The sequence below is a fragment of the Pseudopipra pipra genome, chromosome 1 (genome assembly GCF_036250125.1).
Source record: "Pseudopipra pipra isolate bDixPip1 chromosome 1, bDixPip1.hap1, whole genome shotgun sequence".
In the NCBI taxonomy this organism is placed as follows: domain Eukaryota; kingdom Metazoa; phylum Chordata; class Aves; order Passeriformes; family Pipridae; genus Pseudopipra; species Pseudopipra pipra.
This window is the reverse complement of record NC_087549.1, coordinates 40131884-40276062: the sequence shown is the minus strand read 5'-3', so window position 1 is coordinate 40276062 and position 144179 is coordinate 40131884. Positions and strand designations below refer to the sequence as shown.

At 39.6% G+C, this 144179-nt stretch overlaps 2 protein-coding genes and 1 long non-coding RNA gene across 6 annotated transcripts; 1 reads left to right on the top strand and 2 right to left on the bottom strand.

Moving 5' to 3' along the window:
- Window positions 1-7756: 7756 nt before the first annotated feature.
- LOC135413457 (uncharacterized) lies at window positions 7757-12859 on the bottom strand. The gene is made up of 2 exons (XR_010430245.1): window positions 11942-12859; window positions 7757-11707 (listed from the first exon to the last, which is right to left on the bottom strand). It is a non-coding gene; the product is annotated as an uncharacterized LOC135413457 (long non-coding RNA).
- Window positions 12860-48944: 36085 nt separating this feature from the next.
- On the bottom strand, window positions 48945-97944 carry ATP6V1H (ATPase H+ transporting V1 subunit H). The gene is made up of 14 exons (XM_064653203.1): window positions 97819-97944; window positions 96384-96510; window positions 88212-88314; window positions 86693-86782; window positions 81216-81329; window positions 78406-78510; window positions 77289-77342; window positions 74605-74702; window positions 72975-73167; window positions 69741-69919; window positions 68955-69080; window positions 66596-66697; window positions 61371-61484; window positions 48945-49328 (listed from the first exon to the last, which is right to left on the bottom strand). Exons 2-14 carry the CDS (start codon window positions 96485-96487, stop codon window positions 49268-49270), a joined length of 1443 nt encoding a protein of 480 aa, XP_064509273.1. The 5' UTR covers window positions 96488-96510; window positions 97819-97944; the 3' UTR covers window positions 48945-49267.
- A 25011-nt stretch (window positions 97945-122955) lies between these two features.
- Window positions 122956-143902, top strand: RGS20 (regulator of G protein signaling 20). Of its 4 annotated transcripts, none has more exons than XM_064653155.1 (5): window positions 122956-123039; window positions 136332-136480; window positions 140490-140576; window positions 141402-141636; window positions 142854-143902. In XM_064653155.1, exons 2-5 carry the CDS (start codon window positions 136335-136337, stop codon window positions 143040-143042), a joined length of 657 nt encoding a protein of 218 aa, XP_064509225.1. In that variant the 5' UTR covers window positions 122956-123039; window positions 136332-136334; the 3' UTR covers window positions 143043-143902. The 4 variants fall into 4 exon arrangements, with proteins under 4 accessions (XP_064509225.1, XP_064509207.1, XP_064509198.1 ...); XM_064653137.1 differs by lacking the exon at window positions 122956-123039 and adding an exon at window positions 123382-123524; XM_064653128.1 differs by lacking the exon at window positions 122956-123039 and adding an exon at window positions 123598-124380.
- The last annotated feature ends 277 nt before the right edge of the window (window positions 143903-144179 follow it).

Below are 144179 nucleotides of genomic sequence, written 5' to 3'. Positions count from 1 at the left end.
CTGAGCCTCGTGTTTCTTTGCTAGAATGAATGCTTTCCTCCTTTACCTCCCAAATTTATTCAAACTGTACAAACTGGGGAGGTTATCCTCAGTTTCTATAAATATATGTATTTATAGAAATACATTTTCATGTATTTCTATAGAAATACATATGTATATACAAACATGCAGAGTGGGAGATAACTTTCATATGTGTAATATGTTTACATAATATATTAATAATTAATAAACAGTTTATTATATATTTAAGGGATTTATATACAAGTATATATGTACATGTACAAAAGTTTTTAGTAGAAAGATGCATGGAATCAGCATTCAGAGTTGCTGTATATTTCAAAGACTTTCACTGTAATCCATTATCCTGTGACTGAATTTCCCATTTTCTCAATTCAACTCACTCCTTCATTTTCCTTCACTTCCAGTGCTAGGAATAAGGAAAGCTATAGCAACCTCCCATCTAAAGTTTTTCTAAAGGTCTCCAGTATAGCAACACTGTACAAGTGCTAACTCCTTGATATTATGACTATACAAGACCCCTCCAGAGGAAGGTGAAGATTTCCTGGCTAAGAATAGACTGAGTTTCTTAGAAACCACCATTTTACGGACTCCTCACTACAAACAGTTAATTCTGTGAGCTTAGTTCATCAAGAATTTTTCTTTTAAATTCTTGTTATCTCCTCCTTATCCACCTACTTTTCTGCTGACTGCTCTCTTTCACCTTTGCAAACAAAGTTTTACATAGTAATTTTTAAATTCAAGCCTCTCTACAAATATATCCCCAAATTCATTCTCAGCATGTCACTTACATACGGTTTTAATTTTATAAAATACATATATTTGAAAAAAACAGCAGTGAGCTTTTTCAATTTATTTAGCTAATTTTGTTAACTGTGGGAAGCAGCAGAGTAGCACCTCTGGCAGATAAAAAGGAGCAGATGTTGCACTGAGGAAGGGAGATTATTTTCCTTTTTATATTCAGCATTTGCTTTAGTCTCCTTTGGCCTGTTGAATGATTAAGCTCCAGTGAGACTGTTTGCACTTAGGTGTTCCTGAAGCCTCTTCTCACTGAGAAGGATTCTTCAACTATTAGGAAAGATTTGATGATCTACCTATTCAATATTAAAATCTTGTGGATAATTCTGCTGCTTCTTTGTTTCAAAAATAGCATGTTCCCTGTCTGTCAGCTGGTCACTGCTGTGCATGGAACAAGCAGCCCACTGCACTGATCATTAGGACATTTTCCCTTTGTACAACCTTTGCTTGTAAACTTAGATCAATAATAAAAGCAGTTATAAATGTACAAGATGAAGTACAAAGACCAAAATATGTGTCTGTTACCATTGCACAGTAAGAGTTTTTCAACTTGAAAATGCTGGTATCTGAAGAATAATAATCTCTGGCCCAGAAAGCACATTAATGACATATTAGGCATAATTAAGCAAACCATTTGCTCAGTGCATTTTACTTTTTTTCCAGTGTATGTAATATTTATTTCCAATACATATATAAGAAAGACAGAATATAAAACAACTGTTTTTCACAGCATCTTCTCAGACAAGCTGACAGTTTCTAGTCTAACAGTCTGACTCCATACTGAAGAACCTTGAATTTTGTTAGAAAAAGCTGGGGGTTTTTTTATGATGGAATTAAAATACATTGTTGTGGTCTCACAGTCCTCATTCATTATTTCTGTGGTAACTCCTGAACTAACAGGGTCCTCCCTATTTAAGACAGCCTGGGCAGGCAGCTGAGTAAAGATAGACAGGTCAGAGGAAGAGCCAAAACTACCCATGTGGCCAGCCAACCAGCCACCCCGACCCCACCTCAGGCTGCTGCTCCTCCCGAGACACCTGCCTGACTCACCTGCTCCCTGGGCTCCAGGGATTAACTGTGCACCAGCAAAACATTGCTCTCGGGGTCATCTTTGCACTCCTGTCTTAATTTAGATACCTTTTGCCAATCCTTTCTAATTTACTGATACACATCAGAAAATGTGTATTTTCAAACACATTTCTGTAATTCCACACGTGCAAGTCTGATGAGGCAGAGGAGACACTACGGTGTGTTTCCACACTATCCAGACACGGGCTGGCAGCTTGTATTCACAGCTATTCAGCATTGCCCTGAATAACCTCATGGGTCAGAACAGGACTCAAGGCAATCACACTTATCAAATGCAGTAACTGTATGAATCCTCACTTTAATTACCATCTTAGTGGCCTTGCACAATTCACTTCCCCTACACTTTGTTTGAAACGAGAGCCCTCACACAATTACTATGCGAAAATGATTATAATAATAATAATAATGATTTCATCTGGTCATTGCAAGGACTGAGTATTCTCCTATGGCTTGAACATAGTGCACATCCCAGAAGTAGAGGCTTTCCCAACAGACTGTTCTGTATTTTAAAAATGTGCCAGTAGCATATGCCAGCATAAGGCTTTGATACAGAAAAGCCATAATTAGCAAGATGTTAATGTTGTTGGTGTTTGAAATTAAATTAGATCTTGCTTTCAAACTCAGTCACACATGTATGCACATACTTGGTTTCTTTTCGCATTTGCATTTTTTTCAGAACAATTACTAACCTTTCCCTTAAAACATCACAATATTATTTCCTTAAGTTTTAATGATTTGATAACTATGTCCCTCTAAAATAACAGAGGTATGTTGAGCATCTTTCAACACCAAAATTGTATCTGAGTTTTAAGGAGTCAATAATTATGTCCCCCTAAAACAACAGGTAGAGGAATCCTTCCCTTAGCTACCAGGAGAGGCTGGGCATGCAACTTTCTTTAGACCCCTGAGTTTCAGTGATGAAAAATTGTGTTAAAACAAACATTATCTTGACTGTGTACCTGAACCCCGAGAGCATCATCATTGTGAGGGGTTTTGCTCTCCTTTGAAAATGGAGAAAACTGCCTTGTGCATCATCAGAGTGATCATCAGAGAAATTAGATCAGAGCAACTAGCTTACTATGAATTAGTTATATTAGTCATATTAAATATATTAGTATATATTATAATAGTTATATATAAACTGTATTAGTTAGCACCCCTGCTTACTGCAAAATAACTTCCTCCAGTAAACAAGAGCTGAAAGAAAACATACTTGGTTTTGGAAAATTGCTCCCTCTCATCAGCCCTTGTCATTACACTGTTGGAGGGGGATCATCAAAGATTTTAAAAATGTATTTCAATTATCTTTTTTAGAGAATTGCAGACAGAGTTGAGAAATTTCTCCTCAAATTTAAGGCCTCATGAAAATGTTTTTAAATATATGACTACAAAGACATATTGATGGTAAAAGAATTTTTGGAATAATTCTTGATTCTCATATCTGATATAAGCAAGCTAAATAATCTGAAGACAAAGACTTCAGCGCCAATCAAAAATGAGCTACTACTGCCTGAGCATCCTCCTCAGTAGAACCTGGAGAATAGGGACTGAATTCACAAGCAAGTTTAGTGTCCAGTGTGCCTCTTGCCAATAAAGTTGTATTCTCCTGAGAAAAATATGAGTTTGTAAGTAGGGGAGAAAACACTGTTAAATGTTGTTCTCTCCCCAGATTAATTATTTATACTGTTCCACCTCACCTATAAATTGAACAAATGCATAGATTACTATTAAATACTTCAGTTATTAATAGGATTTAAATAATTTCTAAGCACTTGATATTCCTGCAGTGACACAGACTTTATAAGGAGTATGTCATACACAAAACAGGAAGGAAAGATTACTGCTAATCTCAGAAACAGATGTCAGAACTAAGATTATAAGCAAGACAGTTGTTTCAGCCTCCCTTTGCTCAAGGAGGGAGGGATGGGGAATAGGGACACATCCAGATAAGCACCAGCAATTTGAGAGTTTCGCTCCCTAATTAGATCCTCACCAGTCCTGTGTGGCTGCAGCACAAGGAGAGTGGTGCTGCAGACAGTGCACAGCTGCAGGGTGTTTTGCTGTCTATCAAACTCAAGTCCCATCAGCTGAAGTTGGTATTAATAAGCCAGATGTGAAATATGGCAACTGCCTGATACAAGACCCACCCCTCTCCCACACCTATTTATGGATTTGGTGGGCAGAATCACTGCCCACAAAGCAGACAAACTGGGGCAGAAACCTCTCTATTGAATTAACAGTTTGAAACAAATATGAAAAATAGGCAATAATTTTGAACATATTAGTGAGAATTCTGCTTCCTTTGATTGCTTCTAGGACAGAGCCCATTCCCTAAGGTAGAGTCTGGCTGTGGGAAGGAAGCAGAGAAGCACAAGCAATTTGTTGCCACAGAAGATCATGAACTGAAGGCAAGTGATGCCATATATCACGAGCTGTCCTCCCTTCTGCACAGAATCCTGCAGCCTTCACCACTATTACAGAGAAGTGCAGCAGTCATCTGTCAGCTTCTCCTTTTAATAGCCTCATAGGATAAGGCTTTATTGATTGACAAAGCATGCAAATTCAAAACTGAATTCAAACATCAACAAAAATGAGGAGCTAGAGTTTCAGCTGCATTATCCTGTGAAGAAATTGTGTTGCCAGTGGTTACAGCTGAGGAGAGAAAGAACTAGGATGATGCAGGCCAAAGGGGCCAGAGAAATAGTGCTGAGAGTAGTGCAGGCTGGCCATCAGCAGCCCCCTCATTGCTGAGCCACTCATTTCCAGTGTCACCCTTACTGCACCTGCTCTGCTCTGCTCATTTGGGTAGATTTGCTGTAAATGGCTCGCTGGATCAAGAAAGCTTTCCACAGAAAGCAGGTTTGCCAATAGGGATAGCAAGCATGGTACAGAGCAGGATCCTGGGTACAGTCAGTGAAACTCAGCTATTCGGTCTGTTCAGGGAAAATTAGAATACACTGTGGCCATAACACAATGCCATAGTGCAGAGAAATGCACTTCTGGTATGAGTGGATGCCTGAAAAGTGGGGACACAGGAGGCAGCATAGGTAAAGTGGGGGGTAAGAGAGGTGGTGTGGGGCAGTACGAGATGGGGCCGGTGATGGCAGTGGAGGTCCCAAAGTGTAGCACAGCTCTTTAATGCTCAGTTTTAAAAAACTGCATATGTGGAGCCAGGCAACACTGATGCTGGGCATGACAAAAAATCAAAAAAGACCCCAAGTGGATCCTGGGAGAGGGAACCAGCAACACGAATACCATATTCCTCCTGGCAAAATGACATGCTGTAACACTCCTCAACACACCAAACCCCAGAGTGAAGCCCCCAACCTTCAGTCTCCAAAGGGTGAGCAAAACCCTAGGAAAAGGGATAAAAACTAAGATTGTGTGTGTGTGTTACAATTTTCATGGCATTACAATTGTTTCTTTCTCTGCAACAACTAAATCTGGACTAATAAGTAGCCTCTTAAAATGGTAATTGTACTAAAAAATAAATACTTTTTTTTTTTTACTTTTATGCAGATTTGACCACAATCAGAATTTTGAGCATGGTAGGACCAAAATGTACAGCTCCACGCCGCGGACTTCAGAACCCTATGCCAGGCTCCCAACACTTCCCAGGCTGAGTTCCCCCTGCTTGAATGCGAGGCAGAGAGCTGGAAAACTGGAAACTGTTTTCCACTGGGAAATATAAAGCAAGATGTCTTCCAGATTTAGGTTACAGACCAAAGCCATAGTGTAGTCTACTCTCTTGTATGGTTCTGAATCATGGGTCATCTACCGCCACCACCTGCGTCTCCTAGAACGCTTCTATCAACGCTGCCTCCGTACAATCTTAAATATCCACTGGTCAGACTATGTGACCAATACATCTGTTCTAGAGCAAGCAGCAGTCACAAGTATTGAGGCCATGTTACTGAGAACACAGCTGCGCTGGGCAGGGCACATCTCCAGGATGAAGGACCACTGCCTCCCTAAGATCTTGCTTTATGGTGAACTTGCCACTGGCTGCCGCAACAGAGGAGCCCCGAAGAAAAGATACAAGGACTCCCTGAAACAACATCTCAGCCTTGGCCATATTGATCACCATAACTGGTCTACTCTGGCCTCCAATCGGGAGGCCTGGAGACACACCATCTATAACGCAGCTGTCTCCTTTGAGAACACACGCAGGATCACCCTTGAAGAGAAAAGGCAACGCAGAAAGAACCGTGTCTTGCAGAATACACCACCTAAGGAGTCTTTCTGCTGTGCCTTTTGCAATCGGATATGTCTGTCTCGTATTGGCCTCATAAGCCACCAACGTGCCTGCAACAAATGTGGATAGAGCCTTCCCAAATCTTCGTTCGCGAAGCCTAGCCATGAGTGACAGACCAAAGCATGATTTGAAACACCCAGCTCTTCTTCGTGTATTGCTTTAGTGGGTATGGATTGTTCCCCTTTTACAAACACAAAATCTTATTTCCAGTTTTTATGTCCCTGATTATCTCTACTGTCTCCTCTTGAAGGGAATATTGTCAGAAGTCAACATTCATGTCTCAATTTAGAGTTTTCTCTCCATCCAAAAATATCCTGTGTAGGAAAGTCTCTATTTAGTTACTGATTATAAGCTTTGCAGTTCCTGTCCATATACAGTTCCTTCTCTCAGTTGCATCCTTCTTCAGCAGCAGGGAGTTCCAGGGTAATAAGAACTTCCTTTATTAATGTGGTATTATAGAATTTTATTTCATACACTTGACTCTCACGTAATCTTAAGATGAAGGTCATATTATTTTTTCACTGAGCTAAGGGTAAAGTAACTCCCTAATCCACATGATCATTACTAAAATTTACTAGAGCATGATTTGTACAGGAAAAAAAAAGTTTCAGGTAAGGAAAACCTCTGTGTACAAAGGCAACCCAGAAAATTCATAAGATAATATGAATAAGCTGGCAAGTTGGTAAACTTTTCAAGACATAAATGAAAACCAATACAATGCATGAAATCTCTAGCTATAGGATTATTTGTAACAGAGGATAGATTATACTGTTGACATTCAAAACCACACCTAAATTTAGGATCCAAAGAACAAGTCTAGATAAAATTCTATCAGCTGACTTCAGGATTTTCAAAGGTAGTTTTGTACCTAAACCCTAGACCAGATATCAGCTGCCATTATTTATGAAGAATCAGACGCACAAGTTGGGGTGGGTGAGCAAAGAGTGGAGATGAAATTCAGAAGTCTCCTGCTGTGATTCTCCATTGCTTGTTCCTTGGAGCAGCTGTTCAAGACTGGGTTTGTCAGATCCAACTCCATGCTACATTAATTTATATTTATTTCTAGCATTAAGATGAACTATCACTCAGGAAAACTAAGTCCCAGGAAAATTCCCTCTATGGTGCAAATCTCATTTTGTACACCACTTCTGTACCAAGTCAGCAGCTTGGTACTGAGATATTATCCCTGTCTATTGTATAGACATAACAATGCTATCCTGCAATTGTAGGTACTCTGACCCAATTTAAAATCAGAACTGGCGGAGAATTCTGGTGCATAACAGAATTAACGTGGCTGAGAAAACAACAAGTAATCAATAAGCCACCTTTAAATTCAGATTTCTTGGTCTAAAAATCAAGTTAAGTTGTGCCGGAGGGTCAAATTCACCAAATGCTAGATGCTCTAATGCAGCCCGATGGTTTTACACACATTTTGCTTGAACAGAGCCCGAGCCACCAGAGAATATGGCTCTGCACCACATTTTAGCAGCGTAAGAGGGAAGGCATATCCAGTTAAATCCTTTGCTGTTTGTTTAAATGCAATGAGATTTCCTTGGAATAAGCTTCGTATCACAAAAAGGGCACAGACTTATTCCATTATAAAGCCACTTAACAATGAAGTTTATTTTACTCTTGTTCTATATTGACCCGACAGTTCCCCTACTCAGGTCCTCCCTGGTGTAAACAGCTCTGCTCTCAAGCAAGCTTTAACTTGGAGGTTCTACAGCTACTGAGGTCAACAACATCACTCACCACAGGTGCCAAGGACAGAGCCTGGAATCCTTCACAGCCTGGAGGAACTCCTTCTTTGGTACACAAAAAGCACACAGCTGTTGCTGGATACCTGTCTGCAGCAGAAGGAAGCTCATTTAAAGTAGCTTTTTAGGATAATGTAACAAAATAGATGAACTTGGCAATGTGCTACCAACAGATTGATTTTCTCTGCTACTCAAAATACATGTCCTAAAACACAACGCTTTAGTAAATCAGTTAATAATATAATTGCCATGCAGGAACACACTTGGAAGTAATAAGAGTACCAGACATATAGACTGATCATTCACATTACTAATGATTCACACAATTGGTATCTAGAGGAAGAGAAAAACTCTTCTTTCGTCCCAACTTCCGATATGTTTCTCGAAAAAGATCAAAGATTATTCCACCTCCCATCCCTGGAGGTGTTTAAGGCCAGGTTGGATGGAGCTCTGAGCAACCTGGTCTAGTGAAAGGTGTCCCTGCCCATGGCAGGGGGATTGGAACCAGATGAATTTTAAGGTCACTTCCAACCCAAACCATTTTATGATTCTATGATTCTAAAGTAGGGAATTTTTGTCAATTTTGTTATACAAACAAATCAAGTCTGATGACTTCTTTCAAAATCTTCTTCAACATTTTCAATTAAAACAGTTATCCTAGCAGAGTCTTAAACACTGATTTTGGCCTGGATTAACTCATGTTCCTTATCTTTTTCTATCAGGAAGAAAAGGGCCATTTTGATATGAAAGTATAATTGAGCCACTCTGGGTTCCTCAACAGGGAATTGTGTTCTCCACATTTGCTGTTTCTTTGGGTTGCTCTGCTTTTAGTTAAAGTGCTCAAGATTTCTCAAGAATTTTGAAAGAAAGATTTTCACCACAAAATGAGTGCTGGGGAAAGATTGGATTTTTCTCTATTTTACTTCCATTGTCACAGTAACAGAAAATGTACAGCTTTCTGGGCAAATATGAAAGTCATCATCTACAGGCAGCTTGAACGATAAAGAAGGTGTTCCAGAATGTCAAGCACCTGCACAGCTATAACTATGATATACCCAAACCAGAAGTCATTTTCTGTGTATATAATGCTCAGCCTGATGGAGAAGGGGGATGGAAACCAAATCCTGCACATGTACCAAATGTCCTCAGCTGAGGATACCACATGGAGAAGAAGCTTGTTAGCCTAGCCCTTCTAAAAAGCCCTGAACAATGTTAAGTACAAGCCAGTCCCTTTGTCATCCCCACTACATTTTGACACTTACTTGAGTGTCAGAGTTATTTGATAGAACAGAGAGACAAGTCAACCCTGGGGAGGCTAAATGTAAATTAAAGATAACAAAAACAACAGTAACAATAAGTCTACAATAAGAATACTAAAAAGTATTCCATTTTTCAGATCCAATCATTCAACATCAAAAATACCAAAATTGACACGATCTACATAGTCTCCAGGCAGGCCTCCTGGGTACCATGTTCATATGCTTTAGTAATATGATGGAGTTCTCTTCAGGGTGCCTGCTTTATTTGGTAAACAGGATGACAAAATTGCTTTGAGGGCAGCAAGTATGCTACAGAAGTTTGGCTGGCTGAAACTACACCACTGATATATTTTCACACAGATAGTATTTCTACCACTGTGCAAAGTTTGTGTGGAAAAGGTTTTATTTATTTTTAAAATAAACAAAGTCAGGCAAAAATGCTCTATAAACACTATAATTTAACTTCCCAATAGAGAGATAAATTTCTTCTGAAACAACTTATTCAAGACCAAACAAACCTAACACACAATTCTGCAACTGGTTGTAAGCTCCTGCAAATGTTTCTAGAAAAATGAATAGTTAAAAAGGACTTGGAAGACAGATCAATATAATTTTTATTTCCAGAAGTTCAGCTCACTTGCTTTAGGTTTAAAAAACCCATAATTTTGTCCTGCAATATCCCTGTACAGCTGCGTGCAATGATACCAATCAAAGTTCAGAACCATATCTAGGTCAGTATTTTTCTTACAAGTAATCGAAAAACTTTTACTAAATTCTGAAAGAGAATAAGATCTAATAAAAACAGTAAAAAGCAATCCAGTTTAAGATCTACTTCAGCAGTGATCTGTACTTTACACTGGAAGCACTAACATTTTTGTTTATAAAAGTAGGACATTCGGCCAGAGTGGTGCACTTAGCACATGGACAAACAATGCTTTATCTGCAGAAAACAGGAAAGCACATTAGTGAAAGCAGTATTTCAACCCACTAAAAACATTATTTGTATAAACTATCCCTGTCACATTATAAGGGCGACAAAAACTAAACATCTTTTCTGCGAGTTGGCCCCTATTAAACAGGAGCTTAAGTGGAACTTATGGCTTGGCTGCTGAAGTAATTCAAATCTAGATGCTTTTGACTACAAAGTGCAAGTAATATAGTGAAAAAAGGAAAAGGAAAAGGAAAAGGAAAAGGAAAAGGAAAAGGAAAAGGAAAAGGAAAAGGAAAAGGAAAAGGAAAAGGAAAAGGAAAAGGAAAAGGAAAAGGAAAAGGAAAAGGAAGATTAAGAGGAAAATCAGAAACACAAAAATGAAATTAAGGACATCTATTCGTAGTCTTCTCACATATTGATTCTTTACAGAATGCCATTGTTTCATTTCTGGTATTTCAGTCTTTTCTATTCTTTAATAAATTAAATATTTCCCTTGCTCTTAATTAAACTTGTGATTACACAGGTGTTTTTTAATTTTATATTCCCTTTGATTATAACAGCATGAAATCAGATTTCTTTTGCACTTCTCTCTGAGCACTCAGTAATGAAGAACTACCCCGTATAATTAAAATGGAATTATTCTGTGTTCTGAGACTGTTAGCCTTCATTATTATCTGAAGCATGTCTTTAAAAACATGCTTTTGTAAACAGCAAAGTTTTCTAAGGACACAGTTTTAGTGATATTTAGTCTATGAGGTTTTGCCTGTATGTCATAAGGGATGGGGTAGAGAGTCAAGAGTAAATTTTAGATATGCTTGCAGCATTTTATAGAACCATGGAGTGGTTTGGATTGGAAAGGACCTTACAGATCATCTAGTTCCACCTTCCTGCCATGGTCAGGGAGCTTTCCACTAGACCAGCTTGCTCAAAACCCCACTCAACCTGGCCTTGAACAATTCCAGGGATGGCATATCCACAGTTTCTCTGGGCAGCTTGTTTCAGTGTCTCACCACCCTCATAGTGAAGAATTACTTCTTCATATCTTATGTAAACCTACCATCTTTCAGTTTGTAGCCATTGTCCCTTGTATTTCGATATGGCATTCTGTGTATTTCAAGCTTCCAAAAGTGTAACAGTGTTCAATTTTAGCTTTATGAAAACTTCATTCTTTACATGGGTTTTCTGTCATCTTTGTTCAAAGAAAGAAAAACAATAAACCAATATTAAAAAATTGCACATGACAGTCTTAATCAACAGGTCTTTACACCTACAGCATTCAAGATGAACTTTAAAAAAAGGAAGCAGAAATGAGACATCTTTTGCTCCAATCCACCAAGATGTTTCAACACTTTGTTGCTCTCAGTTCAGCAAAGAAGACAACCTCACAGTACACAGAGTGCCTACTCAGTATTAGGGGAGACTGCAATGCTTCATTTCTGAAAACCTCATTCCTGCTGCACTCCCTGCCAGCCTTTCTTCCATGAGAATGCAGCCACAGACAGTATCCATCCCTGATGGGAAGAGCTTCTCTCCTGTTATCATCCATCAGTGCATGCCAGTTACCAGCATCTTCCCAGAATCAGCCTGAAAATTTTTACCACTGGGGAGAAAAGAAAATATATTAGGCAGTGAAACATCTAAGGAGACACTTGAGTGTGAAGCTATTTACTGAGGATATGAAGGAAATGAGCAGAGAGAAGTTTGCCAAAATGCAGTTGGTTTCATTCACAGCAAGGAGCTGAATGACTTGGGGCAGCTCTGTGAGATCTGGGGGTCTTATTGCTTAGCTTGAAACTCCATAAACAGCAAAAATGCACCTGTGGCAAGCCCTGACCTCTGCGAGGTGTGCAGGCTGCTGTCACATGTAGCTTTGCAGCTGTGGGGATGGACAAGGCTGCGTGCCTGGGTGTATTTTCCTCCTGTGGTGCTGCAGCTGCCTTCTCAGGTTGATGCATTACCAAAATCAGCTCCTCTGATACTGTAAGTGCTGGTGTTGTCATGGAGCCAGCACTATCTCTCTGAACATGAACTGTCATGGTTTAACCCCAGCCAGAAACTAAATACCATGCTGCTGCTTGTTCCTGGCCCTGGTGGGATGAGGAGAAGAATTGGAAAGAGGTAAAAGCTGTGGATTGAGATAAGAACAGTTTAGTAATTGAAATAAAATAATATAATAATAACAATATTAAGTGTAATGAAAAGGGAGACTATAAAAAGAGAGAGAGAGAGGGATAAAATGCAAGACAGATAAGTGAGCCCTAATACAAACACTGTTCTGTTCTTGTTCCAGGGTTGTACATCTGTCTTTGGGGATTAAAACTAGGGGTTTTTTCTGTATCATTGTATTTATTGTAACCTTTTTAGTAAATTGTAGCTCTGACTTCTAATCTCTCTTGAGCTGGGTTCATTTCTCCTGCCAGTTTGCTTTTAAACCAGCACATAGTATATCTAAAGCCTAGAGAAACCCTCAACTCTACGCTGTAGGGAGGGATGAAAGCTCAGTACACCTTATGAAAATATTGTTAAAAGGAGATTTTGTTTAGAGTATGACTAAAGGAACAGATGAGCAGAGGAATCACCACATTGCTGTATGAGAACAGGCCCACAGCAGACATCCAGGTAGGAACCAACGTTATTGAGAGTCACTTACCTTTATATTGAAGAGCTGAAAACACCACCCCAAATCAGTGCAGGATGGGTCTATCTAGTGCTTCCCAGAGCAAACAGACATCATCAGCCCAAGGGGACAACCTAATCTCCTGCATCTGGATAGGACGTTGAAAACAAAATATCCATACTGAAAATAATACACCCACATCCAGCCCTCTCTTAGACTCCAAAAGCCCAAAGCATTGGCTGCCAGTGCAGCAAATGCACCAACTCATCAGCTTATTCATTATCCTGGAGTAAGTGAATCTCCTGCGGAACCTGACCATGATTTCCAGGTCGAACTTTAGAGGCCTTTAGAGTCAAGTTTAATCAAAACTCTCCTACTCTACCGAGACACAGGCACAAACCCTTTGAAAGACATTTCTGCCTGGGAAGAAAAAAAGAGAACAAACTGGGAGGAAAAAAAGTTCAAAAGATTTTGACAAGTTCAGTTTCCTGTAGAAATTAAAATCTTAGTAACCTTTTGTTAACTTCAAACAGCCAGTCATGTCAGGATCAATGGTGTACTGATGAAACTTTATGATTGATTTGCTCAGTGCATTTGAACACTTAATTGGATGGCACGAGGAAGGCTTTGATACTTTACTATAGAAGACTGGAGAGTTGCCTTTACAGCCTAGTAAGCCAGAGACATAACATGGAATTTAATACAAGCTTTCAAAGCCCCTTTGCAATTTTGTGATAAAAGATAAGGAACGAGTGAGGCTTGTTGTTGTTGTTGTGAGGACAGAGGGTCTGAGAGGGACATACCAGAACTCTATTCATCAGTTGCCTCCTGGTCCTGCATGGCTCAGATAATTTTAAAACAAGCTATCTTCTGCTTTCTTGCCCTTGTAAAGGAGTTTGTGCCTGTACTGACAGTATGGACTATGTTCCTCTGTTAAGATGATCACAGTGCAATTCATGGAATCTCAGTTTGCTACAAGATTGCAATGACTTTCTTTTTTAAATCACAAAATTGAAGTCAGATACTCATCAAGAGATCTGAATGCAACTGGCTTTTCTGCCCCTGTCCTGCATCTCCATTTTTCAGCAACAATAAAATAGCTACAAAAGAAATGAACTATAGTGAAGCTGATGATAGAAGAGCTTCAGGCAATACACACCACAATATCCATTAGGATAAGATACAGCAGCCACAAGGTAGGGTAGAAGTGCTTTTCACAACGAAGAGATGGAATGTACAAAGTCTTACCTATTTGAAGTTCAACACAAGCATTTTTCACTCAAAAAAAAAAAAAAAATCCAATAAGATGAAAGGATGAGAAAGCTCCCACAGCAGTCCTGGAAGAGATGGTTTGTTGAGTGTTTTCAATATTATGCCAGAGTCTTGGGGAAGTAGGGAGGCCTGCAAAGGGGTTAAGTTTGCAGGCACAGACTGAGGTACCCAGTTCAGAAAAGACTTTTCAGAGACAGCTGAAACACCCACAAAATTAAACACCCCCACAGAAGCAGCTCCTTTCTATTTCTATTTCCAATACTCATCAGTGAGATGAGTTCAGACCTCCTAAAATGCTCATTCAGCAATCTCTGAGGCAGGGAATGAGGGCTTGCCTGCCTAGGAAAGCCATTGTTACAGGGGAAAAACAAAAACTCTCAGGTATGAAATGAAAGTGCATTAAGCAATCAGTACCAAGCTCCCCTGCCCATGGTGCCACTCTGCTTTGACACACTAATGGCCACTTTGTTCAACTTCATTGAAGAAAGTCAGCTTATCAAAAGCTTATTGAAGAAGAACTATTGCGGACCATTGCCACGCAGTCACATGCAAGCAGACAATTCCATAGCAAGCAAATAATGACTTAGAGGAGGAAATCCTGCAGTGATGCACAGCCTAGCATATCTGGCAAAGTTTCTCCTTTCTAACCCTCATCAAGAAGGACATAGAAAAATGTCCAAAACTGCTATTTCTCAGTTCTCTTGAAACTGAAGAACTACCTGATTTCTCTGAGACATAACCCAACTGCTGCCCCATGCTCTGATAACATGATACTTTTCATTTATAGTAAATGAAAGTGAGGGAAAATTTTGAACCTTCATTAGGATTAACTTGTAGGAATAGATACATTTCTGGCATAATTTGTAACGGAAAGTTAGAACTCGTTTTGCCAGGAAGGCTTTCTGCCTAGGTGGTGGCTCTTTTTCAAAGGCTGTTTCAGTGCTTTCCCCCCGCCTTTCCCCCACACAGTAAGAGAAGTTCTCAGCCTTGCTCTGTGGTATGCACAGAGGTAACATGTTTGCAGACATGTATAAGGCCTCCTTGGGCCAGAGAGAGTGGGGAAGGAGAAAGAGAAGATACAAAAAGCCTTAGAAGAGGAGGGGCATTGCCTTTGCCCCTGAAGGTCCGATGCAAAATTCATCATAAAAAAGTGGTCCTTGCATCTGAAATAAACCTTTTTTTTATCCTTCCACTGCCTTGGCATTCTTGGGAAGGATACCTGCATATGTTTTACCTTACAAACTTTATATCATTATTTTCTTCCTGCTTACCCTAATAAGGCATACTTACATGAGAATATCAGGGTTGTTGGGTTTTTTTTAGGTTACAGTTCGGTTTTTTGAACAGTTTTGTAGTCTTTTGAGGAGACTTCTTGAAGTTGTCTGTACTGGAGATACCCTCAGGTGGTAAGAATATCACTGCTCCAAAATTCACTCTGGCTAAAAGGGCTGAGCAGAAAGCCATGCTTGAGCTACCAACTCCTAATGCAATTCAAACTGAAAGAGATTGCAAGTATTTTGGCAGAAGACTTCTGACCCTTGATCTTAAGCCTGAAAAGCTTACCAGAGTACATGCCACAGAAAAACACCCTGAGCCCTCCTGAAAAAGAAGAATTCTTCCAGCATGCTTTTAATGCTCACTGGTAGGTCCACAGAGCTGTTATGGGGGTTCCTCAGATAAAAGAATGCTTTTAGCAACAAACGGCATGGCAGAAGTAGGTAGAAAATAAAACTGAACAAACCAAGGATGCAGGGAACAGTTACCCACTGACATGAAGAAATTAGATTTCTTTCCCTGCAAAAAAACCTTTACGAGCACCACAGTGCTCATTTCACTTATGTAGTAAAATTAATATTTGGTCAACTTTCTGAAGAAGGAATAAACTGAGAAATATAGGAGGATGGTAATTCATGGTGCTCTAAGAAAACATTTGATTTCATAGTAATGAAAACTTAAAGGTTTCAAGCAACAAAGCTATCTGTGCTAGAAGTGGGATCAAATAATTTTCATACGAGTATTGTTTATTTTTCAGAAACAAGACTACCCTGAGAGCTGCTTAGTTAAACAGTTATACTCTGGTGTTTGTCTCCCACCTCCTGGATCCCTCACCCTTGTGAGCTTTCCTTGGCCATGACAAGGAACCCTTGAGGAAAGGTTGTGCAGAAAAACAGTTCACACACAATGTTGACTGTTTCCCCAAGTTCTGGACATCTCAGAAGATAATTATATACTCTGAGAAAAATATTTTGACTTTGTGGAGTGCCTGCTTGGTGAAGAGTTCAGTACCACAGAAGTGGAACTCAAAAACTAGCATGTAGAGCAAGGCCCACAAAATGAAGCAAACTTCCAATGAGGTCAAATAAAAGGTGTTATTTCACCTGTAATGGAAAAATTCTGAGGCAAAGGATGAGGCTGGAAGAGAAAGAGCAAGTAATCAAGTTTTCTACGCTGCCTTCTTCTATACCATCAAAGCCTGACTGGAAGGCTGCCTACTTCTCAGGCTGGAAAAGCTAGAGAATGTTTAAAAAAACCCAACACCTAATGGCAGCGTGGTATAGAGTGGAAAGCACAAGGGAGTTGCTCTGGAACAGCACCCTAACCGTAAACAGGCTTGGAAGTGAGAGCAAGGATAATGCCTGGCACTGGCATCATAAGTATTGCAGGCTAATGTGGAAGTTCTTTATGAAGGCATGGAAAATGTCTCTGCAATTTTTCCTCCCCACACAGTTAATCCATCTGGCCCTCAGCATGCCCCAAAAAGTTGCAATAACATTAATTTGTTGTCTTTGCTTTAAGTGAGACGTTAGAGCAGAGAGCATTATGGTACATGAATATTAGAAGATACAATAGGGGGAAAACTTAAAACAATAAGGCGGCGGCACTCTTCCCCTGAGGATTTTGAAAAGGCTCTAGTTTATTGCAAACTCAATAGAAAAATAACCTGAAAATTGTACATGAATCTTCTGCTTGAAATGGCTACTCAGGATAAAGCACAGGCCAAAAAAAGCCAAAACACTAAGCCTTGATAAAGCAATCCCATTAAAATAGCAATATTTACTGTGTATTTAAAATCATTATGAATACATGAAGCGTATAGTATAGTATTTTAACATAAATGATTTTGTGTTATATTCATCAACTTTGATTGTTCAGGCATGACGAAAGTCTATTGTGAATTAAGTTTTATGAATTTATAAAATACTTAAGAAATTTAAAATTATATTTCCCTACAGCCTTACTGCTATGGAACAGCAACCATTTAAAAAGTTGAAGCCTTTTCCCATATCGCATCCTAAAGTTTGTAACAAATTCTTATGTTCTTCCACTGGTACCTGCATGATTCGGGGGCCAAACAGTTGACGGCACCTTTAGAAAACTAAGATGTAGAAGTCATGTTCAAGAGAAAGAAAAAGGTGGGAAGAAGTATCGAAAATAACCTCTGAATTCCCAGTTACTCTCTTCTGATTTAGTCTTTTCACAGAGGGAGGAAAAAAGGTTCATCAGCCACAAGAGAAAATCACTGATCACACAGCAAGACGCAAGTTCGCTGTGCTGTTTCTCTTGAGCCTGCTAGAGTTTGCTCCCTCATGACACTGAATTCAAAAAGGGTGGGACAGTTTTTCCTTTCCAGGTTTTCTGAATGATTATAGGACTTAAAAATTCAGCAGTAACACAAAAGTACAAGAGCTGAATTTTATGTCATTTATTCCAGGCAATAACTACTGTCAAAATTTCTAGTATTTGAATGAAAATAATTCAGCCAAAGTACCAGAGAAACTGCCCGCTTCTCATGCAAGATAAGCACAAGACATCTGTAATAAGCACCCCTAATACATCAACAAAGAATTCTATATATCAGCTTCCAATTAATACAACCTAATTAATATACCAAGGAGAAGTCCTAGATCCACTTTTCAACTAAATTTCAAACAAAATCAGGTTTTCAGGCAAAAAGGAGATTCAGTGTAGTGAAACTGTCATATGGCATTACCTTCTTTATGGGATCCCCAGTATGAAACAAGTACAGAGAGGTACTAAGTATTCCTCATTCTACCTCTTGCATTGAATGTCCCATTTTCTCTGTTCTTTTGAATGCCACAGGGTTATGCCTTTAGATATCTAGGACGTCCTTCACATTTAAATCCAGCACTGTACCAGTTTATGTGTGATCAAAGAAAGAGTTTGACTGACTGTGATCTGAGACCCAGTATTTAATTTCCCTAATTCTCAATGTTTCCTAGAGACTTGATTCTCCCCCTGCTTTGGTGCCTCATGCATAGAAAACTTTTTTCATCCCTTATTGGTGACAGAGTTAATTAGGATGATAAGGCCCAGACCTCAATCTCTCTGAATTCCTTTAAGTAATTGATTCAACATTAAAATATTCAAATTGTTTCTTCCACCCTTGAAAGTGTAACCTTGTTCTCCAAAGAACTGTGAAGTGTGTCTATGGAAGGTTTTCTTAGCAGCATGCCTGCCTGGCTGCTCTTTGCCACGTTTGAAAGATCTCAGCACCTTTGATAAAAGGAAAAAAAAAAAAAGTATGTATACCTATACTTATATCATGGCCTCAGTAAACTCTCTAAAGTGAATATATTTACCAGAAAAACCTTTCAAGACTACAGAAGCAATCCTATACAGTTGCCTTAGGCAATAACTCAATCTTTAAAAAGATAGGTTTTTTGCTATAATTTCTCACTGCCAGTTTTCCTGTTCTCTTTGAAGGAGCAGAATTTCACTTGATATTCCATATGTGTGCTTGAACTGAAATTAAAAATACTTTTTTATAGCTGCATGAGAGGAAACAATCATGTGGGATTTGTCAGAGAGCTACTCTGGTTTTGGTTCAGACTTGATACTGGAAGCATTTGGTTACCAAGGAGGTGGTCAAACACTGCAATAGGCTTCCTAGAGAGGTGGTCCTTATAATTTTAAAAGACTCATTTTGACAATAACATATTTTAACTTTTGGTCAGCACTAAAGTGATCAGGCAGTTGGACTAGATAGTCATGGTTGAGTAACTATCCCTGGAGTTATTTAAAAGACATATAGATGTGGCACTCAGGGACATGGTTTAGTAGTGGGTTAGGCAGTGTTGGGTTAATGGTTGGACTTTAATTATATTAGCAGCCTTTTCCAACCCAAATGATCCTATGATTCTATGATCATTGTAGGTCCCTTCCAACTGAAAATATTCTGTTCTGTTGTTTGCAAAATCACTAACCCTCAATATGCAAAGCTTTTTAATTCTAGTCCATGCAGTGCTCTCTCCCTGTTCAATCTGACCAGTGGTGGGTTCCCAGGGGACAGGATGTGCACAGGACCACTGACAATTTAGACAAGCTACACACTTCATCTCCTATTATTTACCTCATAAATTATGGGATAACAGCTAGTTTCTAATTGATGTACTTACATTTGTATCTGAAAAGAAGGTTTACTCCATAGTGAGATAAAGAGTTTGTTTAAGTTTCCTTTACTGAAGATATATCTATGTTTCAATTTGTAAATAGGATGCTTCTCACTAAAAAAAACCACACATGACATGTTTCTTTGGGCAATAGCTTTAGAAATTATCTTAAAAAAACCCAAATAAACCTTATTTGACTAAAGCAAAGTACCATCAATATACAAGAATCCAGTCTGATTTATGTTTTGATACACCTACTCAGTGTAACTAACAGTAACTTCCAAAAATTAACTTACCAGACCTATATCCAGTCAAAACTGTTAAAAAGCATTTGTTAAAATCATCCATTTTAATGATTAAAAAAAAAAGGAAGTAAGAAGAAAAAGTCAAACCAGAATGAGAATTGTAAGAGTTGTCTTTTATCATTTCAATACTCTGCACCAGACTTTGAATAAAGGGATAGATTTCTTAAATTTTACCATCTATTCTTACCTTCAAGTTTGTCTAGAGTTGAGATTAGCTTGGGGTTGGCTGATAGCTCTCAGGCATCCCACCCTTAGACAGGTCCCCAGTGTGCCAAATGCAAGGTCAGGAGTAGCAAAGTATCACTCAAAGCCCTTCACCACAGCACACCAATGTACCTAAATGGAGAGGACAGCAGACCCAGGGGAGAGGATCTGACAATATAACAATTTTCCTTAGAAATATGACAAACATTTTGGAAATGGTATTTAATTTTTGAGGAAAGGCCTGAACAGAATTACTACTACTATGTGAAACAAAACAGTGATTTGTGGAACACACTGTATACCTGTCTTCTTTCATGCCTGCCCAACAGTACAGTACATACAAAGCAAAAACCTCTTGCTATACCTTCACAGTGATCTTCCACTCTTCTTTGGGACCACAAGAGATGTAGCAGATCTTTGGAAAATCCCTATTGATCCATCTATCACATGGAAAATATAAGAGTTTTAAACTATCACAGGCATTCAATATCTAATTGCTTCGGTCTTCACTTTGTTAGCAATGCTTTTTTCCTCTAGCAGTTGCAAATTCTCAGAACTTGTTCTGTATGCCTAGCTAAATTGCTCCTGCTTCTTGGCTTTCCAAGCCTAAAATGGATCTTGCTGATCTGCATTACCATACAAAAGAAACATAGCTGCCTACTTCTCCTTTTAAAAGTGCTGGGTTCAGATTCATCACTTCACATCCAGTCCTCTCTTTGTCTTTACTGAAAATCAGGTCTGAATAGGTGTCATCAATCTCTTCGGTAAAATAAAAAGCTGATGTGAAGAAATCATCTCACATGACTGATAGCACTTACTCTGTGGTGGTACCATTTACCAGCAGGCTTTTTGCAGGTCAATCACTACAAAACATACATCTGGTTATTTTTGTTCATCTCCAACATCATGCTCTTCTGTGTTTTTTCCCCTTTGCTCTCCTCTTTGAATTCCTACAAGGTGCTATTTACGAGTCTTGATTTCGGTGGATTGGTCCCATAATTTTTGGCAAGATATTTGCTGAGATCACATAATCTCTTCCTCCTTGAGCAGACTATTTACTCATAGTTTTAAACATATTTGTTTCCCCTTCCTGTTACCGCATTCTGTTCAAGGACTGAAGTACCATGATACAGTAATCTCAAACTCAAGCTTACACTTCCCTCAACGATTCTTCTCTAATGATATAGTTCAGAATCTGTATGTTTGTCTTACTGTGTTCTTTCACATAAAAATTAGTTTATCTGCATTATCATCTAATAATTAGTTATAATCAAATTTATAATTAGCAGTAAGTGCTTCAAAAGCTTCTGTATCTGTAACTATAGGAGTTTCTAGCTCCTGAATTCTACCACAAAAAAAGCACACACACAATTTATGACAACACCTTATTTCTTGAACTTATCTTCATTTACATCATTAATAGCATAAAAACTACTCATTAGTACACAAGATAGATCTCAGCTGTTGTACAGAAAGCAGGACTCGATCACTCTAATGTTGCCAGTTGCCAATCACTTTTAAAGCCATTCCTCACCCACTCCTCCTCACCCTTGAATGTCTACCAAGCAGTTTAAACCCATTTAAAACTCTGTGGTAGCAGAGAAATCTTCCTAGGAACAGATGACATGCTGTCAAAATAAATTGTTTTCTTTCTAGATAGGCAGCTGAAATGACAGCCAGACATCAGGCAGAACTGCCTGTTAAAGAAGGGGAGAAACAAGCCCTAACAAGAACAGCTGCCTGGCTTCAGAGAGCTGGGTAGCTCTCCCATCGTTTAATTCTGATGAACCAACCCTTCAGCAGAACAGCAAAATTAATTGTATTTCTAATTCCTCTCAGAATGCTAACATAAAAAAAACCCACATTATCCACACCACTGAAATACTAACTAGTGTCAAATTTCCTCACCAGACACTCATTCATATGTAAGAGATGCTCACAAGTTTAATTCCCTGTGGTCATTGGACTTGCTAAACTCTGAATGTTTCACTTAATATGAAAAAGATTTAGAAACTTTTTCTGCTTGGTTTTGAACTAAAGATCTGAAAAGCCACTGAGTTTGGCTTCCTTTAACCTAGAGCCCCACAATGTAGTTTAGAACTGCATTTTAAGTTCCATTCCTTTGTGTAAAAAAGTATTATCTTCGTAATATTTTGTGAAAATTGTTAATAATTCAGAACACACAGAGATATTACTAGAATATTCAAATATTATATTGTTGTAATATTTATTCTTCTCATTTCAATTTTAAAGTTATTAAAGACAAACATATTTTTTATTAAATAGCACCTTATCTTTTCTAAATTACAGAATAGCTTTCCATATTGCCATGAAATATTTCCAGGATGGAAACTATCTGCTCAACAGCCTGAAGCACTCACCTTAGAAATGGCAGATTTATGTTCACATACCTGTTGCTGTGTGTTGAACTGCTGTAGAAGAGACTGGGAGGCTCATTGCAGAGTATTCAGGAGTTTTGTAGTTGGTATGTTTCCATAGGAGGCAGATCTGAAATCAGTTCCTTTCTCAAAATCAAGCAGAATGGAAATAGATTTCTCTCAAGTCCGAGAAGCACCTTATCCACTAATTTGGGGACCTAATGGACATATGCATACAGTCTTGCAGTCCCAGCAAGTTCATTCTACAACCGTTTCTTGTAAGTGGAAAAGAATATTGGCTTTTACATCAGACTGGGCTCCACAACCAAGGCAAACCTGGTTTAACAATCACACTAGCCGCCCCTTAGCTGTGGTCTGCCCAACAGGCATAGCACAAATTCAACAGCAGCATCTAAACATCAGCCATGAGGCCCCTGGTATTATAGCTACATCTGTTAGACCCCTCTTGGACTTCAGCAATATTCACTAATAAGGTGAAGGTATGGCAGGAGTGCTGTAAAAGCAAGGACAAAACTTCTCAGTTCTCTGCAGAGAGTCTCTATATTGCTCCCCAAGCAATTTCTGCAGATAATAAAGCAACACAAAAAGTAGGGTACAAGCCTGGCAAACCAGCAGTCTGAGCTGGCTATCAGGTAGCTGCCATATAAATTGTGCTTCTGTTTCCTGAACCAGATCCTGAGATGGTCCCCATGATTAGAGCATTAGGCAGGGCTGTGAGAAATAGTTTTACACACCTGATCTAAAAGAAGGCCTTAAACAGAGATATCCACATCCAAAGCAAGCTCCGGGTTACCAACTTCATAATTTTTCTAGGAAGGGGAAGGGCTCATTTCTGTGAAGATTAATAACATATTTGACTTCTAAGAAGTAAAGAAGCTTTTTCAAACAACAGTAAAAGTAGTTAGTGAAGGGGAATGGTTTGTATGTATAAGTGCAGTGTTGTTCTGACGGTACATAGTTAGAATATATCCAATTTTTTATTAAGAACACTGGAAACAACATGGAATGGGGTTAAAAATGCATATTAATGTAAATATATTAAGCTAATTACGGGTGTGATGATAAACTAATGATCTTAGTAGATTTAGGGACACTGTAGAATAATCTTGAAATTAGCCTGAAATCCTAATTCAGAATTATTAGTTTATTAATGAATTGCTTATCTGTCAAATCATTTAATATACTTTTAAATGCATATAAGACCTTTAGAGTATTACTGATTTCCAAAGAAACTTCACATTTCCTTTTAGGGTCTAGAGAGTAAGTCACATGAGGAGCAGCTGAGGGAGCTGTCATGGTTTTGCCTGGAGGAAAGAAGGTTCAAGGGTGACCTTATTGCTCTCTACAACTGCCTGAAAGGAGGTTGTAGCCAGGTGATAGTCAATCTCTTCTCCTGGGCAACCAGTGACAGGACGAGAGGACATAGCTTCAAGCTGCACCAGGACATCAGGAAGAATTTCTTCATGGAAAGTGTAGTTGAGCATTGGAGCAGACTGCCCAGGGAGGTCGTGGAGTCACCATAGCTGGGAGTGTTCAAGAAAGAACTGGACGTGGTACTTAGTTCTATGGTTTTGTTGACATGGTGGTGTTCAGATGATCTTGGAGGTCTTTTCCAATCTTAATGAATCTATGATTCTAATACCTAAGCCATTACAGAAGTAAATTTAGATCCATAAATCACTTAGGCTTTTTTGAAAACATAACCTGTTTATTATAACTCACACATGTGCAATTAAATGATTACGGTCTTTTCTAATCCCAAATTTCTGATTACGCTATTTTTCTGCAATATGCCAGAAAAATATAGTGATGCTTCTATACGATACATAGGCATTACTGCTTGTTCTGTTAACAAAATAATGTTTATTTTGACAGAAGCTGCTGGGAATCTTGTGAATACCCTAATCTTACTGCCTACCCATTCCTCTGCTAAAGATCTTGGTAAGTCTGACGACACACACAGCTCCAAGAACACTGAGATGTTTTTAAAGATCAGCAAAATCCTTTTCCCTCTGTTTATCCCCATGTTTCTCTATTTATCCTCCTCCATGAGAAGAGGTTTGAGGGATGTGGTCTGTGCACCTGTGGGTTTTGGGTGCATGTCAGGTAAGGATTTCTCCATGTCACAGCTTTGACATTGGAGAGGGGATGTTAGGGAAGTGGACATCAAACTCTCCCCTGAAGGGCTGACCTCTCCTTCTCTCTGCCTCTGCCTTGGGGTCTCTGGGCAGGAGACAGGGACCAGGCTGAGGTCCCATCCCACACTGACACCTCAACAGCCTGCTAGGGAGCAGAAACATGGGAAGCAGCAGGTGTGAATGGGCACAGCATGCCCAGCTGTGCTGTGCTGATGGGGAGGGTGTGCACCTTGATCAAACAGCAATGGGTCATGAGGGACTAGGGCACATCTCCAGCCCACTCCCACTATATCGGCCCACCAAGGCAAAAGCCTCTGTCCCTCTTTAGGCATGATACCAAGGAGGCAAAATATCATCAAGGCTAATCAAGGTTGTGTTATATGTGTACATTATCTAGGGTGTACCACAGCTTTAATAGAGGTCCCCAAATTATCTGCTAACATTCTGCAACCACATTACTCTCCTTTTCCCCACCAGCACCACTCCATTTACTCTCCCATTCTCTTCAAGTTAGCTCTTAATCATGAATAAAACACTACAAGAAGCCCCCATTTTTCTAAAACATCCTGTGCTTCTTGCCCAAATGAACTGCTTTGGCTTCAGCCACAACAGCTGTGGTTTGCACTATTCAGCTTTTCAGGATGGTTTGGCTCAGCAAAACCTACTCTGAAAAAGAAAGCAAGAGACATCTTCCTCATTTGATGGTTCATTGAAATACATGTTCATGGTAAAAGGCAAGAGTTACTCCTACCTCCAAGAAAAGCCATGTACTCTCAGCAGTTCTCCAATAACACACACAAATCTTAATCCAGGGCTAACTGGAACTGAAATATTTTGCCTTCTGCATTACACCTCACCCCATATGTTTTCACAGTGAATGGGTTTAAAATGTCTACTCAATTACCCTGAGATTCTGCTACATGGCCACTGGTCATGAGAAGAATCAAGGCCTCCATGCTGAGCAGCAGGGATGATTCAGTTCCTTTACAACACCCCAAGGAAAGCTGCTAATCCACAGTCACGCACCACAAGGTCTGTTTTTCTGGTGACTTCTCTTTTTTATTGCCGGCCACAGTGCAAATTACGCACCCAGGGGAAGGTGCAAAGGCATTTCATATGGCTCATTTTGCTGCCCCATCAAACGCAAGAAGTCTCAGGAACAAGAGATTCTGGATTCACTTGTATATTTTGGTATAGAATTGCAGCAGTTTGGGCAATCCTTTGATTTCCTGTAACATCAAATTATTACATAATCATTTTGGGGGTGGGGGGTTGAGCTACAGTTCCTATTCATAGGAGCTGGAGGGTCTCAGCCAGTAGGAAAAATGAATAAAAATGCAGAAAAATAGGCAAAGCAGAGGCTCAGTTTTTCTGGATCCTTACATAACAGAAGTGCCAATTACAATAATTTGATGTTGTCCAGATTGTGGCACTCCATCAAGTTAATGAATTTTTGCATGGTGACAAATGATTTTTGTTTCTAAGTAGGTTGTACAGTATTCTCCTTTTGGTCAAATGATTTTACATCATTAAAATTTCAATTCTGTTAACCAGTCCTGCCATTCACAATCCCATCCAAAGCATGCAAATCACTTCATTCTTTATACATCTATACATCGCCTATAGCATCAGGCTGTATAGAACACTCTATTTGAGTCAAGAAGGTACTCAGATTTGAATTCATCATTTCTGTGTTTTCAGAGAAACAAAATGTGCTGATGAATGAACAACCTCACAGCTGCAGAAACAAATGGTATTTTTCCTCCTGACTACTTCCTCACAGATGACTTTCACACCCTTTTTTCTCAATTACTGAAACACCCTGCAAGTACAGCCAGATGCACATTGAGGTTCTGCTGTTACAGATGCTTACATGGCAGATCTAATTAAGGACTTGGACACTGCCTAGATGACAGTCAAATTAATAAATTTTAACTCAGTCATTCATGGCACCACAAAGTCCGGGTGTGGGGGGTTTTTTATTATTTTTATTCAGAGCATAAGGATGCTAATGACTCCCTCCTAGACACAAAAAGTATTATTAGTTCAGAAAAAGACTTACAGGATGATACCTATGACACATTCAGGGGTAATACAAAAAAATACAGCTTCTTTTAGGCATGGGTCAAACATTTGTTCTTTTAATATTGTGTCTGCTTCAAGTAGAGACAACTAATATAAAAGAATAAGAGGCAAATGACTAAATGACTCAGAAGTCAGAGACCCAAGTCCTTACAAACAATTCAATTGAGGTCCATCAGGTGCTGAACTCTTCTTACAACAGGAGTGAAGAAGAGATGGAAGATATCCAGCACTTTGTAGCACTCAACACTGCTGGACAGTTTCTGCTAAACTCACAGTAGCAACTGAAGTAATCTCTGAGAGTGAATGATCATATACCGCAGCAGGTCAAGTTCATCTTTGAGAGAAACAAATCTAACACTTTTCAAATATTAACCTACACGGAATTGCCTTTTTTTGTTCGTTTGCTGGTTTTGTTGCAATGTAAGCTTATGGAAATTGCAAGAATCCTCTCCCTCCTGAGTGCAGGAAATATTATATTTTTAATTTCATCATCTGCATTTGAAAAATTTAATGTGTTTTTTATTAAATTAAGTTTCAAGTTAATTACCTTGACAGAAATAATTACGCCATCACCTCTGTCTTATATTAGCAAATAAGAGAAAAGAAGAAAAAATAATCTATGTGATATGATGTGCTCAGGACAGAGGGATAGATAGATGGGTCAGTCTTAAAATTAATGAGGTAGAAGCTAATAGTCATTTAATAGGAGAACAATCCCTCCCTGTTTCTTATGTGACCACAATGGACCTACGAACCAAAACTCTAACAATTGAACTCCAGCAGGGAGAAACAGCCCTCAATACCTCCATGCTGAAAGGCTGAATGCCCATCTAAGTGGCCAAGACCTGACCCCAAGCTAAGGCTCTTAATTTCTTTGATTCTCTCTCAAGACTTGCATCTGTCACTTGGAACAGCAATGCTTAGGACATTTGTTATTACTGAGTCAGTTTTTACTTTTGAGTGTGCAATTCTTTATCCTGAATGCACAGGAACAACACAGTAAATGCAAAAGCACCAGTGTCAAATTCTGTGCAATTCTACTGGCTTACTGTTTCGTAAGTAGATGTGTACTCAGAACTACCACAGATATTCTAAACATTCATATCTGCAACCAGAAGAGACAAATTGAGATGGGATTAAACACCTTAACTGTAGCCAGATGATAACTAAAAACAGAGTCATCCTAATAGAAGAACATAGAATATCCTGAATTGAAAGAGACTCATGAGGTTCTTCAAAGTCCAACTCCACGATAATAAAGAGTGTCTGCAAAACATGTCTGCTTATCTAACATGATGTGTTTAATATGCTTTATTGCTTGCAGTCAGAGTATTTCTTTAGAGCCTTGAATTGCTGCAATCCCTCAGCTGCCGCAGCTGCTGCATCATTCAGCCCTGGTTGCAGAATTCCACTCCCAGAACTCGGCTTTCATTTAAGCCACTGATGTACTTGCTCCAGACACTCTCCTGAAGACTCAGAGTGATGAAGAAAATATTAAAAAGGTGAATTATTAATTGCTTTGGGCTTTTCCTAAGAAAATATCATCACCATTTTTCTAGTACTCTTCTTAATCATCTACGAATGGTAAATGGAAGATGCAAACATCATCATGTTTGTTAATTCCTGTAGGAGAAAATTAGATTTCACTCTACACATTTTAATGGCAGCATTGTCTACACACTGCAGGATTCCACTTAAATTAAAAAAAAAAAAAAAAAAAAACAACCAGTTCAAAAAGTTGTAAGCAATATGTATTTTGCTTCAGTGACTCTGACCTTTGAAAATATTCAAGCTGCTGTTTGATTTAACATTTCAGCAGCAAATCCATTTTAATGCACAGAGGACCATTCTCAAAGTTCACAAAACTGTTTGCATAGATGAGAAAAGGAATAAAAGATTCCTTCCATGTGTAGAATAATCTGAAACCAATAATTTTGCTCATACACAGTCTGGCACCACACATTTCTGATTGCTCCGAGCCACAGAGCAGCATTTTGTAAGCAGCTTGGTTCAAAGTTGATATAAATCACTGGGAAACCTTCCACTATTTAAGTGGACTACTGCATTGGATTAAATCCTTCTCACTTCTATTAGGCATTTTCCTCCAACTATGTCATAGAGCAGAATCAGAAATTATGTACAAAGGACAGACCCCAGAATACAGGTGAGGTTACACCATCCCTGCCCTGATTAGGGATTCACATTCCAGGTCACTTGTTGACTGACATATTTAGATGTAGCAAGACCCCAAAGGCAGATGCCAAACTGCCCCACAGGCAATCTCACATCAGCAGAATTGTCTGCTCTTCTCACAGGTATTTTGGCTTCCTCTACTGTTGCTTAGCAAGCATCCCCCACGCTCTGATGCACAGCTTGATTCAGTCACCCAAACGTCAGCACCTGGTGCCACCTGAGAAGCCTCAGGGAATCTTGCATAAAGCATCAGGGACTACACCAACACTGGATATATCAGTGCCTTGAGTGGTTGTCTCTGCATTATAAGTGCCACCAATGTCGGGATGAGTTCAGATAGCTCAAGGTCTCAGGCAGGCTTAGAGAAGCAATTTCTTTTTGAACTTTTGGGTTGCCACTCACAGTATCTGAACTTATGCCTCCTCAGTTAGAAAAGAAGCTCTATGAACAGAACAAAAAAAATTGTTAGTTTTGGGGCTTTGGTTTTTTTACCTTTGTCTAAAATAATGCACATGGCTTACTGAAAGGTCATGAAACCCCTCCTCCTTATCTCAGCTTTTGAGATAATAGTTTAGGTGTCATTTCTTTTTCCTAGGTTTAATGGCATGATACTGCTTTAATCTCTCCAGCTGGGCAACTGCTATTTTTATGGATGTTGTTTACCTTCTTCTGCTATGGCATTATTTAGATATTCTGTAACAGATAGTGGCACTTAGGTTAAATATTTTAAAAATCAATAAAACAAATCCCCTTAAAATATTACTTGTGTACAGGGAAATTTTATCATGCCTGAACTGGATTTCACTTTTATAGCAGCCAACCTTACTGCTATTGCTTATGCTTGTAGACATTTTAATCTAAAAATGAGCTTCAGGACAAAACACAATGAAATATTGGCAAGTGTCCTGCAAATTATGCATCGAATTATTCATCACATTATTCATCTCAACACCCTTCCAAAAATGCATTTTAGAAAATTCAGGAGCAACAACACAGCATATGAAGAAAATGACACCGAGAATCCAACTTGTCCTTGGACTGATGCTCCTTTATCCTCCTCTCTAAGAGGATGGAGACTTTAGGACTAGGCTTCATTGAACAGTCCAAGAAAGCTTTCCTTGACTTCAACACACAAAATTCTGCCTTTACTGAGGATTAATTTGATTTTCTATCTCTCAAGACTTTTCACAGCTAGAAAGAAAGACAAAAAAAATACCTTTTTGTTGCTGTATTTATTTTCACAAAAGGGCAGCAAGAGTAAGTGTGCAATTGCTTTCTAACAAGATCCTAAAAAGTCAAAGGTAAAACAGGAAAAACAGACCTCTAGAAAATGAGTTTGAATGCCTGTAATATTTCTTGTTCTCAGGAATAATTCTGTCTCCATGCTTTATTGGGCTGTGTGGGGGTTACCTGTCAGCCTCTCTCCCACACGTGGTAATACCAACATAGAGATGGCTCCAGGAGGTCTGAACATACAGGGATCAGCGGGGAAACAAACCAGACAGTTTCTTCACCCAAGAGGTGGTTATACTGCAGGACTTTGTCATAGGGCATTGTAACTATGAAGATGTGGGTTTGAAAGGGCTCTGGTCAAATTCAGGCAAAACAAATTAAACCTGAAGATTATTGAAGACAGATTTGGGTGCAAAGAGTAGTAAACCCCCTGCAGAAATTCCTGAACTTTAGTGGACACTGGTAACACATTCCAGGATATTAACAAGTTTACCCTGCCTTTCCCCTCTTCTCTGGCCTGGTCTTCCAAATAGACATTAAGCCTCATCAAGCACAGCCTTCCTCACAGTCCCACGCTCTTCCTCTCTGCACTGCTCCTGCAGCCAGATGGTAATGTGCTGGAAAGGCTGCTCTGATACAGCCAGAGTATGATGGAAATAAAATAAGTCACTAAAGGAGCCATAAAATCACATTACACTATAACTTCTCCAAGCAAGCCAGTCCCACAACAGATCAGACTTCACTGACAAAAGCTTGGCTTCCCAGAAAAAAACAGGCTACAACTCTCACAACATAATTCCCCAAATTGTGCCAGGAACCCCTAGATAAATAACCTCCCAAGTCATTTTTAGCACAGTCACCTTCCCACAGATATTTGTCTGTGGAGCTGTTCAGTGTTTTGGCACTGAGTTACAAATATTTATTGATTTAGCTTTCCAACAGATTCAAGTGTTCACCCTGTTATCTAGCATGAAGGTACATATTTCCCTCTGGAGTCCTGACAGGAAAACAAAGGATTTCTGCCAAACTAGTTTATCGCTATTCTCATTCTCCCATAGCTATCAATACCACCAAGACCCATATGTCAGCCGTATTCTGCACAAGGATTTATTTTACCCTCTATGGTGAGGTTTGCTGGTGCCTGCCTAATGGACCTGCTTTTTCCTCAGAGTTGCTCTAAAAATGGAGCACCCCCTTCACCATAACCCAACTAAATATTTATAACCAATATTCTTCCTGCAAATTGCATACAATACATGTTTTTATGTGACAAAAGAACCATTACAGGGAGAAGTACAATCCAGTAATGTCACCAGATGATTTCCCATACAAACCATTTTATTAACTTCAGCTTTGTTCCATGCCAGATGTCCCAGTAACAGACCATTTCAGCTAGTTTCATAAATACCCATAAAAACCAGACTCAAAGAAAAGATCTTAATGATGGTCATTTCTTCTCTTTTTAAAAACAGGTCCAAGACAAAGAGATAGCCAGAAAACTTCTTTGGAAAAAATTGCATATTCACTGATTCAGTTTCACAAGCTCACTGTTCATTGCACCCTGGCAGACACCCTCAGCACAGTGCATGCTTATAAAGCTATTATCTAAATCCAATGGTTTACAATCCATGAGGTTTTGTCCACGTTTGTTTAACATAATGCTCATCAGCTCAAAGTGCCATAGGGATAGGGCTTTTAAATTACTCCCAACCACCTGTAACTTAATTGGCAAAAAAAATTCCTATCCTTTTGGGTTCAATTCATTAGACACATAATTTTGGTGCTGTTATCCACAAAAAGGCCTTGAAGACACTTAGCTTGCTGTCCCCTTATTAAGCAAAAAAATCATGATCCTGTTGTTACTGTACCTATATCACCTCACAAAGGACAACCCACCAGCGACGCACTATTGAACAGAAAAAACCAAAGTGTCTTTAAATCTCAATTTCCCTGTTGTCTTTTTTTTAATTTCAATTTAACTTATATGCCTACTTTTTATCTTTGAAATAATTGGCAGTTGCTCAACCAAAAACACACCTTTCATCCTTTAAAAAGCCCACAAGTCTCGTTACGCTAACTCTCTCCTCCCGCATCCATGGAGAGCAGCCCGGTAGCCATTTGTTAAACCTCTCCTTTGAAGTACTATTGTTTGGATGTCATGGAAGTTTCTCTTATGAAAGAGATGATATGCTTTTCACTCTCTCATTTTCACACAATTTAGAGACCAAGTAAAGCAAGGAAATGAGGCACGATGCCTCTCTACATTTGAAAGAAACGTGGCTTTGGATTGTCATCCCACCTGTGATACCAATTCCTGCTGCATCTGCTTCTCACAGTGCCCTGGGAACCCTAGAGTTCAGCCTCCAGGCAGAGAAAAGCCAAAGTCTGCACACACTCTAAGGGAACCTGGGTTTATCCACTCGGAGACACTGACCCACAGCAACAGGCAGGCGCAGGCAGCACACAGCTATAACTTGCCTAGAAGCAGGAATCGGCTCTGCTTCCACTGTGAGAAAAAACTCCCTTCCAGCTCTCCTTTGCCACAGCCTCCCTCTACACAAACAGGTAACACTCACTGGGTTAGGTGCAGAAGCAAAAAATGACACGAATAGCTGATGTAGCACAAAATGAAACACTACAAACTCATGCACATTATGGACCTGACACCTCCTGGAGAGGTACCATATACTCCTTTTCCACTTTGAAGGGCTGTTGCAAAAGCAGGTGGAAATGTACTCTGAAATGTTTTTGGCACCTTCAGGCACCAGCTCAGTCATCAACCCCATATCCACATGTTCCCAGCAGGCTCTCCTTTGGCCATGGCTCAAGGTCTAAAGCCCTGACACACCACCAGCCACTGCTTCCTACACTTGCACAGGAAGAGCTCATACTTTAAATAAATAGAGCATCTCCCAGACATTTTTGCCACATCAATATAAAATGGTTACAGCTTCTTAGAACATCTTGTCTCTCCCCTTTTGGAGTTCTTTTGTACTCCTGGATTTTTGCTATGCCTTCATTGTTACAGTCTTTATACTAGTGTCTCATTTAATTGGTTTTATACCAAGAATAATATCTTGTTTACTTCAGTCCACCTCAGTCTCCATGGTCTTTTGTGCAGCGCTAAACTGCATCTGACTCTCTCTCTCTCTCTCTCTCTCTAGGTAGATAGATAGATAGATAGATAGATAGATAGATAGATAGATAGATAGATAGACAGATGGATAGATAGATCAGGCTCACATGAGCCTTTCATTCACAGCAGTGATAGTCACAAACTAAAGAATATCTTCTCTCATGTTTTTGGAGCAGATAAACTATAGTAAGGGAACATTAGGGACCTATTTTGGGGAACTGCATTTTGAAGATATGTTTGAAGACAGAAATTAAGACATTAAGCAAAGGAGTGATAACCCTTGTTCTAGTGTTAAATAAGCTATAAATCAATAGGCAGAGTACTGCACAAAACAGAGAAAATAATATTTTTTTGCCAAATAATGACAACAGATAACAAGATTCTTTAGCTTGAAGTCCATAGTGGTCTTCACATGCTAGATTACTTCATTCTGAAGTTTAGATCATAAATTATTTTTCAAATTTTATATGATGACTATATGTTTAAGTTTTCTATTAAATAGTTCTTTGGCATTTTTTCCCTCCTTTTTTCTACCTTTTGACAGTAAACAAACAAACAAACAAACAAACAAACAAAAACAACCAAAAAAACCCCCTAACTAACTTCTTTGTATAAACCTATTCTTCCAAATTCTCAGATGATTCATTAATCACTGTTCCTGTATCTTCAGCAGAATTAAATTAAGAAAAAAGAAATTACTTGTTATTCTTATTCTCTCATCAGACCAAACAGAATACTTGAGACCTGACCAGGCAAAACACATGCCAGCATGCCTTTTCTGTCTGTATTTGAAAATGAGTGATAGTGTTTCAGAGTTTCCACCTAGCATTCCCAGAGTATCCATGAGATCTAAATGCTTTAAGCTGGCTGTTGGTTATTAATTTTACTTTACCAATTCCATAGGAGAAAAAATAAACATAAATTTTAATGCAAGAAAATAATAGTCTCTTACATTAGAATCAATTACTGTTCTCACAAATAATTTATATCCTTTTTTCTTACTTCATTCAACTTTCAAAGAACAAAGGTTAATCTTTAGAGTGCTAATCTGTAATAACAAGTGATAAAAGAAAAAGGCATAAATCACTAGTTTCAAAAGCATTGGAAACCCAACTAATAACTTGAAATAGATACTGTTCTTTAACATTGGACTCCCCACCATACAGAGCATAAGGAAAAGTAATTCTGTGAAGAGGAAACTTTGGAATTTGAAATTATTTCATGATAAGCATCTAGTTTTAACAGGCAAATGAGTAAACTGAAGAACAAGAACTTTCCTTTCTAGAACAGAAAACCATTCTCAAAGAGAATATGGTTTCAGCCTTTAGGATAACAAAAAAACCCCAAAAAACCCAACAACAACAACAAAAAAAACCACCAACCCTCAGTAACAAGCAGATTATCCAGCTCACTGTACAGATGCAAATGAAGCCACCACTAAAGATCTGTGCAGATGATTCAATCCTCCTTTTGACTTTAGCTCTTACATGCCAGTTACCTGCTTTGTTTTAAATAGTTGTTCCTCAGCCAGTGAAAAACACCTGCTGTTTCCATAGATGTTAATCTCTCTGCAGCTAACAGGAGCTCTGCTCCAACAGCTCTTTCAGAGAATATAAGAATTTAGGATGCTGCAGACACTCATTTTCTTGGGCAGCCAGAGCTTAATCCCTTTCCAAATCACATATCATATCATATCATGCAGATATACCCACAGAAGGATGGGATAAACATGACATGGCAAAGCCTGCAGAACCCTGGCAAAACTCTTATTCCCGTATTTGTACAATTCAGGTCACAAAATATCACAGAAATTCTGAAATCAAAAATGCCAAAGGCTCCATGGAGACTTTAACGACATTTGTGGACATTTTACACACATTTTAAAAGTGTGTTCTGTATACTAAGGGAATGATATGTGTGTACCATACCAAGGGTGGGGAGGGAGTCATGGTTAATGAGGATTTATTGGCTATTGTGGCACCTGAGTGTGATGTTTCCCAGAGAAGTTGAGCATGCCCCATACTTTGTGGTGTTCACAGAGCTTTGAGTAACCTGGTTTAGCTGAAGGTGTCCCTGCCACCCATGACAGAGGGGTTGAACTAGATGAACTTTAGAGGTCCTTTCTAATGCAAATGATTCTGTGATTCCCTCTGTTGGCTTTGCTCAGCTCATGAAGGTTCACAGAAAACTCAGGAGCGGAGCATCCAAGTCCATCTGTTAGGACTTGAATAACATTCAGTCAAATACTACAATATAAAGTCAAGCTGCTGTTTAGTAACTTAAAAAGTGAAACACTTTGCAGATTGCAAGAAAGCACATTAAGGATTTCTTTCACATTGTAGGGATAGATACAATCTCAGAAGAATTTATAAGAAACTCAGGGACTCCGTTTTTGCCAGGAAGGCTTTCTGCCTAAATGGTAACTTTCTCACAGGCAGTTTCAAGGCTTTCTTCTCCCCCTCCCACATAGCAAGAGAAGTTCTCAGACTCTCTGATATGTGAGGAGAGAGGTAGCCCTAACAGACATACACAGAGGCCTTGAGAAGGTGAGGGAGAAACAGAGAGGATAAAAGGGGCCTTGAGAGGCAGGAACTCACCTTTTTCCTTCCTGAGGCCCTGTGCACAAACCACACTGTTAGGATTTTTGTGTTCTGGCCTTCTAAATAAACTTTTTTTGAATTCTTTCCACTGCCTTTCATAATGTTGCAAAGTAAGATACGCAGGTATCTTGTAACCACAGTTACAGAGCTGATGCCTCTTTCCACAAAGAGCCAGACAGGCACTCACAGGGAAAAGTGTGTAGTAACCAAAAATTATCAGAATGGGTCTTTTCCCCTTCTAATAGTGAGGTCTGTCCCTCCACCAAACTAATTTGACAAATTAACATTTGTCACTGTCCATGACCACTGTTAATTCATCCTATGCTGTACTCTACATACCTAAGGAAAGAGTAGTAAACGACTGTCTTGAATGTGATCACAATTTTTTTTATGGCTGCTTCCCAGAATAAGAAAACAACCCACTGCACATGCTTAAGTTCTAATTATAAATAATGGTGCTCAACTTTTAAACCACCAAGGCTCTGCAGCTAAAACAGCACGTATGGGATGATGGGCCTTATTCCAGGCAAACAAGCGAGATGCTGTTAATGTGCACAATGCCTGGCAAAAAGGGCAACAGCCCCCATTGGGGCAGGGAGAAACTGCTCTAATATAAGTAATTTGCAAAAGAAGATTTCATTTCACATCTGAATTCAGACCAGGTATAAAAATAATTTATTGTGTTTGGGACTGACATTTTAGATAATGCTTAGGTCAATAAAAGTCTCCTGATCCTCTTCATTTAATGCTGCTTCTCAAGTGTTAAATCCTTCTCCCCACCCCATGGCCTCTACTTTTTCTCCTAATAACAAAGCTGTTTTCCTCTTGTCAAGATATATGAAGTGATAGATTGTGACTTATGTAATTACAGCAGCTCATCTACTCAAACCAATGGCCTCAGTTAATCACATAACTGCTGCCAACAATAACGAATATGAACAAACCCCAATTCTAAATAGAAAATTATGTCAAATAAATTAAAGAACAAATAACCCTGATGGAATTGTAACCTGCTCGAAGGCATTTTACAAGCAAACTTCACCTCAATAAATCCAATAAATTCTGTAGTTATCCTCTCAATACTGTTTTTATCCAAGCGGATGAAATTTTACAATGAATTTCAGAGAGAAACAATAAACTGCTACATAAGGAATCCAGACAATATTATATCAGCTCTTCTGTGTGCATAAGAGCCATCTCCAATCCAGTGTTAAGTGGATTCATTTATATTGCCATATAAGAAGAAATCAAATTTGACCAGCTGGATTTAATTTACATTCCACTTATGGAGACTTCCTATTAAGTCTGAAAAGCATTTAAGCTATTTATGAACTTAAGTCTAAATGGAAAATCTGCAAACCTCAAAATAATGGTTTGACTAGTCACTGAGGTTGTGAATACTCACCTCATCTATCCTATTTGGACTATCAATTTTAAAACAGGCATCTCTCTCCAGACAGGTACTGTGACCACCAGCCTAGTGTTCTTAGGAAGTGTCTCCATTTGCGTTGCTGAAGCAGATCCATTTTGTGTAGCTGATTCACTGATTCAGATATACCCTCTGTCTTCTGTGTCTATAATAAGTGCTCAGACTACTTCATTCCAATCTCTGCCCCAGTATTTAACTTTCTATGTAAGGTAGACTGTAATGCATGAAGAGACAATCAGTTTCCAGCATCAGCTCTACAGTCCACTTGGAGCTGGATACAAACTACAATCATCCAAAGATACTGATTTCAGACTGGGGGCTCTCCAGTCCCCAGTCCACTGTTTGGAGAGCCTCAGATTTGCATCTGTAACGAGTTGACCCTGGCTGGACAGCAGGTACCCACTGAAGCCACTCTCTCACTCCCCTCTGCAACTGGACAGAGAAGAGAAAATATAACAAAGGGTTCACGAGTTGAAATAAGGACCAGGACAGACCACTTACTGATCACCATCCCAGGCAAAACAGGCTCCAAGTGAGGATATTAATCAAATTTATTACTAACAGAATCAGAGCAGGAGAATGAGAAATAAATCTTGAAAACACCTTCTTCCACCTCTCCTTCCTTCCCAAGATCTACCTTTTCCCCCGCAGTGGCAAATGGGGGCTATGGTCAGTTCATCACAGATCGTTTCTGCCACTGCTCACAGAGAGGAGTCCTTCCCCTGCTCCCCATGGGGTCCCTCCCACAGGAGGCAGTCCTTCATGAACTTCTCCAGCATTGAGTCCATCCCAGTTCTTCACAAACTGCTGCCACGTGAGTCACTTTTCCATGGAGTGCAGTCCTTCAGGAACAAGCTGCTCCAGCGTGAGTCCCCCACACGGCCACAAGTCTTACCAGAAAAACTTGCTCCAGCGTCGGCTCCTTTCCCTATGGGTCAGCAGGTCCCTGCCAGGACCCTACTCCAGCATGGGCCTTCCACGGCATCATAGCCTCCTTCAGGCATCCACCTGCTCCAGTGTGGGTCTCCTCCATGGGCTGCAACCCCATGGTCCTCCATGGACTGCAGGGACACAGCTGCTCCACCGTGGTCTGCATCACACTCCTCAGGGGAACCTCAGCTCCGGCTCCTGGAGCACTTCCTCTCCCTCCTTCTCCACTGACCTTGGTGTCTGCAGACTTGTTGACATGTTCTCAATTCTGCTTTTCTCTGGCTGCAGTTTTAATCTGCACAAAACCTTTTTTTCTCCTTCTTAAATATGTTATCACAGAGGCTAAATTAATTCAACAGCTAATAATTATCTCCTTTTAAGGTAACTGTACAGGAGAGACGGTGTCATACTCAGAGTATTACTAATACCATTATACTTAAGCAATTTATTTAAGGTAAATAAATCACTAACATCTCATCACTTAAGCAAGTTTTGTAAAAACGGAAAAAAAAATTAAATAAAATCATGCTGTATTAACAACCCTGTTCAACCTTGGAAACACCTCAAAGCAATTCAGCTCAGGAAGAAAACTGCAAATCTTCTTAATTAGAGCTTGTTATGTATCTACACACATGCAAAAACAGTCCTGCATTTCAGGATAACATGTTAAAAGACTTCTAACTCCAGCAAGCAGAAGTGGAAGTTAACCTCTTCTTAGCTCCAGAACTAGAGAAAGCAGGAAAGCTTCATCCTCTCTACTAACAAAGTCAGAAACACACACACACACATACACATGTACTAAAAAAACCAAAAAAATTCTACCCTTACATTCAGTAGTCTACCAAAGCCTTACAAGCTTTTACAGAGTTATACTAGTTATATTCATCAGGAACCCAGATGAGGTAATTCACAGCAGTCAAGAATTAGATTACATTGGCCCTCACTGTAAGCCAGTGAAGGACGAACAGAATGAATGACAAAAATGAGGGAGGACAGGTAGAACCCAGGTACTGTTGTACCATTTTTATACTGACGTGAAATGGGTCAGCATAGGAAAGACAGTGGCACTGCCACCAAGAACCACCAGATTAATAAATTAGCACAGAATTATCTCTGAACACCTACATATGCTACATATCTTCCCCTCATATCCTGATCTTGCTGCGCACCAAATAAATTATGAGGCCACTCCGAAGGCACTGGTGAAACAAGAATACCTGTGTGATGTTAACAGAACATCAGTGCACTTAGATCAAAATGGAACTGTTAAAAGAAGGAAAACAGCTTCGGGGGAAAGTATTTTTAAGACAACAGAAGTGACTTTCTCTATTATCTTCAAAAGAACATTACCATGGGAATGGAATAATGCAATAGTAAACAATACCTGAGTGGCTCAGGATGGTTAAGAGGGAAGCCAAGATTGACATATATGACCACAGAGTTTCTTGAGTGCAAGAGAAAAACCAAATTCAAGTAACAGCACTCAAGTCTATTGTCATATCACCAGGCAGTTCATTCTGTGTGAAAAACAAGTCAAGCCAGCAGACTAAGTGACAAGATAATTATGAAGTACATGTAAGTATATAAAAGTTGTTTTAGTCTCCTACAGAATCAAATGAAAAATAGTTGTGTGAGTAAACAACTTAATTAAGACATTTTTAAATGTAGATCTAATACTGCAACCTTTCTGATTCTCACCTGGGAAAGACAATAAAAACATTGTATATCAGTGCACTAATTAAGGCTTCAGTTATTCACCACCTCATTAGTTCTGCCTGTGGTCCTCATGCTTAAGATTTTTTTGTGGAAGGAGGCATCATCTACAGATACAGTGTACACATCTACCATGTCTCATAAGCCGGTTCTTTGTAACACAGATGTGAGGTTTGTGTCAGGACTTTCTGACACCTCTAATACATCACATCTGTCATGCTCTTAATTTTTGCATTCTGACTCAAGGAAGAAGAGTTCCTTCAGGTCAAGTAAAAGCAGAGCAGGGAGCAGGGGTGTGTCCGTGGTTCCAAGCAGGAGGGAGCAGTAAGGTGTTTTCTGTTGTTGGGGTTTTGACATTAGCACTATTGGTGTTACTGTTTGTTTTCTTATCTCATTGCTTCTTCCAGTAAACTGTTCTTATCTCAACCTGTGATCTTTACCTTTTGTGCCTCCAATTCTCTTCTCCATCCCACCACAGAGGAGAGCGGGAGAGGGAGGAGAGAAGCAAGCAAGTGGCTATGTGGTTTCGGAGAGTCTCAGTGAGAGCACTAAATTGGGGAGTACCATTCCTAAACCACAACATAAAGCAATGCCCTGCACTGCTCATAGTGTCTGCTAAAAGAGTTGGGCACTTCTCATGAAAACCTTCTTATTTAATACAAACCAGTTACCTCTTGATGTCGTACCTTGGAAGGGAGGCTACATGGCAGCCTGGTCATTTTGCATGGCATAAACCAAACTATTTTCATAAAAAACTAAATTGGCACACAGATTTCTTTTGTTTAACCTCTTTAGCTTATTACAAATCCCAGGCTGCGACAGTGGTGATTAAACAGCATTCCCAAGCACTGGTTTAAGTAAGCAGCATCACTAAGTTATTTATGTTACACAGGAGCTCCTGATAGTATTGCAATCTTTAACTCCTTCACTGCAAAGTTGTGCTGAGAAAAAGCGCTGTCCTCTACTTCGGTCATCCCTTAGCACTCACCAGCCACTCATTTTCAAAAATGCTAGGAGAAGGGCAGGGACTTCTGCTAAAGTAATGTTTACTATAAGCAAATTCCCAAAGAGAATTTGGAGAAATATAGAGAAGCTTTATGCAGTCCCCATTGTAAAGATCTTTCATGGCAATTTTTGTATTCAAAATACAATAGCCAAAAGGTACTTTAAATAGACAGATAAGTTACTACCTGATCTGGCAGCAGAGTTTCTTAAAGCTCAGGAAAGTCAACAAAACCATTAATGGTTTATCCTTTGGTCATCATTGAGGAGCCCCTCTGAAAGCAAACCACTACATACTTCTGCAGATATAAGGTATCAGTTTAACTTGTCAAAGACCAATACAAGGACACTGGGGCTTAGGAAAGGTGAACTTACCAAAACAGGAATCCAGGTAGAAGCTAGAGGCAGCTGTCCACTTCCCCCCAGCACCCCATAGTGCTCAAACCTCCCCATTCATATGGACCTGGGTAATTACCAAGGACCCTTCAGACTGTGTCTTTCTGCTGTAATTCCCCAGCCAGCCTACAGAAACACAGCAGAATCCTTTAGATGCACAGATTCTTTGCTGCCAGTTACATTTATCTGCACAACCCAACCTTCCCCCATTTGGTGAATGATGACCTCTAGGGCATGGCACACATGTCAGGCTAAAGGTAGAAAGCCACAATACTATTAACAGCCCTTTGAGTAAGTCTCAGAAGCATCATTTGATCAGGACTGACTCTATTTCACTCACTCTCCAGGCACTTTAGTAGGTAATAGCTTGCCTACCACTTCATAAAATGACAAGTTTTATCTGCAATATCTAACAGTTTCGCATAATAGAAAAAAAAATATAATCAAGACTAAAAAAAGTAGCCTTAAAAGAAATACAAAGAACTCTCACCCCTGGAAAAGCTGCATGGAGCTTTTTATCCATAACTTCACCAAGAGGAAGTATGATCTCTCTTGGCTTACCTGGTGTTTATGCCTCAGAGGGAGCAGGTTTTCCTGCGGTCATGGTGGAAGAGAGAAAAAAGAAGCTGTAGGTCTGCTTACAAAAGGAGACAAATTGGCAGCAATGAAATACATTCAGTACAAGCCATGAAACCCCTTCTGCTGCTTTGTCAGGCTCCCAGAAAGCCAGAAGGTTAAGTGGGAACGGAAAGCAGTTCCTCACTGCCCTAGGAGTAAGCACTTGTGTCCAGACACAACATTGAACTAGACAGCTAATCCAGACACATTCAGGAGGAAAGTGAAATGGCTACATGTGTGTTATGATCTGGTTATTAAAATTATTAGAAATGCCTCTGCCTGAATTGAGGTACAAACGAGACCAGATGCCTAAGTCAACAGTATGGGTTTTATTTAATGGTAAATGTGATACAGAGGAAGAGAGATAGAAAGAATTAGGAAAAAGGAGGGGGGAAAGAAAGAAAGAAAGTGACAGAGAGAAATTAAAACAGAAGATGTATCACCACTCTGTGTAAGCCAGCGGCGTCCCCCTGGTTCTTCTGGTCTTCTTGGTGGTGAGGGTCCCACAAAACAGAGTCCAATGGATCAATATATGTTCAGGAGATGCCAGGCACCTCCCATGGGGGTGGGGGGGAAGCTTTGCAGTCTCTTGTGACAATCTTTGGATTTGTTACCTCACTTGGATCACATGCAGTCCTCTGGTGGTGGAAGGCTTCAGGAACGAGTTGGGGGGGGCGTTTTGTGGGTCTTTGATGGTTTATGAGCCCTTCTTAGCTGCTTCTCACATGAATGTCCCATATGTATGTGGTCTTCCCAGAGCAGGGGGGGTGGGGTGGGGTTTACTCCTTCGATTTGGCGTGGAGAGGTTTATTTCACCATCACACACCCAAAACACTTCTCCTCCACCACTGCCTGGGCCTTGTTTACTTCTCCTCAGACCTGAGATGATTAGACAGTAGTCTTATCTCAAGTCCCCAGTCCAAATTCCAGTCAGGAGACATGGAGGGGGGACACCTTGGTGGTTGCAGACAGACAGTTGTTTCTTTGCAGTTTGACAAAAAGTCTTTCTGTGATTTTGACAATTTTTAAGACATTACCGACATTTCAGTCCATCACAATGTGTGCTACACTGAAGCCTCAGCATGCATCCTGAAGGGATTTGGTTTGTTGGATTTTCCTAAGGTAAGTAGTAGCTGGCTGTCTATAGAGTGGAAAACAAGCCAACAGTATCAATTATTTTTCAAGTCTTGCAAAGCCACACCAACTGTTGACAGCTGAAGGACAGCGTGAGATCCTCCACTTGCTGACCTCTTTTTGCATCCATTTACCTGACAAATATCCCCAGCTGGGGATAAGGGAGAAGCAAACAGCTCTAGAGATGTTGCACCATGGACATTTCAAATTAAACATGACTTGAGACACTGAGCAGCGGGAGGGGTAGATGGCACAGAGCAGTCTACTTTGACAAAGACTAAGATTTAACTTGCTCTTGCACAAGTCATTAGCGTCACCCACAGAAGCTGCAATGGAGTTCCTTTCAGTGTTTCTCAAAAAGTGGTTTACATGTCACTGCTATTGATTTATGGTAAATAGAAAAATTATGAGAAAAAAGTTACCTTCTTGTTACTTTTGTTATTATTTATTTATATCAGAATTTTATTTTAAATTGATAATATATTATCTAATTCTCTCAGGCTACTGAGTTCAGGGCACACAGATTAAAATTTAAGTATCATGTTGCTGATACTGCAGAGCCAGTGTCTTGTGAGATATGACCACAGTGAATGGAAAATATATCTATTACAAGCACTGCATGAAACAAGTCTTCAAGAATACGCTTTTCACAATCATCATTTTTCAACATCTGTTCCTCAATTTGTCTTGGGGCAGAAGGTGAGGAGGAACCTTTTAAACATCTATTGATTTCAAGTATTATATTTACTGTGTCTGGTGATCTAGGATGACTCCGTAGTATGAATTGGCTTTTTTAACCAAAATTGTGATTTTCCATATGTGCATACAGAAAAAATTTAAGCTGTAGCCTCACAGCCATCAAGAGATACGTGTTTGCACCCCCATTGCTGCAGAAAAAACACGAAAAAAAAAGAGACTTACCAGATTAAGAGCAATAGGATAAAAATCTCGACTCTTTCTTTAGAAATAGCATTGACAGAATTTGAATCAGAATGTATAAGAAAAACAGGTAAAATACAACAAGGCATAAATAGCCTTTTCTTATCAGAGAAAACTATTTTTTTGTGAAACATTTTCCTTATTCTAGGTCTCATCCATCATCTGCTTAACATAGCAAGACAATGTATTTAAATTGTGAAATTCTACCAATTCTAAGATAAATTAGGATATAATACAGAAATAACTAGATGACCCCTAAGAACTGAAACACTAAGAGAGATGTGACATTCAGAAACATAACAGAAGGTACAATTTATGTATGTCCAGTAAAAGGACTTCACCAATTGAAGACATCCCAAATGGATTTTGGTATTTCACCAGTGGTCTCATGCCCATAAACTTGGATAGAAAAGAACTAGTTCTGTTCAAACTCAGCACCAGCTGAGGAAGCCAGATAAAAAGTGATTCTTTGTAAATGCATTGTAATCTTTGTAAGTCTCAAAGATGAAGACATCCTGCGATCTTCTGGGGGGGGGGGGGAAAAAGTATTGCTGTGATCCCCACAGTGGCAGACTCATAATCCAAAGCTTTATTTTAGCCAACTAAACCTGACAGAACAGGCTTGTTTTGCACACCTCCTCACCATGGAAATTGCCTAGAGAAAGATGACCTTTAAGTCCACAATTTATCATGTTTTCTTGCTGCAAAATAATCTGATATTGTAGCAGTTCTGTGATTTCCAAATCAAAAGGTTTTTACAGTAATTGCCACAGTCAGCTATCTAATTTCTTTGCCTACTTCTTGGCAGAGCTGGATGTGTGCAGCCTTTTTAAAATAGTTATTGATGACACTGAAAAAGTTATTTATATTTTCAACTTGACAGTTTGTCTTTACACAGAATCCAGACACAGCAAACAAGAGTCTTGAAGAAATTATATTATAAATGTGCACATAAGGGCACCAAAGATGACTCTTGGAAAAACTTAATTTTTCCCTTCTGCATATTCAGTTTTCACACAGAGGTTCAAATTGTGCACTTTCAGGAAAATCTGTGACTATCAGGTTAAAAATATATATATATATATATTGCCTTTGTGTTCACTTTTACATGAAGAGGGTTTTTTTCTCCTCTTCAAGTTTTGCCTCCAAAAAAAATTACATTCCCATAGCACAGAAATGTTCTTGGATACAACCAAGAAACAGAAACAAAACACTCTGCATGAAAATGAGTCATTATTTGATTTTGTTATTATTATTATTTATAAGACTCCTTACTACACAGTAGTTTAGCTTACAAGCAGTGGTAAGGCCAAGCGGCAGGTCATGAAAAATATTCCTAAACAAAGGATATTGACAGTTTTTAGAACATGATTTGTGTTCACCGATGTCTGATGTATCTCAGAATCAGCTGTAGCAATGAAATATGCACATCCCGAGGCAAGAAGACTTCAAAGGCAACACCCTAAATGCTGCACCTAACATTTGCAAAACAGGTTCCTGCTTTCTCTAGTATTTGAATGATGATACCCTTGGCCATTTGAAAATTTGAACAGTAGTTTGGATTTTTTTAATAATTATATTGGAATCTAAGAGGAAGCAAATACAATTAATAACATACCTGATCCCCGTGACAGCATGAGCTCTGTTTGCAGGTCTGACAACACATGGTTCTAGAAAGACAACTCCCAACTATTCTGCAGATGCTGACAGATGGAAAAGCAAAAGCTTTTGGATAGAGACGAGTCAACCAAATCCTGTCTGACTCCTTGTCACTCACTGGGCTAAAACCAGCATGGCATATTTGTGAAAAAAATACTGCCCCAGCAGTTCTGAGCATTAGAAACTGTTGACTGTCTTAATTTGTTCATGCAGGTGCACAAAGATGTTTTTGAAACTCAGATGAGATACTGAAGAGAGGTCTGATGTAGCATGGTACATCTGGGGCCTGGGCAGCCCTTCTGCTCAGCCCTGGTTTGTTTCCAGAAAAGTAGCTCACAGTGGCCAAGAGCAAAATCTGGCCTCCTCTTCATCTGACTGCAGGCCTTAAGATTTCAAATGACTTGTGGGAATAATAAACATTCACTTAACATATGATTAAAAGCATTTTCCTTAGTTCTAGGTGTCAGTACCGTTTTTCATCACACATCCCCTCCATCCCTCCTACACAGAATTGTTACAGGTTACATTCTTTTCACAGTTGCTGCATCTCGAAAACTTACTCAAATTTATTTACCATTTAGATTTCAGACCAAACCCAAAGTTTAAAGACAATCATTTAAGCAGAAAAGCAGAAGAAATCTCAAAAGCAAAACTAAAAAGTCAGCTTATAAAGATTTCAAAGACTGTTACTTTCATTACAGGAAAATCAAACTCGATTTATTGTTGGATGGAACATAAGAATGAAATCAAAAGTTTGGAAAATGGTGAATTTCACAAAGAGAAGACTGATTACCCTAATTTGGAGGATCTCCTCACTTCAGAAGCAAGTTAGTCATCTGGTCCATGGCAGCTGATCTCTGAATCTTCATGTCACCGAGGGAAGCAAGGAAGCTGCTGGCACACATTTCTCTTCCTAACACCAAGCTCTGCCCACACTGTCATCACACAGCCCTGAAGGAATCAATCTGCCACCATGGCATCTGCCTGCCTGCACCATGCCAGATTTTGGGAGAACGCGGCTGAGCAAGTTAAGAGAGCTAATGTGACCAGGTGAATAGTAAAAACAGTGCTCAGCAGCAAAAGCTAACACTAAGTTTAATTGTCAGATACAAAACAGATGCAGTAGAAAGTTTTATGAATTAGTCAAAATTCAACAAAAACTTTTGATTTTCCTCATTCCAAAGGTTAAAAGCTCCAGGACACCTCTGCCCTATTTTCTGTCTTGGGACCACGGATTCAAGGCCTTTCAGTGCCTACAGGTCCATAGGATGGGACCATAGGATGGGAGATGAAGAACTTAACTCTACAGCCCCCTGCTACACCAAAATTCCCCAGGATCTCTAGGACACAGTGAGCACTCTGACTCCTGCAGAGACCTCAGCTCTGGCAACTTCAGTCCAAACTACTGGCTGCACAGGAAATTCCTCCCCCACAGGTTTCCAGGCTCCTTAAGGTACAATTGTTGGCATCAACTCACTCAGACCACAACCCTTGAGCCACCTGAATCTCACCACTGGGGGCTGGAAATCTCAGGGCTTTCACGTTTCACAGGCACTAGAGTATCAATACTGCACAGGGATAGAAGTGAAACATCAGAACTATTTCTTTAATTAAAAATCTGCTGGAGATAGAGGTGGTAACTAAATGGTGGAGAACGCCAGGTATCACATAGCTTAGAAACAGACCACATAATGAAGAATTAAACTATGCACAGAGTAATACTAGAAAAGCAAGAGAGAAGAATTTCTTTGTACAACACATGAACATAATACTCACAATACTGAAACGTAATGTTTCAGGACAACCCTTGTAAGCAAATTTGTTTCATGTAATGATTAGCTTGGTTATTTCTAGCTCCTCCAGAAATTCAAAGGGTTGCTATTTGGTAGCATTCATCATGTTTACTCATACAATTCAACCCTAAATCTCCTTACCAAGCAGTGTTTCAGTGTTCCTTTCAGAAAAGTAAACAACATACCTGGTTTTGAACGTGAGGGTATATTCCTTCCCCATTCATGCCCCACCATGGTTCTTGGGCCCAACAATACAGGTGTAACCATAGAACAAACCCTTTATAGCATTTGCAAGATAAGTCTTAAGCTCTCCTTACATCAACAACAAGTGTGACATGAGAATCTGACTTGTAGAGCAAGGTACTTGGCATTAAGAATCCAGCTTTCACTCCGCGTGCATTTCAAAATGCCTTACTTCAAACATATCTTACCTGCTCCGGTGGACTGAACACTTGCCAAATAGCCAAGACACACGGGATGTATGTCCTGAGCTTTAGCTTTATTGGAAGAACCCCATTCATGTACTGACACCATCATGCGATGCAAATAGGAGTGTGAAACGCAGGGAGGACTCAAAGACTCGTTTCAAAAGCATTCAACTGACCCAAGATAAAAATGGTAGTGTAGGTGCACCCTTGTTCTCCCAACAGCTTCCCACACCACCAGTATCCCCCATCACTGTGGGAATATGTAGAGCTAAGATCCGCTCATGTAAACTGACTAGTCTGAGTGAAGGTTAATTCTTTTCAGGCTTCAGCATCTATCCTCATGATACTGACTGCAATATCAAAGCCTTTGCCTCCCATATGGAGAAGTAAACAATAGTCATTAAGCTACACAATCCAATTTTAATTAAGCAGGCCAAGAAATCATCAAACCATAATCCCCTAACTGTCCTCTCTCTCCACTGCAACAGTGGTCAAATTTTAATTACGTATGATGAAAAAAAATGTTCTCCAAATTTGCCTTTTCACTTGATGACAAAGTACTTTAAGCTTCCCCAGAGACTTGCACCACGCAAGACTACCAAAAAGATTATGTTTGCTCCTTTTTTCTTTAAATTCTAAAAGTGAATTGCAAGAATATTAACTATGTAATGCTGCAAGTGCCTGGAGCCAGCTTCTATCTATGCAACAAAATTATTTTTGCATGCCAATCCAAGATCATCTTAGATTTATTGATGCTTACACATTTTATACTGTCAAATTATAAAACACATAAAATACTGATAGCCAAATTTGTTATTAAAAAAAAAAACAAACTTGATCTCTGATCTACAGCCTCAACAGTGGTGTTATACTGCTGGACTAACAGTCTTGAGTGCACCAGTTTTCACAGATGGAAGAGTGTTCATTTTCTTTTCCTCTTCTCATTTCCAGATTTTTTAATGTAGTCTCTAACAAGAGAAGTACCCCAGACTAAAAAAAGCCCCACCTATACATTTGCTCTTATATACAATTTTAAAACTGTTTTAAGAGTTGGTTTATATTTTAGAACCCATAATCAACATTTCTCAGGCTACTGCACTTTCTATGGAACACCAAGTCAAATTTTGTCTGGAGACATATAAGGACTATTTGCTTTCCTTGGAAAGTGACAACACTGACAACCCACAAAAAGAAGAGAACAAATTTTCTGGACTAATTATAACATCCATTATGGAAGGGACATCCTTTATTAATATTCTTTATTATGAGAATAAATACATAAAACAAATGCAATATATTAGCCACATTTCTTCATATACATTCAGAATAGAACAAGAAGCTAATAGGCATAAGCATCAGAACTAGTTGAACAAATTTTTACTAAGCCAACAACACTAGAGGAAAGTTGGAATGTTTCTGTACCAGTAGCAGAGAGGGAACATGTGATTTCAGTATTTTCTTTATATTAATTTTAAGACAAACATACTGTAGTTGTAAGCATGAACTGCATGAACTGATGGAAATGTTTAGCTCCGTGCGGTGGCCGTTTGAGGTTGTTCTGACTGCAACTGTTTTCCAAGGTATTCCCTGAAATACAGCAAAAAATTAGATTGAGAAATGTCCTGGAGATTGGGTAGTGGGATAGTGGTGGGAAGTATGAAGTAGATAAAGAAGAACAAGCTTTAAATTCAGAATTATTCCTTCAAATAATGTCTACTGTCAACAGTCAACTGAAGCAACAGAGTACCAAAGCTTTAGGTATCCATCAACTATCCCTATGAAAATAAAGTACAAATCAAACATCAACAAAGCCTTCTAGAAAAGGTCAAAGCCCAATGGTAACACTTAGACACCCTGAAAACTGATACAGGACACTCACATGAAGCTCACAGATTTTGCTTGTTGCAATATGCATTTCAGAGGCTGTGGCAAAACATTTAAAAGTATTTCTTCCCATAACCCAGCTGCATGAGCACAAGTAACACCAATGACATACTGGCAATATAACCCATAGGCTAACAAAACAGACACTGACTGAATAACTGCACATTCAAGTTGGAAAAAAAAAGACAGAATCAATCTAGTCCCACAGTATAACAACACTTCTTTAAAGTGATTTCTTCACCTGCATTTTGAAGTGCACTAAGTCACTTATTTTCTATCTCTGCTCTCAACCCAGGAAAAAACACTCCCCAAATTATTAGTATGTGCCTTGAGCAACAATATCTAAATTCTATGGAAAAATAACTGCACAATTCTTCTGGATGTTTCAATCCTTCAATCTCTCCTGTGAAAGCAGATCAACACTTCACAGAACCACAAAAAACTGAAAGAGGTCTTTAATAATAATACTTGGGTTGCTGCCTGTTACAGAAAACACAATATTTGTACCACTGTATCAGCTGAAAGAGAGGTTTCAGGTCTCATGAAATGTAGGCGTTCTTTTTCCATTGCTGATCATACACTTAGTACCATGTTTTTTCTCACTACACAGATACTTCAACCTACACAGGTTAAACAATAGAAGCAGCTCAGAGGAATGATGTTCAGAATGAAGTCTTAAAAAAAAAAAAAATCCCCTAACTTGAGTATGTGCTTTTGCTTTATTAAAAAAAAATAAATTAAAAATATCAGTTCTTTTTGCACATTTCAAAAAACAGTTTTCAGCTTAGTGTCCTGTGGAACAGCTGTGCGTTACAACTCCTATCACACAATGAAGTTTAGCACCTCAACTGCATCACCCAACACCCCTTTTCTCAGTTTTAGCATTAAGCATCCAGAAAACCAAAATTCCTGTAAGATACAATGTTACCTTCAAACATTACTGGCAAAGAAAATAACACAGACTTCGTATGCTGAACCATATGCTACGATTTAGCACCTTCCTTCACAGCTCCATCAGGTGTTGCTGTAGAATGCTTGGGCTGCACTCAATAGATATGACTCTTGATCATAACAGGCAGGTTATCACCCTCAAAGTAGAGACTCCTGAGGGCAAAGAATGAAATGAGCTGCTCTTTTTTGTGGTTTTACAGGACTCAAAAGTGTACCACCAAAACAAACAAAATTTGAAAGTCATCCAAAAACACAGCCAGCAACTATGGAAGGTCTTCCAAACTCATCAAACATTGTCCTGCTCCTTGGAAGTTGGTTTTTTTTCCATTTGTTTCATGCCTACATGCATGTACTGACTCTAGTGTTTCTTCTCTGACATCAAGCTTTGAAAGCCTTGACACTTGCTTCATACATGGCTCTGCTCACCGTATTACAAGCCCACAACATTACTTATTCTTAAAGCACAGATGAACCACATTGAATGTGAAATTTCTACAGCATTACTTTGAAGCAGGAAAATCAATCAAGCTAACAATCCATAACACTACAACTGTTGCATAGCTCACACTGTTTCAGATGCGTGAAGAAGGCTCCCACCATAGTCCAGTATACTGAGCAAAAATCTCCAAGAAGTCAGAGTAGCAGCACATTTTGTATATACTTAGTGCCCCCAGAGACAAATTCAACTTCTAACAACATACAGTAAGTAGAACAGTATCTCCCCTACAAAACCTTTTGTAGGTGTGAAGTTTAAGTCCATAGGCAAGGAAAAGCTCTCATCCCGTTTTCCCATACAGAATAGTACCTGCAGTTACTCCTCTACATTGTCATGCTATAAGCCCAGGTGAAAACCCCAGTGTTCCTACCCCATCACCTCTTTAGCCATCACCAAGGGCCCCTGAAATGTAAAAACCTTGCATCACCAGCTGTTACAAGTACCAGTTAATTTTCTGTTTGGTTACCACTTCCATCCGAGTGTCACTGGTTAACCCAGGACAAGTTCTTTCACAGTCTCTGTTAGTTGAACATAGAATCACAGAATGGTTTGGGTTGGAAGGGACCTTCAGGATCAACTAGTTCCAAACCCCCTGACACAGGCAGGGACACCTTCCTCTAGACCAGGTTGCTCAAAGCCCCAGCCAACCTGGCCTTGAACGCTGCCAGGGATGGGGCATCCATAACTTCTCTGGACAGCCTGTTCCAGTGTTTTAGCACCCTCACAGTAAAGAATTTCTTCCTGATACCTAATCTAAAGCAACCCTCTTTTACTTTAAAGCCATCACCTCTTGACCTATCACTAAATGGCCTTTTGAAAAGTCCCTCAGCTTTCCTGTAGCCTCCTTTCAGTATTGAAAGGGTGTTCTAACGTCTTCCCAGAACCTTCTCTTGTCCAGGCTGAAGAACCTCAACTCTGAGCTTTTCCTCACAGGAGAGGTGTTCCATCCCTCTAAATCATCTCTGTGGCCCTCCTCTTGACCTGCTCCAACAAGAGTTACCACCCCCAGGCTATTACAAATCAAGAGTCTAATACTTTTTATTTATCCTGCACTGTTCCTTAGTTAAATCTTGAGAGAAAAACTGGGATTTGAAAAATTACTGTTTATCTCACAAAATTAAAGTTAAGTTTAAGAATGCAAGCATTCAATACTTTGCACTGTAGGAGCACGTATGCTGAAAGGATAGATCTTGTGTCCAAGATAAAAAAATCATTTCAAAAAATATTCCGAGTAGCATCTAGGAGATTTGTGATGCATGCTACAATGGAAAGTAATGAGGAATTAGACTTAGGGGTTTTTTTTATAAATTGGACCGCTTCAACCTATTTTAAACCATTTTCCTCACACTAGAACAGAAAGGCCTTTATAAAAATGTCAGTTTTAGCCACCTTCTGATTTCCTTCAACATAAAACCATCCTTTATCATAAAGCAGATGAAGCCAAACCAAATGAGTTTGCATTTACAGATAATAATATTCAAACATGAAACAGGTGATTCAGTAAAAATTTACAGGAACACAAAATATTACGTCTGCACTGCAGAAAAGTTTCAAACATGCAACTGGAGTACATCACTTTTGAGAAGTTTACATTTCTCAATTAAAGCTCAGATCAACGAAACTTGAAACACCACACTTTTTCACCTCCCTGCTCATTCAGAAGTCTGATGGTGAGGCATAAGTAATTTCCATTTGTAAATTAATCTTTCCATTCTTATTAGAATAACTGAGATTCCTTCCACACAAGCAATTTCCCCTTTTTCAGGCCTCCCTTTAAACACACATTTTCTGTTATTTCTGAAGCACTTCTTCCAAGAAGAAAAGGAAGCTTGGAGGTAAATACATGAATTTGTCGTATCTCAAATTCTTATTCCAATTTGTTGCTTCATTCTGCTTAATTTAATTGGTTTTGTTTCATATCAGAGACACTGCCACCCTGAAGCTGAGATATACTTAAGTGTTGTGGTAATTGCACAGCTGTTTAAAGGTGATTTAGGAAAAGGTACATGGAACTGATCCAACGTGTAAGGCAACAAATTCAGTGAGTATGGAACAAGGAGATAATTGCAAAGTGGCACAAGACACTACCTGAAAATTTTATACTAATACATACTATATACCAATGGACTGTTGTCAACAACAATCAATGATAGAAGGGAAAGTTTTAAGATACATACAACAGATTTCTAGAGGCTGTGTGCTAAAAGGAACAAGCCTTGAAGTTTAAGGAGTACTGCTTTTAGTGTTATATTCCAAATTGCAGTGCAGTCAGATTTACCTGTCCATGAAAGAACACCGAAAATTATAGGGAAGGGAAGAAAAGTAGATGAAGTATAGAAGAAACAAAGGGTAAGGTTTTCATATTTTCTTTTTTATAATATTTATTTAAACTTTGCTTCCTGTTTATTAAAGAACCAAGTTATCCAAAAAACATTTGATAGTCTTGAACATCTGCAATTTCTAGCTTGGTTTAGTAGACTGAGGTTCTCAACAGACAGGATGCCTTCCTTCAACAAAGGACAAAATAAAAGTATGGATTTTATTTTTCTCTATCTAAGTATAAACCTAGAGTCCCATGCTTTTGAGAGTGAAAGCTAGTTCTAAAAAAATCCTTTTCCTTATGAAAGGGTACAGAAGTGTAATAAAGCTACAGAAGAAAGTCTACCACTTTACACAACACATTCAAAAAACATTGCCAACATACAGTGTTTACAGAAAAATCATAAATATATGATGAACAGTTAAACAAGTTCACAGGACAGGCAGCAGATAGAATAGTTTGAACAGATTGAACAGTTTTGCCATCTTTATGTTGCATTTCTGCTAGCGGTCTAATAACATGGAGAGAGGTTATTAGACCTGTAGAGAGGGATGGACCAGTTTTAGTAATTTATTGTGGCTTTATAAATAGGTATTTGAATTACACAACTGATATATTCCCAATTCTAAGCAGGCTAAACTGTCCCGTGAAAGCATTGCTCTTGGAAGTGTAACACTGCTGCAGAAACAACTCCACAGACTAGCACTCCCTGGAACCTCTGAGCAGCCTACACACAGTGGCAACACAAGGTTGCAACCATCTGTCAAATCTCTACCTAATCCAATGGGAGACAAAGCTGGAACAGCTGCCCTTCAACCCATTCCAGCTGTGTACTCCTGCCTTTCTCACGGGGCATTTAAGGCATTCTGGTGAGACTGCTCTCTGTTCATTTAACTCTCAACTGAACTGCTTTCTATTAAGTAGCCCCCTTGAACCTGATTCAAGGCTTAACACCTGCAGTGTCACACTAATGCTAGTGATGCCTGGGAGAAAGGCAGGTGGAGCTGGAGAGGGGCCACCACAGGTGCATTTGCCTTGCCACAGAGCCATGGTCTTGGAAGCTAGGAAAGAAAATAAAGAAGCCAGGGCTCGAATCAAACCTGAAGTTAATATTTGGTTCCTGAAATGGAATATTAACATATCATACTGCTGGATCCCAAGTTATATCACTGGATATTTTTATGTATCATTTTATGCTCCTCATTATCATGTGCTTCATAGAAGTAAACAGAAATTGTACAGCTACAAAAGCAGTAAACTAAAAAAACAAAGAGACATTTTCCTAGAGAGCTGGGTTGGGAAGACTGACAAAGCTGGAGTGCTATCACAGGAAAACTGCAGCCCTCTTCTGTCACTTGTTTGCTGAACACAATTTTCTTCTTTGACTCAGTGGACTAATGCAATATGAAATACTTCAATTTTTAAAGTGTTAAAGATTATAAAATATTTGTCTATTATACCAACGCAGACCATAAGTAGTGCTGAAGGTAAGCCATCACAAACCAACACCAAAACCAAAGAAACAAATGTATATGCAACAGAATCAAAGCTACTTTGACCAAACAGTTTGGGACTCCACCACATCAAAGTGTTATTTCAGTAGAACCATGGTGATTTTTACCATGTGTCTCCTTGACCTACATATATGGCTGGGGATCCTAAGAGAGAGGAGATACTGCAAAATTCTCTGCAGTTCTCAACACGTAGTTTTACAGATTCCACTTCATAAAAACAAGTAGAACAAAAGCCAACTGTTAAGATGAACAGCACTTAGGACATTGTTTCACTTTAATTATTCACTAGAGAGAGACACTCAACATTCTGATGTGCACATTAAAACTAAACAGTCTGAATGGTTGTGGAGAAGGATTATAAATGTTATATGAAAGGTGGGTTTTTTTCCAAATGGAGCCTGTCTTCAGCTGAATGCAATAACATTGATAGAAAATCTACAGATAATCTCCTGATTACTAAAACCTTTACTCATAGGATGGTTTAAAGCCCTCCTTATGACATGAAATGCAAAATTAATGCATTCAAACCGAGACACTGCAAGAACCTGATTTTCACTAAGCAGTTTCCCTTCAGAGAGGTTTTGTCCCTTTTTTGAAGAAGTTATTACGGACTTCCAGTTCACAACTTCACATCTTCATATATGAAGAAACAGCAAAACAATGAGGTCTTATAACAAGGCTATTATTTAAGTATTTGATCAGATTTTGAAAATAGACTACAAATTCAATTTGAGATATGCCTTTCTATTCGAGAGACAAAGTATAAGTAATTTTTCACTTATAAGATACACTGTGAGCTCACACACAGAGCCCTTCTGTGAATTAAAAAAGACCACATGACTAAACCATGAAACATGGTTTGAAAGTAATTTTATATTTAATCAGAAGATTTAGTTGCCACAAAGAATTTTGTTGCTTTCAACACATATGAGCTTTAATGTTTGCCCAGCATATGTCAGAATGACTGACATAAATAATGTTTAACTGATTTTTCCTCTCAGGAAATCAAATCTTTAAAGTAATACTAATCAGAAGTAAACTATCAAAAAGTTACTTCTTTGGTGACACGTTTTTCAGTGTAAGACATGAAAATGAGCAATCTCTTTGAAAAAAGAAAATGCAAACTGAGAATGTTTGATATTCGCAAAATATTTGCTCCACATTATCACATGCTCTAGAAATACTAAAACTGTGTTTTTGCAATGTGTAGAGATCTTATGACTGAAAACATGATCACAGTGTGAATACCAGAGAGGATATGCACAATAAAAACCACACCTCCTACCTGTATGGAATTAAGCTTTATATATACATATACATAAACAATACATATTTATGCTCAAATAAAAAGATGGAGCACTCCACTAGATACTAAGTGTGCCTATAACTAACTGGATTTTTGCCTAACTTCTCTCATTTCAGCAAGAAACTGTTCTTTTAAAAAAATACTACCTTTTATCAGGAACACTTCTCAAACTTTTCAGTTAGTTAACGTCTTTTAACTACTAAAAGGGAATTGTATTGATGATGAAGCTAAGAAACAGGACAAATAAATACAGTGGAGTGCACTATCTTTTAGGCATCGTTTCCCAGATTTAAGCCTAGTACCCTATTAAGCATTCCAGACCTCAGTGTTGGGATGGGGGAAAAACCAAGGGGCAGGGGGCACAAGCCTTATGGCTGCCAGTTAACTCTCACTACACCTTGCACTTCTCACTACCAAATGCAATCATGGTATGGAAGCTATCTATAGAATAAATTTCTAAATATAGAATACTGCAAATCCTAGGCAGTTTCAAATTTTTTAACGTCTCTCTGCAGAACTCTCAATTTTAAAAGATGGAAAGCAAGTAATTTTGTCTGGGATGTGCACTTGAAAAATCACATATGAAACTGTTGCATCTTCAAAGCTCATCCAAATTTGTTGCTTCAATCAGTATGCCAGTTATTAATTCCACTTCCCAAGCCATACTTGATCATGCTCAAGTGATACATCCTAACCCACTGTTTAGCGTCCGCCAACATACTCACACTCTCCATGTAGGTATCAATGCATCGGAGAGCACTTATTCTAAAAGTCTGCCTGTTGAAAGGAAGTTTACAGCTCAGGAACCTGGGAGATGAGGTATCACATCTGAGCCCAGAGGTAAGAGCTGGATCCCTCCCTGACAGCAGCTCACTACTACAGCATAAGCAGAAAGATGGGGCAGCACAGTCCACTAGTTTACTCAGCGGGAGCAATTGCCAATGCACCAGCTCTTCCATTACCCTGAACCAGCCAGAGGAAAAATAAACAAGTTTGCAATCAGATCCACTATGGTTTCAGTAGCACTTGTATGAATAGTGAAGAACATTTGAATTACAGAGGTTAAGCCACTGCATTTTACTTTACATTTATATGAACAAGATCACATGTGATCTATCTCTGCATGTCAGCTAGACTGGATATTGCAACCATTCTCTTCTATTTACAACCTCTGGTCCCCAACTCCCAGCAGCACTGCTGCTAACAGAGCAAGAAAAAAGTAATATGCTGCTCTAACTACAAGAGATATGAGCAAACTTTCCTGGGCCTAACCCACCTAGAAGATAAGCAAGTTGTGGAAACTAATGCACTATGTTTTAGGTGACCAGTAAGGTCACAAATAAAATATGCATTAAAGCACGATATCTAGATTTCACCTAGATCTTATTTTAGTGAAATAATAGAAGGTTGGAATTAACCCCTTTAAAATGAAGCCAAGAGACGGTAGGTTTACAAATCTAAAAGACAAAAGATTGTTCCCACTGCTTAACTTCAGGTACTGAAGCTGCTCTGCACTGCTCTAAAAACCTGCTTCTCTCTGTTGTTCATAGAAGGAATTTGAAGGTCCTTTGAGTCACAACAACCCATCCCTGAAATTCAGTAAAATGTTGTGCCATGAAGCACATGAAAGGCACCTGCTTCATCTGTAGCGATTAACATACTGTGTTTCTTTAAAGTGATACATGTAAGTGCTGTTAGAACTTAATGATTTGATTCCTTTAAACTTTGCATCATTAAGAACATTGCTCCAAGCAGGACTAGGTTCCCAAAACAAGTTCCTAATACTAAAAACAACAAATTAGTATTGCCTCTGAACACCAGCAAAGACAGGGAATAAGGAGATGATGTTTCTCTTATATAGTTAAAGCAAAGATTGAACAGGACACACAAAAAACTTTGTGCTATCGTTGCCAGGCCAAACTCTCCCACTTGCCAATAACAGGTTTTTACCATCAGCACAGGGTGCCATGACTAACACAGTTCAATCAGAGTGGAACTCAGGATTAATTACCATGTATAGGCATTAAGAGATGCCAAAAAGATAATTTTGCTCCCTGCTGCATCAAGTGCACGATGATTTAATGTGCAAATGTAACTGGAATATTTCACCTGAACTTATCTCATCTGAAAAGCTGACAGCAGTTACTGCTTTTGCCAACACAGCTTCACCATTTAACAGAATGCCTGACAGTCTGATTTCTCCCCATTTATCCCTGACTTAAAAACCCCTAAGGGAAAGATAGTTGAGCAGCCTGTAATGAACTACTCAAATTACTTAGGAGTTAACTGTCTCTAAGTTGAGTTATTAGCAGTCTAATGATACAGCTGCATCTTAAGCAGAATGATACTTCAGCTGCCCCATGACACTCCCTCAATTCAGGTACCAGAAGTCTTCCTTACTCTGCTTCTTCAGGGCACAGCACTTGCACCAAGCCTCATCCTGGCAGAGCAAACCTGTATTTTCGCATCCTTATCTCAGTCAGCCTCCAGACTAGGAAATGCCTGACTACTTCTGTCATGCATGTGTCACAGACAGTAATATAGAGTTGTTCCATGCCAATTAAACTGAAGGACACACGACAATTGCTTTGAGTGAAATAACTGGACTTCCAGAATATCTGGAAGCAAGAGGAAAAATGTTTATTGTTTCTCCAGCTCTGAAGCACAAGGAAAGCAAAACCTTGAAGTTGCTGAATAATCCATCTCATGAAGTAAAGCTAAATAAGTAGGCACTTAAACTGCACTGTGCTGCATTCAGGGGACTCTGGGGAGAAGGGACAGCAATGAAACAGAAGACCTCCTGACACTCATCAAAAGATAGATCCAGCTTCCCACATTCAAACAGTGTGTCATTTCCTTAGCTGAAATTATCTGCTGTCCATGGCAGGGGGAGCACTACTCTGGCAAATATGAGCCAAGGATAATGTGTCTCAGAGGCTTGTTCCAATAAGAATTGAACAGGAAAATACTCCCTACAGAGATGACCATATGGATCTGAAAATGGCACTAAGTTACACAGATCCTTTTACTGACGCCTCTGAAGATCTGAAACTAGATGTTTTTGCCATCTCCCTCTCAGTCTCAAGTCTAAAGGTTCAAAAACTGTGAAAAGCAGGCACAGAAATGCTCATGCCATTAAAAAACCAAGACAAATCTAGAAGATTAGATATGATGTTTTTACAAGTAGTATTCTCAAGTTGAAAGTGCAAAAGAGCCAGGTTAGGCATTCAGGAAAAGTTTTACTACCAGTGAGGTTTGCGTTGGAGAAAGACCGGTGTTTCATATATTTATTACCACATTTTCAAGACATCAGAACACACCTGCCCCTACTGCAGAAAGCAAATTCAGTAACTTAACCTCCCATGCCGTAATCTCTATTTAGTTACAACTGGTTCATAATACTCAGGATGTTTCAAATATATGAGAATAGCATAGTGAGAAATGTATCAAACTGAGAAGCAGAGTGGAGTGTAATATACAATAATGACCAAAAATTAGGTTGCACATGACCATGCATTTAGTCTCCATCTCCACACACTCAGAAATTCCATATTATTTACCAACGTACTTCTTACACATGGAGAATATTAACTCTGGATTTTTCATAGTAGGATATTTAAACATGTTTCCCTGTTATAGAAGGTTCCCACAATACGTGAGAGGGAGAGAGTAGGACAAAATGAATATAACACACGTGAGAACTAAACCCCATATTCTTCAGAAGGAGAGGCAGAAAACTAGCTTGGTTTTACCTAAGATACGCTGCAGGGAGAGATGACAGGAGCTCTTTGTCAGCCTTGCCAGCCTGTCAGGACAAGTAGGTGACTTAAACTGTCAGAAGGCACTCAACAGACCTTGTTCCCCTACCACTTGCACACACTAGCATCATCACTGCTCAGTCTTTTTAAAAGATCACATTGTCTCAGAAGTGACAAAACTGAAAGAAGTTACAGATACTTCCAAGCACTAAGCTTTCCAGAAATAAAAGGTTGTTAAAGTTCAAAATTAAATTAGTTGTTTGTATCCCAATATCTATGTTCCAATGTACCCAGATGTACTGTTGCATTTCATCTTCCTTTCAGGCAATGCCAAATTGAAAATAAGAGCTCTGGTGTAATCATAATTCATAATCAGATTAAGAACTCCTAATTAGTATTTTTAACTCTCCATGCTTTATGCTTAGAATACCTAATTAGTTTGGCAAGTTATACGAAGTTGTTACATGAAGTTTTTCATAACTTCACCCCTTCGGTGCTTCCCTATAAAGATCCTGTGCTCTGTTGGAAAGGCAGCATCACCCACCAGCAAGTTGTGTGGCAAAACATGCCAAGACTTCGGGGTTGTTGGAGAACTAGTTAACAAACAACGAAAGAAAAACTTCAAACACTATTCTCAGTGATTGATGAAAGAGGTACCAACATGAGATTTTCAACTTCATCAAACCAACCAGCCTATAAATGTCTGCTACTTACTCCAGAAGTTCAAAAAAGTTGTATCTGCAACCCTTAAAATGGCAACATAAAAATAACAGTGTAGAATGGGAGAAAGGACTAGAGCAAAGAACAAGGCAAAGGAATGGTCAGGTACGCACTTGGAAAAGCAACTGCCAATTAAGTACTTGAACAAGTACAAGCCTAAATTACAGCTTGTATTGAATATTAAGGAGTCCAAATAAAATCATTATAGAATATCCTGAGTTGGAAAGGAACCACAAGGATCATCGAGTCCAGCTCCTGGCCGTGCACAGGACCGGTCTAAGAATTATACCATGTACCTGAGAGCATTGTCAAGAAGCTCTTGAACTCTGTCAGGCTTGATGCTGTGACCACTTCCCTGGGAAGCCTGTTCCCAGTGCCTAATCACCCTCTGGCTGAAGAAACTTTTCCTAATATCCAACCTCAGTTAAAATACGTTGTTCAAGTGAATTAGTCACGTGACATTCAACCATGTAAGGTGAAGCTACTCAATTCAACTGCTTCCAAATTACACAGAAAAGCTAAGTTCTTACAATCAAGATCATATTGCTCTATTGTTTAAAAATTGCTGTCTTTCCACATAAAAATGCTATTTACCCCTTAAAGAAATCTACTGTCTTGAATCCTCTCTCCACATCCAAGATTTCTCACTGTTAGTTGCAAGTTAAATAATCTTCACTTACCAATTGTGAACCATGAGTTTCTGCACAGCCAGTAGTGCATTATAACGAACTTGCTGGTCTTCGTGATGCATGTGGTTCATTACCAGCTGCTTACCACCAAGTTGTTCAATCACTCTGAAAGAGAAGAGGCGAGCAGTTATTTTGACATAACTTTGAATTCTGGGTAGCTATCCTATCCAACCACTTCACACTCAAGGCATTAAGAGGTTAAGTTTAAGTTACATGTAATATTTATTTTATTAAAAATATTTATTTCCTAACATACACATCTTATTTCACATGTTACAAATGCAGATTATGTATTTGTAACATCTGTTACAAATGCAGATTATGTCCTACTACCTACTGGGTTTTTTAAATTTTTTTTTAAGAATTCACAACAACAGAAAGTGTTCGTACTGGACTCCTGTTTGCTTCCCACTATCTACTTCTATTAACTTTGAAATAAACAATCAAGGAAAGAATCCTTTTCAGAGGGGTTTTATCCAGCTCAATATCAGCTTGAAAGGGTCAGTGGGGTACAGCATTATCAATTATTAGGTAGGAGGTAGTGCTGCCCTCTCCTCCACAAATGGATGATAACCAGGTCACTCCATTTTTTGTAAGAATAAAACCCCAATCTAGTCCAGCACAGAAAAATCCTTGTAATCACATCAATACCTATTAAATCACCCACCTGGTACATATAGTACTTTTTGATATTCAAACTGTATTAGAGCCACAGCTACTCCTGCACAAGAGGCAGAACCGGCTGCTAAGGTACCATTTCCAGAAAAATTATGTTTCAGCTTCATCTTTCACTACGAACCTTACCACCATAGTCAGCGATAGCTTTTTCATCGCTATACGTGAAATACCCATGAAAGCTTGTGTCGCATTCATGAACATATCATTTCTTCATAAAAACAAAAAATAGAAGGCAACACACTTAAAACCTAAAAAAGTATCACCATCCAGATGACTCTACGTGCAGCACTTCGGTCTGTCATAATAAAAATAATAAAGTTCAGAGAGTATTTGCTAGGAATATTTAAGCTGATTACTCACTGACTTTCATATGGTTTTCTACATGAGTTCTCTCATGCATCACTTAGTATTTAAACATACTATCCTGTGAAGAGGCTATCACTTGCATTAGTCTTAACCTGATGCTATCCTGCCATTTTAAGCTTGCATGAGCTACCTGAGTTCAGCACAGCTCTTTGCATCGCCAAATTAATGTACTGCTGCTGCACAACACAATGTATTTTTGTAAACTGCAGAACGGGTATGAAGACACAGCATGGAGATGAAAAAGAGACTATCCAATTCTGTTTTATAACTCAGTCAAATCTATCCCTAAGATCACAGGGAATATTATTTCCTAACAATATTAAAACATTTAAGTATGTTTCATAAAGCAGGAATGCATTCAGAAAAGTGCAATTGTTTTAAGCTGGAGAATCCTTGCCAAGAATTCAAGGAGTTATTAGTAATGTAACATTCAAAAAACCTTTATGCCTGCCTCAGGCTGCCTCACATTTTTACTGAGTTAAATATAAAACCACCTCACACAAAGACAAGACTATGAAACATAAACAAGCATTTTTCTTTATTATAGGACTGAATTAAACCACTGGATTTTCAGGAACTGAAAGGATTTAAAAAAGGCATTAAACTCAAAAGCTTCCTTATGCTAGGAGAATGCAAGAACCAAAATGAAAAGTTAAAAGCCTATAATCACAAATGCTAATAGGCTCTTTCAGATGACAATACATCACTGAAATTATGGCTGACAATATGAAGAGTTGAAGAACAGCATTATCATTCTTGCATAATGCCGCTTACTGGTACAAGTCTCTTCCCAGACATCAGTTTTTGACCCAAAGGTCTAAACTGTGAGGAACGTTCATGTGAATCCTGTTCCTTCAAGTTCCAAATGTTCCCAAAACACTACATTTAATTCTGTTTCCCCTCCCCTCAACTCCTGCTTACTTTACAGCAGTAAACAGAGCCCAGAGGAACAGTTACCGTACGTGCACCATCTTCTGCAGGGAATGTTCCCTGTAATACCAGGGCACTAAGCCAAAACAGTGGCATTTCAAAAAAAGTGTCTGGATGCTGAAGATCCAGATTTTAACATGACCCATTTAAACGGAGAAAGAGGAAATGGAAGGTAAAGACAAATGAGAACAAGTTAGACTGCTATAGCAGAAAAAAAATATAAAATCCACACTACACATCTAAAAGCAGATCAAGGTGAAAAAGGGAAAGCAAGTTGTTTCTGAATTGTGAGCTAAGGAAGGGAATGGTTCTAGTTGTCCATCTCTTGTACACGTAAAACACACAGCCCATGTTCATGGCATTCAAGAGATTGAAAGTGCTGACAGTACATAGCAATAACCCTTGGGTCACATAGAAGCTGTGCTGGAGGCCTGCATTTATTTTCAGTGACAGGAAACACCAGTGCCATATTTTATTTCTGCTGTTACATTGTCAGAAAATGCATCTTGGTGAGCCTCATTAGAAGCCCACAGTGCTATTGTCTTGACAACTTGGTCCACAATGTGTAATTTTAAAGGCAATTTAAGATTATTTAAGATGACAGCACTAGAGAACAACCAAGCAAAAACACAAGTGTTTAGTTTAACAAATAGTTTCTTCTGTCAGACAAAGGGAAAGGTTAGCCAGAACTGTAACTCAAGGTCTCCACTGTGTGCAACAGGTAAAGTCAAGAAGTTTTAGGTTCCAATTCTTCTCTGCAACCTTCAAAGGCTAAAGGACGATCCAGTTAAGAATAAACACTTAAAGGAAACAAAAGTATAAGACATCTGAATTCTTCTACTCTTCTAAACCAAGGAACAGTATCCACTTTCAAAGTGAGTCATGCAATGGCAGTGTGAAATACCATTCAAGCGTGGGAACAGTAAATGACTATATATCAAAAAACATCATGGTAAGAAATGGACTATTATGCTGGAACTGATACATAAGGTATTTTAAGCTTTTAGTTAGTTTCAAAATTGCTGAAGTCATACTTGGTAAGAATATATGGATTACAAACAAAATTCTTTAAAAGAAAGAGATTGAGGTATTTTAGTTTGTTCATTGGAACAGAAAGCTAAATAAGCCAAGTCTGTAAGCAGAAAGCAGCTAAAGTATTAGAATTTGAGATGTGAATGTGGGTTAGAACAGTATCTAGCACTTCTTATTTGCTGATGACCACTCCTTTGAAGGTCAATGCACTTCTGAATAGGTTTAACAGCCTGGGAGCTGAGCGCAGCTGTGGTCCCAACAAGCAATACATTTTTCCAGCTACAGACAGAGAGATACAAGTCCTGTTTGTCCACTCGTCTGACTTCATAGCTTTGGTCCAGCAACTGCACGGCCATACTAGCCCAAATGTTATGGCACATTCAGGTAGATGCATGCAAGCTGTTTTAAAGATTATGGCAAACGCATAACAAAATGGTTTCAAAGAGTCACTCAAAGCAAGAGCAACGAGTAATAGTCAGTCCTTCAGCTTTGCCACTTGCAGGCAGTGCAATTATTATTATTACTTTCCACCTTATTAGAGGATATCTTGCCTCTCCTCCAAATACCAGTTGTCATCAATCTCTATTGGAAGGCACAAGAGCTAATTAACAAATACACAGCACTGCTCAGTACAAGTGGTTCACAGTGAACAACCTCTGACCTTTCTTAGTGGGCCTAGAAAACATTTAATTTCTTCCTAGAAAACATTTAATTTCTTCCAATAATCTAAAAATATCTTCAGTTGAATTTGCTTACAAGATTACAAGAGCTGTGAGTCTTTCTAGAGTGAACAAATCTTTCTAGCATACATATGGCATGAAGTTTTAGTCTGTTGTCTGTGATTCTACTACTATCAAGTAGTCTGCACAAGAAATGTTCATGAAATTCTCAGAAAGGCTAGAAGGCCCTTCTCATCTTCCCTACTGTGCTGGTTTTAGCTGAGATAGTTAATTTTCTTCTTTGTACCACGAAGTGTTTCATTATTGCTGAGCAGCTCTTGCACTGCATCAAGGCCTTTTCTGTTCCTCACCCCAGCCCACCAGCAAGGCGGCTGGGGGTGCACAAGGAGCTGGAAAGGGACACAGCCAGGACAGCTGAGCCCAATGGACCAATGGGATATTCCATACCATATGGCATCACGCTCAGCACATAAAGCTGGGGGAAGAAGGAGGAAGGGGGGAGCATTCAAAGCGATGGTGTTCGTCTTTCCAAGTAACCATTATGCTGGATAGATCCTAGCTTTCCTCATGATGGCCGAACACATGCTGACCCATGGGAAGCAGTGAATTAAATCTTTGTTTTCCTCTACCTATTAAATTGTCTTTATCTCAAACCCACAAGTTTTCTCACTTTTACTCTTCTCTTTCTCTCCCTCATCCTGCTGTGGGAAGTGAGCAAGTAGCTGTACGGGCCTGAGTTGCCAGCTGGGGTTAAACAAGACACCCATTAAACGCTAGGCAGAAATCAGAAACAGAACACTTCTTTGCTACAAGAATTAAGTCACATGTCCTTCTGTGTGACTGATGAGACAGATTCCTGCAAAAACCAAAGGCTCCCTTCTGCTTCAGTGGTCTCTACCTGAGAGGGGCCATTATATAGCAAACATTTTTGCTCATAGGTTTTTAAAACTAAACAAAACAGTATTTCTATAGGAATTCAGGTTTACAATAAACATTTTCACCGAAATGTGTATTTGTGTAGTTAAAACATGCTAAATTAGAAGAGTGACAATTAGAAGATGTGCTAACATCACTGAAATTACATTAGCAATTGTTCATTAAAAAAAAAATCTTCTCAGTAGTCTTAAGTCACAAAACAGTCTTAATCATTGTTGGAATAGTCCACCCCTACTGTAAGTCCAATAATTACAGTCCAATAGTCATAACAGAGGGCAAAAATTATATGTTGATTAAATTCTTGGTAGCTCTTGCAATTTCTTCTGGTGTCTGTCTTCTGCTTAGTCTAAACAACATATTCGATACTTCTTTAAACATTGGTTCCCTTCATTGCTAAGAGACACTGATATATATTAAGTCAAAGACTCAGTTTGCATTTTCTAATCCAATCTAGTTTGTGCTTTCTCACCTTCCAAGAGAAATAAACTCAAGTATAACCTGCAATCCCTTTAGAGAATATTTTAATATAAATAAGCAAAACAAGCCACAGGAAAAGTACATACTCCAGTTAGTCTCTTGAATAATTTTTCTTACCGTTTTCCCCGGGGATAGTGTCGTACATATTCTCCCACATCATGAGCAGCTACAGCCAGCACTTGTGGATCATCAGAAACCTCCAGAAGTTTTGTCAGGATTCTAGGAAAGGATTTGAAACAATCAAGTCGCAGGTTTTGGGTTGATTTTTATTTCTTGGTTTGCGTTTTCTTTGTTGTTGTTTTATTTTTAAATCAGTGATAACTTAAAATAACAAAGCCCATAACCATAAAAATGCTTTACAAGTCACCTAAACAGCAAAGCTAAAATAGAACTTTTTCTCAACATGCAGTTGCACTTAAAGCAACTGAGATCCTGCCCTTATTAACAGCATTATTAAAAGCATTCACAAGAGTCAGTTTAGTGAGCCACATCCACAAATACCTATAACCAAGGTTTACAAAATCTCTCCTTTTTTTATACATTGGCTTCAAGACCAGCAGTTCTGAGTTCAAGATAAATTGAACTAAAAAGCAGTTCTGTCCTAACTCAGAGACTGACATGATGAAAGCTATACATTTGTCTAGGACTCCAGTGCCATATATTAGTTGTTTTCCTAGCATGCACAGAAATCCAGAACTGTAGGAAGTAGAAAATGGCTTCTCAACTCTTAATATTTTCTGCATTTTTGAATTAAGTAATTAAATCACCTTCAGTGGAAAACAGCTACCAGTAACACTGTCCAATAGCCAAGTAATGAGGAGGGGGAAAAATCATACAGATTATGAAGGTTAGGCACTAATAAATTGAAAAGGTTAAACACACAGATCACTGGAAAATTAGATTACTCTATGCTTAGTGAGATGAGAAATGTGTTCTAATCACAGAAAGTTAGTATCAAGTTGAAATAGGTGGGTTAAAGAACATTCTGGTAAAATTAAATTACTACAGCCACTGCCTCCCAAGAGGCCAGAAAGTGACAGGTGAAGCACTTCTTAAATGAAAAAACCTCTTAATTTGGACAAGAAGTAGAAGCAGAAACCTGAACCATAACACTAATCATAAGACACTAAAGATCCATACAACATTGCTGAACAAAATACAAGTCTAGCATCAAAGTAGGTAATAATGGTGGAAGGTATGAAAAAAATAAGTTTAACAGTACCGTAAATATTTTAGATTTAGAAAACTAATAAGTACACAGATAAGGAAAACAGAATTATGCAGCCTCAAGCAAATAAGTATTGTCTGTCAAACGCCTTACGATGCAAAAGAGAAGAACTGAGGTGCACACATGTCCCCATCATGTTGTGGGGGAGGGTGGGCAGGTTTTTTTGTGGGTTTTGTTGTTGTGGTGGTGGTTTGGTGGGTTTTTTCGGGTAGCGTTAAACAAACTATTGAAGATCACTGTCTTTATAGCAGCACAAGACCATAAAATTTACCTAACAGTCTTAGAACTAGGAGAGATAAATACAGCAAAACACTGTGATCACTACAGGAAATATTAAGCCTCAACATCAACCTCATGCTGCAGTTGTCACCATCTAAAATTTTCAATTCCATAATTTGACATATTTAGCAATATGCCTGCAGGGAGGAACTTATCAGACTTGTTTCAGTGAGGTGTCAGGGCAGACTGAAATGCATATAAGGATCAGGATCAGCTTGCTCTTGCCAGGCCTTTGAACATCTCACATGCTCCACTCGACTTCCTGATTTCTGTTAAAACTGGCACTTATTAGCAAACTCTAAACTGAAAGAACACCACATAGTATCAGTTAATGACACTGCAGTTAAACAACTAAGAGCTCTTACAAGCTACTTAAGACCTAGACATCTTTTCAGTACATAATTTCCTAAGTCCTAATCAGTCCTTGACTCCAAAAGAAAATATGAGCTTTCACTTCGCTTTGTCTAACAACCTATGTACTCCAAACACAGTCCCAAGACAAAATAGACAGACTGGAATGTAATGCAGCAAGTCAGATTTTCCATGGAACAGTACCACAACTCTCAGCCCCCAAATATTCAAGGTGGGAGTTCATTACTCGGACCAACATCACCACACAACCACTAAGGTATATTAAAAACACTTTTATTTACATCACTTAGCATAGCTGTCTTTCAAACAGAAGCATGAAAAGAGTCAATGGCACAAATCTGCACGCAAGTTAACCTAGAGATATTCCCTCTATCATTGATACACTTTGACCAGTAAAAGCAAATAAACAATTCTGCTTTTGAAGAAAACAACCAACACATGAGTAAGGACCATACATTCTAAAATATGTATGATGTTCTGACTTGCTTTCATTCTAGATGTTACTTCATCTTGAAATGTAAAACCTGTATTAGATACAGGTTCAGTTAAACACAAAAAATATTACAGAACTATGTGATTCAAGACTTGAAAACTTACTTGAGTAGTTCATAATTCTTCTCATTTAGTCTTACAGCATTCTCCCGCCAAAACTTCTCAGACTTGTGCACAGGACTCCACTCCAGTCTTCCTGACTTGAGCTCAGAACTGTATTCATCAAAGGAGCTGCAACACAAGATGTCAATGATATACTGGCTAAGCTTGTATGAACAGTCTGAATCACATGCCCAAGCCTGTCCCTAACAAAGATGGAGCATAAATTGCTATGACACATTTAGAAGTTGGTGATCTGCAGAGCATGAGAACTGTTCCGTCTCAACATTTTATAAATAAGAAAGTGCATGAAAGGCAAGATGAAAAATTTGCTTTCAAACATGTCTCTCTATCCACCCCAGAACACTATTCCTACAGAAAAAAAAAAGGGAAAAATTCAAGCCACAAGAATGCGACATTTTGGAATTTAATTAGCTATTTTGCCAGTTTTTTAGGCTTTAAACTTCCTCAGCCAAGGATCCCAGTCTTTGCTTTCCATCCAATTAAACCTTTGACATGAACTACAATATGAACTTCTGTGTAGGCACAAAAGCAAGAACTAGGTAAGCACTAGATCATACATCTATAAGAAGATTTATGTTCTATTCAGCCTCTACTCCCTTACAACAGAAAACTATTATATACAACCAGCATCTCTGTATGCTCTACCTTACCAACTAGTATTTACATATCATAATTCTGTAGATTATTTAGCCTTACAAAGGAAAAAAGTTTTACCAAAGCCTGTACAATTGCCTTTTTTTTTTTTAAAGTTCACAACGCAAAGCATACCTAAGGTCCTGCACGCTCTCGCCCAGCTTGTCCAGTAGAAATTTGATATCTTCACTTATGTCTTCATCATCATATTTCTGCTGATCCAAATTCTCTAGCTGCTTTAAAACCTTACACTGAATCATGGCAAGGGCATATTCTTGGCGAGTTTCTCTCTCAGTAGATTTCTCTAACAAATTCTAGAGAAGTAAAGATGTATTTATTTTTGGGGTTTTTTAAAAAAGACTACCTTGAAACAAAGTGGTATTTTTAAGAAATTCTTATTGGCACTTTTTAATTTAGTAAGTGACAGAACTGACCACTTCCTGAAATAATCTCTCTCTTCAATATTAGAAAGTATTAATTCGCTTTTTTTTAACATTTTCCACATCAAATCAGGGTGACTACAAAGACTATTCAAAGAAAAAAGAGCAGGTTTATATCCCAAATACCAGAATCTCTGCCATAAATACCTTATTTTATCTTGAATTATCATTTTAGCTTTCTGTGCAGCAACAGCACAAAGCAAAAAAGCCTTAAAAAAAAACCCCAAAAAACAACCTGAAGTCATGTTTCCAACTGAAGGGTTACCATCTGGATTAAAGCAGCTCCTTTCAAATTTGGGAATATTCCAAATAGACATTTTTATTCAAACAGAAGCTTGTTGGTAAGACTGGAATTCCAAATAGACATTTTTATTCAAACAGAAGCTTGTTGGTAAGACTGGAATTCCAAGCACAGTATGTAACAGTCAGGTTCCAATGTCATTTATTCATTACATTTCTACTCAATTTAATCAGCTTCCAATTACGTTGTTGAATCAGAGCTGGCCACCTGCACTTTTTGATAAAGCTGAAAACATGAATCTCATATAAAGATGAAGTCCTTAACAAACAAAACATGTGTTCCTATAAATAAGAAAACATGTACCAGCAATAAGCAATGAAACTACACAGAAGGAATTTGACTGCATCACTCTCATGTCACAGAACTATTACATATAAGGTTTCTTAGATATCAGACATCCTATTAGTTAGTAAGACAAAACACTGCAAATCAATTTTAAAACTTGCAAACTAAAAGTAAGTTATATTACTGCTTTTAATGGTCACATACAATTAGCTTTCATGTGCAAAAAAAAAACCCCACCCCAGTTTCTACTTCAGTAAGAGAAGTAAAAGGTAATTCAGAGGAAGTAAAGCAAAATTACTTAGAAGTGCTAATGAGAGCAAAAGGACAAATCTTAAAAGACAATTCAAGTTCAAGGAGAAGGTAGACAAAGTTTCCAAAGAACTCCTAGTTAAGAGAATTGCAGGCAGATGTGAAAGCTACTCCAAATATTATCCACCTCATATAATAGTGAGATATTCAAGCTTTACGTAGTGAAATGGAAAGGATATGATAACAAAATACAAACATGAGCAGGTGACTAAATAGAATGGATCAGTAAACCACTCAGTGATGAAAAACAAAATCTTAAGGTACGAAATTAGTTACAGGCAGGAAACAGATATAAAAGACAATAAAAGTATGAATAGTGAGGGGGGAAAAAAATTACAGGTAAAGAAAGCAATTGAAAGAGACAGAAGTACCCAATATCTATTGCTTTATAGAAAGAATTATCACATTAAGATGATATACTTGAAGCAATTGACAAAGAGGTGAAATAGGTCAAATTAGGAGAAATCAAGTAGTAGAGAAGACATACAAGTTGTCAAGACTCATGACACACCTTCAGTAAGGCACAGGAAGATATGGGGAATCATCAAGTCTAGTCTTTTATGCAATTCACCCTTTTTTTTTTCCCCCATACCCCATAAACTGATACTGTAGCATCTCACATGGGAAAATGGCTATTTTGTCTATTCTACCAGTTTTAATGTTGCTTCAGAACTCTGATGTTTAATTTCTCATCTATTATTTTCCTGGCTGCCAGTTTACAACTCATTTTCATGCCAACATGAGTCTTTAACATTGGCAAAAGGAAACAGCTAAATTACATTCCCCAAAGCCTGTCACAGAACCACCTTAATTCTTTCTTAGCCTTTATTTATTAAAAACAAAAACCAAACTTGGCTTCATTTTTTTCTCTTCTTGCAAAACACATCAAATCTAAGAGCTAGCTACTATTTGTCCTACTTTTTATGACCTCAGAATTGGAAGAAGCTGGATATAAACTGCTGACCCCCTCAACTTCTTTTTTTATTTTATTTTTTTTCCAATCCATCTTGCTATATGTCCCTGCTTAATCCTGACACTTGAGATCATAAAGAACACTACAACAGAGGTCTACATATTAAGAAAAGCCCCCACTGAGACCTCACACCACTGTATTCCTTCAATCAGAAAAATGGCATATTCTTACAATCTGCCTTATCCAGAAATTTTTCAGTGGCAGATGTTTTCAGATAAAAAGAGTAAGCACCTTCACACACCTTATTATTTCTAATCAGCCAGTCAGCAAACAACAATTCCCCTCTCCTCATCCTAATTTGCTTGAAATGCTTACTATTAGAACAAACACAATCAACACCGAGGAAAACAAAGTTTCCAAGATCATCCTGTTTTAAAACAGAATTTCGAGTTGTTATAGCATTCCTGTATTACTCACAAAGACACTTGACAAGCATGCACATAAAACTATTAGCATCCATGAACATAAAATAGTACTCTCACATTGAAAACATCAAGCCTAGGTACTCAGTTATTCCAAATTATCTTAAATAGGACCAGTGATTTCAGGTAATGCAGACACAGTAAACCAACTAATCACTCTTACACGGATATTCTCATTTGTCTTGACACAGCCACCAAAAGGAGATTTTTGGACTAGCAGATAAAAATAATTTCTCAGTTGGACAAACACGTGTGTGTTCAAAGTAGTATTTTGCTAATTAAAGCTTCCTAAGGCAAAATTTATCAGGTACTAGTAACTAAATTGTTTTACACTAGTACAAATAGAAAAAAGAATCTTGAATTAAAAAAAGAAATCACTAGTGACTGTGTTAACATAGTTTAGTTTTTTAGTCAACCTTATTTTAAGAATACATTGAATAGCAGACACCTATTACTTGTAATAGCATGTCTATTACCTGTAGCAAAACTCAGCTCACAAAAAAAAAAAAAAAAGAAAAAAAAAGGACAATTAAGCTTTCAATCCAGTTTACTAATGTGGCCCAGCTGTCTATCAGCAACATTTCAGACCTAGGAATTCGGGAGAGAAGCACAGCCTCATTGCAGTCAACAGGTACTTACCCGAAATGCTGCAAGAATGATTCTAGTTACTTTCTCTTTGACAGATTCCTGAAGAATATCCGATAGCACTGGGACAATATTATACCGTCTAAGATATTCACACATTTGAGGGCTAAATGCCAGCAGCCACACGCAGAAAATCATCTGATACTGGAGCTGGAAACCGCATTTGTTGCTCAAGACACCCATGATGCTGAAAAATTGACATAGTACACATTTAATTTTTAAATAATGACTCTATAGACTGTAGATTTCCACCCTGAAACATTAAAACAAATGGTTAACAGGAACTTATTGGAAAGAGCTGCTGAGGATGAGCATACAGTGCACACTTCACAGTATCCTGCATCACTACTTATCATTGTACAAGCAGCTTGTTCAGAAAGCTGTCTTTTAAAGATATAGTTAGTTTCTCCTTAGCCTGAGAGCCATAAAGCAGCTTTTCCCATGTGAACTGATGTGGTACTGTATCCATCTTCAGGTTCACCAGGACACTTTTTCCCCTGGCATGTTTAGTGCATTATTTGTCATTCTAGGAGAAACAGAAAAACACACAGCAACTCCCTCAGAGTTAAGAAAGAGTAAACAGACAGAACAAAATCTACACAAATTGAACTTGTTTCCTTAATTGTACCTCTCCACAGGAGTGTCTGAAATGAGCTGAAGTACTCATTATTTAACAGTGAGTTCTCAGAAAATGGCTCATAGACAATTATATACGAAGTACTGCTAGAAATAAATAATATCAAGATCCCCAAGAAGAAATCATGCAGAAGATGTGCTCAGCTGAAGTTTTTAAAATTTAATAAGCAATCTCCAGGTCCATCATGAAATAGCTAACTCAACCTAAACTTAAAAAATAATCTGTGTTCAAAATCACTGCTATCAAGTTTAAGACAAATTCAAATTTGTTGAAACACAGGCTTACTGTAATACTTAATTAAAAAGCCTCCTTTGTGAAAAAGGCTGCATCAATAGTGTCATCTTGACACATATGAACTTCATCTGAAATTTTACTTCACTGGCAACTTTGACTTTTCTCCATTTCAGGGGTATTTTTCATTAAAGTGCAAATCACATAGCAACAACCCCCAACAGAGGCATGAATGGCAGAAAAATTGTTTATAGACAAGCATCTTTTAAATAAGTTTAGTGCTACCATCCTAGCCTCACGCAAAGCTATTTATTAAGAGAATCTGAATAAAAGAAAGACTTACTTGAAGTCACATGTGGCAAAAAATTGAGCTTAGCTCTAGAAAATTTCTCCTTTCACTAATGTTTTCAGATTGAACACTTCCAAACTCAAAGACAAGGATGATTAGCAGAAACTCATTTCATTAGTCCTTGTTCTATTACATAATAAACAGTGCACCTTCAGCTGAAGACAAATAGGTACCTTTCCCTTCAGATACATATTTAAGCAGTTCTTCTTGAAGAGGAAAGTAGCATTAAAGCATCAGCATTGCAAGTTTCATTTGTCTATTTGACTGTGTTAATGTTTGAAAACAAACCTCTTTGTACCCAAAACAGAACAGCTGTCTATTACAAGAGTTCTATTGCAAAAAAGGTCACTGGGGAACGTGCTATTGTAGGTGCAAGTACATCCATATAAATTGAAATAGATGCTCACCAATTTACTCCATCTGCTTCTACCCATGCAAAGCGATATTCATTGACCCTGAGCATCAGCTGCAGACATCCAGCAACACATTGTACATACTGAGAACTCTGGGTGAAGAGAACAACACAACATTTCTTACAAGAAGAGTTAGGTACTAAGTGCTGAACTTCAGTTTTCCAAATTAGGCTTTACTGGCATAAACCGAGAAGAGTTCTGAATACTAAAGAAGTGTTACACAAGTGATACCACTTTACATTACTAGAACATGTGAACATGCCTTCCTTCAGTATCCATGAATGAAAGCTGTCTTCTGCTTGATTATACTTGTCAGAGCCCTTTCATCCAGAGGGTCAACTGTTATTCCACTGAGCAAACTTTGGAAAACAAATCAGCAAACTGATTACAAAGCTTGAAGGAGTTTGCTAGAGGTCACTGTAGAAATATCAATCTTGAGCTTAGGTTCTTCCCACTCCAACTCAAAACAGCAATGGTGCCCTTACAACTGTAAATTTTGTTATGCATTTGTCACACAGTACCATACTTATCATAATGAGATGTGTATTTAGACACCAGAAAAACATGTGCTAAGAAAAGAATAAGACTAAATCTTTCCCATCAGAAAAATGATGAGATGCACCAATTAACTCTATTTTCATTCATGAACAGTCACATTAAACAGTTTTTCATCAGTAAAACATGTATTTTCTGTGTAGTAACATATAAGATGGGCTGCAGTTCAAAAATGGGTTTTGGTCAACACATTGTCCCTCCCACTACAGCAACTGAAAAATCCAAAGGTACAACAGAAATAGCATATTTTTCTCTCTTCTTACTCAATTGTCAGCATTATCTTCACTAACACTCAGATATGCTGCTGAGAAAATGTTGCTTGGGGCTTTTTTTCCTATAAGCCTTTCTCTTTACAAAGTGTTTTGAAAGTTTTATGGTAGCTCATTCACATAATATAAGGTCAAAGCTTTCAAACATTTAATGAAGTAAAGAAACTAGGTGATCCCATATGAAAAGAGAAGAGACAATAAGCAGAATTTAAAATTAAGAGTAACTCATCCTGTTTCTCTCTCATGAGAGATTCAAGACCTTTATGTAAAAACTAAGTCTGAACCTCTAGGCCCAAATCATCATACAGAACACTCATTTCCCTGGGTAAGTATTCACTTTCACACCCCATGCAAATAAAACAGCTATAAACATAGACAGCTCTCCCACCCCAAATAATATATTAAGTTATCTGCATCACCAGCCCGTATACTATTGAACCTGGAGTTTGCTTTCATAAAAGCATTCTCTTCCAACACTATTATAATTGAAATTTCATAATAGATTCCGGCCCTCATTATAAAATGCTACAACTGCATCTCTAATTTATTCTGAAATAAATTAGTCAGGAGCTGCTTCAGAATCCTGTATAAGCTAGATCTGAAACTGGAACACTAATGAAGTTAGGACAATACTTGCCCAATTTAATTACCCAAGAACGTATTTGCACTATCAGTTCTGCTGCTCTGGGACCCTGCTGTGGCACAGCACATCCGTGCAGCGCTACAGTACAACGAATACAGATTTCTAAGTAAGTCAGAAGAGCTCCATAGTAAGTGATGTTGCATGTTGTAGAGCTATCTACTCTTTTAAGGCTATGGGATAGAGGGCTGTCAGTCTAACAAAACCCAACAGTATGGCAGCACAAAGATCTGCACATGAAAGACTGAAATACTTCATCTTCACCCCCTACCCATGGTCATGCATAACAGTCTTTCATCTTTCCTACTTTAAACAGTAGACAGATGGCAATTTAAGATGCTCTTCTCTACAGAAAATTAAAACTTTAAAGCAATGATTACACTTAGAAGAACAACAAATTCCAGGTTAAGTCTTTTGAAAAGCTGTGAACACTTTCAGGCTGCAAAAGGAACAAGAGACCAAACTGAATTCTACTCCACATCCAAGAACTAAGATAAATTGCCTCATCCTGCCACAACACCACAGTAAATCCTGTTAGGATGATCACTGCATTTGTTAAACTGCCACAGTTCGTCTCCAGGCTCAGCAGTCATCATAGCTACATGAAATTTAGTATCAAAAAAATGCTGATGCAAAAAGGACAATCCATTTTCCTTTGAATTCAAGCTATTCAAATACGAGAAGCTTACAGCTTTGAAAGCACTCTTGCAATTTTATGCTACAATGGTTAAGTGGCAACATTAGCTTTAATATCTGATGTGCCCTTTCTGAGTTCAACATCCCAACAGCCAAAAGCTTTGTAGCCTTAGGTTTCTTCTACAAGTCCAACAGCTCCGTCCTAAACAGACAATATTGAATCACAAAATCATTTAGGCTGGAAAAGACCTCTAAGACCACTGAGTCAGTGACTTAAAATTGTTCAAATATTAATTTTACATAATTTTTTCAAGTTTTAACAAAGAGAATGCTAGATACATCTACAGTTTTAACAGCTCAAACAAACTTGTAAAATATATACTTCCACTGCCAACATTCAATGTGAAATGAGTGTTTAAAAATACTTTTGTTTCTTGGCGCCATCACCTGGCACTCTGCTGTACAATTCTAATTCCAAGTACTTCTTATCACTGACAGAAAAGATCTGCATCTTAATCCAAGGAGTGGGTATCACCTGCCCAAAATAGCAGATTGACAGATTTGAAAGATATACTCACGTCACTTGTAGAGACTGCTCCTGTTTCCACAGAACCCCCCGTACCACGTAGTTTCTAGCAAAAAAATTAAAAAGTTTAAAATCAGACCTGTCTTTCACCCCTAAGGAACAGCTGTTACCAAGTTTCTTCTGGTTCTCCAGTCTCTCTAGTCATAGAAAAAGAACAGATTTAGAATCTATTAGATAGTTTTCCTGCTCAACACATTATCATAATGTATTATATTTATTTCCCATGCACACTTCGTGTCTAGAAAAATATGCTTGAACCTGATTCTTATATATCAAGATTTAATTTTTATTTATGTGCAGATTTACTCAAGACATTCAACTTAGAATTTGAAAACTGTTGTCTTGAATCTTTCTGAAGGAAATTCCAACTTTAAGATACTACTTTCAAAGGAAAAAAATATAAAACTCCTTTTTAATAAACCCAGTTTAGAAAACTATGAGAAATACACAATTACTAAATCTACTGTATGTTTCTCCACTCTCCAGAATGCACTTCTGCTACAACACTACCTTAGAGAATGATATATCACTAGGTTTTTGAAGGAAAAATCTGCAAAAATGAATACAAAGGAGAATGAATTATCTTTGAAGCACAAGCCAGAAGTAAGCAGTTCATACTGAGCTAATACCGTAAAATGATGTCCAAAAAAGCCAGAATTTATTTAATTTCAAGAGACAAGACTAAAAATAAAAGCTTTATGCTACAGTCAACTGGAAAAGACTTTTGACATTCAATTCCTGCTGCCATGAGATTTTTCTTCCCAGCAAAAAGTTCTGATAACCAAAACAACAGAGGCAAGACAAAAACCCCCATCGCATATTTTCTCAGTGTCTAGAAGAAAAATTATTGTTAACTAACAGAAAAGGCAGAAAGCTTAACTTATTTAAAATTTAAATTTCAAGGACTAGAGTAGAAAATGTAAAATACTAAGTTAGAAACTACATGCTTTAATAAAAGATATTTAGTTTTAAAAATGACAAAGTAAAATTTCATTTAAAAAAACCCAAAACTAGAACTATACCTCTTGTTTGCACATCTATACGCTAATATTCTTAGAAAATGTTTTCAAAGTCACTGTAATGTTTAAACAGAAGTAGCAGCTTTTTACCTGTGAACTGAGTTGAGTTTTAATCCAGTTGAAATAGTAATTCAGGTCACTGCCTTCCATAAGCTCCCTCCCCCAAGCAGCCAGTTTGGCAATAATTCTTGCTGCCTGAAAAAATAATAATAAACAGATTTTTCAAACACAACAATTTCAGAATTCAGTGAGAAGGCCTATAAGCTTTGGAAACCTAGTTTAAGGAAAAAAACAGTCCCTTAAAAAAAAATCTACCTGTTTTCTATGTAGGCAACTCTTTGTGTCTAGTAATTTTGTTTCTTTTCAGCTTTCTGCTGCTTCTACTTCCAGTAACTGGTTTATTTTCACAATGTTATCTGTTACCCATAGCTGCTGAAGTTCACAAGGTACCAATGAAGAACTCAGAAGATGGATGGAAGCTATCAATGGGCTACTGCTGTAGGACACCATTACAGTCAGAATTGATCAACAGTAACACTTAATGGCCTAACATGTGTGAACAGGCTTGATTTAAGCAACTATGGCATATGGCAACACAAATGAGGACACAGTATTGAAGCTCTTTTGTACTTAAACTGAAGCAAGCCATCTTGAAGAATGTAAAAGTTTCAAGGCCAGACAAAGAAGAGCAAAAACAAAACCCAAAGGGAAGGTAGAATTTAAGAATGAAGTTGAGGAGTAAAAATGTAGTCAGGTTAAAAATTTTCATGATGCCTATGGCTCAAGAATACTTGAAACAACAGTATATTTCTATGTCAGCCTCTCCAAATTATATTTGAAGTAAATCTATGTTGTAGCCTGCAACTTATTTGCAAAAACATTTGAGCCAGCTTAGATATAAAAAGGCAGTGTAATCAATAAACTACTGAAGTAGGGGTTCATTTGCCTGCACACAGCTCCACGACACAGTGAGGAGACTATTCCAGGCACCTTTCCACTTCACTGCATTCACATGTGCAGCACCACCATCGCCGATTTCTAGAGGATTACAAGTGAGAGTCTGGAACAAAATCTCTACACTAAAATGCATCAAATCCCCTTCTGAATGCAATCAAATAACCCTGTAAAATCCCTCCAGGTTTACAAGACATTAGCTCTCTAGTCTACCGTGCTCCTGAGTTAAAACTGCTACCTGGCCCACAAATGAGAGACCGTTTACGCTTAGCAGAATTTAAGCTTAGACAGAGGGTAAGTATTTTTATCTGGCTAGGCAAATGCAACGATGTGGCAACAAAAGTCTTCCAGTATGCATAATAAGGAGGAAAATAAAATAAAAACAACAAAGATTACACAATCCTAAAACTTGGTTTAGAAAACATTCATGTGCTTTAAAAAAATATGCACAAGGGTTATGAAAAAGTATAAGGCAGTAAACTTAGTGTTTTAAAGTGGATTCACTTCACATGAGGTTCTCTGCAGTACCTAAAGGAAATGTTATCTGAAAAACACATCTCTGAGTAAAGAAATGCTGAAGATCAAAATTTCCATTCCACACATTTAAAAGCCACCATTTCAGGGAGACTAATTAGTTGGCACTGCAAGAGGCCAAAAAAATCAGATTTTACCTGCATATTTGGGAAGTCAAAATTGTCTGAACTTGCTCAAACTGCAGTTTTGCAGGATGGGTGTTCAGTAGCATTACCACCAAATAAACCAAGAAACAAACTACACTAACTAGAAAAACCCCAGCCACCTCCTCCCTCAGCTGCACAAAGAAACCTGATTCACATCCAAACAGTGAATCAGTTAGATTAAAAAAAAGAAAAAGAAACAAAGGAAAAGAAGAAGAAGAAAAAAAAAAAAAAAGCAAGCCTGACATTTTCCTTGAGAACAGGTCAGCTTACTGTTCAAGTGGCAGCACAGTCCCAAACAGGGTTGCACCAGCCACACCTAAGGGCAAACAGCATGACTTGCCTGGTGGAATCCTTGCACCAGTACAGTCTAATGCAGGCCAGGTACATGGTTTTGCAGTTTGAGCCCCTGGTTTGATTCTACCATCTCATGCCAGCATAAACATATGCAGTGAAGAACAATTCACAGCCATGCAGCTTTCTCCTCTTCAAGCCATAATGTAAGTTTCACTGGTGGAAACTATGGTCTTCACTAGGAATTTACAGTAGCACAGCCATATGTTTGCCCCACAAGGAAAAAAACCCTGTCAATATGAAATAGCCAGTTCTTACTACTGATGACAAAAGAATTCCAGAAAAGTTACTCCATATACACAAGCAGCACCCAGTAGCTCAAAACACAGCAGAAACCATACACTGCATATGATTGTACCGAGTTTGACTAGGATGGACTTAATTTTCTTCATAGCAGTCCATACGATGCTGTGGTTTAGACTGGTGCCCAAAACAATGCTGATAACATATCAGTGTTTTAGCTGCTGCTGAGCAGCATTTGCACAGCTTTCAGTGAATCGTCTGGTAGTTCAAGCATATGAGAAAATAAGGTTCATCAAGGTAAAGATATTTTCCTTGCACAGGATGAGAACTTAAATTCGAGTATTTGTACAGCATGAGGAGTATTGACTGGCAGTTCTGATAAAAGTCAGTTTTTCAGGTATGTCTTCCTGTACTTAATTATGTCTAAAATCCTTGCTTTTCCGAGTTTTTAAAACCCGCTCTAATCTCCCAGAAAAAAAAAAAAAAGTCAGTAAACAATGTAACTCTTGTTTCTAAAATGTGGCTAAACGAAGCCTGTATTAAGAATGACTCATCTAGACTGCAAGAGGAAAACTTTCCAGGCCAGGCAGAAGTTTAGCTTCAAAATCCAAAATCTTGTGAAGAAAAACAGAACCAGCATTTTCCGTTGCCATCTTCAGATTTAAAACTTACCATATGCACAGTGAAGAGATCTTGTCGATTCAACATCGGCAGAAAATAAGACCATGCAGTGTTTTTACCACGTTTTGCATAATCAAAGAAGATGCAAACACGCTGATGATTTTCCTGCAAAAATTAGGAGAGGGGAAAAGATGACGGACTTGCAAAAGCATTCAACTTTAACGCAGTTATTTGCTCCTTGTTATGTTGGCACATGTTATCAGAGCACATCCTGGCACGTCAGAGCCCATGGAAATTTTTTGGTTTGACAATTACTTGTGGATACAGTTCATTTCAGCACTTCAACATTATGGTTAGAGATTTGGCCCAGGGGAAACAAGCCTTGAAACCCTGGTTATATCTCAGCACTCTTAACACCTGCTTGAGCAAAAATGGATATATCCGTTTGAAATAGCAAGTAGAATGAGAGAAATGAGAAACAAGACAATTACTGTTTTAAGAGGAACACTACTCTTCATCCAATCAATTATGCATGACTAAAGTCCATACAAAGTTTTCCCTGTATTGCTACTTCTAGACATGAGCCTGTTGTTCACCTTGGCTCCATGTGCTACAGGTGAAACTTCGGAGGCATAAACTAGCCCTGCCTCTCTATTCCTCTCAATGGGAAGTGAGCCCTTCTCTACCAGATGAGGCTGCAACTAATTCAGCAGTTCTCAGGCAACCTGCATACCTAAGAGAGAGCACAGCCACCAGAAGTCTGTTCCCCAGGGCCTCTATACTGAACCACATGTGACCGTAAGTACCTGAACCTGGGCACTGTGTACAGTCTTTTAGTATTTCACCTAATAATCACTATGCAAAGTAGCTATTACAGTTCTCCTTAAAGCAGGCCAGACAACAGGCCATACAAACATGAAAGAGAAAGGGAAGCCCTGCTCTTTCCTAGTAGCCTAAAATATAGACAGTCTCCCAAAAAATCTAATACTTGAATTCTTGTTTTTCCTCAAACACTTCCATATACTTTCCAGCCTGGTGGAGAGTAAGCTTTCCTTCTGAAGAGATGTCTCCCCACTGAAGTCAAGCTACTACAACCAAGTATGCAACTCCTATCAAGGAAAACAAAACTGTTTGAAACTCTGTATTGGAAAACTTGCATGAGAACAGTATCTCAGTCTCCACTATCCAAACATTTTAATTTTCAAAGTCCCCTAGCTAGAAAGGCTTTTGTCCATCAGTTCTACACCTTATTGTTAACTCTATGGACCAAGACTCAGCCAGGCAAGCCTCCTTGTTGGAATATCCATCTAAGATCCACTAAACACATGATGACCTGAATGTATCTGTGATCCAAACACTGGCAACTTACTAAGCATCAGAGTTGCAACCAATCCTTCACTGAAAGTATCTGCCTTTATCTCAACCACAAGTTTTCTCACTTTTATTCTTCTTATTCTCTTCCCCACTCAGCTGGTGGACCAGTGAGCAAGTGGCTGTGTGACACTTAGTTGCCAGCTGGGGTTAAACCATGACAGTACTGTACCACATGGGCTGCAAATTGCTGTCCTGATCACTGACTTGGGAAGCTGAGGTGTCACCAGTTATCTGCCAGCTATCACCCTTACAGTGATCAATGCTCTATATGGCATGTGTCAAAAAACACACAGAAATGCTTTTGAAATTTGTTGTTCAAACTATGAAGTAAATAAAAAAGTAAGATCTCAGGAACACAGTGCCTTGGTGGAGAGCTTGCACTCTGTGAGGGCTTGTTTGATGAAAAATGGCAGTTCGATCAAATAAATTACTGTTTGCATCTATGCTTGTGCTACACAGTCTAGCTAAAAAAAAAAATCAAAAATAACTAGATCAATGAGTTCAGTTTACAACATAACTAAGGAGGAGACCAACAGGTCTGGAAGTAGAAATGCTGAAATAACTTCAACACACTGTCAATCAGAAGACTCATCTGGTTTGCTGTTAAGGTGCAGGATTAAAGACAGGAGGGAATGAGTGGAAAACTGCCTACGGCCCTGAAATTTGTAGTGTTGCACCTTCCTAGGCAGCTACTGACTACGCTGCTAAAAAGAAAATCCTGAAGCTCTCACACCAATAGTTGAATAATTTAGCATCTACCATTTCTGAAAAAGCATAATGAAGTTCACTTGGGTGGTACTACCTGCACCAACTACAGGGTAGATTCTTAAAGATTTTATAAGTAACACAGTATGATGGGGTCACTAACCCAACGAAATTGTTCCAAGAATTTATCAGATGAATAGAAAAAAAAAATCTTTCCTTCAGGACTCCAGCATGCTAACACTCTCCACTTTCAGAAGTAAGCAGAATAGCAATATTCTTACAAGGTAAACACCACATTAATTTCATATTTGCCAGAGTTCAAAGAAATCTTTCTTAGAAAAATCATCAGATCCATAAGTAGAACTGCTGGAACAATCCTAGACATTCAGGTAGGCTTTTGGTGTGCTCAGAACACAGCTGATGTAATTTTTACCACCTCACAAGAAAAGCATAGAAAGATAACAGAAGAACCACAGTCACTCATTATCAACACTGACAAAATCTGGATACTGTTACCTGTGACAGTTTCTAGAAGTTTCAGCTACCAAAAGCAGCTTTCAAATATTATTTCATTAGTTCATCTCGTGAAACTGCAGCGAACATCCATGCTCAAGGCAAATTTTACTCAAAGAGTCAACGGCACCATGACAGGCCATATCCTTGAACAATTTCTTGCTTAAAATCTTTGAATATACTGAATTAAGACTACTCAGGCAAGACAGGAGACTCCATATCTACTACAGGAAAGATGAGGCAAGACTACAAGAGCATGTAGTGACAGGACATGGGGGAATGGGACCAAATTGAGAGAGAGAAGGTTTAGATTAGATATCAGGAAAAAATTCCTTACTCTGAGGGTGGTGAGGCACTGGAACAGGTTGCCCAGGGAAGTCGTGGATGCCCCATCCCTGAAGGTCTTCAAGGACAGGCTGGATGGGGCTCTGAGCAACCTAGTCTAGTTGAAGGTGTCCTGTTCCACAGCACAGGGGTTGGAACAAGATGATCTTCAAGATCCCCTTTTAAGCCAAAGCATTCTATGATTTTATGAAACTGTGGATTCTTCTGCCCATGAAGTCTGCAGAGAACCTGCCTTAAACTCACAGTCATTGGCCAATATACTGCCTTCTGACAAAAATCTTACACCTTGAAAACATGCAATCAGGAGTCCATAAGGCATCACTGACAGCATGTTCTACCACCTGAACATGACCAAAACAAAACAGAAGCCCTGTTTCAGCCTTGCTGCATAGAGATGTGCCAGATTAGGAGTCCCTGGGATGAAGCCATGTGGATACCTACACACAAGCCCTCTATGTCAGCAGCAAGACATCTCTGAATAATGCATTCACACACAGCATTACAAAAGCCAGTGCAGCCTTTTAAAAACTGAAGCAGAATTTCTAAAATGAAAAAGGCATCCAAACTCAAACAAAAGCAAATACATAATGTGTACCATTATATATTAGCATATATCTATTCTCCTGTATCACTATAAAGCCCAGACAATTTAAAGTCATTATGTTTAACATTAAGAATTCCACACATGCCACTTCTGTAGCAGGGTAAGGCCCTGAACACAGCAATGTCATAAAGTCATCTAACCACTAATCAGAATCACAGAATATTCTGAGTTGGAAGGGACCCACAAAGATCATCGAGTCCAACTCTTAAGTGAATGGCCCATCCAGGGATCAAAACCATGACCTTGGGGTTATTAGCACCATGTTCTGACCAACTGAGCTAATTGCAGGGTCTATGACACAAACAATACAGCAAATAAGAGATTACTCAAAACTACTTCCTGTAACCACCTAGAACTAATGCGACTGTTCAAGAGTGGGCCAGTGAAAGCCTTTACCTGTGGGGTATTAATTCCACAGCACAAGAGATGATAGGGGCTATCGTGTACTGTAGCTATAAGCTCTGTGCTAAGAGCAAAGTGCATAAGCAAAACAAGACCTACTAACACTCACAAAAAAGTTCTGAAGAAGGTTAAGAGAAATTATTACTTCTCTGCCTACTGATTTCTTGCACAGAAAGTGAGACTCACTCCTCACAAAAGTAGCTATAATAAACAGAGTTCTCACACACTGAGATAAAGTTTGTCATCAAATGCTAAATGTAAAACAAAACAAGGTACTCCCAACTCAGTGCAATAATCAAGAAATGATGCTGAGGCTCCTTTTTGTCTTCTCTGCTTCTTGATGTTTGTGCCACACTTGCAAAAAAGCAAATTTAAAGAGGAAGAGGTCAGAGTGACAAAGCTACAGATAAATAAACTGCTGTCACCACCACTAGCTACTATCCTAGATGTCAGAGCACTCACTTAGGGCTCTACTGTGCAGACAAGTGCCTGAAAGAACACCATAATCCCCATGTTATACGTACTGCAGAGAGGTTCACACTTTTCAACTTGCCTATTGAAATACTGAATACTCAGAGCTGGCATCAGAACTCATATGGTTCACCTCCTAGGGTGATAACCTAAACAAACATCATTAGATACATTTCACTGTAACCTTGTATCAAATATAACATGAAACAGGAGAAGAGAAACTGTCAAACACAGATTGTTCATGTGAATACCGGGAGAAAACCTCATACAGCTCAACCCATCTTGTTACATCATCACTCCAAATACTTCTCTTAGCCTACTTCAGAGCAAGGAAATGTAAAAGCAGGATTATCTGATTGAGCAAAGCCTCCCCTTCAGTTGTCCCAGTCAGCTCAGCAGTCCTGAGACCAAATTTAATAGCCTACTCTCATAAGCCTCTGCATCCCATAGCTACAAAGAGCTGTATATCACATTGATTCAAAAGTTCCTGGTTTATAACTAACCTAACTTATGCTGGAAACCTGAAGCTGCAGAAACCAAACTTTCTTGCTGAGGGTGGCCAAATTAACACCTTCATAGGAAAAGTCTCAACAACTTCAAGTTAGAACTTCTACACAACAGGAAAGGCTGAGGTCACAGGTCACAGAATCTTAGAATCATTTAGGTTAGGAAAGATCTTTAAGATCATCAAATCCAACTATTAACCTAACAATGTCAAGTCCACTGCAATATAAGCCAATACATTAAGTGCAAAAAGTATTTAAAAAAAATTTCTGCAAATTAAGATCACATAAAAGAAACTGCTATGCAATACCAGCCTTAACATCCCAGTTCTGCTTTAAACAAGGTTGAGAACCCACAGACAAGCATACTGGTATATTTTATTTCCAGATTTTGAACATATACATATACACACACACACACACACACACACAAGAACTAAATTACCCTTACAACTTTAGATCCAACATTTAATCTCTGAAGACAAGATCTGAAAATTTAAAAGAATATTTTTAACACAGTAGGACAAACACCTGAAGAGACATAAATTAGGCTAAGGAAACATTCAGGCATGCATTTAAAGACTTAAAAATAATACAGGTTATTGACCTACTTGCAGCATATCATCAACCATAGTCAGAATGTACTGAACAGTCTGTTCCTTGGAGATATGAGTCATCAAGTTTATAAATGTTTTAGCACACTAGAAAAATAAGAGAAACATTAAAATTAATATTAGCAATTGTCTTCATTCCTTTTGATAATATAAAACAGGACCTCATTAATTCACAGTTAAGTCTTACATAAGCATTGAGCATCCCAACATCTTACTTAATTGCAATAAGAGATGAATACATTTGACATTATCTCACAAAGAAAATTTTCTGTCACATTGATCGTTACCCTTTACAAATTGCTTTATGGCTTTCAAATGAAATAAGTACTCGCTAGGGAAAGTCATCAAGATGCTTTGTTGGAGGTCAGATTAGAAAAGTCTCCCTCAGCATCCTTTCCTATGGTAGTGAGAAGACCCAAGTAAATTGAAAGAACAGCAACAAACTCAGACAAAGACAAGAAGGTTTCAGCAACATGAATGGGAGGGAGGAAGACAGGTCACTCTTGTCTCTTCACTTACTATATACCTTGTGGACAAATCTTTGTTCCTATCTGAGCTGTGCCTCCTGAACTATTTTACAATTTCAGCAACAGATATTACAGGTTGAAATAGTTTCAACACTACTTCCTCCTTCCCTCTCACTACGTGCAACCTAAAACTGAAAGAGAAATGGATCTCTGAACTGCTACATCATAATTATATAGTGGCATATAATTTACACCATATATGTGTTTGCTACTACACAAATTATAGTCCATTACATAACAGTCACACAATACAATTTAGAGAGGAAATAAAAAACAAAAACACAGAAAAACCTAAAGTTAAAGTAGAAAAAAAGGCTGGAAAGTTTTGTGTCTTAAAAAAACCTACTCTTCACCTACCTCTCTGCCTCACCCAATCCTCTTGATGTCTGATATTGTGTGCTAGAACCTCAGGTTTCAAGGCTGAGATTCTACTGATTCAAATGTCAATAAAGTGTCTTTGAGCATCCTGCCTCACTCCATAAGGGCTGATTCAGTCCTGAACCAGCTCTGTCCAATGCAGATATCTTGTATCTTACCAGGCTTAAAACGACACTAGACACCTGTGTTTAACTGAATCCACCTTAGCAGTCAGTGGATTCTATTGCTGGAACTAAATTATAATTACTCAGCTAACTAAGCAGAAATCTCTCTGGTAACAGCCATCATCAATAAACTACAAGGAAAAAAGCTTAAAAAAAACGACTCAAGTACAAGTATGCGCAATTAAGAAAACTGGGATGAGGAAAGACTTGAGCTGGCTTGTCCCATAACAGAGTCAAAGTCAGATGACATTTGATAATTATTTAATAGATTTTAAAAATAACATCCAACCTATATCCAAGGGAAAAAAAAGAATCAGGATAGCAAGCTTTATACTTATTCCATAACATCTTAAGTGTATACAACCAACAATAAAATAAGAGTTACTATGAGAACTTCCTTCCATCTTCCTCCACAAAAGAGAGACCATTAAAAGAAAGGAAGGTTACTTGATTGCCTTCTGTTTGCAACAACTCCTGTTTTTCTTCTGGACTCCTTTTCTGTTCAAATCTTTGAATAAATTCACAGTCTTCCCCTGAAATCATCTGCCCTCTGAAAAACAAAATATGAAACCATAAGTAACATGAACAATAAGTTTGAAATAACTGTACTGGGTTCACTTGGCAAGGTTTTGGTAGCGGGGGTGCCACGTGGGTGGCTGCTATGAGAAGATAGGAGAAGTGGCCCCCGTGTCATACAGAGCCAGTTGCAGCCAGATTCATGACAGACTCACCACGAGCCAAAGCTGAGCCACTCAGTGACAACAGTAACATTTCTGTGATAATATATTTATTGAGTAAAAACTGCTGTGCAACAGTAGCCATGAGACAGGACTGAGAATATGTGGAAGAAACATATTCTCAGATCAGGTCAGTGCACAAGGAGGGGGGAGGAGGTGCTCCAGGCATCAGAGGAGAGATTCCTCTGCAACCCACAGTGAAGACCATGGTGAGGTAGGATGTCCCTCTGCAGCCCATGGAGGTCCACGGTGGGGCAGAGATCCACCTGTAGCCCATGGAAGACCCCATGATGAAGCCTGCAGGTATGCCTTGAAGGAAACTACAGCCCATGGAAAGCTCACACTAGAGCAGATTTTCTTGCAGGACCTGGGACCCCATGCAGGACCTATGCTGTTACTGTCCATCCCTGAAAGACTGTATCCTGTGGAAAGGTTCCATGAGAGGGAGTTTGTCAAGGGACCTTGGAGATCTCGTTCCAACCGCTCTGCCATGGGCAGGGATGTCACTCATCAGATCAGGTTGCTCAGGGCCCCATCCAGCCTGGCCTTGAGCACTTCCAGGGATGGGGCACCCATAACCTCTCTGGACAACCTGTTCCAGTGCATATTTTGCATATTATGCCAAGATAATACATAACATGAATAACAGTCTAATCCACTTGAAATAAGTGTTGAAAAACAAAATTAATTGTTATTTTAAGTTTGCCACAAGCACTGAAGAGAATTGTAAGGACAGAGAACACGGTTGCTAATTTATTTTTATCTTTCGCTAATTACAACATTTCAGTTTTTCCTGGTAGTTTCACACTACTTGCACATCACAAGAAATAACAAACTTGCCAAAACAGTACAATCAGGTACTCTTCAGGTAAGAAAACTAATTGTAAATCAATTAGTCCTAAAAATATACAAGACTTTAACAGGTGACTTCCTTTACTAGGTAATACCATGAGTGCTTCAGGAAAGAAGAAAACTGTGCACATCATTATCAATACAAAAGTCACTGGGGATGAAACCATTAGACATTGCTGTGTTTCAGTTATTTCCAAGACTCATCTCCTCTTAATATTTCCACTGAATGAAATGCCTCTTCCACTTTGCAAAGCTATATAGGATGGACTCTTCCACATTCAAGGTCACTTTTCAGAAGTTCCATGACTAGAGGTTACATTAAAATCCTTGTAAACTTACAGGAAATGTCTACTTTTTTTTTCCAAAATCACCTGGATTCTTGAAATACAGAAACAAATAAGATCTACAATGTGTTCTTATCTTTCCTTTAACTTAAATGCTTATGTCTTGAGCATGGCCTCATCAAAGAGCCATCTTTTACCAATTTACTATTCAAGCAAAGAATATAAACAGCCTAGTACCACGTGTGCTGTTCCTGTATTCCAGCTGCTGCTTCATCCTCATATACACTAAAGAAAGGTAATTAAGATTTACTAGATGGAAGACTCACAAAGCCAGTGGTAGGGTAGTCCTTGACTAATTTCTATGAAAACATACCTAATTATAGATGAATTATATATGATTAGTTGACAATGACCATGCTGCTAACACATGCCTTTTAGATGGACCAGTATTCTTTCTTGTCTATTAAGGATGGATTTGAGTAGTTGTGGAAAGATGAGGACAATTCATCTGACACAAATACTGGATTTAACAACCCATAACTAAAAACCTCTTATGCTTCAAACAATGCTGGCCAAGTCAGGGATAGATGGATCATATCGATATAGAAGCAACCAGATAAGCTGCTTGTTTATAAGAAAATTGTCACTTATAAAACACTTCAAAGCCAACATAAGGTGAAACCCTTAATTTTCAGCTTTAATGCTGGAGAAAGCCTCAGGTCATGAAGAAAGATGCTTCTTTATAGCCAAGCTATTAGAAGAGGTCTGCCAACTGCCAAGGAAAAAAAGCTTTCAAGTTTTTGCTTTTATCCTACATTAGACCACAGGGGGAAAAAAAAAAGAAAAAAAGATGTGGGGATTGATATTGCCTTGAGAAAAAAAGGCATTAGGATTTACTATTTAATGCTTTATTAGCACCATTCGAAAAAACACCTTCCAAGCCATACAAAACATTCCAAGGGATCTGAGAGCTTTGTAAACCAGTCGTTAATATTTTATCAGGGAACTCATACAGCTGATTAATAGTTTTGGTAATTTCAAATGCACCTATTTCCATTCATCTCATTTTAATACTGAAATAATTGATTATGTAGTAAACCTCAGCAACCGCTGGAGGGGGAACAAAACCCAACCAACGAACCATGAGAAAATGCAGAGCAGCCTCAGACAGCTGATATCAGGTCCCATGATCCTATTACACATTTTCCTCATCCCCTTTTCAAAGAGAAAGGAATTTCCCAGCACCTTTAAGAAAAGAAGTAACCAAAGCTTCCTTCTATCCCTAACAGGCATTTAATTTGTTATTTTCCAGGATGTGTCTACACAGTCTTTTGTCAACAGAGAGAAGTCACTTGGAGCTTCAACTGTGTCTTGGTTTCGACTGGGACAGAGTTATTGGTCTTCCCAGTGGCTGGCACAGTGCTGTGTTCTAGTTTTAATATAAATCCTTTTGTTGTTGTTATTTTATATCAGCAGTAGTATTATTTGCCCTGCCTTTTCTGTCCTATTACAATCTCTTTATCTCAACACATGAATTTTCCTTTTTTTCTTTTTTTTTTCCCCCCAATTCTTTCCCCATCCCCCTGTGGTGGGTGAGGAGTGAGCGAGCAGCTGTGTGGTGTTTAACTGCCTGCTAGGTTAAACCACAACAGGCTGTCTGAGCATATCAGGTTTAGACCAGGAGCCCTGGAACCACATTTCAAAGCTCTGTGCTTGATATACCAAGGCCTGCCTTTGAGAGCACTAGCTACAGGAGAGTAAAATCAAACTGTAAGATTTAGAAAGCATGAATTTGCAAAACCACCATTTTTAAAACTTCTTGGTCTCTCAATATGATTCAGAAACTTGTGACTCCTTCTTTTAATTATGCATTTCCTTCAGTAGCTTTTGTTCCTTTTTTTTTTGTTTGAATGATTTAACAAAAGACACTCTGGCGGTTAGAGTATTTTTGTTTGATTTTTATTTTGGATTTTTTGGTGTTTTTCCATTGGCTGGTTTTGTTGTTGTTGTTTTTAACATCAAAAAAATTTACTGCATCTGCAGCAAATATGAAGCCAAAATTTCTTTTATCCAGATTTCTACAGTACTTTGCATGTACCTAGAAACACTCATTTTATACACTTGCCCAACAGTTTTAACATATACAAACTTGAAACAGTAAAACAGGCTGAATGTACTCTACAAGACTGGACCAGATTTAAAAACAAGAACCCCGCATACTACAAATTAAAAAACTTCTATATTTCCTCTAACATAAGACTGGCTTTTAAAGTCTGAGATATTTAACCACTTTAGAAGGTTCCTCCACCCCCGGGAACATAGAATAGATATTTTAACATCAGAATTCACAAACATGTATGTGAAGTACTTGACACATGGAAAGCTGTTTACAAGTTAACCAACAGGTAACTAACCTGATTAAATATGAAGTACTGTCAAGTGCTGTATATCTAGAAAACCTACAGTACAGTAAGATACAAGCTAAATTCTGAAACAAGTTCATTTTTCTACAGAACTCACTTACTACCCTTAGAAAGCAAACCCAAACCTACTTCAAGCAAGCCAATACACCCTCCCCAAAGGCATTCTGACACCCTGAGACAAACACTGAAAGCAACCACAAAACGGTCAAAACAGTGACCTACTGTATTTTCAACCCACAAAGGGCATCCACACCTCTAAACTGTTACAAGTCTCAGGAACCAAAGGCAAGAAAGTCCGTACAGAACTAATGCCTTCAACTGCATTTAGTTTCCAAAAGGTTGGCAGACCTACACATCGCCTTCCTCTGTCCCAAGTTTTGCTACTTCCTTCTCCCTCAGGCACAGACCCTAGCTGGAATTCAACACAAAGAAATGGTAAATTTTAGCACCAGAAAACAAATTATCTTCTTCCACAGCCTCATTTTGTAGGGAGCAGTGAACACACTATCAAACTGGTAATATGTACAGTTGCAATACCTAAATACCTCACTTTTGTGCCAACTGTATACAGAAAAAACATCAGAAGTCAGCAGATGTGTGTTAGCATAGTTTCATACTTAGTTTACAGTTACAACCTTCAGAGGTAGAATAAACACTATGTCAGTTAATCTTTAGCTTGAACTAACTCTACAAGAGAAGTCAGGCTACTAGAGTCTGACCAACTACTAGTGAGCCATTTTATTTCTGCACTGAAGAATAGATAGCAGAAAAGAACTTCTGAACACCTTTCTGTGTGACCCAGACTCCAAAGCTGTTGCAAACAATGCAATCTTTAAGCATCTTCATACACATACAACTGCCACAGTTAGAGGGAAAAAAATTTTGTCAGAATGTCTCATGAAGTTCTTTAACTTCAACTAAATAAATACTACTTATAGCTTAAGGAGCACAAATTATGTGATGCCTCAGCTAATGTGTTGAGAACTTAGAGAAAACAAAAACATTTCCTCTAATGTAAAAACATCTGAAGATTTAAGTATGCCTTCATAGATTTATATGCAAGTGTACCACACTAAGTGCACCAGCCATCAGAAAAAGGAGCTCAAAAGAAAGAGAAGTGTCCTTCCTATTCACCAGGACCCCATTTTCCTTCTGCTCTAAGACAAAAACCACATCAATCTGAGCTGCCTCTAACAGGTGCATCAGAATAAAGTTTCCACTCATTTAATAATGTGCTTCATTCTACGAGTCAATATAGCTGCACTGATTGACTTTTGAAGAAATCCCTTAAAGCTCAGCCTCAAAGACACTATCACATCCAAGCCTGTCCATTGTAAAAAGGACACGTCCAACACAAGCTATGATTTTATTTCCTCTTCAGAAGCACAAAAGTTCTGCTGATGTTTTTCAATAACTAATTATAAGAAAACTCCTCAGTCAAGGAACTACAGTTACTTCACGATGCTCCACAATCCCTCTGGCACCATTTAAGTCAATCCTTGAGCTACCTCAGCCACACAGCCAGGCTGCTATCAGTAAATACAAGACACAAGATTACATTCAGTTCAAAGCAAAAACAAAGAGGACACACTGTCATTGACATACCAAGTGCATCAAGCATCAAACAGTCTCACAATCTGATCACAAACACTAGCCAGATAGACTACAACAGCTTCCAAAACTTGGCTGGCTCAAAGGGAAGAAATAGCTATATATTCTTCTTTCACAGATTCCAGAACAAAACTAAGTCAAATTCTACACATAGAATCCTGAAAAAGAACCCTGCATCCTGGTCAAAAGAAGCTATATAAAATTTGGTAACAGATTTATAAACAAAACTCCCCCCATCCTTATACAGCACCAGAGAAAGAGAATCCCAAGAATGAATGAAAATTATAAAAAGCATAGTCAAACAAATATTACTACATTAATATTCAAAATACAACTCCTTGTCAAACAGAATCATCCCTTACACTAACAAAAGCAACAATGGGATGAAGTTCAATAAAGCCAAGTGCCGGGTCCTGCACTTTGGCCACAACAACCCCATGCAGTGCTACAGGCCGGGCAAAGAGTGGCTGAAGAGCAGCCAGGCAGAAAGGGACCTGGGGGTACTAATTGACAGGAAGCTCAACATGAGCCAACAGTGTGCCCAGGTGGCCAAGAAGGCCAATGGGATCTTGTCCTGTATCAAAAATAGCGTGGCCAGCAGGAGCAGGGAAGTGATCCTTCCCCTGTACTCTGCATTGGTGAGGCCACACCTTGAGTATTGTGTTCAGTTCTGGGCCCCTCAGTTCAGAAAGGACATTGAGGTGCTGGAGCGGGTCCAGAGAAGAGCAACAAGGCTGGTGAAGGGACTGGAGCATAAGTCCTATGGGGAGAGGCTGAGGGAGCTGGCGTTGTTTAGCCTGGAGAAGAGGAGGCTCAGAGGTGACCTCATCACTGTCTATAACTACCTGAAGGGAAGTTCTAGCCAGGTGGGGGTTGGTCTCTTCTCTCAGGCACTCAGCAATAGGACAAGGGGGCACGGGCTTAAGCTCCACCAGGGGAAATTTAAGTTGGATATCAGGAGAAAATTCTTTACAGAGAGAGTGATCAGGCATTGGAATGGGCTGCCCAGAGAGGTGGTGGATTCACCATCCCTGGAGATTTTTAAACGCAGATTGGACGTGGCACTGAGTGCCATGATCTAGTAAATGGACTGGATTTGGACCAAGGGTTGGACTCGATGATCTCGGAGGTCTTTTCCAACCCAATCGATTCTATGATTCTATGATTCTATGATTAATCTCACCAGCCCTACAGTCAAAACCACCCAAGAAGCAGTGAAAGAGTCTCATATTCACTTATATAAGCAATGCACAACTGTACTCCCTCTTTCATCACAAGTAACTGCAAACTTGCCACTAGGACAGCACAGCTGCTCAGGCTTCCTTAGGACATGCTTCCTACCAGATGGATAACAGGGCACACAGTAACAGCAAAAGCCATAATTTGAAAAGTGCTTGGTAGCTGCCACTGTCAAGTTACCACACCACCCTTCCTCTCTTGCCTGCAAAGCCACTGGAGTACCACACTATAAACTGGACCAGGAACTGATCCATCTTAAAAATAGCCTAGAAAAGAGAAGTTTCCTCAGTAGATCAGTTCCTTTATCCGGATTTATAATGCAGATATACAATCACAAAGAGAATAAAAATAATACAATTCAATGAACGGAATAAGCAAGTCTTAGATACATAGGACAGGGCAAAGCAGGTAGTCATTAATAAGCTAGTCATTAGTAAGCTTCTAATGGGTTAGCATTTCTCAGCTTGCATGTGTATGTACAGTCTTGTGGGTTATCTTAATATACAAAACTTATTTACATATGTATGACAGCAATCTGAAAAAAACTTTTTGAAGTGGGGTAATATTGATAATCACAAAGCATCATCAGTATGGTTTGCACCTCTACAATCATGAAGATTTCCGTCACTTTAGTTACAGAGCAATGAACTATGAAGTAATTTGCTAATATACATGGACCCTCATGAGATAATGGCAATTTACACTTTGTCAGTATTTTTATAGGTGCCTCTCATCAGGAAGGCAGGGCTGCAAGAATGTTGCATTTCACTTCAGAGTACAGAGGACTAGTGAAAGTCTGTTTCTGCTCCCTGTTCCCTACTTCATGCGTAAATCTATCTTCCTCAGTTTGCCCTTATATCCTCTTAGGACAGTATTTCTCTTGCTACTCCTAGTGCCAACATATCCATGTCAAAGTGAACTCTGAGCTTACCTGAAACACCAGCACAGCTCTCCCCACACCAAAGTATTTGTTTCAGCCTACTCCCTGATTTACTTGCTTCAATTGCTCTCCAGTACTGCTCTTCCTTGACTTAAGGTACAGCCTATTTTCCTGGACTACCAGTCCACTTTTGCTAGTACAATTTGTATTCCCACAAAAAGCACTTCAGCAATAGAGATAACAGACCTACATATAAGACAATTATTACTGCAAACTTTTCTTAATTCAGTACTCACCCAATAAGGCTAAACTTGAGAATGGTGTTTGAATGAGGAGGGAAAAAATGGACAGTTATACCACACATTTGTGCAAACTTATTATTTGATATTGCTGCATTGAGTTGACAAAAATAGAGTTCCTCTTCTGGTAATAAGTCATAAGAAAATTTTCCACAACCACTTCCATTTAATGTGGACTTTTACCAACTACTTCCATGGAACATTCTTCACTGCAACCTAATGTTCCGACACGGCTTAAAATCTCAAGAAGTCTAACATTAAGAGGGAAAAATTTCGTGGGAAATTTTTACTTACTGGAGATACGACTGCCAGTTTACTTTGTTTGCCCGAACTTCAGCAGCTTTGGCAGCAATGATGTTTGTTGGGACAGCAGCATCTACAGCACCTCGGATATCCATCTTGACTGATAATTAAAATGCACCTAGAAATACAAGTCAGATTTGAGACCTCTTATTAAAGTATTAAAGACCAGAATATCTGTCCAATATTTTAAAGAAATATAAATAAAAATCTGTTTTCAGGTATCCTGCTCCCTAAAACTGTACTGAGTATTTTCTGAGAAATCAAAGCTCTGTAAAGTATTTAAAATGTGGATTACCTGAAACAAAAATAAGCCATACATACACACTAAATTGTAGTCAATTATAAGTTTGCTAAAATAAAAGACATATACCATTACTAAATAACTTCCAGTCTTGTAAATCCTTGAACAATGGAAAGAAGTTATTTGAATAAAGGCTACTCTTCTGCAATATCCAAGTAGCCCTACAGATAACAGAAGTCATCTTCATTCCAAATCAGGGTTAAAATTGAGTGCATACCCTCCCCACCCTTACACATTAGGACTAATTTACCTCCCCTATTTGTCTAAGAGTATTTAGACATTAGAAACATGTGAACTACAATTTCAGGAAAAAAAAACAAACCTACAAGTATATAAATTAAAACTCATGCTATACAGACCAACAAGAAAATTAAGATCCTTATTGTATAGAAACAAATAAAAAAATAAATATGAACAGAAGCCCTTCATCAGGATACACCACATTACCATAGACAGTGACCTTCACCACTTCTTCCTCCTTCCTTTAATCATCACCTGACTTTGATACCAAAACAAGAACTGTGTTTGCAGAGCCTTCAGACCCAGCTGGAGCTGGAATTCTTTACAACCTAAACTGTACCAAGCCTCTCCACACAGTCTATTTCTGGACTGTTCTGACCCCCTCTTACAGAGCAAGCAAGAGCAAACTGGCACATTCTGCCCCGTCCCGAGCAAGCACAGCTCGTTTGTATGACTGAAGAAAAATACGATTCTAACAAGAAAAAAAAAAAAAAGGAAAGAAAAAAGGAACCATTCTGGACAAATGGAGGAGCAGAACTTTCCTCCCTTTGAAACCACTTCTATGAGCAGACACCCACAAAAGCGCGAAGGTTTCCCAGCTCGTACGTGACCCCTTCAGAGCCGCTTAAACACCCCCCGAGGGCACAGTCGGCAGCAGCGGTTCCAGGAGTACGGGAGCTACAGTTGAGCCGAAGGAGCCGAGAGACGCCCGGGAGAGGGGGGGGGGGGAAGAGCCCTGGCCCTGGCCCCGTCCTGCCGCTCCCTGCACTGCCCTCAGACACGGGGCCCAGCACAGCCCGAGCCCTCGGGGGAGCAGCGGAGCCCTTCGCGGCAACCCCCGACCCCGGTACCCACCGCCCCAGGGCCCGGGCAGCTCTCACTCACCGCGGGGGCCGTGGGCGGGCAGGCGGAGAGAGGCGGCCGCGGGCGTCCCTCGCAGCCCGGCAGCTCCGCGCACCGGCCGGCCCGGCCCCGCCGCCCTCACGTGACGCCGCTCACGTGAGCGCGACGGCGGCCGGCGAGGGACAGCGCGCGCCGGCTGGGGCGGGTGTATGCGCGGCTGTGCCTGTGTAACCGTGTGCATTTAGAGTACACACGTATTTATATACTCATATATATATATGCATTTATGCATACATACATACACGTACCATAGAACCATAGAACGCTTGGGGTTCGAAGGGACCTTAGCGATCAGGTTGGAACAGACCTCTGAGATCATCGAGTCCGACCTGTGACCGAACGCCACCTTGTCAACCAGACCACGGCACTCAATGCCACGTCCGGTCTCTTCTTAAATACCTCCAGGAACGGTGACTCCACTACCTCCCTTGGCAGACCATTCCAACGCCCAATCACTCTCTTTGTAAAGAACTTCTTCCTAATGTCCGACCTAAACCTCCCCTGGCGCAGCTGAAGGCTGTGTCATCTTGTCCTACTGGTGGGTTGCCTGACAGAAGAGACCAATACCTCCCTCCTGTGGGCAGGGACACCTCCCACCGGACCAGGATGCTCAAAGCCTCAACCAGACTGGCTTTGAACAACTCCAGGGATTGGGCAATCTGTTTCAATGCCTCATGACATTCACGGTAAAGAATTTCTTCGCAATATCTAGTTGAAATCTGCTGTCTTTCATTTTAAAGCTGTTACCACTTGTCCCATTACTACATGCCTTTGCCAAAAGTCCCCTCAGTGCTGTCCCCCAGGGCAAGCTCCTCCTGGCCCCTGGAAGGTTCCTGTGGCTCTCCCCTGCACCCCACAGAGGCGAGGGGCCACCAAGTTCAGGAGGGAGCCACAGGAGGTGGATGGGCTGGGAACAAGGCAGGCAATGCCCCAGCTGTGTTGTTTTTCCAGTACCCAGCATTTTCTTGCTCTCTGCCTCTCATGCTGCAATGGAATCGCAAAATTTGCTCTTTCCTACAGCTGGGAAGCAGGCAAGTGTTCCTGGGCCCCTGTGCCTGGCAGCAAGACCTGAGTACCTGTGCTGGCTATGCTGTGCCAGCCTGGAATCCACTGTGTCACAGCTCTCTCTTGCCTCATGAGCCACTCACTCTGTGATATGCATCAGTGTCACACCATTTTCCTTCCTCCTCAGTCATACTTCAGTGGGAGATACACCCTGCACAACTCCTTTGTTGTTTTTTTTTTTGAAAGATGGCATGTATACGTTGGGCTTTGCCTCTGCAAGCAAAAGATGCAGGAAACTCTTCAGACTAAAAGCCCAAGTGTTTCAGCAGCTATGGGCTTAAACTTCCATGTTTCTGAGAAAAAACTTCTCATTGCATTCAGTTGCTGAGTGAGGTTTTCCAGTCATACTGTGATGAAGTGCGTAGACATACCACTCCTAGTCAGAAATGATCCCGAAGGACAACTCTGCTAACATATAAGGAGGAAAAGCAGAGAAAACAAAAATGATCAGAGTTTTGTTTGTGAGCAGATCAAGACAGCCAATGTAGAGCTGGCCTAGAACTGGTGTACAGTTAACTTAATTTTTCTCGACTCTCTGTATTTTCCACTTAGAGGATACACTGTTATTTAAATTATGCCTGGCAAGTATCTCTATAGGTGCTTTTTTTAACTCAAGGAGTATTGTCGTTACTTTGCCACTGATTTATACTTCCATAGAATTTCTCTTTTAAAATGGATATTTCTTCATACCACAATAAAACTGTTGGTTTCTTGATAGCAAAGCTTAAATCCGAGGCACAATCCAAGTAACAGCATTTGCATTTCTTTATGCTTCATCAGAAGAAAGCTCTCTAAGCCCTGAGTACACTCTGTATCATCTAGTCTGTAATAAACACATCCATTAATATGATTCTGTGGATTACCCAGCATGTGGGACTTGGAAATTTAATCTAACAAATTTGCATTCTTGCAGGTTGCCTACATACTGTGATAACAAACCTGGCACAACTCCTAATCTCTAACATAGAAATATCCACACAATCTTGAAAAACAATCTGTTACTTTTAAGGATTATTTGAAACTGATTTTTACTTCATAGCTGAGAAATAGAATTTGGCCTTATTTTAACCTCTTTTAAAACGTTGCTTGTAACTTCTGTCCTGTGGCATTCTGTATTTCCTGCTTCTGCTCTGCCTTTTTATGGGATGTCTCACTCGCCACTCTTGTTTTGAGTCCAGCATCAGCTATCTGGAATACACGTATTCACCTTTTCCACAGTCATTTCAAACCACATTACCGATGATACATATGGCTCTACCCCTTTTACAAATAAACCAAAGCACAAAGGTCTGGCAAGATAAATAGAACAAGGTTTGAAGCTTTTTAAATGCAATTTGCATAATGAAGGCAGGTTTTGACTGGGATAGAGTTAGTTTTCTAGCTAGTATGAGGCTATGTTTTGGATGAGTGCTGAAAACAGGGATGTTTCCATTACTGCAGAGCAGGGCTTGCAAAGCACCAAGGCACCTGGGGTTAAACTGCAGCAAGGCATACAACGCCTGTTCGGTGATCCTGCAAGCTACCAGGCAGCCCTCATCTGAGGATCACATCAGGCTTTGCTTCCATGAAACTTCCTCAGTTGTCCATGATATTACTTCTGCTCAAACCCCAAACTGTCCCACCACCTAAGACATTGACAACTTTGTGCATACTCTTACCTAGACCAGGTATGGTATTCTTCCACCTTCACCCTTCCAAACTCAGTCTAATAGTTGTTCTCAGAGATTAAGTAAACCCTTGAAAACTGGATCAGTACCTCTTAATGTGCATTTCCAGCTGCCAGTTTTAAGGCACAAATAGAGTCATTTCTCATCCTGTGCCCCTATGTCTAGCAATGTCCTGGATGCTTGCAAAGACATTTATTCTGCTGGGAATCTGTGGCAATGGATTTACCATATGTAGGATGGAAAAAGTCCTGTGAAAGATGGACTGGTGAAGAAAAAGAAGAAAACAGCTCAAATGTTATAGAAACAGAAGGTTTTAATGTTGTTTAAACATGTCTTAAAATGGCTTTTTGCATTTCTGCAAAGTCACTGCTCCTTCTTCCTGACACCCTCCGTGAAGGACTCTTATCTCCCATGCAGGAGTGTCCTGGGAAGATGTCCTGAGGTGTTCTCATTGGCCTTTGTTAACCCCTTCCTATTGGCTGTTAACTCTTTACGTGATTGGTTTTTCTGTAAGACCCTGAACCTGTAATTGGTCCCCTTTAACCCTCCTAAAAGCCTTATAGACCCCTATCCCCACAATAAACTTCCTCTTTCATCCGTCCCTCCCTGGTGGTCTGTGTGAGCTCCTTACGGGGTCGCAGGGCCACGTGGCAGGGGCAGGGGGGAAGAGCATTCACCTTCCAGGTAATGGGCTGACACTCAGGGCCTGAAGGTTCCCCCTCTAACTAATCCGCCGTAGAAATCACCTATTTAAAGGAAATTATTCAAAACATTGGATTGTAGTCTACTTTGCACAGCATATTTCTCCCATCCCTTTAGCACATTTCTTGCTTAACCCAAGCACCAGTACCAGAGTACTCTGTATGAACCTGCATATGCACAGGATTGTGGTTCTCCCCCTTCCAGTCACTGCTTCCAGTATTGTTTCAGTACTTTATATTAAGCAGAGAATGATAAATTCATTATTTCAGTTCGGTGCCCAATGTGATCTCTTATTTGGAGCATGCATTAGGTCATCAGTGATCATCCTTTTTTTTATAGCAGACTATTTTTTCGCTTAATTCCACCACCTGCAAGAGTCTAGCACCATCCATTCAGCCTGGAGTCTGGCTAAAAGAAGATGGATTGCTATTTCCAGTCAAAATTTTTATGTTACAACAACATAATCATTTGTCTATAGAAAAGAAATTTGAAAAGCTGTGATTTGGCATGTTGACTTCATCATAAATGGCAGCCTCTGGCTCTACTATTCATTTCCCAGGCTGTTGAGAGGCTACAGTAAAAAATATTTTTCCTGTAGCATTTCTGTAACCTTGGAGTGAGGCAGAATGTCTGAAAGTATGCAACTACTGAATTAGCAGAAAGAGAAAGGCAAAGAGAGGAGAAATAATTGTAATAGTAATTACTTTTTTCTTTTTTTAACAGCAGTTCCAGGGAGTATTTAAGGAACTATAAAACAGTAAGCGTGACATCTATGCCAGGCGAGGTAATAGAATCTCTAGCAGAGGAATCAAATTAGTGAACCCAATGTGCCATGTTAAAGGATGAAAACAATACCTTGTTCTTGAATATACCTGTATAGAATTTACACATACTTCTATGTCATGTAAGGGAAAAAAGGCAAAACAATAACAAAAGGTTATTGTAAGCTCTGTAAGGGACAGTCATGTCTCACACCTCTGCAGGAATTCTTCATGTGAGTAGACAAGGTGCGTACAGGTAGACTCCATCCAACAACTCTCCTGGGCTAAAAGGAAAAATCTGTGCACTGATTCATAACTCCTGAATGAGATTCATACAAGATAGGGTAGGAGGGAATTACCATCTTTCACAATGCAGAAGGGTCTTCAACAGAGTGCAAAAAAGCATCAGACTGGAGTCTATACTATTCATCACATTCAGAAATGCTTGAGAAAGGAGGTAAATAGTGTAGTGAAAACTTTGCTGATGGCGGTGTTACTCCTTTGACAAGTGTACAGTGAAATTTTGAACCACCTTTTCAGAGGATGGTGGGTAAGCTGCAGATTCACATGTGCTCTTATGCCCCATCTGTCAAACACTTGGGGACATCTGAAAATTTTCACTCAGTGCAAGTCCCATGAGGCCCTCTCTGTGTTAAGGAACTTCATTGCACTGCAATGGTAGGCTTTGAGAAAGAAAAGCATTGTATAATCATTATGGGAGCCTGTCTCATGTGTGCATGTCATCACTATGACAGTGAGAGGCAATTCTCAGCAACCAGTACAAACACATCCTGTGTCATCAGCCTTGGACAGCACCTCATGGCACCTTATTCATGCTAGTTGATTCTCTGGATCTTGCTAAAGGTAATGACTGTAAAAGTGCTGTGCTCCTATTTTTTGGCAATCCTTGAGGATTCAGGTGTGCAAAACAATTCTCGTTTAGCTATTTTTGGTCACATCAGTGCTTGTCCTTTAACTCCTGGCAATGAAACTTCAGTTGAAGTTGCTATATTTAGATGACTTCATTGATGTGTGAAACAGAGTGAAAAATGAAAAGCATATCAGGATGCAGGAAGAAAACTCATCAATTGCCTGAATCACAAAGAATAAAAATGCTCAATAGTTTAATACTAAAAAATTAATGCAGAGTCACCCTCATAATAAGACTACAGACAGCTGGATCGTGAGAGTATTTTTCTGTTCTTCTTTCCTTCTTGTAATAAGAATGATGTGTCATTGTCTATCAAATATTCTGCAAATTACAGAAGTGTTTTGCCATTTAACCTTTCAGCATTCTATACCTCACCTGTATAGGCTGTCTCCTGCATGTCTGTACAAGTATTTAACATGGATAGAAGAAAACGCTTAGAAAGTTTATCCAAGCAAAACATACTTAGAAGGTCAGGAAGAGCTAACGTACTTCTCTAATTCACAAAACATTGAAGAGATACTTTTTTCTCTCCTGTCTAAATGTGGAGGGTTATCATGGAAGAGGCTTCCTTGTACAGAAACAGAAGTGATTTTTTGATGTGAGGAGATATGGAGTACTTCACTAAACATTTTTTCTGAGTAATCATAGCAAAATTGGCCCACTGTGAACTGGATTTTACTGCTTCATCTGTGTTTGTTTTCTCCTCTTATTTTATCTTCATTTTATTTTCTGTGTCATGGTAGGAGAACATTATTTAGTAAGTATCTCTTTTAACATGTAAATCCTGCTTCCTGCAACCAATAATGACTTACATGACTTCTAGGTCACAGCACATGGATCACTTTTTCTTTTAAATGAATCAGATCCTAGCCCAAAGGACCTGGCAAAGCTAATATGCCACAATTGTGCATATGTTGTAGCAGGCAATCTTCTGATTGACCGACTACCATTTCGAAATTCGGTTTCGCATGCTCAGTGAAGGAACTGTACTTACCCTCAATAGGAGCAGTGTTTTTGAAAGAAAAATAAACCTTTTATTGTAACTAATACATCTTCTATTTTTTTTCCCCCAATAGAACACAACACCGCTTTATTGACAGAAAATTGGAAGTCAAGTACTATGCAGAAACAGGAACAGAAAGGCCAGTGCTATACTATTTATAGCCTTGAGAAATAATGCATCTGGGATTAAAATAGTAGAGTATATTATTTTAGGGAGTAGGGACAAGTGTCTCTGTCTCATGAATGTGCACTTCTATATTGAAAGCTGAATGATCTCAGTCTTCAGCCTCTCTTTGCAGCCATCAGCATCTCCTGCTCTCATCATCAGTCTCTTCTGCTTTGTGTCAACAGCTTTTGTCTGTACAAGGGGGTCCACACCTGGATGTGTAGAAGGAGTGCTCTTCTCCAGGAAATTGCTGCAGTACCAGGTGAAATAAAGCCCACCTCTCTGTTTAAAAAAAAAAAAAAAAAAAAGGTAATAGATCCTCTAACTTTATCCTCTCACACAGGAAGAGGCAAGGTCAGAGCAGTATCTTTTTGGAGAAAAAAAGGAAATACTGACAATAAGCCTGGCTAAAGGACAGAAAAAAAAAAAAGATAGTTTCCTAGACATCAGCAACAACTCTGCTAAAGTCAGACTTATTACCAGAGCTTATGCCACAGCTTTCTTACTATACAATGACTTCTAGTGCAATTCAGCTTGTCAAGCCTCGTTGTTCTTAGTTTTTCTCCTCAGCGCTTACTGGATTTCTCTAAAAAAAAGACGGAGATGTGACCATAGCAGCTCTTCTCACAAGAGGTGCTGTGGGGGCAGATGGTGTTATATCTACCTTGTATCTACAATTCTGAATTGTCAAAACTTTGGACTCTTGGCAGAAAAAAATTTCAACTTGAAAAAATATGTAAACAATAGCAAGTGAATGTTGACAAACAGAAGGCGAAACCCTGGCAGCTGGGAGAAATAATCTATTAATAATCTACCTGGGGCCTTAGTCTTTATATTTAGTTTGTTTCTATCCTAAGACATGGCTGTGACTCATGTGCCATTTTCATTGGTGCTGGAAGGATTACCAGCAGACCATCTGTTCAGTCAGTGAGATAAAAAATGAGATTGACAGGTGCCACTGTCCTAAAACAGACATCTCCTCTTGGTGCCTCCTGCAGAGTATGAGTATGTGTGCTGAGTTGCTTCTTCCTGCAAGTTGTAAATTAAATACGTTCGCTCTGAGGTGACAAAATGTGTCTCACGATTATTACAGCTTGTTTCTCTGACATGTATTCCGCTGCCATGTGCCTGTCTTTCCCCTTTTCAACTTACTAAAACCTACAAAGTTGTAAATCTAATCTCTAAGCTGGCACATGCTGAGGGGATGAGACACTGCAGATATCTGAGGGCAGATAATCCTGTTTGTCTCCAGAGCTGTGGAGGCTGCAGGAAGAACTGGCAAGCTGCAAGAGGCCCTGACGTTTGTCCATCAGTGTAAGGACGAGCAATCTTTATGTTGTTGTCATTCAGCCCGATGTCTGGGATTTGGTTTAGTTTCATCATTAAATAAAAGTGGTGCTTCTCCAAGAAGATCATTGAAAAATTTGATTCAGGAACAGCCTTTTTATTTCTTGATGTGGAGGCAAGTTTTGCTCTACTTCAGGACTCACAGCTACCATGCAGATAACTGTCAAGCAAAGGAGACCCTACAAAATGAAGAAGAAATGGAGATTAAAGCAGCACAATGGATTTTCAAGGTAAGAAAAAAATGCAGGGTTACCCAAATGTCCTGAAGGAGGGGGTGAAGTGGTATATCTGGAAAGAAGGAGAAAGAAAATGTTAACGTCATGAATAACAGCCATAGGTTGTTTATCACCAGGACATTCATGTAGTTTTCCTTTAATCCTGAGCCTTGTCTTCTGCACTCTGTTCCTCAGTGTGTCCCAACCACAGTGAAAAATGAGGTGGTGATCCACCTTCCTGTTAAGTGTCTGCTTTCAAAGAACATTTTAAACATATCCATCTAACTCATAAAAATGATTCATACTTTGTGGAGCTAATCTGTTGTTAAAAGGGAGGGAAAGTATGGTGAGCAAAAATATGTTGCTTCATGGTGTTTAGACACTGAAGAGGTCTGCATTCTTTAATGATGCTATGTCAGTTGATTTTTATTGGTAGTTAACAAAAGAAGATATGCCAAAGAAATCAAACACAGCATAATACTAAAATCTATTCGGGTGTTACAGTAAATCCCTTTTAGTGAGCATATAGAGCTGAACTGTTTTCCTTAATTAAAAACAACAGTCATGTATCCTCTAGATTTTGTCAAAAGCCTGAAAGCTGCCTGAGGGCTGAGCTGTTATTATTTATGGTGAGAAGCAAGCTCTTCTGCAGCTCAGCAGAGCAAGAGAGACAGGCGCAAGAAACTGTATCTTATTAAAGCTGTGGTGCAGAAGTAGAGCACCCTGGTGCATGATAGGAAGAGAATGTGACAGCAAAGTCCTGCATTCTTGGAACCACTCTAATTTTGGCATTTTTTCAGACTTAAAACCAGTAGAGGGGCTAAGGCAGCCAGTTGAGGTTGCTGGCGGGGTTGATGAAAGGCAAGACAGGGAAAGAAGCCATTCTCCATTCCACATCTGCCCTACAGAGATTCAAGTTAAAGCTAGAATTGACTTCTCCATCCCATCTCCTTAGCCAATGCATGCCCATTTCCACAAGGCCATTTCATTTGAATTATAGGAATGCACTCATCCTAAATAACTTTCATTGCTTTTGCTGAGAGGAAATGCTCAGTCTGCTTTGCTGCATTGGGAAACTGTTTCTGCTAATGAACAAAGTACACTCCTTTTAAAATGTCATGTCATCTGTCTCATTATCTGTCCGTTTAGCACAAGAGCCGGAGGGCTTCTTGGCCCTCTTGAAGGCAGAGGGATTTTTTTTCACAGGTACAATGGCTCCTGAATTTAATCCTTTCTGAAATCCATATACTGAGTTCTTGACAGCTCGTGTTCCCAGACATTTCTGTTTTACCCATCCTTTAATTCATCTCAGGTTAATTGTTCCCTTCAGCTTGGTGATTACTTTTATGGATGTTGCCTGAAATTGTAGTTTGTCACTGAGCCTCTGAGAACATGGTGCACAGGACTGAGTCAGGGACCTCACAGAGGACAACTTATTACTTCTCTGATCTGCAGAGGGATTTATCTACAGAGGTATCTAAATGCCATTGAAAGGTTCAGAGCCACCTACTGTCCGCGGTTCCTTTAACAGCAGTGCTGCCAGCTTCCTTTCAGCTGGCTGTCTGTCCCATTTGCTTTGTTCAGTGCTTTTGTTTATAAGTGCTGCAGCTCTGCTGATGTGGCTCTCATCTCTGGAAGCAGGGGCAGTCTGCAGAGACTACCCAGGAGATGCTCTATAGCCATTTCTTGAGCTCAGGTGAGTTGAAGCTGCTGTCACATGGAAGCTCGTGTGTGAGGCTGCATGCTTGGGGGGAACACATTTCAAAAACTTCATAAACCATATCAGCAAATGATCCTTTCACATATGTAACATAAGCAATGTTACTAGTAGTTAATGAGTCTACAAGGATTGGGTAAGTGATAGGAAGTTAGAAAACTTACCCATCTGGAAATGTGTACAGCCCTAAGGCTAGGGAACTAAAATAAATGGCAAGCTGTACTTAACATAGGAAAGAAATGCCTTTCTTTTTTACTGATAGGGAACCATGGCTCTAAGGTTTACATGATTTCCTAGTAGTATTTAGGAAACCAACTTGAAGTTTGTAAGAGTGGTTTGTCACTTACACTTCCAGAATAGAAGAGATCATGTTAAATCTTACTTTTTTTTTTTAATTTCTTGTGGCATTAAAGTATACAGAAAGTTCAGATTCTTTCTGGTAAAAAATTTCTATATGTGATGCTGATTACTATAGACAGACTATGTTCCTAGACCTGAAATTTGTGTGACTGGCAGTGTCCTTGATTGGACTGATTCCACAGTTCTCATTAATTCCCATGTTCCCTTTCACTTTAGATGAGATTTTTAATTTGATGCTTCTGAATGTGAGTGGTGGCTGCTTCTGAGAGCAAGTTGGCATTTAATTCAACATGCTGAAGAGCATAAAAGTCAAAATATTAAATAGATTGTTCTTAAAAAAAATTAGCAGTACACTTGAATTAGGTTTATTTATTCTTGAACACGCTTTCAAAAAGAAACTGAATTACCAAATAAATGTTTTTGAAAGGTGGTAGGCAGAGCTTAAAGGCCTCTTAAATACTCTTTGTGACATTTACATTAGCTCAAGGATTTGCTTGTTTCTAATCTCCATTTGCATTGCTTAAAAAGCCTCTCCCTCTGACATGTTTGCATCGTGATTTGTAGAAGTGTTAAAAAGCAAAATGGAATAAACTCTTTTTACCTGTCTCAACACAAAGATGCAAGAATTTTCTTAATCCAGAGCTAACATGGACACATTCTTGTGTGCTCCCAATAAGCTTTATACAAGTTAACAAAATAAACACCCCAGAAAAATTACATAGCACAAGGAGGTAGTGCAAGGTTTCAAACATATCACAGTTTTTTCTTATTGACAAAATTTGGCGAAAGTCCTGTTCCACAGAGCTCATTGCTATTGCTTCCTCAGAAGACGATGAGAATTCCCAGGCAGCTATCAGCAAGACAAGAGGGCATGGTCTTAAGCTGTACCAAGGGAGGTTTAGGTTAGCTATTAGAAAGAATTTCTTTACAGAGAGGGTAATCAGACATTGGAATGGGCTGCCCAGGGAAGTGGTGGATTCTCCATCCCTAGAGGTTTTTAAGACAAGACTGGATGTGGCACTCAGTGCCATGGTCTAGAAACTGCAGCGGTAGTGGATCAAGGGCTGGACTTGATGATCTCGGAGGTCCCTTCCAACCCAACTGATCCTATGATTCTATGATTCTATAATTTTCTCCACAGGAATACTACGTTTTAGTTCATGTCCAGATTACACCTGGAGAGAACCTGTTTCACTTCTATAACATAATTATGATTTCTAAGCCTAGAATCTCCAGATTTTTTGGGGGTTACATGAACAATACATCTACAGACAATAAGTGACTGAGCAAGTGCAGGTGGACAGCAGTGTCAGGGCTCTGAGGGCACTCATAAATGTTAATGGCCCTGACCAGCCTCAGCTGGGGCCTCCACCCTCACCGTTGGACCCAGCAGCTCTATTTAAGTTTAGCCCTGAGGGCCTGCTCCCTTGAGCTGTTCTGAAGTGATCATCTCCAGTCAAGTGACAGCCATGTGGTGGAGCCACCTGGTTGAGCCCTTAACCCCCACCCTGGGCTGACTTTCTGGCTTGACCTTGGCTGTTTCCTGTCAGTGTGGGCTTGCCTGGTGGTTGATCTGAGGAGCTGACTTCCACCTTGCTATGATACTGTCTTATGGTCTGGATGTTTCTTGGATTGTCCCTGTGTCTGTGCAGTTTACCTTCCTCAAGTACTGTGGTATGGGATGTGGGATCCCCTTGCTTCCAGCTCACCTACTCTGAGGGAGCAGCCCTGTTCTTGCTGGGGATTCAAGCAGAGTTCTTTCCAGCTCCTGTTGACATTTGCCTCATTTGTAAGGGCATGGAGAAGAGAGGTGAAGAAAAGCATAGTGGTAAGTGAGGAGGTGTGTGCCAAGGAGAGATAGAGAGCAAGTATTAAGCCTCCTTAAACAGTAACTTGTAGGCTGAGACACAGTGATACCCTGGTTATACCAGCATGGCCTTTCTTCTTGCAAAGTCCAATTCTGTGTGGGAGGCCAGGCAGAAATGGAAATGGCCACGAGCATGCTGTCTGAAGGAGCAGCCCAAGGGAAGTATGGCATCCTTTTTCCTTCACCTAGCTAATCTCAGGTCTGCAGGAAGAACCCTTTGGGTCTGGAGATGTCAAACATTATTCTGTGAACTGCTTGTAATGTGGAAGTCACTCATGACGATGCACCGCTTGGTCACATGATTTCTTTGATAAAAGAGGAATCCATTCACAAACAACTCCAGAAAGCTCAAAAATCATAAAAGATGTTATTTTCAAAGCCAGACATGCTAGTTGAATGATTGCACTGCCTTGCCAAGTATTCCAGTACCCTCAGGTAGCAAGTGCTGTCAGTCATTAATTGCTATTACTCTTGACAGTCCCTCTGAAGTCAGATATTGTCTTTCTCTTTTACGAGAGTAGGAAACAATTCTGATATTAGTAATATATAATTATATTAATATAATATAGATATTATATAAATATACTCACCCTCTTTAGGCAATATAATCCCTACTAGGTACATTTTTATGTCAGGAGTGAAGCTTATTTTTCATACTTAGTCACGATAACATTTGTATGTCTGAAAGCTTGTGATTGTGTCATAGGGTGTTATGAACAAACCAAGCACTAACTTGTACCAATAGCACATTCCTTCTGTTCTTTTGAGCAGGTGTTGTGCATAAATAGCTGAAACATAGTTCGGCAGCCACATTTTATCTAGTTCTTATGTTTGAGATGGGCAGGGGATGCAAACTGTATGGGTATGGATTGAATCACTTGGCAGTTAACATTCTTTGTCTATGCCAAAAATAGTTATTCTTACATAGCAGATGTAAAAATTGACATGTTTGATGCTCTGTTTTATGCAAGAGCAATGCTTTAAAGGGAGACAGAATTCTGGGAAAGAAATTAGGAGTATTACAGAGCATTTAGGACCACCAAATTATGAGCAACTATTGACAGCTTCTTTGGTGATACAGTGTACTTTTTGGTAAAGAGTGGGTTTTTTGCTAAATAGGTATAGATTAAGATAAAATAAAATCATATGCACTTAGTTTTAAAGGTAAGCAAAATTTTTTCTAGGACAAGCTGGAGAACATTCTCTCTCTGTGCTCTTCTGTGGTGGTTAATTTTTATTTCTTGACATGTATCCTTTATAACAAGGATATGTCCTGTCCCTGAAATGTTTTCACTAGTTAAGAAAGGGCTACTCCTGCACATTTTTACAGACTGTATAAATCCTTTTGAGACCTGCAGTGTTATCTTGGTTTCAGATGGGATAAAGTTAATTTTCTTCCTAGTAGGTGGTCCAGAGCTGTGTTTTGGATTCACTATGAGACATTATTAACATACTGAAGTTTTAGTTGTTGCTAAGCAGTGCTTGCCCTAAGTCAAGGACTTTTGAGTTTTCCACACTCTGTCACTGAGCAGGTCCACAAGAAACTGGCAAGGAGCAGAGCTAGGGCAGCTGACCTGAATGTGACAAAAGGATATTCCATATCACAGGGTGTCATGCTCAGTATATAAACTGAGGACAGTTGGCCAGGAGAGGCTGATTCACTCTATGGTCATGCTGGGAACAGTGGAGGAGCACAATGTGCTGTGAATGGGACACCCTCCAGCAGGCTTAGCCTTGAAAGACATGCAGCTAAACCAGACACTGGTTTAGCTAGTCAGTAGATAGGACTCATTTTCACCACTTGCTTGCTACCCCTGGGCAGCCTTGCAGAGACCTTTCATGTTGGGTTTGGAGTTTTCTTGTCATATTTCCTCTGAATATCCATAGTGTACTATGGATAGCTCAAACCTTTAAATGTAACTCCTTTTAAAATTGTATATTTTAATGTTTAGCATTATGCATGAAAGTAAGAACAGATGAATGTGGCTTATGCAGGAATTATACTATCAGACAGAAAAAGCTGTGTGCTTTTTCGTGATGGGGTGGTGGAACAGTGGGACAGGTTGCCCAAAGAGGTTCTGAAGTCTCCATCTTCAGAGGTCTTCAAACATGAGGAACAGGAGGCAGGACCAAACAATATGCAGAGGCCCCAGCCAGTCTCAACTATTCTGTGAAACAAAGAGCTCTTCAAAGTCTTTCTTTTTAAACTGTTCTGTAATTATATGGCATAATAATATTTTTAATTCATAAAAAATTTTTTTTTGCATCCAGAAAAACTGTTCAGAAAAAAGCTGGCTGTGTTGCTCAGCATTGTCAATGAGCCAATAATAGCATGTAGAAAGCAATCAGAGGACATTCTTTTGTAAAAGTTGTCAAAATAATAATGTACAACACATTAATGGGTGGATTACTTGCATATTAATGGTGTGCAAATTTTCTAGTCCTCAGAGATAATTTGTACTAATTTGCAATCATGTGGTTTTCCAATTTAGTGATTTACATATTTTACTGTTGAATTAGTCCTAAGGCTTCCTTTTCAGGTGTGTACCTTTGAAATAGAAAAAATGCAGATTCCTGGGCTGATTAGGATGTTACTGTCAGAAAGAATTTAATGAATATGAAAATCAAAAGGCAAACTGTTTCTACAATAGTTCTGGAAATTTTTCAGTGAAACAATCCTATACTGACCTGAATTACAGAGATTGTTTTTTATAATATACAATGACCTTCTTTAAGTGGAATAAAATGTCATACTGGTTAACAAATAGGCTATTCAGCCTAAGTCTAAATCAACTCATTTAAGATATTCAGATTTACAAAGATATTAATTTTGGATACCCTTTCAGCAGCAAGAATTAACAGTTTAGATAAAGGACACTCCATCTTCTCTGGAAGATGATGGAGACTTTCTTAAAAAGGCATCTAGTTTGGGTGTCTGGCAGCCAGAAGGAATTTACCTTTATTCCATAATATGTTTCTCACAGCCAGAATGATGAAAGTAAATGATTTCCACTAAAATACAAAATTAAAATTATGTACCTTTTTGCATCACCAGCCCAACATAATACAGTTGATATTGCTCTGACTTGTGGTTTTGCCTAGATGCCATGATATGTTAGAGACCACCTGAGCACGGAGTTCCCATTACACTCTGCTTTATTTCCAATACACAGAATAAGTTGCAGGTGTCAGCAAGTCCACTCTAATTAGCAAATCCTTCCAGTGACCAGGAAAATGATGTGGGGTGCACTATCATGGTAATCAGAGGGCTGGAACAGCTCTCCTGTAAAGACAGGCTAAGAGAATGGAGGTTGTTCAGCCCTGAGAAGAGAAGGCTTCTGGGAGACCTTAGTCCAGAATTCCAGGGCCAACAAGAGAGCTGGAGAGGGACTTTTTGAAGGGCATGTAGTGATAGGACAAGGGGGAATGGCCTTAATCTGAAAGATGTTAGGTTTAGATAAGATATGAGGGAGAAATTCTTTACTGTGTAGGTGGTGAGGCACTGGAACATGTTGCCCAGAGAAGCTGTGGATGCCCCATCCCTGGGGGGATCCCAGGCTGGATGGAGCTCTGAGCAACCTGGTCTAGTGGAAGGTGCCCCTGCCCATGGTAAAGTGGTTAGAAATAGATGATCTTCAAGGTCCCTTTGAACCTAAACAGTTCTGTGGACTATGATTATCAGAGGTGGTTCTGGATGGGAGTTTGAAAGTATCATCTGACCTTTGCTGCTAGGATCAACTCAAATATCCTTGCCTGCTGTTTAAATTCATTACTCCTTGCTGTATATGTAGTGAGCATGAAGATTAATTTTCTCCTTCTCCTTGCCAATTTGTACACAATGCATGCTACCTGATATGCATTTTACATGAGTGGTGCAAAAACACAAGAATCATTAATTCCACACATGCTTTTTCACAGTAATTTATTTCCACAAACATTTCAAAGACTCTAAGGGAAAAGCAGTATTTCTTTCAAGCCTTTTAATGCTTACTCAGTCCTACATTTTGATGATCCCTTCTGTGCAATAACATTACTCTCATTTATTTGCGTCATTTTCCTAAGTCAGTTTTATCCAATCAAAAGAAAGGTGCAAAAAAGGATCAGAATATCCTATCACAAATATCTTAATTTCAAAATCCACCTCCATGTTGCTAGGTGACAGCTAGGTGCATCCTTCTCAGAGCAGGTTGAACTCAAAGCCCTGCCAAGCCAGGAAATGCCAGGGAGAGACCCTCATGGCACAGAGGCCACGTGTGGGATGAAAACACCTTATTAATGTACAATATAAGTAACTGTATCTGTCTTCTTAAACTTTAAACTGAGGCAGGCAGAATGTTGTTTTTCCATTGCCACATCTAAAAGGTGGGCTGAAGGGTAAAACTTGGGAAATGGCAAGGATCTGTGAGCAGGTGAACTGATGAAGCCTGGCTCACAGCAGGTCTGTGCCTGCTTATTGACTGTTCTGGGTGTCTGAGAAGGCTAGGCCTTTCCCACAGCCCCTCCCTATTCTAACACTGATTCCAATGGAACTTTCAGGAAATTAGATGTTGAGATCTTTAACTTAACAGATATTCATTCTACCACCAGATGTGGTTGGAAACAGGTCAGGAGGCTATTGCCCTCAATTTTATACTTTTAGTGTCATTCTGAAAATAAATCCAAACTAAAATGCCATGTCAACTGTTAAAGGTATGAACAGGCTGCAATAAATCAGGAGCTGCCCAGTGGTGCCTGCCAAGCAGCAGCTGATTGTCTTACAAAATGTCACATCATTTTTCCTGTTTCACTCTTGCAAGCACTTAATTACTCTCTCAAGAAGGATGAAAATTATTTTCAGGAGTCTAGAGTTCTATGCTGAGGAATTCATACAGAAAAAGGGGAAAGGCTCAACTTTGTTTTGTTATGCATCTGGTTCCAGTTGTGAACACAGCTTGATTTCAGGAAGTAGCTGTGATTTTTTTCTGTGACGTCTTGTGTGATTTATTTTAGGACTACATAAAGAAGGAAACAGTTCTTACTGTTCTGTCGACTTCACGGTTTCCTTTGAGGGTAATCAGGTTAAGAGCAAAAACAGTGGGTCAGACTTAGACCAAAATAGGAAAAATTATTAGTTCTTGAACTGTATAACAATTGTCATTTATTATGAGAGGTAGGCAGATTATAATATTTTAAAGTACTAATTTTCTTGCACTGCAGTGCTTGATTTTGTAAAATCTGTGCTTTTCTCTTTTTATTACCAAACTAATTTGTTTAAACACAAGGATTCTTCCAAGACAGATGTCTTTGGGGAAGAGAATCTCCTTTTAGGGATTCCTTGCCCGTCCTGGAGTTTAGTATCCCAAATAAGCTTTGGCACTCACACCCTTTGTGCTTTTTGGTGCTTGGAACTTGTGCACAGATTTGCACAGGTGCGCTGGAGGGGCAGCTGAGTTGCTCCTCTCTGATCCTTTGTCCTGTTTTTTTCATTTGCAAATTCTTGCTCCATTTACTGATTTACATTACCCGAAATTCTGTATGTCAATACATGGGACACCTATAACATTTATATTGAATATGGGTGTTTTTCAGTTTACATCCAGGTCTTCTGGATGGTTTGGCACGGAGTAGTTATACAGTCAGAAGTGAGTCACAGCCCTTAAATGCCAAGGACATTTCTGAAAACTGGCTTTCTTAATGTTCACTGAAATGTTTGATTCTGAAAGGTAGTTGCTATTTTTATGACAGACTAGTCTTCCTCGCTGCACTGCATTTATTTATTTATGCAGATAAATGCACGTGCTTCATTTCAATACAAGAATAGCATCTTCTTGAATGATTTACCTGGACAACAATGGCATGCTCAGACTATAAAATTGCTTCAGACTCATAAAATTGCTGTGATTTCTCAAGTATCACACTGGTTTCTAAATGGGCACACTTTAAACAAAAAAGGCTGGTTTCTTCCCAGCCTTTCCAAATAATCAGAAGAAATAAGTTACAGGTGTTACAGGTCAGAGGAAAAGGTATAGGCTACTGAAGACAGGAGACTTGCAGTCTCACTTTGTCTTTTCTGTGTTTGGTGAGGTGGTATGTTTGAAATGAACTGCAGAAAGGATGTTGGAAGGGATGTTTTGTCTGTCCAGGAGGAGGACATGATCTTTCAAAGCAGTAGTGTAAGGGAGGGAAGCCACCACAAGTGTGGCCTGTCAGTGAGTTGTTTCGAACAGTGATGCATAAAAATGGGACATAAAAATAGGTATATCCAGAATTCTGTGCATCCTGAGTGCTGTTCTCCCTCTCAGGACAATTCTAGAATCTGCAGCAAAGTGCAGTGCAGAGAAACATGATAGACAGCCCAGAGTGGCCAGAGGAAAAGCCCGGCCTGCAGAAGGGAGTGTCAATCTCTCTGTGCATCAAACAGGAGAAATGCGGTTTCACAGGAACACATCAAGTGCCTCCCCAAAAAGCTTAGTAAGTCTGAGCCTTTCTTTGTTTGTTTTTTTTGTCTACTTGAGATCCTTTCTGACTTTAAGTTGTAACTCAGTATTTGTGGTGTCAAGGGAACTGATACCATTTGTAAATCTGCTTCTAAGCCTAAAGCAAACATGACATTCAGCCAGTAATTTGTGCTGTCTGCAATCACAGTCACTCTAATCCAGGCGGGTACTCCTACATGGGCAAGATCACACAGGGCATCTCTGAAAGAAATATTAGTGAGAAATTCTGCAACAAAGCCTCAGGCCTTTCCATTCACTTCCACAGGGATATCTACATGACAGGGATAAGAGTTCAGTACCACTGATAAATCAGTACTCTGGCATAGATATCACCTGAAGTTTTCCCATTTCCAAAATATATTTACACCTTCTCCTCACTGTCATTCTAATCAAATCAGTTCTTTTTCCTCTCATCATCATTCATATACCTTTTTAAGATGCTGGATAAATACTTCTGTCACTAACTCAATCTAGTTTGCAATGAGACAAATACAGAGTTTGCTCTTCATGACAGCATCTATCAGCCTACAGCATTCTTGTTTCTGATACTGTCTTTTAACCTCATACTCTTTAGCAGTCTCTGATTGCCAGTTCTTTATTCTTTTGTTCTTCTTTTTCAGAGGAATTTTAGTACATTTCTCTTTTCATATTTTCCACCACGTCCTATAAGAGAGCTCTGTTTTCTCCCATCAGTCTTTTAACGTGGCTGCATAATTTTCTGAATGCATCCATATTTTATAAGGTCCAAAACCTGATGGAAGTTAATGGCAAAAATCACAGTGTCTTCCTCAGGAATCTTGTCAAGCTGGAATATTACTGTGCAGCCACAATGTGCAACCAGGCTTTCAGATTCACTTTGAACTACTCAGCTACTCTGAAATCTTGATCTGTTCAGGAGCACTGTTTCCAAATTGCCCTGTTAATCTTCTTTTCTGAACCAGCTCTAGAATGTAACTACTAACTCCTTTATAGACATAAAAAGCGCAGTCATGTCAGTTTTGATTTCTTCTTTAATTTAACTGTATTTATTACTTACCAAGCACGTGTGGTAAGGATCCTGCATAATAATCAGGTTATGCATGACCCACAGTATATCAGGAATATTTCGGCAGGTGAAGGTTAGATAGGTACCTCTTGAGTGACAGTGGTATTATGAAGATATTTTTCCTTTTCTAATTATGAAAAAAAAGAATATTTTTCTCTATTGTTCTTTTAATTTCCATTATGGATTTAGAAGAGAAGCCTTAATAGCAAAAGGAGGAATAGTGCTTTGGCAGTAATACTTAAATGTTGAGGTTTCTCATTCAAAATATAGGTGCACAGTGACACCTTCTGGAAGCTTGTAACGAGCATTACCAAGCAGCTTCCTCCATCGTTTGAAAACTCACAGTTTTGTATGTAGAAGCTAATCTCGTTCTGGTCAACATTTTGCCCAGACGTTTGGTACAGGGTCTTTCATGTCGTCGGGACATACACTAATGGAAAGTTCTTGTGATGGAAGAGATGTTTCTTTTTGAATCAAGCCTAACCTATAAGTATTTTTAATGATTCCAAATAATTCGAAGGTTTCTGGAGAAAAAAAACCCAAACACAAACCAGCAACAAAACAAAACCACACACACACACACGCACACACACAAAAAAAAAAAAAAAAAAAAAAAAAAAAAAAAAAAAAACCACAAACCAGACAATAGAATTAAAGATGTTAATCTCATGATTTTTAAAAAAATGTTGTTGGCATTATATTTTTTATTTATTTATTATAATTCATCATGTAAGAGGGTCAGATAGAATATAGTAAAACTTCGATTTGCCAAACATGACAAATAAAATGAAAAACAGAGTTTCTTAATGCAGTCACACTTCAGCAAATATTTCATTTTCTGTATGTGTCATATGGCAATTTCTAATTAGACCTTCTTTGCCCAAACCACCGACTTCCTGGGTAGTCTGTCAATCTGCCAGAATCTCTGAGTCACCAAGGATTTTAAGCACATGAGTTGTACCACAGAGCTCCATCCAAGGGCTCACAAACCCCACGGAGTCTGCACCCATCAGCCGGACTGGGGCCAGAAGGGGGAGTAGAACCGTCGCTGAGCTGACTCTGACGCTCTGAAATCCAGCATTCAGTCCTATTACTAGAAATCAGATCCTTATTTCTTATATTTAATTCCATCTCAAATGTTACTTGTCTTTAAGTTTTCCTTTGCCTTAGAAGTAACAAATGTGTGATATGTAGGAGTGGAAAAGAAACAGAATTGCAAGTGGACACAGTGCCCTGACTTTGGGCAGCTTTGGAGTAGAGACTGACTGATACAAATACTGAAGCTAAGAGTTTTGGCAGAACATACCTATGGGACTGGACAACTCTGAGAAAATACATTACCCTAGAAAATAACCTTATGGTGCTGAAATAGCTATCAAAGCTCTAAGCAGAGCCACCAATTAAAAAGCATTCTGCCTGCACAGAGATCTAAACCAAGTCTAACTGCTGTGATAATTTTTGAGCATTAGTCCTAATGTAATGCAATCACAGGTTTTAGCATCTAGTCTTGAGGAAACTTAATCCTCCAGCAAAAGGCTAAGAGACACCCTGTGACATTATGAATGACATGGCATCGGGAAGAACTTCACAGTGGGACTTTCACACTTGGGCTTACACAAAATGAATTCTACTGGTGAACTAACACATTACCATTAATGTTGATGAAAAATTAAGTACTAAAAAGCATCCCTGCATGTAGGACAAGTTAGTTAATGGTCTGTGGGACCATGCTACTCTATAGTTAGTCTTACATGTTTGAAGACTTTGGTTTATTCTGCCTCCCATCAACACGTCTTCTATTTGAAAGCAATGACTAATAGATCCATGAAGAAAAGTTACTTACACCTGTAAGAAATTGATGTTGAAAAGATATAAGTATTTAAAAGTTCAACAAAGCTGATTGCCCTAATATCACTGGTATTATGTTCACTTCAAAATATGGTTATTTAAATGTATCTTTTATTTTTCTTTTTACATTTTTAGCTTTTATTGAGGGATAAAAGAAAGAAAATACTAGAATACTGCTGAAAAATAAATAAAATTGAAGTTTAGCTAAAGTCCCTGGAAACTCATTCTCTTTCTGAAAATATCTCCTCTCCCACAAAAGCCTCTCAATCTTCAAAATAATTTGTAACAAGTGCACTTTTATATCAAGAAAAAAGTCAAAAATGGCTTCTTACTCTCTGTTTGAATTGCTCCCTAATTCACTATGAATCAGCTCCATTCAACAGTCTAAAACCTCTCTATTTAACAATTTAAGTGAGCATGAAACACTGAAATAGCCTAGTACCCATAAGCTGCCATACAAATGTGTATGACCTCTCCTTGGGCAAGGAGCAGAAGTTCAGGTATAAGGCCCAGCAATCTGCCCTAACATGTTAGAGCCAAACAGGCCTGAAAAGAGCTAATATGTGCATTCTGTCACCCACTGAAGTGTGACTGCAAGAATGTTGGAATACAATGTTATTAAAATATAGATACGTATTACCTTTCTTATAACATGTTCTTAACAATGAGAACAAATTTTTTTTTAAAAAAGGTGCCATACAAATTTTCAGTAAAAAATAAAATAAAATAAAATAAAATAAAAATAAAATAAAATAAAATAAATAAAAACTATAACAGGTTTCTTCACTTCCACAGAGACAAAATTAGGAAGATATATTAACTGGACAAGTTGGCAGAAGGAGGGAGGCTGGATTCTAAGAAGCATACAAAGGGACAATATAAAATATAAATAGCAAGGACACCCTCAGATAAAACCATTCCTTTCTGACATAGAATTAAATAAAACTACTGCAGACAACTTCCTAAAAGTTTATCAATAGCTTATGTAGACTAATGTGAAATATTCAGAAAAGTCTAATAAGTGGTAGAGGTGGGTTTTCTGATACCTGATATAATAGTAGATAATATCAATATTGAAATCGAATCCTGATTTATTATTTACCTAGTATGTTACACTCAAAGGTGCCACTATATGGGATAATTTTATTAAATACACAGCTCATATGTAAACATCAATTTTCCATAATCTATTTTTTGGAACAGAAGAAAGAGCCAGGTCAAATACTCCCATGCCTAGCTCGATTGTCAAGGTGTTCACATTTTGCTTTCTTTCTGTCCTGGTGAAGTTGAATTAATCTGAACAAAGCAGAGCGGTCATGGGGACCAAGAGTAAGGTCACAGTCATGCACATGCAAAGCAAGCTACTCTCATGACTGAGGGAATTTTCTTTTGCACATGAGAAATGCATGTTCAAAATTCTTTTAGAGAGAGAGAGGGTTTCAATCTGTGTCTCTCAGCTCCCTCAAACCCCATTTCATTGAAGTCCAAGCACTTGTTTATGCAGTTCTGTCTTATACAGCTGGACATCAGCATGCATCCATTATTCAGGGAGAAAGGAGAAGCTGACTATGTTACCAACCTTAGGACATTAAAGGACGATATCCCCGATAGGAATGATGTTTTGAGAAGGGCTGGACCTTGATTGAAGAAATGAAGCCCTGAACAAGAACAGGTAGAAAACACTTCGAGAAAGGACATTAGGCCTCCACACAACTTAGCTGTTTCAGGATTTAGGTGGCTGTGTAGACATGCAGTGATGCAGATGTACCTGCCTACAGAGCTAGACAGATTAGCCTACAAACACCAATCACTGGAAGACAGTTAGCTTAGGTGGATTTGTTTATCTAACAAGATTTATACTAGGGAGCATAAGTACCACATTTTTATACAATACTATGCACCATCACTGTGTGTCATTAATTTTGGAAACAAAAACAAAAACAAAAACAAAACTTCTTTAATTAATTGTTATTTACAACCATAGACTGGTTGAGTTGGAAGAGACCTTAAAGATCATCTTATTCCAAACCCCCTACCATGGGCAGGGACAATAGGTCGTGACTCTCCTGAGAGAAATGCAAAGGATGATGGAGCAAGAACACACACAAAGAAGTTACACTATGCCAGTATTTTAAACGTGAACTTGTTCAAGCATTCCTGCTAAGATTTAGAAAGCCACCTATGACCATAGACTAGAGAGGTCTTAGAGGAGGCACATTTACTCACCAGTCTGAATTAAATGACTGCCCTTCCTGGCAGAGAGACCAAGAGCTGAATTCAAAGGCCAGTAGTGTTAACAGGTATTTTGAGCTTGGTCTTAGGCCACGTGAACAACTGCCTTGGTACACGTACTGAGACTTTCCTCCCTTTTCTCTGACAGTGAGGCAGTATCATTTAATTCTAATTATCAAGCCTGTAATATCTCCATAGGTCCTCTCTGGGTCTTGGCAATTATGGTTCAGCACAGAAGTCTATTTAACATCCCAGTTGTGTGCTTTCTGCCATGACCAAAGGGGCAGAGATCTGCAGAAATCCTTGCCATTGGGATGGTGAAATACTGATGTTGTGGGGCAGGAATAAACCTTTCTATCTTTCTATTTTCCTGGGAACATTATCCAGCTTCTACCCTAGTTCATCTCTCTAAACACATCTAGGGGAACTCTCTGCTGCTAAGCAACAGCAAACTCTCCTTCTGTGCAGGAATGGCAGCTTTCCCCGCTAGTCTCAGCTCTAACAAGCACCTTTCCCTGGCATCAATGGCACAAAAGCCGTGTTATCCCACTGAAGTAGCAGTGCCTTTGGCCTTCAAAGGCAGTGCCATCACTGTGGGAAGGACTTTTTTCACACTGTGCAGGCTTCAGTTCCTCCCTGTCTCTTTGATGTCTGGTTGTAGGCCAGAAATAGGGATGATGTTTTGGGAAGGGCTGGACCTTGACTGAAAAAATGAAGCCTTGAACAGGAAGAGGTAGAAATCACTGCTAGAAAAAAAGAGAGGCAGAGTCCACATGCTGGTGATTTCTGACAGTTCCTACTCAGCTAGGGCTCGTGGTCTAGCAAGGCGGGTTCCGCTCAGCAGGACAGTGACACTCAGCAAAGAAGGGCAAGGTTACGCTGCCCTGCCGCCTGCAGAGCGGGGCGGGCTCGCTGAGCTGCCCGGCCACTGCGGGAGGTGGAGGGGAAGGGTCAGGACCCTGGACAGGGCCGGGCGGCCGTGGCTCTGCTCCGCTCCCATTCCCGCCACTTCGCCCACCTGCCGCCGCCACAGCTCCGTCCGTCGTTTGCGGTTGGTTTTTTGAGTGGGGATTTTTTTTGGAGGTGCTCTTTTCGCGTAGATAGTAAGTGGCCGACATATTCCCCATGCTCCTCTGGCACTATGGCCAGCCCCTACCCCCAGAGCACTGGCTGGGTAGGAGAGGTCTCCTCTGGCCCTCACCTAAAGGGCCGGCTCAGAAAAGTTAAAAAGACAGAGCGTGCATGCAGGGCGTGCGGAGGTAGGCGGTGGGGGTTCAAGGCTGCTGCCCCTCCACCCCTCGGATTAGCACCTCGGTGGACGGGCTCTGCTGGGCTGTGCAGGGTCCCTGCTTTTTCCCCCCCCCGGGTGATGCTCACTTTGTGTTTCTCTCTCTCTCTCTCTCTCTTCCCGCCCCGTCACCCCGCTCCCACACCTCCCCCGCACGCTGCAGACTCCGAGGCCTGCCAGGCCCCTCGTCCCGCTGTCAGCTCTGCTCTCCAGTCCCTTCCTGCGGCCGCAGCTCCCCGCCCGCCGGCCCTGCCCGCGCTTCGTCTCCGCGCCTCGTCGAGACGCGCCGGGGCCCCACTTCTGCCCCTCGTGCTTGGCGGCGCTGCTGGCCGGGCCCGGGGCCCGCTGCCCGCTCGCCGCGCTGCTGCGGGGCCGCTGGGCTGAGCCGCCGCCGGCCTCCGCCCCGGCCCCGCCGCCGCCGCTCAGCCGCCTCCCCTCGGAGCGCCGGAGATGCCCGGCGTGCCACGGAGCCGAGCCGCCGCAGCCCTGCGCTGCCTCCGAGCCTCCCGGCGCCGTGAGTACCGCTCCTGGGGCCGCATCTGCCCCTTCCTTCTCCTCCTCCTACTCCCCGCGCCAAGGAAGCCGCTGTCCGCCCACGTGTCCCAGCCGGCACTGGCGTGGGAGTCTCGGGGGCGCAGGGCGAGCTCCCGCGGCTCAGAGCCCCAGGCGCTACAGGCGAAGCTCGCTGCTCCCCATCTGCCATCCCCAGCGTTTCCCGGGTCCGCGGGCTCCAGCGAGGCGGCTCCCGTGGCCGCCGTGCACCGCACCCGGTGCGCGGGCGGGAAGCGAACAGCCCAGACGGCAACCGGGAGTCCCGCTCCGAGAACCGGGAACGCGCAGAGCGTTCACGCATCGAATCAATCTGGGTTTCACGGGAAGACAGTGTCACTCTGCCCGTGGACGGCGGTGGCACTAGCCAGCCGCAGTCGTCCCGTTAACCCTTCTCCGGCAGACGGCATGTGGGACTGCCCGGGGAGTGGAGGCGGCGGATCGTTATCGGTGAGATAATCCCCAAAACGTGGCGGTGTTGGTAAGGGCGCCGCTGCCGAGAGGGCCGACCCGAAGGAGCGGGGTGAGCGCCGAGCCCAGCGGCCCGGGGCACTCCCCTTCCCCGGGGCCGCGCTGCGCGGCTGCCGCAGCCGGGTCACAGTTGCCCCGCTGGAACAGGAGAGCCAGCCCGGGAGAGCCCGGCGGCGGTGAGCTGTGAGCGGCTGGAAGGCAGAAGGCAGCAGGGGGATGGGAAGATATGTATCCCTGCAGACACTTAAAATGCGACTGTGTTCCAGCCCCGGGTTGATAAGCCCGGCTCTCCTGTAAGGCATCTGTATTGAAGCATCAGTACCAAGCCCCGAGGCGGCACCGCCGCCTCTCCAAACCCTTCCCACCCCTCCCCTCGGCGCACACACACACACACACGCGCACACACACACACACACACACACACACTCCATTCACACGCTCCCACGCCGGTCCCTCCAGCATTTCTCCAGGCGACGCCGGCCCCATGGCTCCCCCCGCGCCCTCCCCACTCCGCCGCCGCGGTGCGGGCGCTGCCGCGTTCAATCCCGTTGCAAACCGGCCCTGAGCCGTACGGCCCCCGCTGTTCGCCTCGCCGGGGGCGGCCCGGCGCAGCCCACCCCGTCGGGCCCTGCCGGGGCGGGGAGCGCGGGTTGCCGGCCTCGCTCTCTCCGGCTGCGGTCGCGGCAGCGGAGCCCACCCGCGGCCGGCACCGGGAGAGTCCGCGGGGACCGGGCGCATGCGTGGGGCCGGCGAGCCGCCGATCCGGGCCGCCCATCCCGCCGGGACCGGAGGGGAAGCGGGCGAGGACGCCCGTAGGGGTCCCGTCGCCGACACAGTAAGTAGCGCTCGGTGCCGCCCGGCGGTGACCGGGCACCTTGGTCCCGCGGGCCGGGCAGCCGCGGGCTCATCGCCGGCAGCCACGACCCCCGCGCTGCAGCTGGGTCCGATCCGGGTGCAGCGGGAAGGTACGGGACGGGACGGGCGGCGCTGCCGGCGGTGGCTCCAGTGGCCAAGGCGGGAGAGAGGCGGTGGCCGCACTCCCCGGGAGGAACCGGAGCGATCCGACGCAAAAGGCGCTTCTCCCATCTCTCAGAGGGTCGGGAGCTGCAAGACAAGAGCGCCTGGCGCTCGGGCTCGCCCCGCCCCGTCCCGTCCCGTCCCGTCCCTCCCCACGGGCTCCCGGCGCGGCTCCCACCGCGACCCCAGCGCAGAGCCCGGGTGGCACCCGGCTGACCGCGACTCCGGGAGCGGGGGCAGGACACCTCCCCAGGGCAGGATCGCACCTCGCACCCCGTCACCTCCCTAGCCTCAGCGCAGGTAACACCTTGGCTCGGCCCCCGGCCATGCTTTCAGGGGCCCTTCTGCCCCTCCTCACGAGTGCGACCGAAGATAAGGCAGCATCCGTCCCCCTGCGCCCGGCCGTGAAGGGAGTCCCGCAGTGCGTCCGATCTCGGGGCCCTGGGCTCCCCTGCGAAGTTGGAAAGATGAGCAGCAACAGGCGAGTGCTTCCATAGAGACTCTTCCAGTATTAGCCTGCCTCATAATGCATCCTCCTGGTAGAGAAAAAGCTCTTCCCGAGCTCTGTCATTAGGTAATGTCAGTGGGCAAGAAAAAGCAGGCAATGAAAACTGGACACAAATGCAGAAAGCGAAACAAGATTATCCTTGTACGTTCCAGTAAGAATTACAGTAATTTAATACTGATGAAATTTACTTGATGCAACTGTTCCATTATTTCATTTTTGCTGTTTTACATTTGCTGAAAAATGTAAAATCAAAACTTTTCATACTATACCATTGCTATGACGTAACAGTGAGGAGTCTCCTTGCACCTCTGTGCCCACTGCACAAACAGAACATCAGCACCAGACCCAGGGCTCTCCAGAGCTAAGTCCCAGTAATGCTAGTTACACCACTGCCGTACTATGGAACCGAGAACCAGTAACCACTGGTTCAACTAAATGGGCATCAGAATCAGTATCAGCTTGGACCTCAGTCCTAGTTGTGGTCAGTTTAAAATTAGGAGCATCTTTCTAAACTCAAAGCATGTTAAGACAACTGAATGTAAGACTAGCACTATGTTTTATAAAATGCTTAAAGGTGAGAGAACAGTTAGTTTATTTCCCCTTTAATTTCTTATCTACCCTTCACATCAATTCTTACTTTGATATCTTTACTCTGGGTCCCAAGCAGTTAACCATGGAAGCATCACCTCAGCTGTTACACACTTCTTTACCCCTTGGATAGAACAGTGGACATATCTCAGAGTGAGTAGTGATGTCTGATGGCTGAGCTTAAAGTACCAGAAAGGAGTTTTCAGAGTATAAGGTGCCTGTAGCTCTTGGAGTCACCGATGAACTTGAAATGTTTGAGCAACTACCAGTACTCAGTCACTTATGAAAGTTTATCTCATCTTTTTGTCACTCAGAAAAATGACAAAGGAGGCAGCAAGTCTTGGAAATACTCCAGAGATCTCCTGGCATAGAAGCAGCAGGGTTCTTAGCTAGATGTTCGTGACTCCCCACTTGCTGTTTGTAGGCATGTTTCAAAGCTTGTCAGAGCCAGGTGAAGCAAAGATGCCCATAAAGTGTCATGGCCAAAGTGAAGGTGTGCTAAGCCAAATTCTGATTTTACTTCAGCTTTAAATTGACTTTGGTAATACTCCTCCTGGTTGATACTGTGCTATTTGGCAGTACAGCTGAGCTCACAAGGCAGAGTGTCACTATGACTGTGCCTGCCCTGCCAGAGCAGCCAGATGCCAGCATAGTACAATCCGAAGTGAATCGCGACAATCGGAATCAATAGGAAACAGTATGTGAATCACCGTTTAATGCACTCCAGGGTGAGTCATCCCAATTCAAACCAGCTTTCAGACCAGTACAATGTCAGTCAGCTCCTCACACAGTTCAGTGTGAGTCAGATCTCAGCACCGAGTACAACATGAAATGAGTCACCAACTAATACAGCGCCATGTGCCTGCAGTACCCGGTGCGAGTTGTCAGAGCTTCTGTGTGATATGAGTCACTTCATAGTACAGTAAAATGGGCTTTTTGGAGACCATTCATAATTAAGCACAATGCAACCAAGCCCTCAGTAGGAGATGATGGGAGTGAGCAGAGTAATCTGCTACATGCAGCAATTTCACTGCGTAGTAGAAAGGTTTGTAAAATATTAGGATGAATGATTTTTTTTTTTTTAAAGCAAGATACATAAAAATAACCAGAAGCAGATACTTCCTCTGACATCAGAGCCAGCCAAATCAGGGTTGAAGCCATGCTAAAACTCCCAACACTGGAGAAGCCTGGGGTTTTTTTTGTTTGTTTTTGCTTCTGAGAGAGCTGATCAGGCAGTGTGACTGACATACATCCAATGAGGCTGACTCCAGCTGCCATAGAAGACAAGGAAAGGGATGCCAAGAGCCTGTGCTGTGCAGAGGAGAAGGACTTGACACTGATTTAACTTAATTGTAGTTTGCAATGACCTAGTTTGTGAAGGGACTCGGCCTGGGACAAAGTTATATCTATACTTATATTCATACTGCTCCACTGTCATAGCATCCGCATAATCAGCTGGACTGGAACAACAGGTTGCTTTTTCTATGCAGCTGGTAAAGAATTCTCTCATGTCTTTCCCATATTACAGAAGAAATAATGACAGACAGTGACCCTGCTAACTACATGTTAGAATAATATTTTCAATGAAGTCTCTTGTGATAAAATCCAAAGGAAAGCAATTCTTTATCCAAAGGAGATACAGGGCATCGCTCTAAAGAAAAAAAAAAAACAAACAACAAAACAAAACCAAAACCAAAACAAAAAAAACCCTACCCCACAAAAATCTCACTGAAACCTCAAGTAACTAGGTTTCTTAACAAGAAAGTCAGATTTTAGAGAACGACTTCAGTGCAGGAAGTTTTTTGCAGACAGTGGGCTGATGTAGTGGCCAACTGGGCAGCACTGAATGCCAAAGAAAAAGGAGAAGAGGTCTCAGCTATTGGTAGAAAAATGCCTCAGTTGGAGGTGACTAATCAAGGCACCATTACCTGTTACTATGTGGGTGTGATACACTTTCAGACATTCAGACATTCCCTTTGAAATGTAAAGTGATGTTTTAACCTGGATAGATGAACTCGGCTCCTCTGAGCTGCTGCTTCTCTGGAAAAATAAATTAGGTGAAACAGGTAAAGGCACTCAATTTCTGGACATTTGACATAAAAGCATCCCAGAATTGTTAGTTAAACTCATAGAAGGATAACACTTTTGCAAGTTTATCCACTTAAGCGTTTGACAGACTTGGGCACAGCAATGACACAAAAAGCTAGTTTATTCCATGTGGTTGCCAGTCTCCTTTCTGATAACCTCTGTCTTGCACTTACAAACTCTCAACCATCTCAGTCATCTCACCACAATGTGCCAAATCTCCAGTAATAGAAAATAACTTTCGAAGAGCTCTTGCTCTCAAGAAGCAATTCGACAACTACGCCTAAAGCATGTGCACATGTGTGGGTGAGTTCATTAACATATATTAGAATTCTTCTCTATCTAAAATAGCACACTGCTTGATGCAGAAAGCCTGCTTGTCACATTTGTCAATGAAGAGGAAGCAGCATGAGCATCGAGTTTCCTGTTCATACTTCAGCTGACAATAAACTGCCACAGGCTTCAGTGGGAGTATGTTGCAGCCCCACATATATCTGAATTGTTAAAATATAGATTCAGAGATTTACCTGGGGCTTGGCCCCAGCTGCAAGTCTCTTATGACATTAGTAGATAAGGACAGAATCTCTTCTCTTCCAACTCACTGATTATCATTGCTGGGAGGGTCTGAAGACAAAGCAGTAATTGTGAGAGTTACATAACCTTACCTAAAGCTCAGTGACACCAATAAGTGGTTTCCATTGCTTTAATGGAGTTTGGATCAGGCCTGAAGTATTTACTGAAAAACAATTGCACTATATGATCCACAGCTGTGCAGTCACTCCAAGTGGCTGTCAGCTAGCGTTATAGCACAGGGCTTCTCAGGCTGTGGAGTTACTGTGAAAGCTTCATGTTGTGGCCATGCAAATCAGCCCTGAGGACAAGTTAAAAGCTTGCACACCTGTCTGATTGTAACATGTACAAGAAGGAAACATTATGTCTAAGTAATTATGTTTAAGTAATAGAATCTTTGCACTTTGAGCTGAGAAAATGTCATTGTGCTCTAGCATAAAATGTGGATAAAAGTATAAAGTTTTGACTACAATCTTCTGCTTATTCTTGTGTTTGGTTTTTTTTTTTTTAATTTATCTGATTTTTTTTTTTAAATTTGACATTTGTGGCTTAGATTTTAAATATTCCTTCTTTGGGAATGTTATGTTCTTGTAACCCACCTTTCTGCTGAGAGATTAGCAAATACTATAAATGTTACAACTAAGCCAGATATCATCTAAGGTGTTTTTAAACAGGGAAATAATTTTCACTCCTGACCTTTACACTCCTTTGTGTTTATAAGGTTACATACAGAAATGCTTCATAATCTGAATGTTAGATAGGCATGCTTTGGAATGGAAAAGGTATGACAGACATACTTATTTCACCACTTCAACACTACTCTTAAGGCATACAGTAGTTTTTCCACTATTGTCAAAAGTAGTGTTTCAGATGCTTTCTTAAATCCTTGGACTTTTTTGATTACTTATTAGCATTCAACAATATGAGCATCTACTTTTTTATATGATTCATAGATGCTACCTTGCTGGATAAGAAGCAAGAACATGTGCCATTAATTTTCCTCTATTTTTGTTTCATTGTTCTTTAGGGACAATTTTATAATGGACTAAATTTGTTATTATCATTGCATAGAGAAGGACATCTCTTTCCCTGGGAGATACAGAAACTCCGAACCTAGGCATCTGCATAGATGCTACATTAGATTGACTTGGAACAGTGAACCAACTGGAGGCAAGCTGATCAACGCAACTACTCCGTCCTCATTTAAGGGTTTGACTTATTGGTGCTTTCCATGCAGAATGGGGACAGTTCTGTGGATTCCTCCAGGCAGGACCTGCTGTGTCTAGACAAGTTTCTTTATGTTTCAAGGTGCTGATTAACATCTAGGGTAGAGACTCCGAGGCTACAAAATCAGTCCAATTCTGCATAGATTGCAGGTAGTCAGAGGAGACTTGCAAGTAGCCAGTCACTTGTATGTAGTCAGAAGAAACGTCTTGCAGATGGAGAAATGACCATGTAGGACAGATCTGTGTACACAATTCAGGTAGATAGAAGATGTTTTGTATGTAGCTCAGGATAATCGCTAGGGATGGACTATGTGTGTGCTGGAGCAGCCCCAAGGAGCATGAGACAGCTGGATGTAACTGCACAGTAACTCATGAGTCAGTCTCATCTGCTCCAGCCAACACCACCACTACGAGGACCTTTGCAACTGGAACTCCTCTTGCCAACTGGACACTGACTGACTGTCCTGTTCAAGGACTTGATTCCTCACAGTGATGCAATATTAGCAAAATCACACCCCATTGACCACCCAAGAATCATCAGATTTAGCCCTTCCCTATCCATATGGACCAGAAAGCAATATTTTTTCTATTAAAATTATGGCTACCCAAGCCCTCAGCAAGCAGACATGGGTGTCTTTGAGAGTGCTGTCATTACTTTGGGCAGTCAAACTGATAACTGAACACAGAGATAACATTTCATGTTATACCCAGCTTTTGGCTAAAACTGTTCCCAGGCTGGGTTCAAACAGAGCATGAGATGGTAGAGGTCGAAGTGCTTTGGTTAAAGGTATCTCACCTCATTCCATAAGGAGTCTAAAAGTACTTTTGGATTCCTTAGTAAACATGAACAAGATAGAGGTCTATCTCCAGTTTTCTAATCCTCTATGTTTTCTTCTCTAACCCATTTTCAAACAAGGCATGTAGCTGCTCCAGATGGTGGGGACAGAGAAGACAGATTCCAGGTCTCAAAGTGCAGAGAACATCCAGCACAGAGGGTTCTCATACAATTTGTTCATGCTCATAGCACCTTCTGAGAGGTCTGGAAATCTGAGAGGATAAAGGAGGTACAGGCTGTTTAGAGCAGTGAAATTTCCAGTTTGGTGTGAAGGAGATAATCTAGAGAGAGACAATATTTGATTGGCTTATTCTTTCTCAGTGAAGCAAATTTTAGGTTATGGACCTCTCTTTAGCACAGCAACCTAGTAAGGGAGTTAAAGGTAATAGGCAATTAAACACAAACAAGAGACCAGGGGGCATCCAAGGTTTAGGAATGCCAAGTGTATTAGTGGACAAAATGTCACAAAATAGGTTGCTGAAACTGTCCATTCGGGCTCAGAGGTAAGTTCTGCTGCTAGACCTTCCTCACTTACCTTGAAGCAGCAATATAACCTTGCCTCAGTCCTAATGAGGGAAAGCACTAGAGCTCAGTGTGACTACTCAAGTGACTTAAAACCCCCCAGAAAACCAAAGAATCAAAACCCAAACAAAAGCAGAGCAGTGATTTGAGTTTGAACCTAAGGGGTGTTGATGTTCCTGAACTTGCAAGGATCTCAAGAACAGCATCTCATAGGTCTGTATCTCTAACTATTTAAATAAATGTATTTAGGAATCTAAACATAATTAAACTACCTTAAAAGAAATAAAAATATCCACCCCTAAAATTTATTTTATAGTTGAAACAAGACTTCTCTTAAAGAATAAATGCAAAATTGTTCAAAGAGAGCAGAAACAAAGAACAATAGTTCATGCACAGTGATACACATCGACTCTCTGCATTCCCTTAGTAAGATAGAAAAAGTCACTTTCAGTGATTGTAACCAACTGTTTAAATGCATTCAGGAAGCAGAAGGAAGATTCTTTATTAAAAAAAAAAAATCTACAGATTTTGAAGAAAGGCATTTCAGATAATTCAGAACACCTCTGCTTACCACCATGTGGTGTTAAGTCCAACCCAAGATATGAAGTCGCTTTTCCCTGCAGCATAAATACGAGTACCAGATCAGATCCTCAGCTGGTATCTGGTATAAATTCCCTTGTCTTCACTGACCATAGGGAAGTGATACAATTTTTCAGCAGCTGAAAAATGTTATTTTTCAGGCACATACATGAAATTAGCATTAATGCACACTATATGTAATTAGCATTAATACTTCAAAATTGAATGAATAAAAACTAGGATAGAATTTCCTCTCACCACGACAAGATCTTGGTGTTCCAAAGAATACATCCTCCTTGTTGATGGACATACTTATATTTGATTGGCAAGAGAAAGGAAACAGAAAATACTTAATACTGGTCAATAAAAAATCCATTTAAAACTAAATACCAATTGCATGGCAGGCAAACTGAAAACCTTAGAAAGAACATCTCCACCTTGGTTTTTATCTCCAGAGTGTCAGCTGACCAAATAAGCAACTGTCCTGGGAGGCTGCTGTGACAACAAGTTATATTTACCAACTGCCACTTTCAAAGTGCACATCTGCTAATAAGGTGATAGAAGAATATTTGCACTCAGTCTACTGGGGTAAAAAAAAAAACAAACGACCTCAATTCCCACAGATCCACAAGTCAGTCAAGCAATTGTTCAAACTGTTGGCTAGTGTGGCTTGTACTATGAAGAAGTAAGACATTTTGTTAATTCCTACAAATAATATTCACTGGAGTAACTGATAAATCTACTAGCCATTGCTCCACACAGCAAAACGCACAACAGTAATTTAAGCAGTTGCCTGGCAAGGCTCATTATACAGCTATGGTGGTTTCACTAAGAAGTAGCAAAGTGTGATGGAAAACTTCCATGTCCCATAGTGACATTCTGGATATACTAGAAGTAGCAGAAAGACATGTATATACATTAAAAAAGGCTTTTCTGTTTGTGTCTCACTCATGGCTCTGTCATTAACTCACTGCATCTCAGACAACTTGCTTCATCTCTATGACCTTTTTCCGTACACCTTCCAAGATCATTATACTTCCCTGTGTACAGTCATAATCTGATAGCCTTAATACTTTTTAAGGTACTTTCCTTTGAAAATGAATCCTTAAATGACTTACATAAACTCAGTGTCTGTGCCTTTGCCTCTATTCCAGGCAAGGAGCAGCTTATGTAAAAGCAAAAGCAGCAGACAGGGAGCTGTATCACCACGCACAGCTGCAAAATTGCAGGGTTTGGGCTTCACTGGTTTACCTTTTCCTTTTTTTTTTCTTAAATTACATTTTTTTTTCTTTTTTTTTTCTGAAAAGCAGAGAAATCTAGAAAGCCAGTGTCATCATCATGGCTAGGCTTCGTGAACGAAGATTTGGGAAGGCTCTACCCACATTTGTTACAAGCGCGTTAGTGACTAAAAAGGCCAATACGAGATAGACATGTCTGGTTGCAAAAGGCACAGCAGAAAGACTCCTTAGGAGATATATTCTGCAAGACACGATTCTTTCTGTGTTGTCTTTTCTCCTCAAGGGTGATCCTGTGTGCTTTCTCAAAAGCATCAGCAACGTTAAAGGTAGTGTGTCTCCAGACCTCCCGATTGGAGGCCAGAGTAGACCAGTTATGGTGATCAATATGGCCAAGGCTGAGATGTTGTTTCAGGCAGCCCTTGTATCTTCTCTTCGGGGCTCCTCTCTTGCGGCAGCCGGTGGCAAGTTCACCATACAGCAAGATCTTAGGGAGGCGGTGGTCCTTCATCCTTGAGACGTGCCCTGCCCAACACAGCTGTGTTCTCAGCAACGTGGCCTCAATACTTGTGATTGCTGCTTGTTCTAGAACAGATGTGTTGGTCACATAATCTGACCAGTGAATATCCATAAATATAGATAAGAAAATCTGACATAACTTAGGCAAAGACTACGTCTTACTGTGCATTCGGGCCTCATGTCTGGCATTACAAAAGTGTACAATTCAATTATACATTTGCAACAAGTCACGCTGCAAACATGGGGGTCAACTTTATTTTGCAATTCTGGTTAGAGGATGAAAACCCCCCCACACTTGATGCAACATATCCGCTTCTCCCGCAGATTAATCACTCTTACGTGGCCAACGGAGCTGGTCCATGTAGAAAGGTGTATATAGAGCAACATGGTTGATGACAGAGCCAGAGCTGCATTTGAAAAATAAAAAAGATAACAGCAGGGAAGAATGAAGTTTAAAAACTTCAGGGAAGAATGACGGTTCTGTGAACCTGAACCAGCTTGACATGGTTTTGTCCTAAGGGTCTTAATACTATTTGAGCAAAAGGAGTTTCTACAACTCTGTAATAACCTGCACCACTGCTCAGCTCTCTTGCCATTGAGATTAGGTTGTGCCCAGGCTAACTTATTATTTATCTCTGAATGAAACAGAGGGCAACAGAACATCATAAGCTTCTACTGATCAGAAGTTCAATACATTTTCCAGTTCCCCTTTCTAAATTAACAACACAAACTCCTACAATTCTTCTGCACCAGTCATAGTTAGATGCTCTATGATTCAGAAGTGAAACAAAGCCATGATGCTGCTGGGCAGTTTTTGCCATGCAGCTACTTACGTATTCTTCCATGTCATTAAAGATGTCAAAGAAAATTCTGAAGAACCACCTAAAATGGTAACAATGGATCCAGAAAGATCTCTTGAATTAAGTCATGATGGAACAAGGCAGGGAGGAAGAGTGTATTCTTCCTATTTTCCCCATCTATACATTTATCTTTGGGAAAAAGCAGACAACAGGAACAAAATTTTCTACTCAGATCACTATTAGTTCAATTGACATATGAATTAGAGATATGAATGAGTGACCTACCTACATAAAACATCTCAAAAGTAAGAGTGTATGGATTAGGCTATATAAACAGCACATCTGAATCCAAGTTACATTTTTCTAATCAATAATAATTGTTTACTGTTCAAAACAGCTTGAAATAGTGTTAGATATATTATTCTTCCAATAATGCTTTATTATACTAACACTTTCTAATTGAAATTGTGAAAAGGCTCTATTTTAAAAAGTATAGGTATCTGGAAGGAAATTAATACTAAAGAGTTTCATTCTATTCCTGTGAATCTGAAACTCTGAAAGAAAGAAATTTGAATCTACAAATTCATTCTACATTTCACATTTACTCTTCCACATTTTGAAACAAGAAATGTTGAGGGGATGGGAAGCTATGTTCTTTTTGTGATTTTCTATTTCTGGTCATTTAGGTATTGCTTGTCAGTTAGGTCTACAGAGTTTCAAAATGGTTTATAATTTCTATCTGTATATGGGTTACAATTTCTATCTGTATTGTTGTTCTTGTATTTTATTCCTCCTGAAAAACAGGTGCATCTTCTGCTCACCATGTCATGTTTTTTTCTCTTGGGAGAGTAGGTGGTTCTCACAAATATAAAAACTGCTAAGCTCTATAAGACAGAAAGAAATTCAGCATTAAAAAAATCCAGTAGCCAAAGTGCAGCAAAATGTAATGCTGCACTCTGCTAAAATAACCTCCTTTCTTCTCCTGACACTTCTATCGAGTACATGACAACGTCTGTACATTTCCCCTCAAGTTACAACAACAGTATTTCCTAAACTTGGCTGAACATCTTAGAAAGGAAGGCAACTTTTAACCCCCCAGTATTCATTTCATTAGATTCAAGTCTGATACTAAATTATCAATTTAAAAAAGAACTCAAAATTGGTAGCAGCTAATTTTAATTCCCCTACAACCACTATGGCCTAAAAAGGTTTAGCAACCTGAAACAAACCTACACACAAAAGGATCTCGTGACACAGGAGGATGACTAGTTATATTATGTATTCAAAAGTCAAATACAAATAAAATGAAGAAAGACATACTCATTTTTGTACAAGCTGGCATTTCATCTATAAAAGACATCTGTCACTTACATATGGCACAACCCTCAGCATAACAGGGAGAGCATTATTAAGTGCTGTAGAGCAAATATGAAACTCAAAGATAGGTCAGAAAGGGACAGGGACTTTAAGGGAACTTCATTTCACCAACACCAATTCTCTGCATAATCCGCAAAATGCAGGCTCCAAAAAGGTTTCCTAGAACAGTGCAAAAAACCAAACAGTGTTTCACACTGTCTTCAGTTGGGGGTCAACCAAAATACTGTAATTATTATCATCTATTTGTGTGTTTTCTCCTCATATTCACAGAAGCACTCGATTCCTTCTTGAGAAAAAAATGTTTTTAAAAACTGTGGCAGTCAGACCTACAATGGACAAGTGAGCACTAGCACTTCCCCCTTTGCTACAGCGGCAACCAGCAGGTTCGAGACATCCTCAATACTCAACAAAGACCAGATTTTCAGGAGAGCTCAGGTGTCTCACTCAAGCATCATTAAGTCTGTGCATTGGCTAATCGAGTGTAAGAAAAAGAGATAAAAAAGAAATAAAAAAAGAGGCCCTAACTCCCTCTATTCTTTACCATTTTCTTTAGGATTGGCCTCGAAGTCAAAACCTCAGGAAATACTTTTCAAGTCTTTGGCTTATATACCACTGTGCCAAGAGATCTTCAAGACCCCTCACTTGTATGTTTTGTTCTCTGCATCACCACTCCCTTCTCATTGTATTCCCACCCATGTGCAGAAATCATTAGCCCTTTGCCTTCCATCACAGCACTTAAATGAGTGAGTCTTCCAGTGGATTCAACACTTAAGGGCTTCCATGGGGGAAAATCAGGTGTTTAGCTTTTCAGTTCCTTTGGAGCTGTGGCCTCCAGCATTTCTTGGTAAGACTTCTAAAGCAAACAAAAGAAAAAAAAAGAAGAGAGAGAGATTTCTTACTTCCCCACTCTTTTGCTGTCTTGCAGCCCATGGGATCAGAGAGGACGGAGATGCGCAAACGGCAGATGTCTACGACCCAGGACACCCCAAGTGCTGCACAGGCTCAGCTCAGCACAGGAAATCGAGGGTCCAATGCCTGCTGCTTTTGTTGGTGCTGTTGCTGCAGCTGCTCATGGTAACCCCTCTCCTTAAAACCTCTGGGGAACAGAATTGCAGGGAAGGAACACATATCTAGTGTATGGGACAACATAATCCAAACAAAACACCTGTGTAGCTCTGCAAATCTGGGACTGGGAGAGATGACTGTGCACAACCTTCTACTTCAGTCTACTCTCTCTTTGCCCTGCCATTGAAATAACAGATTTTTAAAAAAATATTTGCACAGTATCTCTGTTGTACTTTTGTTGTCAATACTGTGCAATGGAAGGTCTGTTTTGTGCAGGACTGGTTCTCCTCAGCATTGAGGTTCACCAAGGCTTCCACTAAAAACTGAAAGCAATACCAGAATGTATTGCAGCTTTAGATTTAGATTTGGGACTCAACAAGCAGCACTGAGGTTGTTAAATGGAGTTAGTAGAAGGTGGAACAATTTGTAGGTCAGAAAATGAATAACCAGGTGCCCAGCACTGTTCTTTTTCCCCTGAAGGCAACTGGATCTGTTGTCATTAATTAGTTCTGCCAACTCACGGCACCTGCAACTCATTTGAAGATAATCCTTGGGATCAGAGACTTAAACATTGTGGGTACTTGCTGAAGATCAGGAGTTAAGCAGAAATAATTCTGAAGAACTCCCATTACAGGGTGTTAAGGAAAAAAAATCTATCAGGTAATCAAAGCAAAAAAGGAGAAGGAATCACTTGATTCCTTAAATTAATGATGTGTTCACTTTCACTTTCTCACCAGCTCCTCTAGATCCAAGTGATTTCATTCAAAACTGCAGTAAATCTTTCCATACTTTATCTGTATCTGTTTAGTGGATGAGACCAGAACTTGCATTTAAATAAAGAAAAAGTCTTAAACAGCCATAGGAGTTCAACCAAAACACTGACAGCAAGCAGAGTGCATCTTATAAACTCACTATCCACCACTCGACCACTTCAGAACAAGCAAACCTGGCACTAGGGGAAAGGGAAGAAGTCATAAACAGACTTAGAGCCCACACTAGGAATCTATTCCACCAACTTTCTAACAGCACCTCGTGGCAAATGCTTTGGAGAACACCATTAGAAGGCAAGGGAAGAGCAGGCTGATTGTTTCTTTAGTATTGGTACTCAGCTCAGTAGAAGTCAAGACACCCAAAATTCTGCCCTCCCTAATTCAAACAGTGAATATTTTGCAAGGATAAAAGTTTGCTTGGAGAGGTTTTTTGCAAAATGCCCAGTACTCTGGCTTTGATCCTAAAAAGCTTTTCAGCAGGTGCTTAGAGGTAAACTAAGGCAGAATTTAAAGAGCTATTAAGTACTGTGCCTGTGCTGGATCAGAGTTTGCTACCTTGCAGAATGACGTCTATGTTAAAGCATCCCATACAAATTCCAGTGCCATCTCAACAGCTGTCCAGTGCAATTGCAAGTGGTTCAGTCCAGAGCTTCATTATACAAACATGTTTTTCCATAAAAGGAAAAAATAAGACACGTTTATCTAAGTCAGAGTACAAAAAATTTGCATTTTACCTTTTAAATTGTTGATAAAGTGCTTTTTTTTTGACATTTTACCTGATATTTTCCAGAATGCTCATTTTCTGTGCATGTCACTATTCAAACAATTCAAAGAAAGCAATTTACTCAATAGGGTGTGTGAAAGTACCCAAATTTCATGATGCTTAAAACTCCTATTTGCGTTTCAGAATCATCTGGGAAACCAATACAGGCTCCGAAACAGAGCAGCTTGTTTTAGCTTTAAAATAATTCCTGATTTTTTTTTTTTTGAGAACAATTGTTTTCTAGTAGCAAGAAATGCAAAACAAACCGTAATTAAGCTATTTATATTCCCTATTCATAGACCCTTTCCTCAAAATAGCCCATGCACTTGGAACAGAAAAATTATGAATAAGAATAAAAATAACAGTCTACATGAGTCATGCAGCTGAGCTGCTGAACATCCAATATTCAGCATACTCTTAATAGTAGATTTAGAATGAAGTTAAATGAGTTTCTCAGCTGGATGCTCAGAGCCTATGTTCATTCCTACAGCCAAAACTCAAGCCTCCAGGCTGTTACTCTTCCAGATCCTGAGAAGATGTAGTGTTGCACTAGTCTCTTTATTGTTTACATTTCTAGGGAAAAAAACCTGCCTGTAAGTAATTTTCTGAGACATGGTGTGTTCTCTTAGGGAAGCTTTTGTTATTTCTTTTGTCTTTTTCCCCTTTTGTGCATTATCCTATGAAGACTGTAATCCTTTCTATTGGATCTTGGTTCCCCTAAACCCAAAAATAGCTATGACAAGAATATCACTTCTTGTCTGTGTGTGAGGAGGAATACATAATATATTAGTTTATATATTCAAAAAAGGCCAGTAAAAAGGGTAGTAAATGCTTCAGACCTATATAACCCAAAAGAATAGAGAACTAGGTTTACTACTTACTTTTTTCTTTTTTTCTGGAAAGGTAAATTGAAATAGTTCATTGGTTTGAATGTATGGTTCAGATGTTGCTGAAAAAAACTGTTTGCAATATCTCCTCTCCAATAGGAAACCTTTCCTACCTCTTCAATGCATGGACTGCCCCGGCAAAGAAAAAAGCAGGTCTCTGCAAATTATGGACTAAGAGTAGGCAAAGCAGGATAAGGAGACACCTAGTAAACAGTAAGGGTGCAAAGAAGATTTAGCCAAGAGTTTAGAAGGCAAAAAGGGTAGAAAAATCAACCAGTTTAACACAAAATCTTATTAGAGATAAATGAGACTCTTAAGGATTAAGGTAACAAAACTTAGAACATCAGCATGGATGAAAGGTAAGATACAAATGAAGAAATTAAGTTTGATATTTATCAAATTATAACAACTGTGTTGCTTTATTTCAGCTGGAGAACCCATTTCATACAAATTACAGGGACCTTTTCTTCTTGATATATTTTAAGCAGCTTTACAGATTATATGAATGTCTGTGTGTATGCACATGCATTTTTCACTAAGTTATGAAGACCTAGATATACTGGAATGTAGTCTCCATTCCCTAAAAACAAAATGTATTTTCTCAAATCCAGTTTCAAATGAAAAAGAATCATTTACAACTACAAAAGAAATTTTTACAAACTCGAGCCATCTAAGCCAACATTTGATGAAAGCAGCACGATTTGACAGCTATCCTTCCATGGGACATTGCTAGTGATTGCAGCAAACTTTTTTTTTTTTTTTGGTAATGCTACAAACAAGTGCTTCCAGTCAGACATATTCAAAACAATATTCAGCAATGATAGATCCACTCTGTGCTCCAGGCCTCATTCACACTTTGAAGCATATACTAGAACTTTCTTAAAGCTGCAATCAATTACCACACAATCTGGCTATATCTACATCTTAACTCTGAAAGATGCTTACCTTTCCAACATCACATATGGAAGTCTCTAGCTTACTTAAAACTTATATCCAGCTTCTGAATTCTGGCTTTCTTGTAACATGGTATTACCACTCCAAACCAGAGTCTTGGCCCTCATTGTGCCCCATGGATATAAAAAAAAATAGCCAAGGAGGAAAAAAAACCCTAAATAAACAAATTCAAAACCACCTACCTTGGAATCTAACTCACATAAAACCAGTGCATCAAGTCTCACCTAAGTAAAAACAGTGCATTGAGCATATAGAGTATAATAAGCATCAACGGAGAATAGATTTGATATATAATAAAGGGTAGGCATGTATACATATAAATCCATATACATATATACTTGTGTATACACATATATAGGGAACTGGACCTGATGATTCTTACAGGTCCCTTACAATCTGAGATATTCTATGGACCTATGATCCCTCTGTAGAAAGTCTGTGTGATACAATATCTAAGAGCATTCAGCTACATTCAAGTTTGCCAGGTTTATACAACTATAAAATTAAGGTCAGAGTTTAACTATGGCTAACATGGCTGTCATTAGCTTCTGTCCTTTTAGCTTTTTTATTTATTTTTTTTTTAATATCTATGTTTAGCCTTTTTCTCTGCAAAGTTGTCTAAAATTTTGTTTGCTACCTTGCAGCCTTACTGTTAGAAATCAAGATGAAGAGAGAGCAAGGACAACATCTCACGAACTACAAGCAGAGGGTATTCCAAACTGTGAGGAAAGGTATGGTCTTTATTAAGTGTTCTGTCAAGCTAAAATGAAACAAACCCAACAAACCACACTAAGTCATTTCAGTGAATTACCTGAAACATGAAAATAACTATTATCTACTAGTCATCTGCTTTTTACCTCCAAAGGTCTGATCTATAATATTTTACCTTGTTTATACGCAGCATGTAACCACACGTAACTACTCTCATAACATGACAGATCAAAGCCAACACTGTAAACAGTCTCCCTTTTTTCTGAAATAATTTGAAAATACATCCTGTTCCCACCCAGCAACTATGTAATGAGGTTAACTAGCAGTGCTCAGCCTCACAAAAATAATAAATATAAAAAGGAGCTCAAGAGCTCCCAAGAGTTAAGCAACAATCTTCAGAATTGCTCGAACAGGTAAAACAACTGCAAAATGGTAATATACAGGTGGGTACCTTTTATAGTGTTTGAATCATTGCTTCTTTATATGGATTTTCATTCAATTTTAAACAATTTTTAACAACAACAAGGATTATTAGGTACAGAAAAAAATGCTTAGCTGTTGCAGGGGTACTTCTTTGTTGCAATTACTTCGAGCAGTAAACTGCAATTTCTGCATCAAAGCACTGGCAATCATCTGCATCAGAGCTTCTGATAAGCACGCTTTCCAAAAATATCTTATAAATGTATTTACTAGAGTTTGCACTTGGATAGTTCCAGTGAGGAATCAGAGCCCCAAGAACCTTATGATTTTGTTCCATTGTGATGGCACATACCTCCTCCCAACTACAAAAAGCTTGAGTAACAATCACTTATTTCTCTCTTCTTGTGCTCTTCTTCCTCCTCAAGCCCTGCTCCTACTCTTGAAGAAGTAAATGCCTGGGCTCAGTCATTTGACAAGTTGATGCTTACACCAGCTGGCAGAAATGCTTTTCGTGAATTTCTACGAACAGAATTCAGTGAGGAAAACATGCTTTTCTGGATGGCCTGTGAGGAACTAAAGCAAGAATCCAACAAAAGTGTCATTGAAGAAAAAGCAAGACTAATTTATGAAGATTATATTTCTATCCTTTCTCCAAAAGAGGTATATTACTTTTCCTAATACGTTCTTTGATGTTGCTTTGCACAGAAGTTCTAACTTGTTTAAGGCTACACCAGTACTCAGGGAGAACTTTTTTCACACCCTCCAAGTCCACTTCCATCAAGCAGAGATTTAGGGGAAGGAGGCACCCATCACTGAGGTGAAATGGTCAAAACTACTTTCACTGGTTGTAAGAAAGTGTGTCCTATGCTACCATGGCATGCTGACATGGAATTTTTAGTTTGAGGCACAAATACACAGATGATCGTGTTATCCTTGCTAAACTTAAATTTCATCTGTTGGACAAAGTTTCTTTTCTTGTTGCACTAGGAAGGTGGGTGCACACATCTCTCCAAAAGCACATTAACCACAAAGAAAGTGTTATTCGCAAATCGCTCGACGAGCAGCTGACAAAACATGCCATAGAACAAACACAACAACTTCCTGAAAAGTTTTAAAACTAACTTCGCTGTTAGCAAATATGTCAAGCTTAAAAGACACCTCTGTTCAGTTTGAACTGCCAAGCAGGCTGGAATTTTAAACCTTTCAATATCCTTGCAAAACTGCAACTTAATTGTTGTGGTGCAAGCTATACTTACGTACTTATAAAAATACTGTTTAAATCTAATCAGTCTGTTCTCGTAATACTAAAGTCTTTCTACAGACACTACAGCCTTGCAGAAAGAAAAAAATTACATTACTTGCATGTTGTATGGAATTATTACATAACCATACCTGTGGTTCACATCAATTCACCCTGCTTTTTAACAGGAATTTGATTAAGCAACAGCTTCCCAGGTTACATTTTCCGACTGCGTCATACTGCTTACTCCAAATTCAGTCTCTTTACAACAGCACTAACTCTCCAGGAAATGAACCATCACAAAAAATTACAAATCCTCTCTACCACAGAGCAGGAAGTTGGTCTGGAAATAACCTACCGGTCTCTAAGACTTCAGTAATAATGGGATTGCAGGCAGCCTTGTTCAAGTAAGGTACCTCAGTGAAGACATTTCTGTATCCATAGTCAAGATATTACTACTTCCAAATTTTAACACATTCAATTTTGCCTAAGTATATTTATCAGTTTTTACACTCTTGGAAGACATCAGCTGAAATGGTTAAAAAAAGATAGCTTTTTCAACCCATAAAAGAAACCTAAAACCCCATCTGTACTATTCACCACTATTATTTACATGACTTTCTATTTTAATACACAGGTCAGCCTGGACTCCAGAGTAAGAGAAGTGATTAACCGAAATATGCTGGAACCCTCACAACACACCTTTGATGACGCACAGCTTCAAATCTATACCTTAATGCACAGAGACTCTTACCCACGGTTTATGAACTCTGCTATTTATAAGGACTTGCTTCGGTCCTTATCTGAAAAACCCGCTGAAGCATAGAATTTATTCTGAAATGTATTTGTTTTAAAACAAATGGAACTCTGGGCTACACAAATCCACAGGGAATTTAGAATTAATCAGATATCCACCTGAAAATAACTCAGGCAAGTTTTACTACAGACTGAATTATTTAAATCCGCACTGACAGGCTCTGTCACAATCAGCTAAATATGGTTTCTGATCAAATTCAGTGTTATTTTCCAAAAGGGGATGAACACAATGAAGAGAAAGTGTTGTTCAAAAATGCAGTATTTTTTCAAACACAGCACACAACTCGGAAGCAAAATTGTTACAATGTGTGTCTGAGGTACAAACGCCAACTGAGCATGAAAACTAAAATTAATTTTTAGTGCAGTGTTAGAATTGTCTTGAAAACCAAATCAGTTGCCCCATCCACACTGTGACCCAAGTTAAAAATATTACTGTCGATACTGTGGTACTTACTCCAGGCAATGCCATCATACCTGGCATAGGTACACTCCACTTGTTTTGGTATAAATAATACGTACATGGTGTGCTAACGGAAATCAGCACAGCAATCTCAAGTTTACGAAAGTTGCTGGTTGAAATAATGCTGCCTATATAAAAAAAAAAAATCTTTTGCTGAAGAGTTATTATTTTACTACTAAAATCTGCTGAAAGCATTAAGTTCTTATTGTTGATGTTTATAAAGTTAAATTATTTACTTCAGAGGAAGACGTGTCTGGGCATTCCAATTCCAAAATAAAGCACAAGAATTGTCACATATTCTTCTTTTCCCTCAGTAGGTATATGTAAAATCCTTCACTACTCACTCCCAAGAGGATGGCAGTATCAGCCATCTTGGTTTTGTACATATTAAACTCCCCCATTACCTGACAGATCTTGTAAGGTTTCTATTACAGACACACACACAATTTAATTAATAAAAGCAGGAAGCTTGAACTATTGTGTTCTGACACAGCACTATTTCAGACTGTCTGACAGCACCAGCTCTATCCAGTAATAAACCATGTTCATTTACTAGTATCCCCAAAGCATTACACTTGATTTCTCGTCATATCTCTAAACCATTAATCACAGGAAGTACCAGGAAGAGAGTAAGTTGAATCCACATAATCTATGTGTACATCTGTAATTCTAATATCTTCTTTCTTT

Bases quoted from the DNA above. Each gene is read 5' to 3' on its own strand.
- ATP6V1H (XM_064653203.1), bottom strand. From the start codon at position 96,487: ATGGATATCCGAGGTGCTGTAGATGCTGCTGTCCCAACAAACATCATT. The intron at 73,168-74,604 runs GTGAGCATCTAT...TCAATTTTTCAG, and splicing joins GAAGCAGATGGAGTAAATTG to CATCATGGGTGTCTTGAGCA. The intron at 69,920-72,974 runs GTAAGTACCTGT...TTACTTCTCTAG, and splicing joins TCATTCTTGCAGCATTTCGG to AATTTGTTAGAGAAATCTAC.
- RGS20 (XM_064653128.1), top strand. From the start codon at position 124,282: ATGCGTGGGGCCGGCGAGCCGCCGATCCGGGCCGCCCATCCCGCCGGG. The intron at 124,381-136,331 runs GTAAGTAGCGCT...GCTGTCTTGCAG, and splicing joins GGGGTCCCGTCGCCGACACA to CCCATGGGATCAGAGAGGAC. The intron at 141,637-142,853 runs GTATATTACTTT...TTTAATACACAG, and splicing joins CTATCCTTTCTCCAAAAGAG to GTCAGCCTGGACTCCAGAGT.